This window comes from Papio anubis, chromosome 4 (genome assembly GCF_008728515.1).
Source record: "Papio anubis isolate 15944 chromosome 4, Panubis1.0, whole genome shotgun sequence".
Classification (NCBI taxonomy): Eukaryota; Metazoa; Chordata; class Mammalia; order Primates; family Cercopithecidae; genus Papio; species Papio anubis.
Genome location: NC_044979.1, coordinates 74,346,781 through 74,471,435, shown reverse-complemented (window position 1 = coordinate 74,471,435; position 124,655 = coordinate 74,346,781). Strand labels below are relative to the sequence as shown.

At 38.9% G+C, this 124,655-nt stretch overlaps 2 protein-coding genes across 4 annotated transcripts; both read left to right on the top strand.

Annotated features, from left to right (window-relative positions):
• The first annotated feature begins 53,913 nt into the window (after positions 1-53,913).
• On the top strand, positions 53,914-84,053 carry PON2 (paraoxonase 2). Of its 2 annotated transcripts, none has more exons than XM_021936012.2 (9): positions 53,914-54,359; positions 64,490-64,560; positions 72,601-72,656; positions 76,451-76,616; positions 77,184-77,274; positions 78,816-79,016; positions 81,872-81,953; positions 82,687-82,815; positions 83,439-84,053. In XM_021936012.2, exons 1-9 carry the CDS (start codon positions 54,223-54,225, stop codon positions 83,595-83,597), a joined length of 1,092 nt encoding a protein of 363 aa, XP_021791704.1. In that variant the 5' UTR covers positions 53,914-54,222; the 3' UTR covers positions 83,598-84,053. The 2 variants fall into 2 exon arrangements, with proteins under 2 accessions (XP_021791704.1, XP_003896351.1); XM_003896302.4 differs by having other exon boundaries at positions 77,148-77,274.
• An 8,433-nt stretch (positions 84,054-92,486) lies between these two features.
• Positions 92,487-124,354, top strand: PON3 (paraoxonase 3). 2 transcript variants are annotated; one of them, XM_003896304.5, is made up of 9 exons: positions 92,487-92,609; positions 94,171-94,241; positions 101,164-101,219; positions 110,409-110,574; positions 115,274-115,400; positions 118,694-118,894; positions 119,917-119,998; positions 120,268-120,396; positions 122,611-124,354. In XM_003896304.5, the coding sequence occupies exons 1-9, from the start codon at positions 92,536-92,538 to the stop codon at positions 122,767-122,769; spliced, it is 1,065 nt and encodes a 354-aa protein (XP_003896353.1). In that variant the 5' UTR covers positions 92,487-92,535; the 3' UTR covers positions 122,770-124,354. The 2 variants fall into 2 exon arrangements, with proteins under 2 accessions (XP_003896353.1, XP_009201642.1); XM_009203378.3 differs by having other exon boundaries at positions 92,527-92,609; positions 94,149-94,241.
• The last annotated feature ends 301 nt before the right edge of the window (positions 124,355-124,655 follow it).

Here is a 124,655-nt window from a genome sequence, read left to right as displayed (position 1 = left end):
ACTTAGCTCACTAACAGATGTAAGTGGCAATGGGAATCCCTAGATCGTCTCCATTTCCTATACACTAGAATTTGTCACAAAGTTGCAAATATACTGAATTTCATACAAAAATAATACAGTTTGTTTATATCTAATCATTTGATCTGATCCCCATTATGGGTCTCCACACCTAACTTATTGGCAAAAAGAAGGACAATTTAATTTTGGTCCAACCTGAGGTGTTAATCTGATCCAAATATTTAGCAGTCTCTTTAGGTAAATGACCAGTCTCTTTGAATAAAATTCTCTGTGTTTGAGAGTTCAGGCTTTCCCCCTAAGAGAGTTTCAGGGAATATGGGATACATGGAGGAACAATATTCACAATGCTAATATTTAACAACTGGTATTAATTGGAAGAGACTTTTGTCATAAATTACCAGCATGGCCAGACCACGTGTATCAAGTGAATAGCAGTCAGCAGTAAGAATGCACCTTACAAGACTTCATGGTGACTGAAAGGCAAAGGGGTCCTCAGACGGACTCATTGTCCTCTGGACCCTCCCTGATATCTCCGTGGCAGAATGAGTCCTCACTAACTTGGTCTTATCTGGCTACTGGAGTGTGTGATTCTGGTCATTTGACTACAGTTTTGATGTCCTCAAACACTGCAGCCCATTGGCTGACAAGGACGATGAAGAACAAGTCATCTTCTATTGTGCCACCTTCTTGCCATCTTCTTAGGGCCAGAATAGACATAGACCTAAGCTAAGGAATGAAGTTTCCAAGGGGTCTACATTCTCTCTAATGCTGAGCCGCTAACCTCAGTGGCCTCGAAATTCCTCAGGCATATCTGATTGTTTCTAAACCATCCTCCATCCCATCAAAGTTCAACCTTGGAAGAAGTGTGTGAGGAGGGCTGAGTACATGCCATCTGACCCCTGGGTGAGCCTATATATCCTCTCACAATCCATCAAGGCTTCTAGCCTTCCTAGCTACAAGGGTCCAGCTGGACTATTTACTGCCTCTCTAGCTTTTCCTTTGCTCCCTATGTCAGCAAGCCTATTGATCTCCCTCCAGAGGTGGAATGGTTATCATCTTTGCCTTGTGAAAGAAAGCCTATGACGCGAGTCCTTCAGGCATGGTCCTTGAAGTGCTAAATAAGGAGATAAGGTGATTTAGAAATATCCTCGTTTTCCTAATGCTTGAGTCTCACAACGGCTATCTTTCTAAGTGTCTGCATTGAGACTTAAACCTGATCAATGCACAGATGGTCCTTACTCAGGTTGGCAAACTTCAAAACTTGGCCCTCAAGGTCGAAGGCCGCAGGGAACATGACTTCAGAATGAAATTTTAAAGCATTGCTTTAATATCTGGATACAACTTTAAAATTTTAGCCTAAAGAGATGGCTATAATTTTTCCCACCGAAACTATTTCAGTCTTGTCCCATAGCTATATAAATAAATCCTAGATCTAAACTTGGTGGAATAATCCAAGAAAACAAAGCAAATTTTCATTTAAAAAATGTATCAAGTTGAAAATATTATCTATGTAATTCTGCTAAAAATCAATTGATTGATTTACCTGAGCAGCAAAGGATACAACTTACAGATTATTTGCACCTACAAAGCAAATAGCAGCTTAATTAAATTGCCCATCAAAATCCTTCTCACATAGGAAGCAATGCCACCAATGCTAATAGCAGGTTTGAGACCTGCCTCCACTATCCAAGCCACTGCCTCAAGTCACCTCAGGAGGTCAAATTACACAGTGGTCATGTTTCACACTGTCTAGTCAGGCTTGTCAGAAATTCCTGTCTCCTCAGCTCTTAAAAATGAAAACTCTCCATCCTATAAGATGAGCTTTTTATTACTGTTTCATGATATGTCCAGAACAGTGTCCTTTGCTCTTGAAATAGTATGAAGACCTTTCTGACAAGGCAATGATGTTGAGGCAAGTGGCCCTTAAGACCCTGGTGTACTCTCTGGGGACCCATGGCTGAGACAGCAGGCACGAAGTCCCAGCTGCTTGTCTGTGTACAACATAATCTGTCTACTTGGAGTATCTTCTCTGGAACACAAATGGCTCCTTGGTTTATCATAGCATTTAAACATGAATTTGATGCTACTAAGCCACAATCACTTATCAAATGCAACTATAGGGAAGAAATTTGAAGCCAGTTAGAATTGGAAACTAGAATTTCTGTGGCAACAGAACCCCTTGGGCCTCCTGACTTTCCCAGCAGCTGAATTAGGATGTCCTTGCTATTACAGAAATGGATGATGGTAGGTGTCTGACATCCCTTTCTTCTTATCTGTTATACTTCTCTAATATGTAGCATCTTACTCATTACACGTCATCTGGTTGGGTTTTTTCTTTTTTCTTTTTTCTTTTTTTTTGCTATTCTTTTATATGTTAGTGTTAGTGCTTAGTATAAAGATGCCTTTGTTTGTAAGTAACACTAGCAACTGGAACTGATTTAAACAGTAAAGATTTATTGGTTTCTATAATGGAAAATTCCAGTTGTAGTGTTTGGGTTTCAGCGGAGGTCTGATCCAGAAGTTCACAATGTCAACAAGGCTCCTCAAGGCAGCAGGTATTATTTGTGATGTAATTTTAATTGTTATTATTATTTCTAGTTTACGGATCAGGGGAACTAAGAATCAAAGACTATAAATGAATTATACAAGGTCAAATAGCAAATAAGCAGCAGATATAACACTCAAGCCTAGATCTTGAGACTCCAAACCAATGTTCTATTGCTTAAATGGATTTTTATATGGTTTTATTCAGGTTAATTAGATATTCTATTTGATCACTGAGTAATCTTGTAAGAAATTGACTCACATTTATCCCTTCATTCAATAAATATTTATTGGGAACTTACTATGAGCCAGACACTGTATTAGTCATCTTTTGCTGCATAGCAAATAACCTCAAAATGTATTGGCTTAAAGCAACAGTCATCATTTATTATCTCTCATGGTTTCTGTGGATCAGGACATAGTGGGAAAGGCTTGTCTCTGCTCTATGATGTCTGAGGCCTCAAACCAAAGACACAAAGGTCGGGGGTTAGACAATCCCCTTTAAAAGTGGCTCAGTCACTTAGCTAACAAGTTGATACTGGTTATGTGGTTTGTGTCCATGTAGTTCTCTCCATCGGCTGCTTGAGTATCCTCACAACATGGCAGCTTGTTTCTCCCAGAAAGAAAGATCCAGGAGAGCCAGTTGGAAGCTGCAACATCTTTTATGACCTAACCTAGTAAGTCATACACCACGATGTCTATCATATCCTATGGTCACACTGACTAACTCTGATTCAGTGTGAGAGAGGATTTTGTTAAAGGTGTGAAAACCAGGAAGTGAGAATCAATGGGGTCCATCTTAGCTACCACCAGTACTTTTTCTAAGTACTGCAGATACGCAAAGAAAACATGTTAAAATCTTTACCTTTATGGAGCTTTTATACTAGTGGAGGGGCTGCAAGGGAGCAGACAAAAAAACAGACAGTAAGATATATAGTTTGTCACATGGTAATATGTGCTACCAAGAAAAGTAAACTGCTAAGGTCTAGGATTGCAGCCACACCATAAGCCACCCTTGTATAGATCAGAACAAGGTGTGCTCCTGTGGACCCACAAGTAAGAAAAGTCTCCTCCACTTCCACATCTTGATTTGGGGGCATGGCCACAATATTATAATAAAGAGCCAGCAAGCTAGTACAATTAAAACTATACTTTTATAACAATACAGATCAATTCTGTGGACTAAGCATGTTATTTCATAAGAATAATTACCAGGGTTGTAAAAATCACGTGTAACACTGTATATAAACGTGCTTTGCATATTGTGAAGCATTATAGGAAAGTTACAAATTATTACTGTTGTTCGTATCAGTGGACTGACAGAACATCACAATTTTTCCTGAGAAATACTAAGTGGTGTTACGGTGAAAGACCGTCAGACTGAGACACCTGGATCGTGTTCCCAGCTCTGGTGGTCATAGCTGTTATGTTTCCAATAATTCAAAATATCTCTCAGTGACTTCTTTTCCTGTAAGTAAAATGAGACCTACTAGACCCACTCCTCAGCCTTTAGGGCTTTTTTCTCCCTTATGGAACACAGTGTCTTGGACATTGGCAAAGATTAACACTATTTTGCAAGGGCAGAAGACCTTGCTGAAGTTTTTTGAAAGTGTTCCCTGTGGAAGCCATGTTATGGGCTGCCCTTGTCCACAGACTGATTCAGGTTCTGTCTTCAAGCAGTGGGGGGCGCTGGAAGAACTGCTAACATACTTCAGCTCTAAAGTTCGGCGTATTTATTCTCAATCTTACATACTGGGAACATGTGTGTTTAGCCTAAAATCTGTTCAACAATCCCCACAAATGGCAGAAATGATTGCTTGGTAAACGGGAGGGTCCAAAGTCCTACGCAAGCACATCTTCGCTTGGAACTCTATTTGTGGCCTGGCATCCCTCTCTGTGGAATGCTGAAGCGATTATTTAGCCGCTACTGCCCACTTCTTGGATCCCATATCAGCGAACAAACCAGCTGCCTTTCATGTAAGAGTATTTAAACTGAATTCGTAGCTAATTACCCTGAGTGTTTCCGGAGAATCTTGGTCAGCGGCACGATGCTAGATTGTTCCCTTTCAGCGGCTCTCTTTACAGGTGGTGGATGTCAGAATGGCTGGATTGACACAAGCAGTAACCAAGCACTGGCCCACCTGAATTTTGACAGACTATTCATTTAATGTCATCTTTGACTGTGAAAGACAAGGTTTCTTGAGATCAAACATCCCTGCCCCACAGAGGGGGCATTAGCTCTGTGTTCCAGGTCTCCTAGCAACTGACTTGCATTTACATGCCATCCAGCACAGTTTAAACATCAACACCAGTTTGTATTTCCATCCCTCACCCAGTTACACACTTCACAACATTATCTCGAGGGAATAATTTACCATGATTTTGTCGCATCAGAACATTAACCTCACAATTGTGCTCCAGGCAGCATTTGTATTCTCTTTTTACTTTTGACAAATTTATGATGCAGAGGTGCAGTAAGAGAAAAAAATCATCCTTCCCTTTCACGGGGTAAAGAAATTGGACTGTCCTCTGAATTGTCTTTTCTAACGTTCTTTTTACACCCACAGTTGTCAGAAGCCAATAAGTTGTTTACCAACTGCAAAGATTCATCAGTTTTATTTTATAGTATGGAACTATCTAATTCATGAAAACTGAGCTGGAGTAATCCTCAACACAACGCCAAAACTATGGGACCTTGCAGGAAAAAAAAAAAATTGCACAACAAATTATGCAGACAAAGCTGTAGTTAGGAATGGGAAAGAGGAGTGGAGAGAAAGGGGGCACATATTTTCAGAAAACCATAGAAAAATAGTATACCTAAAGAGAAACAACACTCTTGCTTTCTAAAAGAACTTAATTTTGCTTGTAGAGTCACAGAATTATAGCAAAAAAAGGTTCTTGTTAGGAGTATCGAACCTTCTCATTTAAGAAAAAAAGCACTGAGGCCATCTCGCTTACATGTTTGCACAAAATTGCATAATTATTTAGTCACATAGTGAAGACTCCAACCTAATGTTAAGCTTCATACTTTAGTTTTTGAACTACACTATGCTGCCTCTCTGTAGTTTTCTATAGTTTTGTAACTCCCCTCCCTAAACTGACAGTGTAAAGAAAAAATAAGCAACCACACTAGTGTATATAAGAAAAGTATTCCACTCTTTTTACAGTATATAAACTTGTGAAAACTTGACAAATTTATAAAGTGAGCAATGTTCAATTATTATTTTATATATTTTTTGATGTGATAACTATATGCTTGAGAAATTCAAAAGGCGACATAGAGTTGATCCTTTGGCAGATATTTTAAGGATGCCATTTCAGAAAGGTATTAACAAACACAGCTTCAAACGACGAAGCACATTTTAAAGCCACAAACATTTTTCTAGAGCGAGAATCAAAATTAAAACCGTGCTGCTAGTTGTCTTTTAGGGACTGTGTTAACACGTCAGGCCACATGATGGCAGTGTTCCTCGATAAATGAACCCGAAAGAACAGCTGCAGTATCCTGGGGGGAAAAAAAATCTGAGGCAATGCGGATAAAGCGTGATCCAGATTAAATCACAAATATGGATTTTAAAAATTTTGTTTTAATCCACGTAAACCATATCTTCCCTGATCATATTTTCCTACAATGAATTTCTCTACTGAGAATTTGCCATGGGTTTATGATTTCATAAAATGAATTTCAATATGTATCTAACAAATACATAAATTAAACATTGTTTGGAGGAGGAGTGGGTTGTCCATTTGTTGTTTGTTTTTGCTACAATAGTATTAAAAAGAACATTCAAAATAATAAGCTAAATATGTTTTGTACCGTTTGTCTCCAGATTCTTTGCAGACTGTTGTCTTATGAGTCTCTGTCTTTGGGTATGGGAAAGCAAGACAAGCTTGCTTCTCATGCTCACAATTTTTCTCCTAGGCTGAAAATATTCCCTATAAGACCCGAGTGTGATTTCCTGAGTCCTTTCTAAAAAGGCGTGAAGCCACAGATGGAGGTTAAAGCAGCAGCTACTGTCAGTCAAGGCCCCAGGCAAGACTGTGAAATCAAAGATTTGTTCCCGTTTCCCAGCCCTGGTCTTTTCTAGTGTCTGTAGCTGCCCCTTGATTGCTCCAGGGGGTAAAAAAGCTAGGCTTGTCCTCTAGATCTTCCTTCCATTTCTTGATTTCTCATAGGTGAATTTTGTACTTTAAACGTGGGCTGTGAGCTTTCTATAAATCTTTTTTTTTTAATACAAAAAAGAATGTCAGTCACCTGCAAGAGAATATTTTGGGACAAGCATGCAATATGCACCTACCTCACACAGCTAACAGCCTTGTCTGAAAGCTATCCAATGACTCTGGGCTGGGCTGGACGCCCTGCTGCTCCATACCACAATTTGAACACTGTTGACTGAGTTATTATTAGGTGTCTGACACTGTGACAGGCGTAGTAGGGACCGATAGATGAGTAGGATTCAGCCCCAATCTCAAGAACTTATAGACGAATGAAATTAGACCACACCGGTTATACAATAAGGCAGACCAGAATCTACTGTGCAAGAAATATGAAACACAGGGGGCTGGCATTATAAAAAGGAACGATCACACCATTCTGTTTGAGGAATCAAGAAAGATTTCACAGAGGAAATGGTACTTGAAATAGAATCTTGGGATCTTGATACATAGAGACCAAGAAGTTCAGGTAACTTGATTTCTTTGTTTACACGGTGATGCCATTTAGGAAGGCACTCCCATAAATCTTCACTAATTAAAGGTTCTTCACAACCTTGCCAGCTCATGACAAGGATTAGAGACAGGGGAGGGAATGGCCATCCAATTTTACTAAAAGATAAAGAATATGAACAGGAAAAATAGAAGATGACACTGGAATACATGATCTGGTTTTATAAAGACAGAAGACCTTGAATGCAAGTAGAGCGATTCAGCTATTAAATAAATTCAACACCAGGTGCGGTGGCTCATGCCTGTAATCTCAGCACTTTGGGAGGCCGAGGTGGGTGGATCACCTGAGGTCAGGAGTTTGAGACCAGCCTGGCCAACATGGTGAAACCCTGTCTCTACTAAATTCAAAACTCAGCCGGGTGCGGTGGCACACACCTGTAGTCCCAGCTATTCGGGAGGCTGAGGTAGGACAATCGCTTGAACCCAGGAGGTGGAGGTTGCAGTGAGCCAAGATTGAGCCACTGCACTCCAGCCTGGGTGACAAAGTCAGCCTCCATCTCAAAAAATAAATAAATAATTAAATGCAATCTGCAATGGGGAGTCACTGACCACTGCCAATACTCTGGGTTGTGATTTTACTTTTAAATTCTATATCCAGGTGGACATGGGGAGGGACTATGTAAGGAAAGGTGGTCATTGGCTATAGTGTAGTGAGTATAAAGCATATGACCCTACTGTATTCTGTTGACAGCCTGGATTATGACAGCCCTTCTCAAATTTTTCGGTACTTCAGAGTCCTCTGGAGGGTTTGTTACAACACAGACTGCTGGGTCACACCTCACAGAGTCTGAGTGATCTGAGTTCTTGTTAAATGCCAGTGTTGCTGGTCTAGGCACAATACATAAAAAACAGCTTGTCTATAGGATCTACAGAACATTTGCCAGGTTATAGAAAGTCACCGCGTCCTAAGGATCATACTGCAAAAGTATCTCCTGAATCCCTGCTCCTTAATTACTGTTTCTAAATCTCAATGATCAGTAATGTCAGATAATTTTTACGTTAACTACATGCTTATTTGGGGTAAAACCATTTTACCGTTGAAAACATGGTATGCGTAATGATATAAAAACTAGTTTTTAGATGAGGTATGGTAGCTCATGCCATAATTCTAGCACTTTGGAAGGCGAGGCAAGATTGCTTGAGCCCCAAGAGTTCATGACCAGCCTGGACAACTTGGTGACATCCATCTCTAAAAAAAATTTTTTTTTAATTAGCCTGGTGTGGTGGCATGTGCCCGTAGTTTCAGCTACTCAGGAGGCTGAGGTGGAAGGATTGCTTGAGCCCAGGAAGTTAAGGCTGCAGTGAGCCATGACTGCATCATTGCACTCCAGCCTGGATGACAGAATGAGACCCTGTCTCAAAAAGAAAAACAAAAACGGAGTTTTAAAACAGGATTTTAAACTGCACATTCTGCAATCACAACCAAGGGTCCAGTTGTTGGGGGCTAGAATAACTTAAAATGTTAAAAGATACGTACAAAAACAGAGATATAAAAAAAACCAAATTGATAAGTGAGCAAGATCCCTTTTGGTAAATTTTGTTTCTTTAAAAAATCAAAGCACACAAGTTATTATCAACTGCTACAGTCCATGTATATCCTATTTTTATATTTGACCCCCCAAAAGGAAAATATAAATAGCCAAGAAAAATAAATGTGTAAAATGGCAGAGATAATTATTAAACTGAATTTTCAAGAAAAGGAGAAGACTAAAGTTCAGCACACGTGTGCGCTAATGTGAAGTCAGAAAAGTCTTTCTACCTAATTTAACATGATCTTCATGGGATTTACGGACTGGGCCAGATCAAGCATGGGTGTGCCCAAACTTTAACAAATGCCACACGTAAAAATCTAGCTTTACAGAAAAGATCGAGATCCACTGAATGCTAAGGCTGAAAGAGTTCTGGAGGTAACTTATGGCTTTATTTTCAGTTAAGGAAAGTGAAACCTAAAGATTAAGAAATGTCCCCAAAGCCATCCAGTTCCTTCTTTCTATCCCCCTTCTGACCTAACTCCACAGCCAGTGAGTAAATCCTCTTCCCTGTTCTCATTTTCCACACCATTCATGGGTAAAGACCACAGTGCGGCATTTGCTTAAACCAGGCCTGGAGTCCCTGGCCATTGTTCCCCATCTGTTGGTTCTGTCTCTCCAACAATGATTGCAAATGCCTCAAAAACAGGAACCGCTTCTTCAATCCTCTCCTGAATTCCCTATGGATACATGAAAAGGCTGATTATTCTGTTGATAAAAAAAAAAAAAAAGAATCTCCAAATTACAAAAGCATTCACAATGACATCTGTATTCTATAGGCTCTTTCAGGTTGCAAGAGCAGGGGAGACCAATCGTGCTTCCCTCATTAATGGGGGTTTATTGTAAGGACAAACAGTACGAAGCCTAGCAGCTGCACACCCAGCCAGGCTCCACTGGGAACTCATCACTGCTTGTTATTGTCCTGGATAAACCTGTGGCTCTCACAGCTAGGCAGCTGCTCTCCTGACTTAACTGCTTACCCTGTCTGTGCCTTGGGTCCTTCACGTCTAAAATGGAGATGATAATAATACCTCATTGGGTTCTTGTGAGGATTAACTAAGTTGACATGTGTAAAGCCCTTACAAGGGTATCTAGGGCATAGTAAATGCTAGAAGATGTTAGCTATCATGATTAATTCAGTGCAACCCGACAGGTCTCCTTGAATGGGAAAGCTCTGACTCTTCTGACAGATAGAGGTGAGAAATTCCTTTTTTGTCTTCTTCGAGAAGTTGACTTTTTTTCTTTCCTAGTTTCTGCTCATTGGGATCATTACTTCCCTGGTGGAGAAAATCAGCTCACTGCCCTTCCCTTCAGAAAAGACATTAGGAGCTACCGACTCCATGGAAACTTGCCACTGGTGAGCAATCATTTATTCTACTGCCAAACTGCTGGAGCATCGAGAGAGGAAATAGAGGATTTAGCAGTTTGGCTTCCTTGTACTGAGACAGTTTGATTTTTCTCTACAAGTTTTGGCAAATCTTAAGTATAACATGCCTAAATTATGCAAACACCGTGGGATGAGAAGTGCACGTTTCCAGGTGGACCAGAGGTGAAATGTTATACATAGACCTGTGTTGCTCCTGAGGAGTGCTCCTTGGGGCTAGCGCAAATCCAGCTGAGGTTAACTGTGTTTTATCATACTGCAAAGAAGCTCCCTTGTAGTTAACCCTGCTGTGGAATTCAGAGCCTGTCCTGAGCCTTTTTGCTTGAGGCTATGCACGTGGACCTTGGCAGAACATCATTAAAACCCCTATTAGTGAGAGTAGACTGCTTTTCCCTGTGAGGAAAAGTGTTATATTGCAGTAAAATGCAAATCCACCAACAGACAACTGCAGATTTATAGCACTGCAGTTCCACAGGAATCACAGGGAGACAGAACCTTGTTTCCCCCAGAAGATTGGAGCTACTAGTGTCTACAAATTGCCCAGAATACAGGTACATAATTTGCAGGGCCCAGTGCAAAATGTTCAAATATTATTGAGATTTGTTCAGATATTATTGAGATTTTCAAGATGGCGTCAACAGATCATTCGTCTAAGCATCTGGTCATTCTGAACACAGGGTCCTGTGCTACTGCCCAGATTCTATGTGTCATTGAAAAATGGCACTTTCAATTTTGGACACATCATATGGCCTTTGGGGAAAGAGTATGAGTGCAGATATAAACCTTGTTAACCCAATTCCTTCAGCCTGGGACAACCACACATTGGTAGAGAATCAAAATGGCACGAGCTACTGAGCCCCCACCTAGTGTCATTATTGATATTGTAAGTCCCCTCCCACCATCACACAAACCCATTAACCTCCCTTTGCTGTGTGAGGACACTCATACTCCTCCTCTGATCCTTATGTTTTTTTGCTTTGTATTCAGTAAGAAATGGAATAGCACAATACTTAAGAGTATAGACTCGATACTACTAATAGTTGTGTACCCTTAAGCAAGTTATTTTACCTCTGTGTGGCTCGGTTTCTTTATCTGTTAAACAAAAAGCAGATAATAATAGTACCTGCCTAAGAAAGCATAGTGTTAGCACACGTAAAATGCTTAGCATCGTCCCTGGCACATGGCTAATGCTCTGGAGGTGTTAGCTGATATTAACCTGCTACCTTTGCCCCAGCTGCAGTCAACTCCACTGTTGCCACCACTGCTGTCCTCTAAAGTCCTAATGTTCATGTAAGGGCATTCCTTTATGAGAAAAGAGGGCATTAAGCCGAGACCTCAAGTTAGTTAAGGGCCAAAATTAGACAATTATTGTTTATTTCCAAATGAGTTTAGATACATACAGTCACAGAAGTACACTGAAAGTGTTGGAAGAGCCTCCAACTCTCATACAAATGTAATTGCTAATAAGTGTAAACATTTTAACTACAACAGAAACCTATTTTGATATGTCTTCTTTTTAAAATATACCTGGAGCCTGGAAAAGTAGAAGTGGCCTTCTTAACAGTGTGGAACGTCCCTGAAGCAACCACTCTTGATCTGCCTCAGTTTTCCTTTAGTCATAAGAGCAAGAACAGAATTCACATTGTTTTGCAAATGAGGAAGCATGCAGGAAAGAGACAGGACAATAGCAATGGCCCTGGAGCTCTGGGGAAGCAAACCTGACTCAGACACCAACTCTGTTTTCCACGGGGCAAGCCGCATCATTTGAAGGGGGATGTGCGTCTTTTTTTTCTATAGAACGCCGTTCATAATGAGGGTCCTCCCTAGGTCGTGGTGCTGCTGGCAATTGTGCAGGATATGGACATTAGAAAACACACTAAGAAATGAGCCAAGGGGACAGAAAAATGAGAGACATTTTGAGGAAGCCAACAATAACGAAATCAATATGGCATCATCTAAATCATTTCAGGCATCAAGGATGACTGAAAATGGAAATATGGAATAAAGTAGGAGTTGAATTTAGGGCTCTGAAAGAAAACAAAGTAAAAGTTAAAACCTACTTTGTAAACAGGGAACCACCCTGAGAGTTATTATGTTAATGTCTTTCTCTTCTTTGGTGGTGGCTTAAAAGAGAATTTTGAATAAAACATGTAAGTATCTTTCCTAATGGGGGAAAAAAAGAAAACCCTATCTCTCGTTTCAAATGAGTTAATGGATGGGACAGTGCCTTGAAAAGTCCTATTATGAAACCAGCAGAGCATTATCAGCCTTTCTTCTTAGATTCAGTCGCACAGCTGCCAGGCCTGTCCAAACAGCAAACAGGAAATGAGAAAGGAGCTGACACCAAAGCTTCAGTGAGTTCTTACTGACCTCCTGGAGGTGTGGGGGCGGACAGGGAATCTTGAGCAAATATGAGTACTTTCTGCTTTATTGATAAAAATATACTTTTATTGCACAAGATTTATCAAAGTGGCCCTGTCTACAAGTGTTTGTTCATTCTTTTAAAACCTTTTTAATGGAAAAATTGCATTTCATTTGCTTAGATCTATGGATTAAGAGTTTTTTAAAAAATAAGAGTAAAAGTTCCTATTGCAGCAAATGATCAAAGAGAGCTAATTTCCTCCTATAGCTGTTCCTTCAGGTGTTTTTTATTCTGAAAGGTTCTTTTCCTCTTCTTTTCAAAATGGTGCTCCGAATGAAAAGGTAATCTGTATTTAAATATTTGCTTTATATTTCCTTTGTTATTCAAGAAATTATGTGTGCCCAGACATTTAGTGTTCACATTACATTTATAAGAAAACTGGAACAAGTACTCTGAAATTGTGTATCTGTAATGTGGGAGAATGTGTTTAAATTAAAAAAATAAAACTTTTTCCAGGAAGAGGCTCTATGCACAGTATCAGGATGGGGCTACTCCATTCAGAATCTGTTGCCATGGTGACCGACCTGGGAGCCTCGTGGGCTCTGTACAGGAGGCATGTGTGGTAATTATATAAGCTGAAGAGCTGTTGAATAACCCCAGGAAGGCAGGACTGCCACAGTGCAATTTCTCGGAAACCACTATTTAAAAATTCATACATCATAATGCCCTCTTCTTTTATATGAAAATTCACCATTTAAGTATTTTTCTTACATCAATCTGATAAGATTGATATAACGGAAAATAGAACTTACTAAATTCTGAGCATATAAAACATGCCAAATGAGCTGCATTATATACTAACGAGTTTATTTCCAATAATTGTATTTTTTATGAATGAACAATGAACCAACAATTAAATGCATTACTGTTGTTCTCATAATAAGCCATGTGTGACTTACTCTCTTTCTTTAATATATAGTATATAATAATTATAAAAGTATAAGTAGGCAATTGATTGAAACAATAAATCAATACCATTTTTAATTGAACAAACAAGTTAAATTGGTTAAACATGAAGTGCAATCAATACATATTTTCTGATAAAAAATGGAAAATTTTCTCATTCGTGTTCACATTTAACATTTCACATTGTGACATGTAGGTCGCAGGCCACACTTGCAGGAGATAGGTCATTACTTGACACGTAGGAAATTGGTTTCTGCTGATGATGTAATGTTATTCTTTCATTCAACAAATAGTTATTGAATGAGGAAAAATAAATGTTTGATCTTAGCAAGTCTTTTCGCCTCCTCAGGCCTTCAGTTTCCTCATCTGAGGGCCTTTTGAGCTCAAAAATTCTGTCATTCCAGAACTCACAAGATAAAATTGTCTGCATGTCAGTTGTTTTATAATTTTACTTTGAAGCAACAGAACAACTGTTATGTACTGAGTGTATTCTAACACTGTGCCAGACATTTAACTTATATTACCTATAGCACTGTAAGGTAGACACTGCTTTCCCGTTTAACAAATGAAGACACAACTTATATAATTTAAATCTGCCCAGCTCCAAACAAATGGAATGAACTTTGTATTGCCCCATGCTGCCCATACACTGGTGAAGAAACTTCAACTCTCTTACAGATAAATTATTTTTTGTACTGATAAAGAAATGGAAAGTACGATTGTACAACATGTCAAAAACTCTAAGCACACTGATTTTTTAAAATTGTTAAAGAACCCTGGAATCAAAGCAACAAAAGACTAAATTGAACTGTCACAAAACAGGGATTTCCAGATTCATCCAAAGGCAATAAGATGCAGAAAAGTGGACGCTATTTATTGTAAGAACAATACTAAAAACAGGACTTGGACATGCATTTGCTGCTCATTAGTACCCACTTATGTCTAGTCATACACAAGTGATTAATCATGGCTCTATGTCTGATCAATTGAATTTTGTACAAAATTAAATGACGGTTAAAAATAATCATTGTAATGAGCACTTAAAATGACAGATACGACTTAGTGCAGGGTTTCTTCATTAACCTGAGTGTTTTTTCCTACTACTCTTCTGAAAGTGCTTTCTGTCTCCCTGTATTTGAAGATGTGGCTGATAATGCTGTTACCATTCAGGTGTCCACATTTATTTGTGAAACCATTGTGCATTCCACAAGCTCCCTCCATTACATGCATTGTCTTCTGTTCAGTGGTTTTATATACTTTTTACTGAATTAGTACTGGCCCTTTCCTATTCTGTTTATAGAAGAGGCCCCCCCCCACATGCTTTACAAGTCAATGAATGCAATTTCTGCCTCTTTATCTTGAAGACTTTTTTGCCTCAAGTCTCAATGTTATACCCCATCTTGGTTTTTGTTGTGTAAAAGAGTGGACTGATGACAGATTTCATTTCCCAGAATTTATTACCTATTGTGTATATTGCAGTTCATTCACAATAACCCCATCTGCATTTAGGTTGAATGGGGCCCCCCAACCCAATTTAATAAAAAAAAATGAGCCACTCAAAGCTCATAGATGTGTCAGCACTATGAAAAGGCTCTATAATCAATGCAAATGTGATGTTTTCCTGCTTTGTGGAGCACAGAGGTTTGACACCCATTTCTTTTGCTGGATCAAATCAGGCTCCTTCTTTGCTTTGAGAACCTAATGAAAGGTATGAGCTCTCTTCTTCCCTCAAAAAAAAAAAAAATGTATGTGGCTGTATAATTTATTGAAATGTTAATTGTTGAGTTGTTTCATGCTGGATTTTTCCTCTCTCCTGCTCCAAGAATGTGGTCAAGCCTCTTGAGATGTGAATGGTGCCCCAAGGTTGTGCAGAGCCTAGGCTATCAATCCATTTATGTGAGCCCCGCTGGAAAGTTCAGGAACCTTTGTACTGCCCACAGGTGGGGTTAAGAGAGTAGCAGCGATGACTAAGCTTAGATTTTCTCCCATTCAAGACATAATGGTGGCCTGAGATCAAGTTAAATTTGATTTAAAATTTACTAAGAAATATGATGTTTTTGCACACATGTGTAGGTGTAAGTTCACATCTTCTGTAGAGGTCTATAAACACATACATACATACATACACACACACACACACACAATTTTACAGTGTTTCTGAGGACTTGTGATCTCTATCCTCTAGCATGCCCTATCCCACTCCCTGAGGCCATTAGTAACAAATTTAACATTTATCAAGTGCTTACTACTGAGTTTTCTTTTTTCCCCCACACCCCACCCACCCACTGCTGAACTTTCACAAAAAGTAATTCATCTCTTTTTCTGAAAAGGAATAAGGGTTCAGAGATTAAGTAACTTTCTCAAGGTCACATAAGCTGTGTTGGAGTCAGGATTTGAATCCAGATATGAAGAGGGTAGCAGTAGGCTATACTATTGCCACAAAAACCACTGCCTCTAACATTAATAAATGCTGTATTAATGGAGGCATATATTTTTGTTGAAATTAATATTTCTTTGCATATGATTTTATATTCTCAATAAGCATGATTTGTTAAATGAGTTTTAAGTAACTTAATTTTTACATTTGGTAAGCTGTTTACATATATATAAGTTCACAGAAAAAAATCATTGTTTATCTTGTGATTCTAGAAAAATAACTTATTGTCGCCTGAAATGGTTTGGCCGTGTCCCCACCCAAAACTCATCTTGAATTGTAGCTCCCATAATCCCCACGTGTCATGGGAGGTACCCAGTGGGAGGTAACTGAATATGAGTGCAGGTTTCCCCATGCTGTTCTCATGATAGTGAATAAGTCTCACAAGATCTGATAGTTTTATAAAGAGAGTTCCCCTGCACATGCTCTATTGCCTGCCTCCATGTAAGACTTGCCTTTGCTCTTCCTTCAACTTCTGCCATGATTGTGAGGCCTCCCCAGCCATGTGGAATTGTTAGTCCATTAAACCTCTTTTTCTTTATAAGTTACCCAGTCCCGGGTATTTCTTCATAGCAGTATGAAAATGGACTAATACATTGGCAATAAACATTAAACGTCTTCCTCTTTTTTTAGTTTGTATAAATTGACTGTATAAGTTAAGGTTGGTAAGATAAAAATATCTTCCTTTGCACAACCATAGTATTTTGAACATGTTTCACTGTTGTTTTTGGATTCCATAAAAATTATGTTTACAAATATCCATTTTCCCTAAGTAGACTTAGGACCCCTCAGGACTGGATTTGGTTTCTTTCATTTTTCTTAGCTTCCTAGAAATATACTTGTGTAGTCCACAAATCTAAATTTGGTCATAATGTACCCATTCCCTACACAGTGATCAAATACTAAAATATTCTATCATGTTAAAGGGCCGCTGCTGTATGCCCTCACCTTTTACACCTGACTCCCTATCACACCACTTCACCTCTTAGAACTGTGTTGCTTTGACTGGCTATTTTACCTCTTGAAACTCCAAAATCTTTGTAAGTAGAATAGGGATGATAAGAATACTGATGACATGAGATTGTTGTATGAATTATATAAAAGGCAGAGGACATTAAATACTTGGCATAACCAAGGTGGCTGCATAGCTCTGTTGATTAAAGCATAGTGGTAATACTTGGTATAGGGCTTAGGACATGGTAAGAGTCCAGTAAATGGCAGCTTATTATCATACTTAAATTGCACTATTCTAATTGTGAAGACTTGTATTCAGTTGTCTTTTTTCTTTTTTTCTTTTTTTTGGTTTCAGAAACAGGGTATCATTATGTTGCTTAGGCTGGAGTACAGTGGCTATTCACAGTTGCAATTATAGTGCACTGCAGCCTTGAACTCCTGGGCTCAAGCAATCCTCTTACCCCAATCTCCCGAGTAGCTAGGACTACAGGTGAGTGCCACTGCACCTGGCTTTGGTTGTCTTTAAAAGCAAACAAGTAAGGTGGGAGGATCACTTGAGACAAGGAGTTCAAGACCAGCCTGGGCAGTGAGATCCCATCTCTAAAACAAAATTTAAAAATTAGCCAGGCAAGGTGGCATGTGCGTAGTCCCAGCCACTCAGGGGACTAAGGAAGGATGATTGCTAGAGGCCAGGAGTTCAAGACTGCAGTGAGCTATGACCATGTCACCACATTCCAGCCTGGGCAGCAGAGCAAGACCCTGTCTCAGAAAATTTTTTTTAAAAAAAGTGAAAAAGACCATGAGTCTGGGATGATTCCTCTAGACTTCTAAATTCTTCTTTTGTACTACCATAGTATTTTGAACATATTTCTCTGTTGTTTTTTTAGATTCCATAGAAATTAGGTTTACTTATATACATTTTCCCTAACTAAACTGAGCATATCATATCGATCTTTGATATCTCAGTATCTAGCACGGGAGCCAGGGGCTCCAGACGATGCCATTTGTATTATATTTCTTATAAGTAGCATCCACACCAGCCCCAGTTGTGCCTTGCTGCACTCTGGGTAAGCCCAGAATAAAATATGACTATAATAAGGATGATTCTGTATGTTGAAATACTAGGTATAAAGTCATATTTGGAAAGAAATAGGAAAGAGGCAAGTGTGTTATTTTCAACTATTTCATTCTGTAGTATTAATCTTTTCCTAATTCTTCTGAGGTGTCATTTAATTTTCCCCGAAAACAGAAAATTCAGAAGGTAGCAGTATTCCTAAAGACATCCAGCCATAAAGTGGACTAAAGATTTTGTTAGATGTTCTTTATAGGATTTCATTTAGAATTTAATATTGAGAAAAATAACTTATTGTTGTCAATAAACACAAAATGTCTTACCTTTCCTTAGTTTGTTGGAATTGAGATATTTGTAAGTCAAGGTTGGTAACATAAAAATATCTTCCAAGCTGGTGCACAGAACTTCTGTATCAGTCATTTAAATTAGTTCTCAACGAATTTAAAAGAATCTCGATTTCATTCAACCTTACTATTGATGTGTGTCATGGGGAAAAAGGTTAACTGTAACAAAATAGTCAGACTTGAGGGAAGGTTTCAGGAGGACAAAATTAAAAGGGTTAAAAATTTAAAAGATAAATCAAGCTTTTCACTTTAGAACAGAATATAATTCCGGCTAGACTAATTTTAAATTTATGATAATTTCATTAACTGCAGAGAAGCTGCCTTAATCCAATCTGTGAAAGAGTAGTTTGCTGATTAATAATTACAAAATATGGACGATGTTTAAGCATTATTTTCAAGCACTATTTGCCTTTGTTGTTTTCAAGCATCATTTACTCACAAGCCGCTAATTGTCACTTTAATTTATTTATCAATCTAGGTCTAACAGAATCTCTAGTAATGTTTTACTAGTCATTCCCAATATTATTGTAATTACTAAAAAATTATATAAATATATTTATGTTCAAATAATGTAATTCAGAATTTTTAAAGTAATTAAACTTTACCTAATGGTGTAGGCTATGTGTTAGCTTTCAACTTACTCAAAAAGATTTAACAGACAATTTCTAAGTTCATATTCTCAACTATATAGTCAAGGGTGAAGATAGTAAATAAACAAACTAGTCTTAGAAATTTATTAGAAAATTGGAAAATGACTGTTGGAAACCTGTCAGAATGACTTTTTTTACTAAGCTACAAAATTTTTATCTATCTGTCTAAAACTCACAATCATCAGATAAAATAATTTGTCTAAACTACTTAATGCACTAGGGCATCTTTTCCACTTTAGTTAAAATCTTTACATCTCCACAGCTGTCATAATTTATTTTTCTTTCTCAAGCTGTCCATGTTAACTTCAGTGGGAAAATGACAACTTATAGTAATTATTCTAACAGAGATGATTAGATTGAAGACAACTTGTATAAATCCAGGATTGCTTTTCAAAATGGTTCAATTTCTTTTTATATCAAAAGTTATATGGAAGTCACAGTATTAGTCTGTTCTCACACTGCTATAAAGAAATACCTGAGACTGGGTAATTTATAAAGAAAAGAGGTTTAATTGACTCACAGTTCCATGGGCTGTACAGGAAGCATGGCTATAGAGGCCTCAGGAAACTTACAATCATGGTGGAGGGGGAAGGGGAAGTGAGCACAACTTCACATGGCCAGAGCAGGAGGAAGGGAGAGAGAAAGGGGCTGCTACACATTTTTAAAGAACCAGATTTTGTAAGAACTCTACCACAAGAGCAGCACTAAGGGGATGGTACTAAAACATTAGAAACTGCCCCCATGAACCAATCACCTCTCACCAGGCCCAACCTCCAACATTGGGGATTACAATTGAACATGACATTTTGGTGGGGACACAGATTCAAACCATATCAATCACAGATCCTCCAGTGTTTCTCTTAAATCTGTGACAGATCTTAGAAGTTCTCCTGGCTGGGAACAGAGGCTCATGCCTGTAATCCCAGCACTGTGGGAAGCAGAGGCAGGAGGGTCGCTTGAGGCCAGGAGGTAGCAACCAGCCTGGGCAACATAGCAAGACCTCTGCTCTACAAAAATTTAAAAAACTGACCAGGTGTGGTGATGTGCACTTGTGGGCCCTACTGAGGCAAGAGGATTGCTTGAGCCCAAGAGTTCAAGGTTCCAGTGAGCTATGATCATGCCACTGTACTCCACCCAAGGTGACAGAGCAAGACCTTGCCTCAAAAAAAAGGCAAGAACTTGTCTCTTAAGAAAAAGAAAAAAAAATGTCCCCCTGAGACTTTCCTTATTTCTCTTTTCTCTGGGTTTCCCTTAGGATTCTCACCTAATTTTTTTTCCTTTCTCCTTCTCATTTACCTTTTATATAATCTCAACTATTGCTATGGAGTCAACCATTATAATAGTTCCCAATTCAATAGCTGTTTAATTTCTCACAAGCAACTCAATCCAATAGCTCAATTTGTGTTTGTGGTATGTCTTTATATATGCAAAACCAGAATAATCCCAGTTTTAGTTATTCAACTGCTAATACTAGTTGATGCACACATTTTGACTAAAATTAGTATTTTTTGCATGTAATTTCATAATTCCCAGTAAGCATGATTTGTTAAATGAGTTCCATATTCTGTAAGCCTGTTACATATAAATAAGGTCACAAGAAAAACATTCTTTATCTTTTGGTTCTAGATGACAGACTAGGCCCATGAAGTCTCTTGTTTTAATACTAAATAACTAGAAATAACAGAAAGATAAGTCATTTGAAAATTTACTGTCACAGAAGTAAAATTTTTTTAATGGAAGTAAATATGAAGGGGGGAGCCTGCTAAAATATAAATAGGTGCTATAATAAGATGTCTTAGGAAAAAAACAAAGACTTAAAAAAAAAGAGCATAGATAGGAACAAGCTATCACAAAGGGGGCTGCTCTGGAGATTTCTGGTTCCAGATAAGATGGAGTAAACACATTCCATTTTATTCCCCCCACTAATCACAGGTAAAATGGCTAGAAACCTCAGAACTTGAGAAACAACCTGGAAGTGAGCTTCCTGAGTGTTTTGTTGTCTCATAAATACCTTGGCCTGGGTGCTAGAGGAGGCCACTATATTAGTCCATTCTCATGCTGCTATGAAGAAATACCCAAGACTGGTTAATTTATAAAGGAAAGAGGGTCAATTGACTAACAGTTCCACGTGGCTGGGGAGGCCTCAGGAAACTTATAATCATTGCAGAAGGGGAAGGAAACATGTCCTTCTTCACATGGCAGCAGGAGAGAGAAGTGCCGAGCGAAAAGGGGAAAAGCCTCTTTTAAACCTCCCTTTAAAACCATCAGATCTTGTGAGAACTTACTCATTATTACAAGAACAGCATGAGGATCAGCCCCATGATTCAATTACCTCCCACTAGGTTCCTTCCATGACACATGGGGTTTATGAGAACTACAGTTCAAGACGAAATTTGAATGGGGACACAACCAAACCATATCATTCCACCCTGGTCCCTCCCAAATCTCATGTACTCACATTTCAAAACACAATCGTGCCCTTCCAACAGTCCCCAAAGTCTTAAATCATTCCAGCGTTACCTCAAAAGTCTGCAATCCAAAGTCTCGTCTGAGACAAGGCAAGTATCTTCTGCCTATGAGCCTGTAAAATCAAAAGCAAGTTGGTTACTTCCTAGATACATAGGCATTGGGTAAATACACTCATTCCAAATGGGAGAAATTGGCCAAAACGAAGGGGCTACAGGCCCCATGAAAGTCCGAAATCCAGTAGGGCAGCCGTTAAATCTTAACGTTCCAAAATGATCTCCTTTGACTCCATGTTTACATCCAGGGCACGCTGATGCAAGAGGTGGGCTCCCAGAGCCTTAGGCAGCTTCGCCCCTGTGGCTTTGCAGGGTACAACTTCCATCCTGGATGTTTTCATGGGCTGGCATTGAGTGTCTGTGACTTTTCCAGGCACACAGTGCAAGCTGTCAGTAGATCTATCATTCTGGAGTCTGGAGGTTAGTGGCCCTCTTCTCACAGATCCACTAGGCAGTGCCCCAGTGGGGACTCTGTGTGGGGTCTCCATCCCCACATTTCCTTTTTGCACTGCCCTAGCAGATGTTCTCCATGAGGACTCTGCCCCTGCAGCACACCTCTGCCTGGACATCCTCCACATGTAAGCTGCCAAGGCTTGGGGCTTGCACCCTCTGAAGCAATGGCCTGAGCTGTACATTGGCCCCTTTTAGCCGTGGCTGGAGCTGCAGCAGCTGGGATGCAGGGCACCATGTCTCTAGGCTGCACAGGGCACGGGGACCCTGGACCCAGCCCAGGAAACCATTTTCCCTCCTAGGCCTCTGGGCCTGTGATGAGAGGGGCTACTTTGAAGGTCTCTGACATGCCCTGGAGACATTTTCCCCATTGTCTTGGTGATTAACATTTGGCTCCTCATTACTTATGCAAATTTCTGCAGGTGGCTTGAATTTCTCCCCAGAAAATGGGTTTTTCTTTTCTACTGCATTGTAAAGCTGCAAATTTTGTAAACTTTTATGATCTGCTTCCTCTTGAATGCTTTGTCACTTAGAAATTTCTTCCGCCAGATACCCTAAATCATCTCTCTCAAGTTCAAAGTTCCACAGAGGAACTTTGGGCAGGGCCAAAATGCTGCCAGTTTCTCTGCATAGCAAGAATCACCTTTATTTCAGTTCCCAAGTTCCTCATCTCCATCTGAGACCACCTCAGCCTGGACTTCATTGTCCATATCACTATCAGCAGTTTGGTCAAAGCCATTCACCAAGTCTCTAAGAAGTTCCAAACTTTTCCACACTTTCCTGTCTTCTTCTGAGCCCTCCAAACTGTTCCAACCTCTTCCTGTTACCCCGTTCCAAAGTCACTTTCACATTTTGAGGTATCTTTACAGCAGCATCCCACTCTCTGTGGTACCAATTTACTGTATTAGTCCATTCTCATGCTACTATGAAGAAATACCCAAGGCTGGGTAATTTATAAAGGAGAGGTTCAGTTGACTAACAATTCTACATGGCTGTGGGAGGCCTCAGGAAACTTACAATCATGGTGGACAAATACATCCTTCTTCACAAGGTATCAGGAGAGAGGAGTGCCAAGCAAAAGAGGGAAAAGCCCCTTATAAAACCATCAGATCTCATGAGAACTCACCATCATGAGAATAACATAAGAGTAATCATCCCCATGATTCAATTACCTCCCACTGGGTCCCTCCTACAACATGTGGGGATTATGAGAACTACAATTCAAAATGAGATTTGGGTGGGACACAGCTCAACCATATCAGCCACAATCTAGAAACACCAGCAGTCACCGACAGAAAATAGCCCCCAAGAAAAGTCAGCTTTCTCTAGCTAGAGGATGAGGAAAGAGGCAGCCCAAAGACAGAAACTCTTTAATCATATCTGCCTGTTCTTTGGGTGAATACCAAGCAAAACACCCTATGCCTCCCCCACCACAATGGCACTGCAGTGGCAGAACCAGTGGGCACAGCATCGTATTCTGCCCTGTCCTTCATAGTAACAAGAAGGTGCTCCTTCCTCCAGGGTCTGTGGACAGAACTCTGACCTCTACATGTCCTTTGAAGGAATGGGCAGAACTCCTCCTTGCATAATCTTTGGGAATAACTTTGACTTCAACCCTTTTCCTGGAGGTGAAAGGAAGATGCTGCTTGCCCACAGAGACTGTGTGTAGAGCTCTGACCTATAATCCCCACTTCAGTAATGTGGAGGTAACTATCACCAGCTGAATCAGTAGGTAAAACCTTGTCTTCTAAAGTCTTCCATGTAGTAAAGAGTAGCACCCCTCCAACTATCCAGCTAGTGCTAAAAGACTGTGTGATGCAGTACTGTCATCTGGGTAACACAGAAATGGAGGAGATCAGAAGTGGAGCATGGTAAAGTCTTACTAAATTAGGGTAATATTTGCACTACAACACACAAAAAGAGTGTCAGGATATGCATTTAGAACCTCAACAGTTTGCTAAAGTAGAATATTTAATATGAACCAGAGTCTTAAAACTATATTCAAAATGTTCAGGATGCATTCCAAATTATTGATCATACCAAAAACTAAGAAAATCTAAATTCAAATGAGAAAAGATGATCAATAGACCCTAATGCCAAGATAACACAGATATTGTAATTTTCTGAATGTGATTTTCAAGAAGTTGTCAAAAAATGTTTTAACAAGCAATTATGAAAACTTTTGGAACAAATGAAAAATTAAAAAATAGCATCAAAGAAATAGAAGATGTGGTAGGGCATGGTGGCTCACACTTACAATCCTAACACTTTTTGAAGCCAAGGCAGGAGGATCATTTGAGTTCTGGAGTTTGAGATAAGCTGTGGCAACATAGTGAGACCTCATCTCTGTAATTTTTTTTTAAATTAGTCAGATATGGTGGCATGTGTCTGTGGTCTCAGACATCTGGGAGGCCGAGGTGGGAGGACTGATTGAGCCCAGGAGTCAGAGGCTAAAGTGAGCTATGATTGCACCACTGCACTCCAGCCTAGATGACAGTGCAAGACTATGTCACAAAAAAAGAAAAAGATGTAAAGAAGAACAAAATGTAAATTTTATAACTGAAAAATACAATAACCTAAATTTAAAAACACTTACTAGGTGGGCTCAATAGCAGACTAGAGATGGCCAGGAAAGAATCAGTGAACCTGGCAGCCTCTCTGAACATATCCTGGTTTGGGGGCTGCCCAATGGAAAAAAGAAAAAAAAGAAACTTTAAGACAAATAAACAGAAAGTAAATAAACTGAGCCCTATACACCAATGAGGTAATACATCTAACATTTGTGTCATCAAAGTTCTAGAGGAAGGGAAAAAAGAATGAGGACTGAAAAATACTTAAAGAAATAATGGCTAAAAACTTCCTAAATATGATGAAAGACACAAACTTAAATATTCCAGAAGCTGAGAAAACCCCAAACACAGTAAACCCAAAGAGATCAACACCCAAATACATGACTGTCAAAATTGTGAAAACTTAAGACAAAAGAAAAAATCTTGAAAGCAGTTAGAAGAAAATGACAATACCTACAGGGCAACAATGTTCAAATAATAGTAGATTACTCATCAGAAATCATGGGGCCAGAGGAAGTGGTACAATATTTTTAAGTGATGAAAGAAAAGAACTATCAACCCAAAACTCTATATCCAGTGAAAATATCCTTCAAAAATAAGAAGAATCAATATATTTGAAGACTTAAAACAACAAAACAACAACTAAGGGTATTTATCACCGGCAGAATAAAAGAATAGCTAGAAGAAATTATTTATAGAGAAAGAAAATGATAACAGAACTAAGAACTTAGTTCTGTTGCAACTAAGAACCTCAGATATGAAGAAAGATGTAAAGAATAAATATAAGTCTAATAAATAATTTTTTTCTTTGTGATTTAAAAAATGTGTTTAGTAGTTAAAAGCAAAACTTACAATGTCTGCTTTGGTTCTCAATGAATGTAGAATATTTTCAGACAACTACAAAGGGAGAGAGTAAAGTGACCTAAATGGTGGTGATGCATCCATATTCCACTGGAAGTAGTAAAATGTTGATAGTAGTAGACTATTAATTGTAACCCTTAGGACAATGGCTTAAAAAAAAAAAACTATGAAGCGACACACTCAAGAGTTATATTGTAGATAAATCAGAATACTAAAGAAATGCTCAAGTAGCTCACAAGAAGACTGGAAAGGAGAATCAGAGAGATAAAAAACAGAAGAAACAAACAAAATAAGTTAAAAAATGGCATCCATATATTCTAAAATATTAATCATTACCTTAAATCTAAATGGTCCAAAAATACCAATTAAAAGACAACAATTGACGAAAGGATTTTTTAAAAATGACCAACTATATGCTGTCTACACAACTCACTTTAAACATAATAACATAGGTATGTTAGAAGTAAAAGGAATAGAAAAAGTTATACCATGCAAACAACTAATCAAAAGAAAGTGGAAGAGGCTATGTTAATACTAGATGAAGTGGACTTCAGAACAAAGAAAATTACCAGGGACAAAACAAGGCATTACATAATGATAAAAAGGGTCAACTCACTAATAGAATATAATAATCTTAAATGTATATGTACCAACACACACAGAGCTTCAAAATACATGAAGCAAAAACTTGCAGGAATGAAAGGATAAACAAATCTACAATTATAGTTGAGGACTTCAACAACCCTTGGCTAAAAATTGGTAGAAACGCTAGACAAAATGTCAGCAAAGAAGTTAAAAGAATTGAACAATATCAATTAATAAAATCTAATTGATATTCATAAGAACACTTCACCCAACAACAGCAGAATACACATTCTTTTTAAGTATGCATGGAATATTCACAAAATTCCAGGTCTTAGATTATAAAATAAACCTTAACAAATTCAAAAAAATTGAGATCATAAAAAGTATGTTGTTTGATCGTAATGGAATCAAACTAGAATAGAACAATAGAAAGATATCAGAAAAGTCTCCAAACACTTGAAAATCAAACAACCTATGTCTAAATAATTTGCATGTCAAAGAGAAAGAGGTTAGGGAAAGGGGGGATGACAGAATGGTGGGTTGGTTATAAAAGGGCAACACAAGGGTTCTTTGTGGTGTTGGAACTATTCGGTATCTTGACTGTGATGGTGGATACATGAACCTACAAAGGTGACAAAATTGTTTAATATTTAATACACACACACACAAGCACACATGCAAATGAGTACAAGTAAAACCAGGAAAATCGAAATAATATCAATGGCTTTTATTAATGTCAATATCACGATTGTAAAATCATACTATGCTTTTGTAGAATACTATCACTGGGGGGAATCCGGGCAAAGTATATAAGGACTATATCTCTCTATATTATGTCTTAACCACTGCATGTAAATCTGTGGGATGTAGCTAAAGCACTGCTTAGGGGAGATTTATAGCAATAAAAAGCTCATCCTTTAACCCAAGTTGCCACTAATTTTTGCTCAGAAAGCTCTGACTGCAAAACCATGAACATATTAGCTGTATTAGTTGTATTCTAGACAAATAGATCATAGATTTAAATATGAAATGTAAAATTATACAACTTTCAGAAGAAAGTGTAGGTGAAACTTTTGGTGATCTAGGGTTAGGTGACCAGTTAGACATGACATCAAAGGCATGAGTCATAAAAGAAATAATGAATTATAGTAGGTCAAAATGTAAAATGTTTGTCTGCAAAATACACTACAAAGAGGATGAAAGAAGCCCAACACTGGGATAAAATATTTGCAAATTATATATCCAACAAAGCCCTCGAATCCAGAATATGTAAAGAAAATTCTAAGCTCAACAGTGACCCAAACAAGCCAATTAGTAATTGTGTAATTAGAAGGATGTGAACAGGCACTTTACCAAAGGAGATATGCGGGTGGCAAATAAATACATCAAAAGCTATTTAACAGCATTATTATACTGGGCAGAATAATGATCTCCAAAATATTTCCACCTCTTAGTTCCTAGAGCCTGTGAATATGTTGTCTTACTTAGCAAAAGGGACTCTGGAGATGCGATTGAGATGAAGATGATCCCAGTCCAATCATACGAGTCCTTAAAAGGTGACAACGTTTCCTGGCTGCAGTCAGACATACGTGAAAACAGAAGGCGGCTCAGAGCGATGTGATATTGCTGGCTTTGAAGATGGAAGAAGGGGGGTCACAAAGCAAGCAATGCTGGGAGCCTCTAGAAACTCGAAAAGGCAAGGAAACAGATTTTCCCCCTAGATACTCCAGAAAGAAACACAGCCCTGCCTATGCTGTGATATCAACTCAGTGAGACCTGTATCAAACTTCTGATCTACAGAACTATAAAATAATAAATTTGTGTTCCTGTAAACTGCTAAAGTTGTGGTAATTTGTTATTGCAGCAATACAAAACTAACACAATTAGTCATTATAGAAATCAAATAAAACCATGATGAGATACTACCACATGCCTATTAGAATAGCTAAAATAAAAATTACCGACAGTTCCAAACACTGGAGAGGATGCAGAGAAACTGGATCTTCATCAATTGCTGGTAAGAATGTAAAATTATAGGCTATGATAAATAATTTTGCAGTTTCTTAAAAAGACTAAACATGCAACAATCACAAGACCCAGCAAGTACACTCCTGGGCATTTATCCTAGAGAAATGAAAACAAATGTTTACACAAAAACTTACAAAGAATATTTATAACAGCTTTATTTGGAATAGTTGCAAACTGGAAACAATCCAAATGTCCTTCAATGGATAAATAAACTGTGGTATACTCGTACTATGGAATACTTCTCCACAATGAATAGAAACAAAATACAAATATATGCAACAACTTGGATGGATCTCAAGAGTATTATTCTGAGCAGAGAAAGTCAATCTCAAGGGAGTTAAAGACTCCCTTGAGACTCCAGTTGCATAACATTCTCAAAGTGACAAACTAAGGGTATGGAGAACAGATCAGTGGTTTCCAGTGGTTACAGTAGGGGGAAACGTATGACTATTAAGGAGTAACATGAAGAACTTTATTTGCGGTGATGGAACAGTTCTGTATCCTAGTTGTGGTAATAGTTCTTTGAATCTGTGTGATAAGATGTTATAGTACTGCCTCTCCATAAAAGTATATCCAGCATTATACATAATACCCAAAAAGTAGAAACAACCCAAATATCCATCAGCTGATGAATGGATACCCAGGTGTGGCATATCAATACAATTAAATGTTATTTGGCAATTTAAAAAATTGTGCATCCATGTTGTGTATGAAAAGGAAAAGGAAAAAAATGAAGTACCGATATGTGCTACAACATGGATGAAAACATTAGGCAAATCTACGGAGACAGAAGGTAAATTAGCAATTGCCTAGGGCTGGGTGGTGTGGAATTAAGACTAACCACCATTGGGTACTGGTCTTCTTTTGGAGTTGATTAAAATGTTCTAAAATTAAATTGTATTGATGATTGCACAACTCTGCGAATATACTAAAAATTATTGAATCATACACTTTAAATGAGTGTATTCAGTGGTATATGAATTGTATGGCATACGTATATGAATCACATCTCAATAAAGCAGGTTTTTTTTTAAAGAGAATGTATATAAAAATTGATGGAGAGTCAGGTGCAGTGGCACATGCCTGCAGTCCCAGCTACTCAGAAGACTGAGGTAGGAGGATCCATTGAGCCCAGGAATTCAAGTCCAGCTTGGGCAATATAGTGAAAACCTCATCTGAAAAAATAAAATTTAAAAAAAGGAAAGAGAAAGGAGAGAGGAGGGGAGGACAGGGGAGGAGGAAAGAGAAAAGAGAGAGGAGGGGAGGATAGGGGAGGAAAGGGGAGGATAGTGGATGGGGAAGAAAGGGGAGAGGAGAAGAGGGGACGGAAGGGAAGGGAAGAAGAAAGGGAAATGGGAAAAAAGGGTAAAAGGGAAGAAGGGAAGAAGAGAAGAAGGGAAGAAAGGAAGGGAGAAACCCTGGTGGAACCTGAATGAAGTCTGTACCTGGGCTGGGCAAGGTGGCTCATGCCTGTAATCCCAGCACTTTGGGAAGCCAAGGCAGGCAGATTGCTTGAGGCCAGGGGTTCGAGACAAGCCTGGCCAACATGGCAAAACCCCCATCTCTACTAAAAATACAAAAATTAACCAGGTATGGTGGTGCACGCCTGTAATCCCAGCTTTTGGAGAGGTTGAGCCATGAGAATAGCTTGAACCCAGGAGGCGGAGGTTGCAGTGAGCTGAGATCACGCTACTGCACTCCAACTTGGGCAACAGAGTAAAACTCCATCTCCCAAAAAAACAAAAACAAAAACAAAAAAATAGTCTGTACCTGAATTAATAGTATTTGTACCACCATGAGTTTTCTGGAGAGTACATAGAAATTCTCTGTACTATTTTGTTGCTTCCTGCAAATCTTAAGCTATGTCAAAATAAAAACGTTATTTTCAAGAAAATGGTACTGCTCGATGCACATAAGTAAAAGATATTTGAAATAGGATGGAACCTTGGAGCCTCAGGACAATGAAAAGAAAGATAGTGTGGTTATTAGAGTAGGAACAGACAAGAAGGTCAGCCACCCCATGCTTCCTTCTGTGTAAAGCAACGAGCAAAAGTGGTGCCCGCCTTTAGGCAGCAGTAACAAATGTAGGGCCCTCAATTGGAAAGGAAGGACTAGGGCCTTTAGAATAATGGTCACTCTCAGGACAATGAGGAGTATCTAGCCCAGAGACTAACTATAGGTACCCCTCAACCAGCAGCCTGTTCTGCCTCTTCCCCAAAGCAGCCAGCCACAGTCTGCTGGTCCACTCCAGCATCACTTTAAGAGTTTCTTCCATAAGCAGACTGGAGTGAATAGATTGAGCTTTCTTAGGACGGGCTGGCAGGGCCTCCCAAATATAAAAATGCACGCATGAATAATCGAGGTCAGCCAGCATCACGAGAGAGAGGCACCAAATATGGAAGAATGAATACACAAAGAAAGTTAATAGAGTAGGCAGCACTGGACTTCAGAAACACATCATCACTTCTTTCAACACATATTCCTTGAGCCTCTCTAATGTGTACTGGACACTCTTAATTTTGAGGGACACTGCAGTAAACAAAACAGGCAAGGTCTCTACCATCATGGACATTGCAATTTACTGATTGAGACAGGCAATGAAAAACTAAGCAAAACAAAATATCTGTAGGCAAAAAGTATTTTGGACAAAAATAAAGCATGGTAAGTAAGAGGTTGCAGAAAGAGAATACATATAAGGATATGAAGTGCCACTTTGGGTAAGGTAGCCAGGGAATCCCTCTCTGCTGAGGAAATGATTGTTAAACAGAGACCTGAAGAATGTGCCAGATCTAGCTCCTATCATCCAGGGGGAGACCACGGCAGCAGGGCTAGGAACAAGTGTGTGTGCTTGGAGGCTTTGAAATGTTGACCACAGCAGGGAGGCCAAAATATCTGGAGCAGAAAGGGAATGAAGGAAAAAGGTCAGAGAATTCACAGGGGGCCCTGTCATATAGGCCATTCTCGGCCATTATCAGGACTTTTGATTTTATTCTAAGTTTAATTAATATAGTATGTTCCAAGAGACACAAGAGAGTGTTTTCACCACCAATTCTTTTAAAATAATCAACCAGCAGACCGGGCACAGTGGCATACGCCTGTAATTCCAGCACTTTGGGAGGCTGAGGCAGGTGGATTACCTGAGGTTGGGAGTTCGAGACCCACCTGGTTAACATGGGGAAACGCCGCCTCTATCACAAAATTAGCTGGGCTTGGTGGCAGTCACCTGTAATCCCAGCTACTCGGGAGGCTGAGGCAGGAGAATCACTTGAACCTGGGAGGCAGAGGTTACAGTGAGCCAGCATGGCACCAGTGCACTCCAGAGTGGACGAGAGAGTGAGACTCCATCTCAGAAGGAAAAAAAAAAAAAAAAAAGAATCAACCAGCAATCATGCAAAGTAAAGGTTTCATTTTTGAAATGAATCATTCGATAGATGAGTAGAATAGCAGATGGGACACCAAAAAAAGAACAAATTAGTGAGCTGTGCAAAAAAAACCAAACAAACAAAAAAAACCATTTTTTCTCAGAATACAGGACACACACAATAAAAAGATGTAAAGGAATAAAAGGAAGAAGACTTAAATGACCCATCTAGGAGATCCAAGTTTATTTAATACAAGTGTTGAAAGAGACTATTAGAAAAGTTCATTTAGGAAAAATGAAGATGGAGCAACAATATTCAAAACAATATAAATATAAACAAACGCTTGAATTTTCATTAAAATCTTTAATTTATAGAAAACAGAAAAAACTCTGTACCTAATAAAGATACAAATACTTATCAAATAACCATAGATCATTATAAAATTTGATCATATACTATACCACAAAAGAGGTCTCAACATTTTCAGAGAACAGTCATGATACCAATCATGGTTTTGAATCTTATTGCAACAAAATTTAAAACAAATAAATCGATTCCTTTTTTAAATTCCATGAATTTATAAATAAAAAAATATTCTAAATAGTTTGAGTTAATAAAATAAAATACCATTTTACATCCACCAGAATGGAAAAGGGGAAAAAAAAAAACCAAGTATGAAAGAGTGTGGAGGGGCCGGGCGTGGTGGCTCACACCTGTAATCCCAGCACTTTGGGAAGCCGAGGCAGGCGGATCACGAGATCAGAAGTTCGAGACCAGTCTGACCAACAAGGTGAAACCCCGTCTCTACTAAAAATACAAAAATTAGCTGGGTGTAGTGATGTGCACCTGTAATCCCAGCTACTCAGGAGGTTGAGGCAGAAGAGTCACATGAACCAGGAGCTTGCAGCAAGCCGAGATCACACCATTTCACTCCAGTCCAGGCAACAGTGCCAGACTCCGTCTAAAAAAGAAATAAATAAAAATAAATAAATGAAAGTATGGAGGGCAATAGGAATTCTCATAAGCTGCTGATGGGAATGTAAGTTAGCACAGCCTTTTTTATTTTTATTTTTTTCGTAGAGACAGGGTCTCGCTCTGTTATCCAGGCTGGAGTGCAGTGGTGCAATCACAGCTTACTGTAGCCTCAGCCTCCTGGGCTCAAGTGTTCCTCCTGCCTCAACCTCCCCGTAGCTGGGACTACAGGCACGTGCCACCAAACCCAGCTTTGTGTGTGTATGTGTGGAGATGAGTGGGTTTCACTATGTTTCCCAGGCTGGTCTTGAACTTGTAGGCTCAAGTGATCCTTCCACCTTGGCCTTCCAAAGTGCTGGGATTACAGGCGTGGGTCACTGTGTCTAGCCAGCACAGCCATTTTGAAGAACAATTTAATATTATCTAGTATAGTTGGAGATGATTGTACCCTAGACTTACTCTTAGGTATATATCCTAGGAACTCTTGGTAAAGAAACAAATGGACACTTGAATAAAAATATTCCTTAAGGTATTGTTTCTAATAATAAAAGTATAAAATCTGCTTAAAGGTAAGTCAGTAGCTAAGCAGATTAATAAAGTATAGTAACATCATAGAAAGAAAATACTGTATGGCCTATATATATCAACTTAAAAATAGTGAAATCTCACCAGGTTAGATACACTGTAACACTTACTTAAAGATCATAAACATAAAAAAAAAACATAGTGCATTGTTTATGAATAAATTCATGGAATAAAACATATAAATTCTGGAAAATGATTACCTTAGGAGGGAGGGTGAAATGGAATGGGGTAGTTTAGAGGGGACTTCAATTGTATCTATGTTTTATTAATTTAAACACTGGGGTGGGAACAAACATTTTAGAATGTAAGCTTCTCTCAAGGCTATTGACTGAGTAGCTAAATCCACCTTTACAAAGACTTTAGTATCGGTATCTGAATACAGTAGTTCCCCTTTATATGTTGGGGATATATTCCAAAACCCCCAGTGGATGCCTGAAACCTTGCATAGTACTAAACACAATTGCTGTCCATTGGAATGTTTCTTTTCATGTTTTCTACCCACAAATTTAACACCTTTTCCATCTTAACTAAGCACTTATATCACACACTGTGGTCATAACTTTCACTGTTTGAGGTGCAACAGCAAAATCGGCACAAATTTTTCTTTCCTTCTTCACAATTTCATGGATAGAAGATTTTTTCTTAGTGTAGAGCTTAGCAACCTCAGCATATAGTTTTCTTTTGTCCTTAAGTTGAGAACTTAAACCTTTTCACATAAAGAAAGCAGTTTACAGCTTCTGTTTGGCATAACCGAATTGCTAGATCACTACCCTTGCACTTTGAGGCCATTATTAAGTAAACTAAGGGTTGCTTGAAAACAAGTACCATGTTCCCACCACAGTTGATGTGAGAACTAAAAAGGTTACTAGGTGGCTGATGGGCGGGTAAATAGACAACATAGATAGGCTGAACCAAGGGGTGATTCACATCCCAGGCAGGATGGAGCAGGACAGCTCGAGATTCCGTGATGCTACTCAGCATGATGCACAATTTAAAACTTATGAATTGTTTATTTATTTATTTATTTGTAAGATCTTGCTCTATCACCCAGGCTGGAATGCAGCAGCACAATCATAGCTCAGTGCAGCCTGAAACTCCTGGGCTTGAGCAATCCTCCCACCTCAGCCTCCTGAGTAGCTGGGACTACAGGTGCATGCTACCATGCCTGGCTAAGATCTTTTTGTAAAGATGAGGGTATCGCTTTGTTGCCCAGGGAGGTCTCAAACTCCTGGCTTCAAGCAAAAGTCTTTTCTCGGCCTCCCAAAATGCTGGCATTCCAAGTATGACCCACGGTGCCCAGCAAAATGTTTAGAATTTTTAAACATCTGAATCCTTATATGTCAAAATTTAAAGGATGTGGCTAAAGCCATATTTACAAATTTTTAAACTCAAGAAACTGAAAATTAATGAACCAAGGTTCAACTCAAAAAACAGAGAAAAAAGTAGAATAAATTCAAAGAGAATGGAAAGGAACGTCAAAGCTGAAGAGGAAAATTTAATGGCTTATAACAAAAGAGAACCAGAGATGATCAACAAGCAAAACTTAATTATTTGAACAATATTTTATTATTATTTATTTATTTTAGAGCTCAGTCTCACAAGATTGAAAAATCTTTTAAAGTAGATAAACCTTTGGTCATACTGTTGAAGGAAACAAGAGAGAAGATAAAAGTAAATAGTATCAGTCAAAAAATGGAATGAGGCCGGGCACAGTGGCTCACACCTGTAATCCCAGCACTTTGGGAGGCTAAGGCGGGCAGATCACTTGAGGTCAGGAGTTTGGGACCAGCATGGCCAACATGGTGAACCCCTGTCCCTACCAAAAATACAAAAAATTAGCTGGGCATGGTGGCGCACATCTGTAATCCCAGCTACTCGGGAGGTTGAGGCAGGAGAATTGCTTGAACCCAGGAGGTGGAGGGCACAGTGAGCTGAGATTGCATCACTGCACTCCAGCCTGGGCAACAAGAGAGAAACTCTGCCTTAAGAAAAAAAAAGAAAGAAAACAGAAAAAAAGCCATAATCAAATCCCCATCCAACACAAGGTATGAGGTCCAGATCTGCAAGGCGCAAAGAAAATTACCTATATATTTTCCCACAAAATCAAAAGAGAAGGAAAGATAAACGGTCACTTTATAAGGCGAATATAATCTCGAAACAGAAACAAGGTAAATACTGCCCAAGAAATAAAATTAAGAGGCCAATCTCACTTAAGAAAATAGAGATAGGTTCTTGTCTCTATTATCATTATATGCCAAGATGATAACCTATTATAAAAAAAACTGTATATGTAATTTGCCATGCTAGGTTAAAGATAAAGCAATATGATCATGCCAAATAATGTAAGTAAAACTTGGGGCAGAATTCAACATTTATTTACACTTTTTATTTTCTTTTTTAGGTAAAATAAAGAAACTTACTTATTAAGGAAGGGCTCCCAGGACACCAGTAAGTGAATGTGAAAAGGTCAGGAAAAGGGAAGAAGTTGAGCAAGGGTGTGATTTCATGTGAAGTCCCAGCTTCAGCCTGACCTTAGGGGAACTCTGGAGCATAAACTACTCTTAAAAGTATACTCTTCCTTGAGGTAAGGAAGCTGGACTTTTGGACTCCCAAAGCAGTCAGTCTCTGGCCTCAGGCCAAGGGAAGTGGTAGAGTAGGGCAGAAGGTCTGGTGGCCAAAGGAGACATAAAACTCCCAGACACCGCTGGCCCTCCAGAGGGGCTGAACTGGCTCCAGTCCAGGGAAGATGCCATCCTTTAACTGCAAAGTGCTTACCTGGGGACTGGGCCCACAGAGGTGTTAAAAGATACCCATGAGGATCTGGGTGGCACACCAGCTTCCATCACAAGCTCCATATCCAATACTGCCTGCTCTCCGCTGGTATTATGGGTCTTTCATCATGTTCTGTTGCAAGAGGAAATCAGTAGTATCTTTGGAAGTCCCGAGGTTCTCTTTTCATCATTGAGAGACACACCATCTTCTTCTAGTGAGTAGAAGTGGTTGTCTTTGAATGCTTCTGTAAGATTGAGCAGCCATCGTAGTAGAAGATGACCTAGATGATTTGAAAGCTGCACAGGGCCTTTAGTTCAGTGATTTTCTGAGACAGGCATTGGCTAACAGATATAGTGAGTAGATTTCCAGAGGCCAGACATTACAGAGAATCTATCTAGGTATTCCTGAAGTCCATCATTTAACCAAGTGCAGTGGCTCACACCTCTAATCTCAGCACTTTGGGAGCTCCAGGTGGGAGGATCGCTTGAGTTCAGGAGTTCAAGACCAGCCTGGGCAACATAGTGAGACCTTGTCATTACAACATTTAAAAAATTAGCCAGGCATGGTGGCACATACCTGTAGTCCAAGCTACTTGGAAGGCCGAGGTAAGAAGATCGCGTGACTTGAGAAGTTGCAGTGAGCAATGACAGCACCACTGCACTCCAGCATGAGCAACAGAACAAGACCCTGTCTCAAAAATAAATAAGTAAATAAATAAAATTTTTAAAAAGTTCATCATCCTCTTCCTTGGTCTTTGGCTGGATTTTCCCAGAAGAATTAAGCCAGAAGTTCTCAAAAGTCCAGGAATTATTTGTTCAGTATTTAGCTTAGTGGTGTCTTCATGCATTCATCCTCTAATACTCTTCCTTTCTTCGTGTAGATCTGAGTTTCTTACCTATATCATTTTCCTTCTCTCTAAAGAACTTGTTTTAACATTTCTTGCAAGGAAGGTCTACTAGCAACAAATTCTCCCCTTTTAGCTTTTTTGAGAAAGTCTTTATTTCTCCTTCACTTTTGAAAGATAATTTTGCAAGGTACAGAATTCTAGGTTGGTAGGGTTTTTTTCTCACCACTTTAAATATTCCACTCCACTCTATTCTTGCTTGCATGGTTTCTGAGGAAAAGTCATGTAATCCTTATCTTTGCTCTTCTATAGGTAAGGTATTCTTTTCCCCTCTAGCTTTTTTTTTTTTTTTCAAGATTTTTCTTTATTTTTGTTTTCTCAAGTTTAAATATGATATGGCTAGGTATAGATACATATATATGTGGATATATATGTGTGTGTGTGTATGTGTGTGTGTGTGTATATATATATATGTGTGTGTGTGTGTGTGTGTGTGTATACAGGCTTTTATCCAGCTTGGTGTTCTCTGAGCTTTCTGAACTGGTGATTTAGTGTCTGATATTAATTTGGTAAAATTCTCAGTCATTTATAGCTTCAATGTTGTTTCTGTTCCTTTCTCACTTCTGATATTACCATTATGCATATTTTACACCTTTTGTAGTTGTCCCACAGTTCTTCGATATTCTAATCTGTTTTTTTCCCCCAGTTTCTTTTTCCTTTGCAATTTCAGTGTTGGTTGTTTTCACTGTCATATACTCACACTCAGCGATTCTTTCCCCAGCTGTGTCCAGTCTACCAACATGCTCATCAATGGATTCTTTATTACTGTTACAGTGTTTTTGATCTCTGGCATTTCTTTTTGATTCTTCCTTATAATTACATTTCTATGCTTACACTATCCATTTGTTCTTTCATGTCATCTAGTTTTTCCCATTAAAGCCCTTAGCATATTAATCATAGCTTTTAAAAAATTTACCCTCTGATAATTTCAATGCTCCTGCCATAGTTGACTCCAGGTCTGATGCTTGTTCAGTCTCTTCAAACTACATTTTTTGCTTTTTAGTGTGTCTTGTAATTTTTGGTTGAAAGGTGTACATGGGGCACTGGATAAGAGGAACTGTGGTAAGTAGGCCGTTAGTGATATGGTGGTAAGGTGTTGGGGGCAGAAAATGGTTTTACAGTCTGAGTCTTTTGGTGAGCCTGTGCACTTAACCAGCATTTCTCACTTTTTCCCTCGACTTACGTGGAACAGGATGACTACAGTAGAGCTGTCACTGGGTATTTTTCTTCCCTCAGGTAGGTTAGGCTCTGATGAAACCCAAGTAGGTTAGGTTTTCGTGAAATAGTTTCTTCTGAGGTCACACGTTGTAAAGAAGGGTAGAATGCAATGAAGTATTTCAGAATGGTTCCTTTTTCCCTCCCTCTACCAAAAGCAGGAGGGGATTTTTCTCTGATACTCACTATGAAGACTTGTCAGAGCTCCTGGAAGTGAAATTCACAAAAGCGTGGGCATCTCCCTATGACTGGCTTTCCCTGGGGTTTGTAAACTGTCACACTTGACCTCACTGCACCACCAGCAATTGTAATTCAGGCGTTCCTACCCTGGCATTGGTCTGGAGATTTTTGGATGGTCTGGAGATTTCTGCTCTTGGGTTTCTGCTCCTGTAAGTTGTGGTGACTCTTTGTAGTTGCCCATTTCTCTAATTGTGAGGGTGGTAGATTGCCCTGTGACCTCACTTCTCTGATGGATCTAAGAAGAGTTGCTGATTTTTCAGTTTGCTCAGGTTTTTATTAATACTTCTTGTTAGAACACAGTGGCAACTTCTAAGTTTATATGCCCTATACTTTATCTTTTTAAACAGTCTTAGCATAGTAAGTATATAAGGAAACTTCTTTAACTTGAAAAAAGATATCTATCGAAAAGTTAGCCCAGGCATGGTGGTGCATACCTGTAATCCCAAGACTTTGAAAGGCCAAGATGGGAGGACTGCTTGAGCCCAGGAGCTTGAGACCAGACTGGGGAACATAAGGAGATCCCATCTTTCCAGAAAAAAAAAAATTAGCCTGGCATGGTGGCACCACATATGGTCCAGTTTGAGCCCCAGAGGTTGAGTCTGCAGTGAGCTGTAATTGTGCCACTGCACTCCAGCCTGAGAAACAGAGCAAGACCTTGTCTCAAAACAAAACAAAACAAATACAAAAAAAATTTTCAACTGCATTTAATGATAGAACTTCGAAAAAATTACAGTTTACATAATTGTTTCTCTTTTTACTCATATTCAATGTATCCTGGAGGGCTTAGTAATGCAGAAAAAAAGGGATACAGATATAAATACTGGAAAAGGAGGAAGAAAACTCTTTATTTATAGAAATATAATTTCCTACTAGAAAATACAAAGGAATAAACTAACAAATTCTTCAAAGTACAAAGAGAGTTCAGTAAGGCTATAAGATACAAGATCAGTTTTTCAAATAATATATTTATATATTAGCAAAACCAAAGTAGAAAATAAAAATTTTAAAGTATCCCTTTCACATAAGCAACAAAACCACAAACTAATTAGAAATGAAATTGATTTAAATTATGTGTAGGCCAGGCACAGCACCTCACACCTATAATCGCAGAACTTTGGGAAGCCGAGGCAAGAATATCATTTGAGGCCAGCAGTTTGAGAGTAGCCTGGGCAACAAGTGAGACCTCATCTCTACAAAAAAAAAACACAAATCTTTTAAATTAAAAATATATATATGAGTAAGATGTTTCTGGAGAAACTATGAAACTTGGTTGAAAGACATCAAAAAGACTTGAATAAATGTGGTTGTATTTAATATTTTATTAGAAGTCCTAACCAATGAAAAGAGATGGAGAAAACTAAGTATAAATTGTATAAAGAAAGATTTAGAATTGGTCTTCTTGCAGTCAATACTATTGATTGCTCAAGAAATTAAAGTGAATCCAAGAAGATACTGGCAAAATGTTTTCTTGAATTTTCAGCAACAGAGCCTAGATGTATAATTTACATGTAAAAATTATCTTTTCTATATTATATCAGTTAATTACCAGTTAGAATATATGTCAGAAAAAAAAGTTATTTCCTATTTGTAGTGCACCCCTGAAATTCATGTTCACCCAGAACTTCAAAATGTGACTTTATTGGGAAATAGAGTCTTTGCACATATAATTATTTAAGGATCTCGAGATAAAATCATCCTGGACTTAGGATAAGCCCTAAATCCAGTGACTGGTATCTCTATAGGAGAAAAGACATGAAAATTTTAGGGACACAGGGAGGAAGGCCATGTGAAGATGAAGGCAGAGATCAGAGTTATGCAGCCACAAACCGAGGAATATGAGGAGCCAGCAGAAACTGAACGGGGCAAGGAAGAATCCACTTTCAGAGCCGCTAGAGGGAGTGTAGCCCTGCCTATACCCTGATTTCTAACCTTTGACCTTCAGAACTATGAGAAAATAAATTTCTGATTTTTTAAGTCACTGATTTTGCGGTAATTTTGTTGTTGTTTTGAGACAGGTTCTCATTCTATTACCCAGGCTGGAGTGTAGTGGCATGATCGTGGCTCACTGCAGCCTCAAACTCCTGGGCTCAAGCAATTCTCCTGTCTCAACCGCCCAAACAGCTGGGACTACAAGCATGCACAATCATACCTGGCTAATTGTTTTATTTTGTAGAGACAGGGATCTCACTTTGTTGCCCAGTCTGGGCTCAAACTCCTGGGCTCAAGCAATCCTCCAGCCTTGGCCTCCCAAAGTGTTGGGATTACAGGTGTGAGCCACCATTCCTGGTCTGTGATAATTTTTTATGTCAGCCCTGGGAAACTAGTATGCCATGATATCACAAAAAAAAAAAAAAAAAACCAACTATAAATTACCTAGGAATAAATAAATATGCACAATCTTTGTGAAAAAATAACGTTTTTTACAGAAGGACAAAAAGAAGCACTAAACAAATGAATAAATACCAAGTCCAAGGATGGGAACATCCACAATTTAAAAAAATGTCAATTCTCCAAAAATTAATCTATAAATTCAGTGTACACCATGACTAAGGTCAAAATGATTTTTCTTACTTTTACCTGGTGATTATAAAATTATATGAAACTGTACATTTTTAAGAATAACCAAGATTTTTTAAAAAAAATATTGGGCTAGAACAATAAACTCATTCAACCTAATGTGAAGTTGTATTATAAATATATAGTGATTAAAATAGTGAGTTATTGATACAATAAGTAAAATATCTCAATACAAAAAAAGATAAAGATTCCAGAAACAGATCCATGAATATATAAGAAAGCCAATTGCAGAATTATAAATGGCAAATGAATATCCAAAAAGTTACTTAGCTTCACAAAAATTCAGAAGGATACAAATAAAAAGGAAAATAAAATACTCTTTTTTAATGCAAGTCTGGCAAAATATAAAATTTTTAAATTATATCTACTGGCAAGAATGAGGAGAAGAGCTATTTTCATATTGCTTATGTATTAAATTAGTATAACTACTCTGGAGAGCAACTGGCAGTAGAGTCATTGATTAAAATTAATATGTGCACACCAGCAAATCTAATTCTAAGCATTTATTCTATAGAAACATTTGTACTGTTGTACAAGAAACCACATCCAGGATTATTTATTGAAGAATTATTTATGGTAGCAAAAATTAGAAACAATCTGAAAGACTATTCGTATAAGAATGTAAACTATAAGATACATCTATAATATTTTATCAGTAAAATAAAGTATGGAACACCCATGCAATGAAATATTATGTATCAAAAAATAAAGTACTATTAATAAAGTACTATTAATACTTTATTATTATTATATATTATATTAATAAAGTACTTTAATAGTACTATTTAACCAAAGAATAAAGTACCATTAAAGTGCTTTGTACTATTAAATATAATACCAAATACTCAAGTTTTAGCTATTTAGTATTAGTATTTTAAAGTACTATTAAGTACAAAGTACTATTATGCATCAAAGAATAAAGTACTAATAAAGAATTAGAACCAACAAGGATAGTATGCATAGGTAACCACATGCTCAGAAATAATACTTAAATATTTGTAAGAGTGTCATAGGGCCTTAACGAGAGACAGTATTGATAGATAGCATAATAAAATAATTCAGGTAGGTTTTAGGCAAACTCAAAAGTCTTAACAGTTAGATGGAAATATATTTACTTAAAAATTTTTTTTTGAAACAGGGTATCACTCTGTAACCCAGGCTGATGTGCAGTGGTACAATCATGGCTCATGCAGCCTCGACCTCCCAAGGTCCAAGCAATCTTCCTATCTCGGCCTCCTGAGTAGCTGGGACCACAGGTGTGCACCACCATGCCTTTTTAAATTATTTGTAGAGATGGTGTTTCCCTGTGTTGCCCAGGCTGTTCTCAAACTTCTGAACTTTAGTGATCCTCCTACCTTAGCCTCCCATAGCACTGGCATTATAGGTGTGAGCCACTGCGCCTGGCCAGATTTTCTTATTTTAGCCATAGAAACACAAAATTTAATCAAGTGATGTTGCCAACTGGGTGAGGAGTTCACTTTCTAATCTGATTTAAATTATGAGTAACTGTGATGATCAGTTTTATATGTCAACTTGGTTAGGCCAGTGTGCTTAGATAGTTGGTCAACTGTTATTCTGGATGTTTCTGTGAAGGTGTTTTTTGGATAAGATTAACACTGAAATTCGTGGAGTTTAAGTAAAACATATTACTCTTTGTAATGTAAGTAGACCTCATCCAATCAACTGAAGGTCTTAATAGAACAAAGACTGACCTTTCCCAAGGGAGAAGGAATGCTGATAGCAGACTGCCTTTAGATTGAGACAGTACCTCTTCCCTGAGTCACCAGCCTGCAACCCTTCCTTGCAGATTTTGGACTTACAAAGCCTCTATAATTGCACGAGCAAGGTCTTTAAAATAAATCTCTCTTGCTATGTATATATACTCTGTTACTTCTGTTTCTCCAGATAACCCAATGTAGTGATGATATGGCTAAAATCCAGGGATGTAAGATAGGTATGTGGCTAGCTCACTCTTGAGATTGGTGCGTATCATCATGGTCATAGTGGTTCACTCACATAACAGTTTATATCCTCTGTTTGCTAGGAAACACCATCAAGCAAAGAAAGCAACCTCAAAGTTGTATAGCAAAATAAGCTCAAAAATCATGTGAGATAAAATAAGTTTTCTTTAGTAGGTAAGCATTTTTCAACCCGAAGAATATTTGAAATTAAGTATATAAATGTCAAGATAAATCTGTATTATCAATAATTTAGTATTAAGAACTTTACACATATTTATTGTCTATATACCTGTAATAATTTAGATTTGGTCTAGTAGAAGAATAGCTTATTTGAACAACAGTCTTGTGATTCTAATTTTAAATGCATTATTAAGTAATTTATTTAGACTTGTGATTTTAATTTAGTATTTTTTCTTTACAAACATTAATGGAACATAAAGAAAACTTAAGAATCACCTCTTTGGCCAGGCTTGGGGGTTCATGCCTGTAAACTCAGCACATTGAGAGGTTAAGGTGAGAGAATCACTTGATCCCAAGAGTTCAAGAGCAGCCTAGGCAATCTAGTGAGACCTCGTCTCTACAAATATAAAAAAATTAGCCAGGTTTGGTGGCAGACGCCTGTAGTCCCACCTACTCAGGAAACTGAGGTGGGAGGACTACTTGATTTTTTTTTTCATGTCTTTATCAGTTTATTTGATCTAAACATCTTTCATGGGGCTGGGCGCAGTGGCTCAGGTCTGTAGTCCCAGCACTTTGGGAGGCCAAGGTGGGAATACCATTTGAGGCCAGGAGTTCAAGACTAGTCTAAGAAAGAACCCATCTCGGCCAGGCACAGTGGCTCATGCCTGTAATCCCAGCACTTTGGGAGGCCCAGGCGGGTGAATCACCTGAGGTCAGGAGTTTGAGACCAGCCTGGCCAACACAGTGAAACCCCATCTCTACTAAAAATACCAAAATTAGCCGGGCATGGTGGTGCGTGCCTGTAATCCCAGTTACTACTTGATTTTGTGAGCTCAGGAGGTCGAGACTACAGTGAGCTGTGATTGCACCACTGTACTTCAGCCTGGGCAACAGAGAGAGACCTTACTTAAAAAAAAAAAAAAAAAGAATCACCTTAATTTATTTGATATATGAGTTACTTAAGTACTCAAAAAAATTTTGCTAAATCACACAATGTAGAACCTAAAAAAGAAAAAGAATATGTCAGTTTTTGTGAATACAGCTTGACATAAAGAAATGTAGGTAACTACATTTATAAATTGGACTTAAGATTAATCAAAGACCTCTTATAAGTGATTGTTAAAATTTGGTTTCATAGCCTATACCTTTAATAAGCTACTAATTTTTAAAACCAAAGATAACTTTTGTAAAATATTTTCTTTCTTCTTCTTCTTTTTTTTTTTTTGAGACAGTTTCATTCTGTCACCAAGGCATGATCTTGGCTCACTGCAATATCTGTCTCCCGGGTTCAAGTGATTCCCCTGACTCAGCTTCCCAAGGCATGTAGCTGGGATTACAGGCATGCCCACCACATCTGGCTAATTTTTATATTTTTAGTAGAGACAGGGTTTCACCATGTTGGCCAAGCTAGTCTGAAACTCCTGACCTCAGGTGATCTGCCCACCTGGGCCTCCCAAAGTGTTGGGATTACAGGTGTGAGCCACTGCGCCTGGCTGGTAGAGTACTTTCTATGGTGAAAAAAGTGATGCTTGGGGCACCAAAAAATTAGTTGACAATATTGCTCAATAAACACAGACACACACACACATACACGCACAGATACACACACATACACACACACAATAGGACCATGTGTTTGTAAAGGTACATATATTTTTTTAATTACATATATGAAAATAAGAGAATGATAATAAGTAAGAAAATAAGATGATAGATAAGAAAGGAATATATCTTAAACTGAAAATAGTGTTTTCTCCTAGAAGAAAGCCAGGGAGACTTTAAGATTACCAGTAACCTTTGAATATTTTGCAATGCAAGAGCATTCATGTATTGCCTGTGTATGGAAAAATAAAGAAAGTCCTTTATCAAGTTATGTGTACCTGTTTTGGGTTCAATAATCTGGGTCAACATACTTCTGACCCTCTATCTTGTCTCAAAATGAGTCTGTGTCAAGGGGGTTAACCTTGCTCTTTTTATTAGCAACAGAAAGCCATTCTCCTAGCACTATAGTTTCCAACCACCTTTCTGCTTGAGGAGCTTCACATAATGGGCAAAACTAAAAAATATAAACTAGATTCACAGTGCAATTTTGGCACTAATGTTGAGAGTTTAGTTTTATTTGATAATATGACCGTGGCAAGGAGTGAAACATCTTATAATCATTTAGGGAATATTAATGAGAGAAGTAAAAATGCATGCTTGAAAAGGGACACTGGGGTGGGAAGCTATTGTCAATAGAGACCATATTTTCCAAATAAAGCCAGGAGAAAACACTTGTTATTTTCAAAGAACTAAAGGTAGAAGTCTTCTTGAGGAACTAAGACTCTTGTTTGTTTGCTATATGTTGGTGCAAAAGTAATTGGGGTTCTTGCCATTACTTTTAATAGCAAAAGAATCTGCAGGCAGGTTCTGTGTGAAATAATAGCCTTTGAGGCATGGTCTAGAAGAGAAAGAAGAACAGAGAGAAAGCTGAACTCCTTGCCATAAAGCTTTCATCCTAGGGCGAAACTGGGAGGATCCTAATATTGAAGCTGAGTGTTCTTTTTTAGAGACGGAGTCTCGCTCTTGTTGCCCAGGCTGGAGTGCAATGGCACAGTCTCAGCCCACTGCAACCTCTGCCTCCTGAGGTAAAGCAATTCTCCTGCCTCAGCCTCCCAAGTAGCTGGGATTACAGGCATGTGCCACCACGCCTGACTAATTCTGTATTTTTAGTAGAGACGGGGTTTCGCCATGTTGGTCAGGCTGGTCTCAAACTCCTGACCTCATGTGATCCACCTCCCTTGGCCTCCCAAAGTGCTGGGATTACAGGCATGATCCTTTTAAAATTATCCTTTTTGATTTTGTCTTGAAGAAAAAATAGGCAAAATAAAGTGGCATTACTAGAGCTTGTATACAAAGGTTTGTGGAAGATGGAATATTTAATTAAAATTACAGTTACCTGTTGAAAACTTACGCTTAGAAAATTCTATTAGGTTGTAAAATCATGAGGTTTTAATTTTATTTATTTATTTTTCTTAAGAAATAGATCAGTAATGCATATTGTCTTCCTTGATAACGCTCTAGTAATTATCTGTTAGGATTACCACCTTGTTGAAATTTGTTGTTGTTGTTGTTGTTGGAGACAGGCTCTCACTCTGTCAGCCAGGCTGAAGTGCAGTGGCACGAACACAGCTCACTACAGCCTTGACCTCCCATCCGGGCTCAAGTTGTCCTCTCACCTCAGCCTCCTGAGTAGCTGGAACTACAGGCATGTACAACCACACCCAGCTAATTTTTTTTTTTTTTTTTTTCCAGAGACAGGGTCTCGCAATGTTGCCCAGGCTGATCTCAAACTCCTGGGCTCAAGTGATTCTCCTGTTTTAGCCTCCCAAAGTGCTAGGACTACAGGCATGAGCCACTGTGCCCAGCTCCTTGCTGAAATTCTGTGTGAAAATTTGCCCGGCACAGGAGATGGCCCCACTCTGAGCTGGAAACCAGAGCCAGGTGCTGAAAGTTCTGATCCAGCCTTCCTTTGTTCCCATGTGTTAAGCCTCAGAAGAACAAGAATCTCAGGTTTTCCAGGTGAGACACTCAACTGCTGAGCAGAGCTGAACTCTGCAGGACCCTCCAGGTGAGAATCAGGTCTCCTCTCCATGGCCAACCAGTGTCTCAGGGTGGCTGCAACCAAGATCACTTATTTTTCCACATCGTCAGGATGTTAGGTACAATTAATCAAGCAAAGACCAATTGGGATTATTTACAGAGAAACATTTTTCAGTGCTTTTCTGGAACAATGAGTAAATGGGAAGGATTTTGGTTTTGCCCTTTGGAGACCAAAGAGGGGGAAAAAGGTGCTGGAGAAATGGATTGAACATGAGGTTTCGGTGAGGACACAAATCCAAACCATGTCAGAATACTATCTCCAGAATGTTACTAAAAACCCGTGTTATAAAGAATCAGCATAGGCTGGGCACAGTGGCTCACGCCTGTAATCCCAGCACTTTGGGAGGCCAAGGTGGGTGGATCACCTGAGGTCGGGAGTTTGAGACCAGCCTGACCAACACGGAGAAAGCTCGTCTCTACTAAAAATACAAAATTAGTCGGGTGTGGTGGTGCATGCCTGTAAACTCAGCTACTTAGGAGACTGAGACAGGAGAATTGCTTGAACCCGGGAGGCGGAGGTTGCAGTGAGCCAAGATGGCACCATTGCACTCCAGCCTGGGCAACAACAGCGAAATTCCATTTCAAAAAAAAAAAAAAAAGAATCAGCACCAGACAAAGTAGAATAAAATGGAGTATGTGTGTAGTGAGAGGCAACAGTTCTAACAGTTAGACATCAAAGCAGGGTCAAAAAGTTTCAAATATGGAGTACAAGAGGGAATGAGCTAAAAAAAATAAGAGGTGGTGATTGGAAGGTGAGATCTTAAAATTGTGATTTTGGAGGTGTTGTCATTACCAGTAGTGGAAAAGTCTTCAAGTATAACCACAGGAGTAGGTGTCAAAGTGGAGTAGAGACAAGGTCATTGGAAGAGAGATTATGCAACTGAAAAGTTAGGTATGAAAAGGTTACACATGGATGCTAAAATCACCAGGAATTTTGATGGTGTGTTATAAAAGAGAATGACTTTGAGCCAGGAGTTAGAACTTTCTGGAACAGGTGGGAAAATGTCCTGGCATTGGGGGTCAGTAGATAACATGAAAGTTGAAGAGACTATTTAGAGATATAGTGAATATAAGGGATTTTGCTAATGACTGACTATGATTTCCAGGGGACATAAGGAAGGAGTTTGGGGGGTTGGGGGTGAATTGGGAGATGGGGGAAAGTACCCAACCACATGGGAAAGAGAGTCTGGAAGATGAGGGTTGCTGGGGAACCGCAACTTCTTTTGGGGACTGAAGAAATCTAGATCAAGGGGTTCCACAAATATTGGAAGTGAGACACTAAGCACTGAAGAAGAGAGTGGTCTTGCCAGAAGCACACTCCAGGGCTTGCTATTCACTCCTGCTGCTGAGGGTGTAGAGGCCACGAGAGGGGCTGTCTTATGTCAAGCAAAACTAACTGGAGATTTCTTGCCAACCTCCTATCCTATCCCCATCCTCTTCTTTCAGTTGGTTTCCAGGCTCTGTGGAGGCATAGCAAATAAGGTTTCATTCTCCATAGACACAGAATGACTGCCTGGAGCCAGTATGAAGAATTTCAAGGTCACATATGCAGATTCAGGGGAAAGAGATAAGGGCACCTTTATGTCAGCATCTGCTTTCCTTGGTTTAAGGTGATCCCTAAAGCTCAGATCAATTTCTAATTCTCCGTTCTATTTCCCCACCTTTCCGCATCTCCTAGCCACCTGCATACCTATAAAGCTCTTAGGAATTCTACTTACACCACCTCAGGCTACAGTCTCAAACCTTCCTGTAGCTCATTTACTCAGATTGCTACACTCTGGGTTAATGATTCCCAAGTCTCTATCTCCAGGCAAGATCTCATTCCTGAGCAGCAGAAACTTGGCTGCAAATGTTTACTGAGCCTTGAGCACATCAAATGTGCTATGTCCCAGGCCGTACTCACTATTTTGTCCTGTCCCTGCCACCCCAAACTGTTCCTCCCCCACCCTAGTTACTCCCATTCACTCATTTCCTTCCACATTTTTTTTCTTTTTTAAAAAAACTCTAATCCCATAACAGATTGCACCCACATTAAAAAAAGAAAAAAAAAAAAAAAAAGAGTCTCCTTATGTTGCTGACACTGGACTGGAACTCCTGGGCTCAAGTGATCTTCCCACTTCAGCCTGCAGGAAAGTCTCCGCCCACCCCCATTTTATTAGCCATTTCTATCCATTCAACGTTCAAAATTCCTTAAATCTGCTCCTCTCTGCCATCCCCATACCTCTGCCTTGTACACATCTGTGTCTTCTCTTGAATAGACTCCAGCCCAGCTTCTCAATATCCCCATACCTATCATAGTGACCTTTGAAAACACAAACATGCCTCCCTTCCTAAAAAGTCGTTAGTGGTTTTACATCACACACAGGATAGAGATCAAAGTTCTGAGACCCTGATACAACATTGCATGTTTGTCCAACTGCTTAGACTCTGACCGCCACCGAGGCAGGGAAGGTCTGCCTAGTTTTAAACTCTCCTTCATGCGTGTTTACATGATGTAATTTTCTACAACTCTCACTACCAGCTCATTCATCTCTGCTCTTACCAAGAATAGCAAAGAAATAGAAATCTGTTTTTATTTGACAATTAACAAAAGACAACCAAATGGTTGTTAAATGAGGCAGTGTATGGAATAAGAAGTGCTCAATAAATTATACCTGTGGTTGTTACTTCAGTGGACCCCTTCATTAAGCCTTTTTCATTAAGGCTTCTAAAAGGAGTAGAACATATGGTTCATTCATGGAGAAGTACAAATAATGCTGCTTTGGACAATGGAAAACATGCATGCATTTCCTAGAAGAGGATGTAATATGTCTTTACTTTTTCCATAGAGTTCAGCCCATCCAAAGTCAGCCTCAGATGGAGGTTGGGGAGTTTTTGTATCTTTCTCTCCCTACTCCCCTCTTCTCTCCCAGTGTTTTCTCCCTCTCTGTCTTCTTCCCCAGGGTTCAATGGTTCCTGGAAGAGAGGCAACAAAGCCTATAGCTCTCCAAATAAATAGGCTTCGGTCTCATGGGGACGGGCAAGCCAAAGTTTACAAAGAGCCTTAAATGTTGACTTTCAACATTATCTCAGAATTCATTTATTCATACATCATAAAGATACATTGACACAACTGAAAAAACTCATTCATTTTAAACTTCAGTTCTACGACTGGACCACTCTTCCTATAGCAAACCAGGAATAAGTATTTTTTATGAATTGCATAATTATTCTGTAACTAGCACATTACATTGTGTTTTATCTCTGTTTATGAATTTGACCTCTACAAACAACAAGTTAATATCATTCAACCTATTATTTGAAGATGTTCATTTGTTGAACATAAATATTTAAAAAAATCTTTATGTTTCTGTTATGGCATTTCTTCACTTTTTAATATGCTGGAATTCTCAGAAAATGGCCTGGCTGGGGGGAGGTTTCCTTTACTCTTTGAGAAGCCACGGAGTGAGGCATCTAAAAGGCAAATCTTTCTTTTGCTGATAATAACCATCTTTGATAGCATGCCTTCAGTGCATTTTTGCTCCCTTTTTAAAACAGAGGTAAGGAGAGGAAGGGATAAAAGGAATATGGAGGGTCCAACTCCCCATCACATATTATATAAAATTACAATAATCATGAGTCACCTATTTCACAAATTACTGTGAACATTACAAGTAAGAATCCAACGCAAAGAACTTTAAAGGGTTAAAAGTACAATTATGAAAGGCAGTGTGCTCCATTGACCATTTTCAGTCTGTGAACTCTTTGTTTCTGGTCCATGGCTAGTTAATTACAAAAAATTGAAAGTAAGCATTTAGAAACTGTTACAGAAATTTGACAAGTCATTTTATGTCTGTTGAACCAAATAATAAAAGATTTGGGCTTGTATTTTGTATGTCTGGTTTTTTTTTCACTTCATCTTCCAGTAAGTCATTGTCATTGTATTTTACAAAGGCCAAGAAAAACCCGTCCTTCACTGCACATAGTTTGAGAAGCATTGATAAAAGGTATTATTTCTGAAATTTTGCTTAAAACCCACTAAATGTCTAATCATAGTCAGAAGTCATTATTTGAGAAAAACTGTTTCATACCAAGTATAAGGAGTTGCCAGCACACAAGCAAGTTCCAGAACAAGTTTGTTTTGTATTAAGTAACTTGGTTATTTGGTAGTCAGAAACCACTTTCCCCAGGAAACAAACATAAACCAGGGGTTATGTTCTTGGTGTAGCCTATACATCCTACTTATCTCAAAAGACAGCTAAACTATACTATACAATGTAATAACCACTATAACATTCTTACAATGGTTTCTGATTTCCTAATTAGAAAATACGCCTCATCTCCATCTCCATGTGAGGAATGACAATTCCAGCCCTAGGATGGTGGTGGGGCTGGGGGAAAAGATGGATACTACTTCTGCAAAAGTTGTTTCAACAGCAACATTCAGAAAGAGAAAGAATATGGGGGTAGAAGATTCCTCACACAGATTATTGGGGGAACTCACTGGTCATGTTAATTAAGTTAAAATAAGGTTTCTGTTTCTCTGATTCTCTGAGGGTGAGCTTTGGTGGACTTGAAAGCCCTGGCTCATTATCGCAAATGCTTCCATGCTAAATCCCAGAGCATTGTTCCCCCTGACCACCCAGCACCAAGATGGCAAATAGGTTTCATCCTGAACTGTAATCTGTTCCCTAGCTCAGGGATTCTTATTTCCCTTTTGTTGTTGTTTTAACAAATTGTGAGGACAAGTCTGGGTGTGATGAGACACTTTGCCAAAATCAATCAGTGACACCTACCATGGGCCCGGGAAGAAAGGAAAGTCAGCACAAAAGCTGGTTTTGGTTGTTGTTGTTGTTGTTGTTGTTGCTATCCTGAGACTATCCTAAAGATGTAGACCTCCAATCCTATAATGTCACCTGAAACCAGGTTGAAGAACATGACTATTAAGAACATGACTTTTTTCTCTTTTTTACAAATTGGGAATAGCAAAACGGAAACAGACATAGAGAATAGGACATACCTGGATATTCTTATTTACCATCTGTGTGGTTTTCGCAGTTTGTGGAACCTGTGGAAAGACACTGTAGCCTGGCTGCTGACCCAGAATCCATGAGGCATAGTTGTACGTACTTCCCTCAGGGCCTAAGAGATTAAGAGAGAAGCCCAGGCAATAGTCCAAGGCCCCTCTGCTTTAGGTCTTTCTTCTCAATTCTGATTTATTTATTTTTGTTACTTTTAATGTTTTTGTAGAGATGGGTTCTCCCTATGTTGCCCACGATGGTCTTGAACTCCCCACTTCAAGTGATCCTCCCACCTGGGCCTTTCAAAGTGCTGAGATTATATGCAAGAGCTACCTTGCCAGGCCTAAATTCTGATTTTGTATCTGAGGCTCTTCTCTTCCTCAATGATTGACAACAAAATAGTCCTAGGAAGGAGATTCCACCCTTCTCTAAACAGTCATAGCCTTAGCCTATGTCAGAGTTCTTAACCCATTGATAATTCATTGATAATCCCATTGATAATTCAGAGGGATTAATGACCTCAGATAAGAAAAAAAAAAATCTTGATTTCAAATGGAAGTTAGTATTTTCTTCCACTACAAAACTAGCAGACAAACCTCAGAAGCATTTGCAGTACTCGTGACTGTTACTAATGGAAATGACAATTATTTTCATTATTTAATTACAGTTGTTTTCAGTATCATGAAAGAACATTTGCGCTCATTATTTAAAAGGATGTTGCTAGATCTTGTTATTTACTATGTTAAATAATGTTGCACACATTACATTACCACATTACTATAGCAAAAATTATGTTTTAGATATTTTAACAATTACATTTCAATTGTCGACCTTTAATTTTGAAGCTAAGGCAAAATTAATGTAAGTAGAGAGTTTATCTGGGCCAAGTTTGAGTACTGCAACCCAGGAGCATAGATTCAAGTTTCCCTAAATATACACGCTGATTAGCAGTAGTTACACATAGATTTTTAAGGGGAAGGAAGAGGCAGTTCCTAAATTCTTTGCGTTAAAATAACATAAGCTGTGGATTGGTTATACTTTATTCTTGGTATCATAAATTTCAGGAATATGAAGATAATGGGTGGGACAGCTACTCGGGAACAAAATATCTTTAAACAACTGTCCCCAGGCATGGGTGTTGGGGCGTGACCGAAATCCCATACTCATGTCACTCTGGGCCTGATAAATTTTGCCTACCTCACAGAGTTCAGACTGCTCTGTTATTTTTTTTTCTTACAATGTAATTGATTTTCTTTGCAATCTATACATTTTATTCACTTAAAAAAATTATTTTTCTTTTCTTTCTTTTTTTCATGAAACACACAGGAGAAAATCTATGCATTTTATTGCAAGCATTTATAAACATTATTCTGAGAAGTTAACCACAGGCTCACCACTGCCAGAAGGGTCCACGACACAAAAAAGGTAATGCCTCCTGAACTTTCAAAGGACAACTTCTTACTTCTCTTTCTACCATCCAGTGTAATCCAATATCCCTTAGGACTGAAGCAGAGATACACACACATAGAGGAAGACAGAGGTTTTTATTTTATTTATTTTTTTTTTTGAGTGAGAGGCAGGTGGGAAATTGGCATCTACTTTTATTTACTGGTTCTTTATAAAACTGATAATTGTTGAAAATTGTCAAGTGTGACCATTTCTGCCTACATTTTGTAGGGTGGCAATTAAATACTAAAAAGCATTAGAAACTTATTTCAGATGTACTAATATATTGTAATGATATCAATCTTGATGGGTAAGTTTCATTTTATACTTTCAAAATTGTATTTTAAATTATTCCTTCATGTTACGGTTGTCAGAGTGAAAAAGGAAAAGAAAAAAACTACACTTCTTCCCATTAAGTTGAGTTTGGATGAAAAAGATGTGTCTAAGTCCTTAAGTCTGTAGTCTAGAAGTATTAATAGAGGCTGGGCATGGTGGCTCATACCTGTAATTCTAGCACTTTGGGAGGCTGAGGCAGGAGGATGGCTTGAGTCCAGGAGTTTGAGACCAACCTGGGCAACACAGCAAGACTCGGTCTCCACACACACACACACACACACACACACACACACACACACACACAGGATGGCTTGAGTCCAGGAGTTTGAGACCAACCTGGGCAATACAGCAAGACTCGGTTTACACACACACACAAACACACACACACACACACACACCACAGACACCTTACACACACTTAGCTAGGTGTAATGGTGCGTGCCTGCAGTACCAGCTACTCAGGAGGCCGAGGCTGGTGGGTCCCTTGAGTGCGGGAGATCTAGACTGCAGTGAGCTGTGCTTATGCCAATGCACTCCAGCCTAAAACACAGCGACACCATGTTTAAAAAAAAAAAAAAAAAGTATTACGAGACACAGGATTTTTATTTCTTTGCAACTACGTCCTGTTATAAAAAGTAGTGATTCCAAAGTGAAATATTTACAAGACGCATCCCATTACTTTCCCTCCCTTGGCCACCGTCCCCAGCCCCCAAAAGCAGCTTTCTCTGTAAGTTTCTCACTGGAACAGCGAGTGAGAAATGTGTTTGAAGACTAGGGAAACGAGAAAGGTATGCGGGCTCCTAGAGGGTTTCGGGTGAGTTGTCTGAAAAAGGAGGTGAAGGAATTCAAAGTTTCACGTCAGGAGCCTAAAGTAAGGCGTGTCAGGGCTGTCCCGAAGGTATCTGGGAAAATAAGTTTGTGAGGACAAAGACCAGCGCCAGGCCCAGGGCGGAGCCTCCGCGGCCCCGGCGCAGGGACTCGACCTAGGCGGAGGACGGGGCGGAGCGCGGCCGGCACTGTGGAGCCAGGAAGATGGCACCGCCCACGGAGCTGCCGGCCAGGCCCGAGCGAGGCAGCGCGCCCGGCTTCCGCGCCATGGGGCGGCTGGTGGCTGTGGGTTTGCTGGGGATCGCGCTGGCGCTCCTGGGCGAGAGGCTCCTGGCACTCAGGTAGGTGGGACTCCCGCGCGCCCCTCCTCGCCGGTCCCCAGGCTGGGGGTGGCCGCGTGGTGCGGGGAGGGCGTAGGCTGGGGGAGGGATTCCTGCGGAACCTGCCCTGCGGCCAGGGTTGGAGAATTTTTGATTGCCGTCCCTCCCCCAGCTACTTGAACCCCCATCACCCCTACTCTCCTCTTCTAGTGAAAAAACTAGCAAAGTTTGGAGTGAATCGCGACACTTTCTTGAAAGTTTATAAGCCCTTGCTGCTAATAAAGTTCTCTTCTGCTTAGGCTGACAAGAGAATGCTTTACAATTACTCAAGGGCCAAACCTGAAAACAAAACGACTACTCATGCATTGAAACTTTAATTATGAAGATTTATTTCAGGTCATTGGTGCTGCTTCTCCTTGTTGCCCAAACGAGCCCCGTCTTTAATAAAGTTCTTTTCCACCCATTTCTGCATAGTTTGAGAAACACTTCAGCTGTAGATCAAAGACACTTGAAATATTCAGCTACTGTTCTTTCTTTTATTTATTCACAAGGGGAGCCTGAAGCCAGAATGCCAGACAGTGCAGACACTATTCCATCTCGCATTTTAGTTTTAATGAAAAATCTCGGCCGGGCGCGGTGGCTCAAGCCTGTAATCCCAGAACTTTGGGAGGCCGAGACGGGCGGATCACGAGGTCAGGAGATCGAGACCATCCTGGCTAACACGGTGAAACCCCGTCTCTACTAAAAAATACAAAAAACTAGCCGGGCGAGGTGGCGGGCGACTGTGTTCCCAGCTACTCGGGAGGCTGAGGCAGGAGAATGGCGTAAACCCGGAAGGCGGAGCTTGCAGTGAGCTGAGATCCGGCCACTGCACTCCAGCCTGGGCGACAGAGCCAGACTCCTTCTCAAAAAAAAAAAAAAAAAAAGAAAAATCTCTGGTAGGTAGACATCATAGTTTATAAATTGCCAACTCAAAGTTTATTTTTTATTTGTTTTATTTTATTTTTTGTACAGATGGGGTCTTGCTATATTGCCCAGGCTGGTCCCTAACTCTTGAGCTCAAGCAATCCTCTGGCCTAGGCCTTCTACAGTGCTGAGATTACAGGTGTGAGCTGTCCTGCCCTGCTTCAACCAAAATTTTATAGGCCTCATGCAAAAGAGTTCCAGAAATACTGAGCGCCTGGTATGTGTGATATTCTCTCTTAGGCTCCTGTAGTAGACTACGACCCTTATGGAGTTTAATACAGGGGAAGAGAGAAATAAAATACAGTAAATGTATAAATTAGGATGTCCTAAGGACAGGCACAAACGAACCCCATAGGCTTAAAGAGGAAAGATTACATCCCCTGAAGGTGGAGTTCCAGGAGGAAGAGACATTCGACCTGACCGTGAAGGGTGGATGCAACACATACAGGCATGAAGGGGCCCATGCCAAATGCATAGTGCAGCAGGAGCAAAGGGACTAAGGTGGGAAGTTGGAAGACTAGCAAATGGGCCAGTTTGAAGGGAGCATAAAGTCAGGAGATGAGAATAGTAGGGTGGTGGGAAGGATAGGTTTTGAGGCCATTAAATATAAGTTGAAAAATGGGGCCCCACTTTGATAGGCCCAATAGTCCTTCAAAAGGGAAATATTGGTGGGTTTTGCTTTTCAACAAGAACTTAATATAACTAGTTGTGTTTTATAGAGATAAGCCTGGAAGGGGGGATTGGAATAGAGCAATGGTTCTCTGTACATTAGAATCTCTTGGAGGGCCGGTGTCTGGGTGGCACCACCAAAGATTCTGATTCAGCTGATCTGAATCAGAATCTACAGCCACACGTGTAATCCCAGCACTGTTAGAGGCCTAAGCTGGAGGACTACTTGAGCCCAGGAGTTAGCGACAGGCCTGGGCAGCATAGCAAGATCCCATCTCTACAAAATAAATAAATAAATAAACAAAATTTGAGTTGGTAATTTATAAACTATGGTGTCTACCTACCAGAGATTTTTCATTATAACTAAAATGTGATATGAAATAATGTACTGTTTGGCAAGGTGGCTTCAGGGTTCACAGGTAAATAAGGGAGTACATAATGTAAGAACAGTGGCTGACAGTAGCAGTGGTATTTTTTCTTTTTAAAAACACTCCTAATAATTCTAATGAGCAGTCAAGGTTGAGAACTACTAGAATAGAGAGCGGACATGGGGAAGCTGGTTAAGGTATTGCAGTAGGTCAGAGACGATAACAGGGACCCAAATTCTGGAACCCCAGGGATGAGGGAGAAGTCAAAAGTACTACCAGAGTTTGTGCCACAGCTCTACTGTCCCATGGTTGTAGTTTCATCTACTGATAAAGCAATGCAAAGAGGAAGAGTGTGGTGGCTGAGATGGCAGTGAGAGTTGAGGAAAGAATGCTCATGGGTAGGAAATGGACATGTTGACCTTAATTTTCATGTTAGGTAGTGCCCATTGTGCTCTACAGAACATTCATGAGTTGGATGACTTTGTATATGATCTGTCCTGCTCTCCGTTTCAAAGACAAGACCACCAAAATTTACAAGCTTATTATGTTGTCACTAATGTGTAAGCCACCAGTTTTTCTGCAAGTTGGAAGTTTTCTCAACAGTCAAATTTTTCCCCTTCTCACTAATCTTAAGGTTTTAAAGTTATAGCTGCAAATCTAAAAAAAAAAAAAATGAAAAAGCAAGTAAAACTTATTGACAGATGCACCGGATAGTTTATTTACAGGTTTTTGTTTGGTTGGTTTTTGCTTTTCTTTGTTTTTTATTTTGAGACAAGGCCTTGCTCTGCTGCCCAAGCCAGAGTACAGTGGTACATCAAAGCTCACTACAGCCTCAAACTCCTAGGCACAAGCAGTCCTCCCTCCTTAGCCTCCTGAGTAGCTGGGACTACAGATGCGTACTACCATGCCCAGCTATTACTTTTATTTCTTGCGGAGACAGGGTCTCACTTTGTTGCCCAGGCTAATCTCAAACTCCTGGCCTCAAGTGATGCTCCCGCCTCCGCCTCCCAAAGTGATAGGATTATATGCATCAGCCACCACTCTCGGCCTACTTTACAATTTGATGCAACTTTTCTTTATGTGACTGTGATATACCTTATTGGGCAGTGACTTTATAAAGTGGTAACTTTATTGGATATGTGAAGCCCCAAATGGGCTGACGTGAGAATGTTGGGTGGCTGGATTTAGCAAAGAAAAATGTAGGTTACCCAGTTAACTTTGAATTTCAGATAGATAATTTTTTTTTAAGTGTAAGTATGAAATACTTACCATACTTTTAGCATAAGTGTGGAATTTGGGACATAATTATACTGAAATATCATTCATTGTTTATCTCAAATTAAAATTTAACTGGGTACCCTATATTTTATCATATGGTAGACTGCCTTCTGTTTACAGAATTCGGTGACCTTTAGAGTCTGTTTTAAAAAGGAGCATGTTCAGCCGGACACGGTGGCTCACGCCTGTAATCCCACACTTTGGGAGGCTGAGGCGGGCAGATCACTAGAGGTCAGGAGTTCAAAACCAGCCTGGCCAACATGGTGAAACCTGCCTCTAATAAAAATACAAAAATTAGCCAGGTGTGGTGGTGCATGCCTGTAATCCCAGCTACTTGGGAGGCTGAGTCAGGAGAATTGCTTGAACCCCAGAGGTAGAGGTTGCAGTGAGCCAAGATTGAGCCACTGAACTCCAGCCTGGACAACAGAGCAAGACTCCCTCAAAAAAAAAGAAAAAAAAAAAAGCAAGTTCCCACTTCCTCATAAGGAAAGGCTCTTCAGAGGAAGTTGAAGAGACAGAGGCTTTATGTTTGATTTTTTGCTTTAATCTGATACCTACTGTTTGATTATTCAATATTTAGAGACGGTGCTTTGGCAGTTTCTCTCCCCAGACAGACAGTTATTTCTCTCCCCAGGTTGCCCACTTCAATTTGTAGTATAAGGATGTCCCAGAGGGATAAATGTCATCAAAGCTGTCTTTCTTCTTCTAAACTGTAACTGGGATTCCACACCCTCCTTTTCCACCCCTCCCTAGTTGAGCAATAAAGGAGAAAATAACAGTATACAAATATTCCCAGGCCAGTTCGTGGTGTCAAGGTACGCAGCTGTGGATGAATCGTGAGGCTTGAGTGCATCAGAGACCTAAGCGTGGGCGGGAACCCCCAGAGTACCCATGTGAATGTTCTACTTGCTGCCTGGCACCTTTTATGACAATTCCCACAAGAAGCTATGTGGTCTGTTTCTACTTCTGAAGCAGCAGTCTTTTTTTTTTTTTTTTTTTTTTTTTTTAAACCACCATCCTTTAAATCATTTATTAGGTGACTCTTGTGTGCTGGTCAGTGTGTCAAAAGTGTAAAAACTTCTTTATTTTTTTTTTAATTTATCTTTAAATTTTTTTTTTTTTTTCTTCAAGGCAGGATCTTGCTCTCTCTCCCAGGCTGGAATGCAGCAGCACAATCATAGCTCATTGTAACCTGGAACACCTGGGCTCAAGTGAGCCTCCCACCTCAGCCTCCTAAGCAGTGAGGACTATAGGCATGCACCACCACACCTGGCTATTTAAAAAAACACGGCTGGGCACGGTGGCTCATTACCGTAATCCCAGCACTTTGGGAGGCTGAGGTGGGCGGATCACCTGAGGTTGGGAGTTCAAGACCAGCCTGACCAACATGGTGAAACCCCCTCTCTACTAAAAATACAAAATTAGCTGGGCATGGTGGCACATGCCTGTAATCCCAGCTACTCAGGAGGCTGAGGCGGGAAAATCGCTTGAACCCGGGAGGTGGAAGTTGCAATGAGCCATTGCACTCCAGCCTGGCGACAGAGTGAGACTCTGTCTCGAAAAAACAAAAAATACATTTTTTTGGTAGAGACGGGATTCTTGCTGAGTTGCCCAGGCTGATCTCAAACTTCTAGCCGCAAGTGATCCTCCCGCCTCAACTTCCCAAAGCACTGGGATTATGGGTGTGAGCTACTGAGCCCTGCCAAATTTCTTTATATTAAACCAAAATATACATTTACTGACATTTGGACAGAAAGCTCTTTTACTTTTATGCCTTCATCCAGTCTTCATAGATATCTTCCCCTCTACATTATAACTGTAAATACTGAGGTTAGAGAGGTTAACTAGTTAGTTCAACAGAATAATATAATTATTCAATAATATAATTAATGAATGATTAGTGCTGAACCTGTCCCCTCAGCCAGGTCTCCTGATTCCAAATAAGTTGGCCCCAGCTCCCCACAGTCTTCTAGCTTCTCTGCCAGTGGAGCAAATTTTCCCTAGGTTTACAGGCCTAAGCACAAATTCCTAGTAACTTAGTGCAAGTATTGCCAGAGTTCAAGGGGTGAATTCCAAAGGGTTTTTACAAGGCTATACATAAAAGATAAAGCCCTGGCTTCTATATCACTTGCACATAGGAGATAAAGCCCCAGCAGTTGTGTGTAAATTCAAAACCAGAGAAGTATGGCACAAAGAAACTCCTGATAGTAACACTGTGTTCCCACTTTGCTCAGGGGCATATTGGCACCATAGCATGGTGCACCCTTACTGCTACCTGCCGTGAGACCAGATAATAGCTAGCAGCCCCTGGTCTCATTCTCCTCTGGAAGGGTACTGCTGTTTCCTGAATGAAAGAAACTGAGATTGATTTCATGCTAATGACTGTTAGTTAAGAGTTCATGCTTTGTGAACAGGTAGCCTGAGTTCATTCATAGCTCTACTATTTACCTGAAAACTTGGACTGATTATTTCACTTTTCTGTGCCCTGGTGTTCTAATCTATAGGATGGGGAACTACCTGCTCCACAGTGGGACTATGAGAATGCTTGAAACAATGCCAGGCACACAGTCAGCTCAATAAATGTCATCTATGAAGACAATGAAATTCAAGCAAAATTCCTTAAACCTTTGTGCCATACATCCTTTTGGCAGTCTAGTGAAGCCTTCATTCCTTCTCAGCATCATGTTTTTAAATGAGTAAAATAAAATATGTACAATTACAAAGGAAACCAATTATACTTAAGTACTGCTACCAAACTATTTTAAAATCTATGATATAATATGCTTTTTTAATTAAACCCTTAAATGGATCTAGAGGTAGGTAAATGTCTAACAGATATTTTGAAGTAGCTATGAATGTAAATAGCACTTTGAGCTATCTACAACTGAAATGCGATAGAAAAGTATCTGTAATTTCTATTAGTGACAGAGTCACAAATAACTACTAATAGTATTGTGGTTTGTTGTGTACACTCATCATCAAAGGAAATACTCAATTTGAATTAGAGGTTTAAATAAAGATGTATTTTTCCCCCATCCAAGTTCATGGTTCCCTGAATTCTACTCATGGATTCCTTGGTCACTGGACTCCATAGGGGTCACTTGGGGAATGATTGTGCCACCAATGAAGGAAGCCAGCAGATACTGTTTCCTGTATTTTACCTACCATAGGTTTGTGATGAAGAAATAATTAATAAATAACTGTAATGAAGAAGAAAATAAAGAAAAACAAAAGGAACCTAAAATAGAGAAGGCAAATAGCTTTCCTTTTGAGTGTCAGTTTTAACAGACTCCCTGTGGTTGCGAAACAGTGTGTCTGAGGCTGGCTCTGGGTTAAATGGAGAGTGCTGCTATTGATTAGTGATGCCTGCCTGACAGCAGAATGGCAATAGCCACGCATCTCTGACCTAGCACAGTCATAAGCATGTTATAGACATAAAAGTGTTAGGGAATAAATAGGCTCTGGCCGAAGTAGAGCGTTCCTCCTCTCATATCATCACTTATATGTGTTTATACCATTTATGTCGTGCTTTTTTACATGAATACTTTTAGGCTTATTAATCTAATCCGAAAAGGTTTGTATAGCTTTCTCTATATTGAGAGAAATATGTGTATTTCTTAAATACACAAACTTCTTAAATCTGATGCCAGTGAGGCTTGCTTCCAGCCACAAGTAACATACATCAGATTAATGGTAGTTCATTCGAAGAGGGATTTATTTTCCTCACGTGACAAACACGTCTGTAGGTGACCCAGTATAGAGCTTGCTCGTTGAGCCAGTGATTATATCAAGGAACTGGGTTCTTCATATATTTTCATTATTTGATCTCTCCCTATTGACTTTATAGCTGTATCTTTCTCAAGGATGCAGAATGGCTACTGCAGTCTCAAGCACTACATGTGTGTTTAAATCATGAAGAAAGGAGACAGAGTGATGCCAGCTAGCTGTCTTCTCATGACTCTCCTTTGTATCCAGAACACAGTATCTTTCCCCAAAACCTGGGTCATATGATTACATCTCAATACAGGGGAGTCTGGGAAAGCAAATATTTGCTTTGCCCACCACTACAATGGAAGCAGCAAGGGAGAAAGAAAGGGGGGTGGGAATGGCGTTAATTTTGTCAGCCACTACGGTCTGCCACCCAGAAAACAGAAGTCCACTAACAAGCAGGGAACTGATTGTTCTGCCAGGGAAAACGTCTGGCAGTTTCCAACTGAAGAAATTTGGAAGTCTTAATGGTCCAGGAAGGATAGAGGCAAAACCCCCATTTTCTTTTATCAAAAAGGAAAGCCAAGAAAAGAATCAGTTAAGTGGAAGTTATGCACAACCCTCACGTAACTCTTCCATGTTAATAGCAGGTAGGCTGCATATCAAAACATGATCTTGTACAAGAAAACTAGTTGAAAAAGATTGCCCTATTTAGCATCAATTATTTATGCAAACCTAAGTTGACTCTGAAACCGGAAGCCCATATTAAACTTTCCAATCACATCAGAATGTGTTACTTTGAACAGATTGTGTTTAATCCAAAGAGATTATCTTTGAAAAAGGTAGATGGTAAACATCGTTATTCCTATTTTTGTATAGTCAAATAGGCATAGTAGTAAGTTGTGTAAAATTGACATCCAAACCAATGCTTGATACTAAAACTTAGTGTACAAACAGCAGTTATAACCTATTGCTTTGTAGCTGCATCTGTTTCTGGAGTCATATAACATTAGTAGAATCTTGGAGGTGTTTTAGGCTCACGCTTATTTTATCCATAAAGAAGACTGACACCTATAGAGATTAACTGACCTGCCAAGGGTCATGGCAATTTCACTGCTAAGACAAGAACACAGATCCTTTTACTTCTTTCTGAGAAAAGTACAGAGTAGTTTAAAGCAAAAACTCCCCTGCTTCCAGCACTTCTGGCTAAGTTGAGCCTTGGGAAAATTGTTTTGTCTGATTCAGTTTTTTCATCTTTAAAACTGGAATAATGCTACCTAATTTATAGGGTTGTTTGAAGAATTAAATGAATTTATAGGGTTGTTTGAAGAATTAAATGAATGCATGGAGGTAAATCACTTAGAACAGCGGTAAATTATATGTGTTTTGTTATTTATTTCCTTTGACTACCCATGATTATCACGAGTGTCATCGTCGTCATCACAATTAAGATTACTACCACATTAGGCTACATAAACTTTTTTTTTTCTCTCTCTTTGTTTTATAATTTCGATTTTTTTTTTAGATTCAAGGGGTACATGTGCAGGTTTTACATGGGTATATTGTGTGATGCTGAGGTTTGGGGAACATGATGCCATCACCCAGGTAGTGAGCATAGTACCCTATAGTTTTTCAGCCCTTGTCCACTCCCCTCCCTTCCCCTTCTAGTAGTCCCCAGTGTCTACCATCATCATCTGTATGTCCATGTGCACCATTGTTTAGCTCCCAGTTAAAGTGAGAACATGTAGTATTTGGTTTTCTAGTTTATTTTTCCTCTCTTGAATCACTTCTGTGACACGTAGGAGTGAGATTTATTGTATTTTTTAATGCTTTATTTAAAAATTTGTATTATTTAATACATTTAATGCATCATATTTTTATTATATTTAAATACTGATTTATTTATACTTTTTGCCTTATTGCTATATTGTTTCGAAAGATTTAATATTATTTAAGTTACATGATTTCAAATACATACTGATTAACATTTTAATTAGAAACTTTGTGTATGATATGAATTGCCAAAATGTGTAGTTGGTACAAACTATGAGTAGTTCTGGGTTATCTAGAAGAAACCGATAGCCTGCGCCATACTCTAGAAGCCTTCCCCAGTGTCTAGACCTCAGAAACTGTCAGGGATATGCACAGGAGAAGAACACACGGCAAATAGCTATTTTGTCTCTTAAATGTATGGTATGTGGGAACCACTGAAAAATGTGAAGTTTCTATAAGGTGCTATTTTTATTATTTGTGGCTCTAGAGAACAGAGAAGGTGAAAAAATTTAAGAGGAGAAGGGAAAGCCAATAGTATGTGGCGTTCAAAACCAAAGATCCCACAGGTGTTGCCCCAAACTGCTTCCCGGCCCTTTAGAGTGGAGAGGGAGGGGGAAGATATCCTATTAGAGTTCAACATTCTCTTATTATTTCCTCCTTTTAATTTTCTGGATATACAACACTTTTGCTAAAGTAGTTACAAAACTAGTTGGTGTTCTCCATCCTTCCTACTCCAGTAAATGCTGTCATGGATGGGTACACTAAAATCTCAGAATTCACTGCTATATCACTCATCCATGTAACCAAAAACCACTTGTACCCCCAAAAGCTATTGAAATAAGATAAACAAATTCTTATTTAAAAAAATACTGTGATAGGGATGCTACCTTCTCTTTTTTGTTAGTTAACTATTTGTGGGATGTCTTTGGTGTGTCAGGCTCTGAGCAATGCCATTTTCTCTTGGCTTCTTTGCAGTCTCTGTGTGAGGCTTAGAGTCATTTTTCATTGTTTGACTCTTCAGAAGGAAGACAGGGCTTCTGGTTCTACATCTGGAACTCTTTTCCCATAACACCAACACTGTGAGAAATGTGAGCTGGTGCTGTGTTTACATTTGGATAGGAACTTGCATTATAAGGTTTATTGGTTGAGTTATTGGCTTTAAAATTTAAAAAAACCCGTATCAGTATATAGAACTTTGCAATAGGCCTTTTTGTTTTAACTTCATTTCTGGTGCAGTTTTATGTTCCTACCCTTGTTTTTCTATTTTCTCTTTCATCTGCTTTAGACTTAAAACGCTGTGTTTTATGTATTGCTGCAAGCCTCTTTAAACCCTTTCTAAAACAAAGCAGGGAATACATAAACAAATATATATATATTTTTTTGTAACAGAAATCGACTTAAAGCCTCAAGAGAAGTAGAATCTGTAGACCTTCCAAACTGCCACCTGATTAAAGGAATTGGTATGTATGTGAAAATGCTTGTTGGGAACATTGCATTTTTTGGCCATTAACATTAAAACACTCATTAATGGTATTTTAGCATGAAATTACTGTTTTCCAGTGGATAAATCACATTGGATCAACAAAAACCTCTTTGGTCAACCTCTTGATCTCATGCACCCTCTATTCTTCTTTTCTACCGTCACTGTAAATTATTCTTTTTTGTGTGTAATTCTATGTTTAGCATTTGATTTCTTGCTTGTTTTGTGACTTCTCTGAACTATTTTTGTCAAGTCTGTATTGTTTGTCAGGTATGGCCGCTGCAGTCTGTGTTCTGTGAGCCTCGTGATCAGCTAGTGAAGGAAGCTTTATGTAGGCAGTGACAGCATTTACCCTGCTCACTACTCTGTAACTAGGATCTTATCTTATGGCTAACATGTAACTGACCAATATGGTTTGGCTGTGTCGCCACCCAAATCTCATCTTGAACTGTAGTTCCCATAATCCCCATGTGTTGTGGGAGGGACCTAGTGAGAGGTCATTGAATCATGAGGTGGTTACCCTGTGCTACTGTTCTCGTGGTAATGAGCGAGTTCTCATGAGATCTGATGGTTTTATAAGGGGCTTTTCCCTCCTTTTGCTCGGCACTTCTCCTTGCTGCTGCCATATGAAGAAGGGTGTGTTTTCTTCACCTTCCACCAGGATTGTAAGTTTCCTGAGGCCTCCCCAGCCACAGGGAACTGTGAGTCAATTAAACCTCTTTCCTTTGTAAATTACCCAGTCTCAGGTAAGTCTTTATTAGCAGCGTGAGAACAGACTAATGTACCAGCACGTCACAATATGTATTGTAAAAACTTGTGTTTATTTTATTTTCTAAGCTGTCACTGCAAAGGGGGAGAGTCTCCCTCTTCCCTTGACTTTATGTAGGATGTATTGTGGAGCCTGAGTCTTTGAGGAGGGGCTCCTAAGAGCAAGCCCTAGTTTTGCTATAGATAAGGAGGGATCTGTCCAGATTCTTCTCCAGCACTGAGGGTCTCTCTGGCGTGTTTGCAGTTTTTCTCCAAAGTAGAGTCCGTGTCTTGCTGTCTTTTACCCTTTGTCATCTACTAAGTACATATCCCTAGTACATAATAGACTCATAGTAACTGTTTTTAAATTATCAATGAACAGTAAATATTGGCTTTCCTTTTTTTAAAATTTTCTTTTTTTTTTGATAGGTGGCCTCACTCTGTCACCTAGGCCGGAACGCAGTAGTGCAATCTTGGCTCACTGCAGCCCTCACCTCCTGGGCTCAAGCAATCCTCCCGCCTCATCCTCCTGGGTAGCTGAGACTACAGGCACATGCCACCACTCATGGCTATTTTTTTATTTTTGTAGAGACAGAGTCTTCCTGTGTTGTCCAGGCTGGTCTTGAACTCCTGGCCTCAAGCAATCCTCCCAACTTGGTCTCCCAAAGTGCTGGGATTACAAGCATGAGGCACTGAGCCCAGCCAATATTGGCTTTCCTTAGATATGGTTCATGGTATGATTAGAAACAAAAAGAATTAGAAGTCAAAATATCTAGTTTCTAGTTCTATTCTGCCACAATGTGACCTTAGGCAAAGTTGGCTTTTGTATTTGTCACCTATAATGATGAGTTTGTGATTAGACTGAAGGTTTTAGACTTTAAAAAGCCTGGGACCATTTATTTATAATCTTACTCTGAGAGCCACAGTGTGGAAATAACTACACTGTCATTGGGTCCCTTCTAGTCCTTTATAATAACATCCTTCTCTAGAGGTAGGAGAGACAATTTAATATTTTGTTTTATTCTTTAGAAATTAAAACTCAGGTTACATGGCAATGTTCTTCTCTCGGAATAGGTAACATTGTTAAACAAGTTTTGAGTGTCCTTCCATCTTTTTCTGTCTTTTTATGAATACTCCTATACATAATTTTTAAAAATATAAATGGGGTCAAATTATGCATAATATTTCAAAACTAGCTTTTTGTCTTTCCTGATAGTTTCAGTCCATATGCAAACAAATATATTGACTTTTTTTCACAAATAGAATTTTAGTGTAAATATTTCACAACCTGCTTCATTCCTAAAACAGTGTGAGCAGCTTTTCACATCAGCATATATACTTTGTTCTTTTTAATATTTTCACATTCCATGATTTATTTAACCAGTCCCTTTTTAATGTACATTTGGGTGGTTACAGTTTTTTGCAACTATGAACAGATCAGTGAACATCATTGCTATTGCATTTGTTTATCTGTAGAATACATCCTTAACAATGGGATTGTTGTTCCCTTAGGATATGTGTTTAAAGTTTTGACAGTCATTGCTAAATTGCTCTCAAGTTGGCAACAGTAATAAACTCGGTATCTCATAGTTGTAACCACATTCACTACAGACAGGGTTCTCATCACTCTTTTAGTAAAAACAAACCATCACTTGACAGTGCAACCTTCAGAGTTTCTCTACAAATCCCTTGCTTGCCTCCCTTGTTTTCTTCTTTTAAATCAGCTTCCTCAGGTTGCTCTGCCTCTCATTCCTTAGGCATCTGTTTCCTATGTGTTCTTTCTCCTTTTTTTCATTGATACTTTTGTGTTTCCCCGGTTCCACCTCCCATCCCCTAGACTGGCTGGCTGTCCTGGAATTTCCCTTCTTTCTTTCAATTGCCCAAACACTTAATGGGAGGAGGCAAACTCATAACAGATAGCAGATTGACAACATCTGTGCTGGATCCTGCAGACAGTTCAAGAGTCCCAAGTAACTTAGCAGCTTCATCTTGCCTTCCAGCTGCAATCAGGAGGAGACCTCTCAGAACTGGTCACTCAGCAAAAGCCAGATGGCGTTAGTAAAAGATGTTGGGCAAGGGGGGAAGGTTGGGCCAGTGATCTCTTAGGTTACTTTTGCTGCTCAGTTAATAATTGTCACATTATTAAACAGCCCTTGGCCCTGGGAAGCCCACCTTCTGTGAATACAAGTCTCAGAGTAGACAATAGGGCACAACCAGCCATGTTACATGACAGACTGCCAAGTGCATTCTTCTTACAACTCACTGGGATGGAGCACTCCTCAGAGAAAAACAAGCCCAGCAACATTTGTATTCTGAACAGGCATCTGTCTATGTTTGTGACCTTTATGTTGTGATGTGTGTGAGCTGCTGTCTGGAATTGGAAAGAATGAGGAAATATGTCACCTATGGCCCCTCTTGTGAAGTGTTAAATGCCTCTGAGGCACTTCAGAAGGCAACAGAGCGGAGAGGATGAGTGATTAGAAGCACATTTGGGATACATTTTTAGATCTAATTAGAATTGTGCTTTTTTTTTTTTTTTTTTTTTTTTTTGCTTTTTTGCTTTTTTGCTTTTGCCCTGTGGTTAGCACACACCATATGAACATTTGTCAAACGCTATGTTAGTGATGCATAATGGTTAATAATAACTTGTGGTTATATATCTTTAACAACAGTTACTTATTCACAAGTCTTTGACAGTAAGGAATAACAATGTGCTGGACACACATTTCTATACAGGCAAAAGCAACTTTTTATGATAGAGAGGGCTGTTTCTTATTTTCTGTTTTGAAAACAGTAGTAGCTATGCACTTGAGGCCAACTAATCCCTCTAAGAGGAGAACCCTCCTTCCCCCTTGCCCTTGATTCCCGTCAACACACACATACATATGCACACACTACAGTGCTTCAGTCACCATCACTGGAAGTGAACTATGTGCAGCTTTTGGGTGCTTTATATATATCGTATCATATTGTGTCTGTTTTAATAAATCATAATTATTGACTACATATCATACAGGATGTGTGCCTTCTGTGGGGCAGAAAGTAAATTCACTATTTAGTCCTTTTTAAAAATTCCTTCCCAGTGTATCTTACAGACAGAAACTAAGCTTTTATACACCCAAGATTTGCCAGATTAACACCTGCATATTAAAAATTAAAATGTCAAGAGCTAGTTTATTTGAGGCTTAAAAGTTAAAAAATCTTATTTTCTAAATGTCTGGCCTTCAAAATTTGAATGGACTGTCTTTCTCAAGATAACTAACAATTTTATGCACTTGGCAATCAAGACCTTTACAATAACTGCTGCTTGGGAGATTGGGGGGAAAAAAGCATTAAAGTCTGTAACCCTTATAATCAAGTACTTTACAGTCTACTGATGGGAGAAAAGGAAAACAAAACAAAACAAAACAAAAAACCACTGTGAGATATAGATACGTCTTTTCTTTTTCTAACAGATAAGGACCTGAGGCTCAAGGAGGTTAAGCAACTTTTGCAAATTCACTTTCCGATATAGTGTCTTTTCCCAGGGTGGTTAATATATATACTTGATGAGTGAACCAGAAAAGTAGAAAATAATACATTACATTACATATGGGATACTCTGTTGGGTATAGTAAAGGATGAGTTGCTGTTACAAAATTATAGTGGCTTAGAAAATAGATAAGTTTATTTTTATTTTTCTCCCGTCAGTCTTAAGGTAAGCGAATGGCCTAGGGTAGTTGGGTGACTGTGTTCCATGTGGTCATTCAGCGGCAAATGCTGATGAAGCAACAGTGCTATCTTCGTCTAAGACTAGAACTCTGCTTGTTGCCATTTCCCAGCAGGAAGGGGTAGAAATAAAATTTATATAGATTTTTTTTCTACCCAGTAGTTGCATATATATTGTATTCTCATATCCTATTGACCAAAACTTAGACATATGGCCACATCTGTCAGCCAGAAAGGGTGGGATATGTTATCTATAGCTATGTTGCTACGTGCCTATTGCTAAAAAGGCTAAAAAGGAAGAAGGGGAACATGGATGCTGGTGAACACTTGGCCACCTCTGACACAGATAATTGCTAAAGTAATAAGATACTGAAACTAAATGTGATAAGCTAGGAGACTTTCTAAAGAAAGGGTTTGGCGTGCTGCGCTGTGCCATTCGTGGGTTTTTGCTCATGCTGTTCCTTGTGCCTGGAATTTCTCCCCCTAATTCCCCTGAGCAGTGGATGCAGTGGATGCCCTTCCCACATCCCCCCAGCTTCCCTGAGTGTTGGCTACCAAAAGCTCTCAGTGCACCCAGGGAGCTAAGTCCCCTGCCCACAGGCAATAACGGACTGACATGGGGTAGATTAAAAGAAATAAGAGACACATCCATCAATTGAAATGTGTGGGACCTTACCTGGACTCTGAATTAAACAAACTGTAAATTTTTTAAAGCTACACCTTTTAAAAATGATTGGCTATTTGAACACTAACTAGATTTCTGATGATATTGAGGAATTATTGTGAATTTTTAGGTGTAATAATGATATTGTGGTTTGTATAAATATATTTAGGGATAATACAATGCCTGGGATTTGCTTTAAAATAACACAGGATGAGGATAAGTGGTAAGACTGCAAGGGAAACAAGACTGGCCATGAGCTGATAACTGTTGAAGGTGGGTACTGGGTATATAAGAGTTCACCATACCATTCTCTCTATTTGTGTCTATTTCCCATAATAAAAAGTTTAAAGAGAGAGAACCAATGAAGGGGAGGGAGAGAGTCAAGCACACAATAAGAGTGACAAACAGTGCCAAATCAGTCCACATTAAGTTTTTACATATTTACATAAATATCAACTGGAATGCAATGTTGAAATTAATGTATATCACTAGAATAAAAAAGTAAAGATTTATTAAGTGTGTTTTGAAATAAAATAAGTTGAAATACGAAAAAGAAAGAAAAGGTTTTGAAAGAGGTTTTAAAGAAAAGTGCAGGATACTCATTGGTACAGATGTTGGTGAGAGGCATGGGAGCAAAACTTTAGGGGAAAAAGACAACATATGGAATTGACACAATTGAATTTACGAGGAAGTGGCTTTACAGAGGAATCAGGGGATGTTTCTGACAGAGGAAATTCAGTAAATTCTAGCTTGAATATTTTGTTTGCTTTTAAGTCAGACCAAAGGCTTTGAGTTCCAGCTTCCCAGTTTGTGACCTTGAGCAATTGCTTAACTTTTCCAAAGCCTCCATAGTCTCACTCTAAAACAAAAGATAATGATACTGGCTCTTAGTATTATGAAATCATACTAGATATTGTATGCAGGGTATTTACAAGGAGCCTGGTACTTGGTGTACCTAAGTATGATAGTTATTATCATTAAATTAGAGGAGCAAAAATTTCTCTAGCATTGACTGCTCTTGACGTAATCACAAAAAATAGGGGATATGCAGTGATAAAACGTTCCTGCAGTAGTGGCTATAGAAATGATGACAGGGGAGCAGATCTGGAAAATATTCCAAAGCAGGCTACAGATGGAGACATTTTTTTCCATTGGAATTAGACAATGGAGTTAAACAGAAGTTACAATATGGTTGAAATAAATGTATTTCTTTTAAAAAAAGATTTCTCTTTCCTTAATTATTAAAAAATATAAAATTTTGTAGAAAACTTTAAACAAAGGATAAGGAAAAATAAAAATAATTCGTAATCCTATCACCCAAAGAAGCATAGTTAATGTTTTCTATATATCCTTTCTTTTTCCATGTGTGTAAGCATTGTATACATGGAAATTAAATTTTTTAAAATAATTTTCAGGAAAAACAAATTTTAATTAACTGAGCTTCTACTAAATAGCACTGAAAAGCAAAACCTGGACTAGAATTCTCTGTGTGTGTGCGTGTGCGTATGCATGTGTGTGTGTGTGTGTGTACATGCGTATGTGCTGTGTATACATGTGTATGTAGTGTAGTGTTCCCCTGATTCTTATTATCGGTGGACAACCACTGTGGAACTAGAGTCTAGTCGTTCTGAACCTTTTTGGGGAAATCACAGTCTCTTTTTTGAATCTAATGAAAATCAGGGACCCTTTTAACAGAAACATTCTCATGTGTGCATACATGAGACATTTTGCATTGCATAGAATTTCAGAGGGTTCACAGATGCTTTGAAGCCCAAAAGGGATCCACAGACCCCAGATTGAGAACCCCTCCACTATGCCATGCTTAAGCTTATTTCTATGTATCTTCTTTGTGAGGAGCAGGCAGATGGGTCATCTTTACAATGTGAAGTTCTTGGCATTTTTATTTTGTTTTGCTTTTCTGCACTACGATGGAGCAAGCAACACTGGAGGCAACTGGCTAAATGCAAACTCACGAAGCAAGACCAAAATGGCTGGATAGATAGATGCTGTTTGGTTTTGACAACCTAGAAATAATCTTGAAGAAATCCTATGGAGAAGTCTGAAAGACGAAGATTGGATTTTGTAGACTCAAAGAGTGTGTCATGGTTTGGCTTAATCTAGGCCATTTTTATTCTTCTTTTCTTGTGTTTGGGTCTGTTATCTGTCTGTAGAATTTATACAGTGAGACTGCTGGGAAAGTCTTATGTCTAATTATTTGCTGTGCTGTGTGGAGTGTACTGCAGACAATCAATAAACAATCAATAGTAATTGTAGCCTGCCTCAGAGACAGTAGTGAGAAGCTTCAACTGGCTTAGGTGCATGGTATTTTTCATTAATTTTCTTCTGCTAGTTTTTCTGTAAAGCCTAAATTTAAAGATTAAATAGAAAAGCTTTCTTTGCTTATGAGAACAAGTAGGCACTGTTTTTAAAAGAAGGAATATATAATCCCAGGTGTTTTACCTCTGTTAATGAGAAAGATGTCTGTTTGCTTCAGATTGAATGAGCAAAGAAGAGGACAAGGATATTTGCATGGTTAAATGCCTATGAGCCCTTCCTTCAGAAAGTAATATTCCCCTGATGTCAATTACTTTTATACGGACATCTGGATGTTTATCATAAGAGTGTACAGATGTCAACTTTTTCTGTATTATAGCTGGAAATGTGGTGATAACTTGACTTTGATTTGAGTAAACATAAAATATCTAACATTTAAAGTCAGAAGTTCACTTCAGGAAGGGGTTTAAACTGACATTTATTAAAAAGAATGGTTCCTTGGAAAAAACATCAGAACCATCCCTAAAGATACAGTCACTCTGATAAAGTAAACAAAGTCCCAGTTATGCTCTATGTAACAAATAACAGAACTTGAACATGACATTTATCTGTTCCTTAAACCTACAGAAGCTGGCTCTGAAGATATTGACATACTTCCCAATGGTCTGGCTTTCTTTAGTGCGGTAAGTGTCTTCTTCCTTCCCCAAATTCAGCAGAGGAGATACAAGGGGATTTGATGAGGGCTGCAGAACAGTAACTTGCTTTTAAAATTCATTTTCCAAGATGCATTCTGAAGAAAAGAGAGGTCAAACAGGATCTTGGAAAACTTCCTCCAGCTTTTCTAAATGTAGAGATGAAGACTCTTTGCCCATTGAGATAGTGTTCTTTATTTCCCCACTGCATTGCACTAAAATATTCCAACGCAATCTGTGTTTTGTTTTCTTTTTCCTTTTTAAAATTTTTTTATTTTTTGAGACAGAGTCTTGTTCTGGTTGCCCAGGCTGGAGTGCAGTGGCACGATCTCGGCTCAATGCAACCTCTGCCTCCCGGGGTTCAAGCAGTTCTTTTGCCTCAGCCTCCCGAGTAGCTGGGATTACAGGCACCTGCCACCATGCCCGGCTAATTTTTGTATTTTTAGTAGAGATAGGGTTTCGCCATGTTGGCCAGGCTGGTCTCCAACACCTGACCTCAGGTGATCCACCCGCCTCAGCCTCCCAAAGTGCTGGCATTACAGGAGTGAGCCACCATGCCCAGCGCAATCTGTGTTTTAAATGTGCGTTATTAAAAGGGATATTTGAGGTCTTACTGTGGATACTCAATACTAACATTATACTATTTTAAATACAGCATCTACTCATCTTTCTATTACATATTCAACTTGAAGCAAATATTCTTGCCATTATTATTTATTTTCAAATATTATACCAACCTTGCCCTTTTGCTTTCTTTCTTTTTTTCCCCTGAACAGTCAATCATAAGTGGAAAGTCACTAAGTTTATTTACACCCTTCACTTTGCCTTGATTCTTGTAAGCTGAAAAACAATATCCTTTCTGGGTATACAATAGAAAGACTTTAAAATTGGCTTGTGAATATTGCTGTGAATATTGTTGAAACTAGCTTGTAACAATATCCATTCTAATTGGGAATCCAGATAGGGGGACAGATGAGGAGGTTCTGACCACCTACCTCCCTGGCTTGGGCAGACATAGGAGTTCTTGGCATCTTCACAGGTCCAGTTTTTTTCTGGAGGAAGAAGTAACCAACTCTGAAGCCTGACTGTAATTATTCTACTTCCTCTCAACATCCATTATTTTCAGGCTCTGAGACTCAAGAGGGATGTGAAAAACTGGGAGATACTTAGAAGGGAGTCACCACACTAATAAAATAGTTGTTAGACTTATGAGAAAGGTGAGAGAACTCAGCTTGGAGTAGAATGAGAATTAGAACACTCTTCAGGTTCCTGATGGTTTTTATATGAAAGACTGTGAGCAGCTGGTTATTACCACTGAGAGAATAAAGAAGTACTGTGGGCTTTAGCAGAAACACCAATATATATATTTAATTTTAAAAATAAGATTTTAAAAGGAAGATTTTATTTAATTGCCCACACAGAATGAATAAAGTGATATTTATAGTAGGACTCTGGGTCTGTTTAGGAGCACATGCTTGCACATGTGTATATAGGCTTAGGAAAAAACACTGGGACCACTGGTCCCAAATATTCATAAGTAAAGATGCAAAAATTCTGAATAAAATAGAAGGCAGTTGCATTGATTTTTTAATTTGTTAGTTTATTTGTGTTTTTTGTGGTTGTTTTGCAAGGATGTGTTCTTAGAGAGTTTTATAATCTAGAATTCACCTATTTCAAGATTTCTCTCTGGCCCCCTTAGTAATAAATCTGAAGTAGGAGGGATGAGGTCTCCAAGCACATAAATCTACAGCCATTTTAGCTTGGGGGCGTATTATAGTTACAAAGATCTTATAGCCACTTCAATAGAATTTTTCGGCTTTTTTTCTGTTATCCTCCTTTGGTTATTTCACTTTTTTTAAAATTTAGAAACATTCCCAAGTTGCTGCTGTTTTTCATTTACTTGGCATTGTCTCTAAATGAAACCCGGAGTGTACTCTCTTCTAAGTGAAGAGGTCCTACATTGTGGAGGTTGTTCATTCTTCTTCCTAGCATTTTAGCTCGTCTAACCCAAGGTATTTTACAGTTATGGGTTGTGGGTCACCTCAAACTAATGTCATACTTCATGAAGAATTGGATGACATAGAATAAAATATAAAAAATGTAAACAATATGAGTGTACTTAACACCACTGAACTGTACACTTAAAAATGGTGAAAGTGATGAATGTTATATGTATTTTATCACAATTAAAAATAAATTTTTAAAAAGAGAAAAAATACTTAAATAATAAGGAGTGCTAACATAACCATGACTAGTTATCACCATCTGATAGTGCTTCCTTTGCATGTAAATCATGCTCTTGTTTTGGGGACATTCATAAAGAATAGAGATTATTAAGAACTGAAGTGGCACTGCCATGTAACAATAGCATAATTCCAGTTTGTTCTACTTACCAGGCCTGCCCTCCATGAACGTATACAATTGTAGATAATCTTTTTTAATTGGAGAGATTTCTTCTTATGTCCAATTTTATACAGAAAGTGAGACTTTTTTATTGTGTCCCTAATTATGTGTAAATATGACTGCATTGAATTAGTAAACTGAATAAGGTAGTGCATTCACATAAAATTTAACATCACCAAGAAGGCTTTACCTTAAGAATGTAATGATGAATCACCATTTTAGATAGACTGATAGGTAATTTATTAACTGATTTAAAAGAGAAAAGACCTAGATCATCTTAGTGAGTACCAAAAAAGCATTTAATAAAATTCAATACTCATTCCTAAAGTTCCAAGCAAACTAGAAAGAGAAGGAAAATTCCCACAAAACTACAGCAAACATCATTCTTGATGGTGAAGCATTAGCTGCATTTGCATTAATGTTCAGGACAGGAAGAAAATACCCAACAATACCATAACCATCAGTAATCTACTAGAGTTCTTAGTAATTCAGTAAAACAAGAAAAAGAATGTGAGATAGAAAAAAAAAAAAGACAAAACTGTCATTAGAGACAGTAGGGACTGGCTCAGTTGCCCAGGCTGGTGTGCAGCAGTGCAATCATAGCTCACTGCAGCCTGAACTCCTAAAATCCTGTGCTTGAGAGGTCCTTCTACCTCAGCCTCCTGAGTAGCTGGGATTACAGTGTTCACCCCAACACTTAGCTAATTTTTTTTTTCTTTTTTTTTTTTTTTTTGTAGAGACAGGGTCTTGCTATGTTGCCCAGGCTGGTCTCTAACTCCTGGCCTCAAGCAGTCCTCCCACGTCAGCCTCCCAAAGTGCTGGGATTATAGGCATGAGCCACCAGGCCTGACCTAAAGCTGTAGTAATTTAGAAAGTGTTATATTGGCACAGGAATAGACATGAGACATTAAAAGAACAAAACAGAGAGTCCCTAAACAGACCAATGTGTAAATGTCAGAGATCCAGCACATGATAAAGGTGACATTTTGAATGAGTGGGAGAAGGATGGGCTATATGCCAGGCACTGTTCCAGGCACTGGGATCTAGCAGTGAACAAACTTTCCACAGTCAGTATGTAGATATCACTTTTCTCCACCCTCAGCTCTCCCTGGAATCACCTAGTCCACCAACCTTCTGATTACCCTATGAAGAGAATAAATCCCTGATTTTCTGTATCAACTAAACAAAATCAGTTATTTTCAGGCTTTCAGTGTTCCACCTCCCCGTTATTATTTTTTCTATTTTCTCTGTTTTTTGAGTTTTTGTGGCTTTATGCCACTACTTTAACCACAATCTCTATTTATCCTTCATGTACAGTTCCCATGTTAGTCCATAAAATTACTTAAGCTTTTGTATTTAACATTTTTCACTGTTTTGGAAAGGGTCTAAAATTCCCAGGACTCCACAGCTTTGCACCAGATAAGCCTGGAGGAATACTAATGATGGATTTAAAAGAAGAAAAACCGAGGGCACGGGAATTAAGAATCAGCCGTGGGTTTGATTTGGCCTCATTCAATCCACATGGCATCAGCACTTTCATAGACAACGGTAAGAGCCAATGAGCTACCAATGTTCAGTAATGTGTGATAGTTCACAAATGACTGTGAAAATAGATTCGAATCATATTTATAGGAAGAGAAGAACAATTAACTCATGAATGATTTCTGTATTCTTCATTGCAAAGAAGTTGTTCATTTGCCTCTTCAGCTGGCAGTAAGTTATGCTACATTTTGAAATTTCTAACAGGTAACATCTGAAAGAATGTTTATATGTCATAATCTTTTCATATATCTATGATCATTGCATTTAAAAAAGAACTGTATTTTTGAATTAAACTAGAAACAGATTATGCATGAATTCTGTATATGGAGTAGGAAACACTTTCTTAAAGGTCAGGGAACCAATGATCAGAAATAACACCAGACAGACAGCAATAGGAAAGACAGAGAATGATCTGTTAGGTCGTCCAACAGCTTATACATTCAACCTTTCCTTGCCTGTGGTATTTAAATGTCAGTGTCTGCCCAGAGGTCCCGTGGTTATGTCTTGTAAATTAACTCTGTTCTTTCAATTCTTTAGATGACACAGTTTATCTCTTTGTTGTAAACCACCCAGAATTCAAGAATACAGTGGAAATTTTTAAATTTGAAGAAGCAGAAAATTCTCTGTTGCATCTGAAAACAGTCAAACATGAGCTTCTTCCAAGGTATTTTCTCATTTTGTTCCTTCTCTAATTTATCCCCAGCATTTTCAAACAATCCCCATGGTGGGTTGTCCTGCCATCTTTTATAAGTGCCAGTGTATATATTAGCTAATATGTAAGAGCTAAAGAGCTTATATTTCTTTATTTATATATGTGTGTGTATATAGTTTCCTTATAAACCAGGGCGAGCCCGGCATATGAAAGTTGATGTCACTCATTATACTATTCACTGTTCTATGCTAACTCCTTTGAGAAATAATGAAGTGCCTGACTACAGGGTGATACTCTGCAGGCCCATCTTGAGGGTAGAAGGCAAACCCTAACATTTTTTCCTGCTGTCACCCTCCATCTTAGATGACTTGTCACGCAGATGAGTGTCTTGCCAAGGAAGAGTGGCCTCTTTTTTATTGGGTTTGTATGCTTTGCATGGGACTTTATACCAATTGCTTTCATAGGGTTAGCGGTGGTTGCATGCTAGTAATCCCATAGAATTAGGGCCACTCAAGTTGAGAGTGGGTCATTACACTTCAAGAACATAAAGCTGGTTGAAAATGTGGCTAAAAGAGAATCATGTGTACCCCTACTCCCAGTTCAGTGTATATTAGCCTACGGCTTCTTTTACTTTAAACTCGATGAATATTTTTAATTTCTAATGAAATTAAAAATATTGCCTATCTAGGGCCTATCTATGCCTATCTAGGGCATAAGCATGTAACTTCCAATCATTCCTTCCAAAAATGCACTTGATAAAAAAAAATAGGAGCATACATACCATCCAAGCATTATAGTGCTCTTTTAGAAAAAGGAGACCTACCTTCCCCATAGCTCTGTATTTTTCATTTAGCAAAGAATAAAGCAGCTCTTTCAGAAATTTTTGCATAGAGTAATTGGAATTTAAATTTAATAAAACCCTCGCCTAACTGGTCTTAAAAATGAAATTGTTTTTAGCATATAAATCTCTCACCTGAAGCATTGTACTATGGCAATTTCATCATCCATCTCTCTGCAGGTGTTTATTGAGTGCCTATTCATTCTCGGCATGTCAGCTTTGTGAGGCAGGTAGAAATTGAACAGTCAACCTTAGTTTGACTAATAACTAAGCAAGGGAAATTAGAAAAATCCAGGAACTGAGTGAATGGAAGCTAGGTAAAGGTTACTGACTGCCTAACCAGCTCATCAGCCAATCAGGCTGTCTCCAGCTCTGTACTGTGGACAGCTCTGTCCTTACATGTAATTGTTAAACTCTACATTTCTTGCTGTCAAAAAACATGCCTTGATGGCACTAAGTTCCCTCTTCTTTTATAGTAATCCTGCCATAATTGCTAAATGACTTGTGTTCAGATTACCTGGTACCATACAAAATTGTTCTCTGGCAACAATATTATAGTATATTGTATATGAATATATTCATGTGATTTCAGTTCATCTTTTCCTCTTACCAAAAATTTAAAGCACATGTTGTGTAAATCATATGAGTACTTAATATTTAATATGGAGACTAACAGGCCTTTTATTTCCTCTCACATGCTATTTTTCTTTTTCAGTGTGAATGACATCACAGCTGTTGGACCGGCACATTTCTATGCCACAAATGACCACTACTTCTCTGATCCTTTCTTAAAGTATTTAGAAACATACTTGAACTTACACTGGGCAAATGTTGTTTACTACAGTCCCAATGAAGTTAAAGTGGTAGCAGAAGGATTTGATTCAGCAAATGGAATCAATATTTCACCTGATAATAAGTATGGCCCCTTATAGAATATCTTCATTTTTCTTCAGTTGTGGTGCTGGCCAAATTCTTTACCTTGCTTTCTTTGTCAATGTGAAAATAGTTTTCTTGACATTTATGGTGTATTATACATATAATATGTAGATACACTATATATATAATTATGTATATTTTGTATATATATTTACATATAATATATGCTTAGTCACATTTATATGCAAATATAATACCATATATGTAAGTATACTATATAATACAATAATATATGTGTATTTACATGTAATATATAAAGTTTGGAATACATCATTGTCAAATTTAATTTTATAAATATAAATTTTAAAGTGTGATCATACTGATGCATACATATCGAAGTATCAGGTATTTCCTTTCAAATAAATGTGTTATTATTTTTGTTGGCTATATATTCCATTATATATATATTATTCCATTATAAGGATGATCTTAAACTAATTTAACCAATTCTCTATTGATGGATATGTGTATGGGGTTGGGGAGTTCTACATAAAAAAGTTGTATACTTCTTATGTACCATGGAAGTTTAAACAGGTATTTTTTTTTTTAAAGAAAAAGTCCCTAAGATAGGGTTTTCTTTTTTTGGAGATGGAGTCTCACTCCATTGCCCAGGCTGGAGTGCAATAGCGTGATCTCAGCTCACCGCAACCTCCGCCTCCTGGGTTCAAGTGATCCTCCTGCCTCAGCCTCCCGAGTAGCTGGGATTACAGGCATGCGCCACCATGCCTGGATAATTTTGTATTTTTAGTAGAGATGGGGTTTCTCCATGTTGGTCAGGCTAGTCTCCTAGTCTCGAACCTCCGACCTCAGGTGATCTGCCAACCTCAGCCTCCCAAAGTGCTGGGATTACAGGCATAAGCCACCGCACCCAGCCCTAAGAGAGTATTAAAACATAATGGTTAAACTCGCAGATTTTTGACTCATACAGGCTTGGGTTCAAATCCCACCGAAGGCACTGGCTAAATGGTTCTATGAGCTAATTTTCTGTAGAACAGACCCCTAGAAATAGAACGATTTTCTCAAAGAGTGTGATTCTTTTAAATGTTAACTTTAATAGATATTGCCAAATTGTCCTCCAAAATTATCTCATTATTTTTATATGCGCAACCACAACCTATAAGAGAAGATATTAAATTCTTTATTAGCTTTCTTATCTACTGCCTCAGCACACTGAAAAATTTAAACTACTACAAATACAACATAAAATAAATTTGGCACTCCTTGACAACTAAATGCCCTTATTTTTGTGATCCAGTTTCTCCTCCTTTCTTGTTGACTATAGAAAAAGAATGTGGAATCATTTAATTTAAATTGTCTCTAACTGACCTGATCCAACCTCTGCAGCCAAGTCTGTTTTTCACTCTTATATTTCCATTATGAGAGTCAAACTTTCCAGTCACCCAGTCTAACAAAAAAATAACAACAATGAAAAGGGGGATTCAGCTTTTACTCCTCTTTCACTATTCCTATCCAGCCTGTAGGCAGGTCCTGTTGGTTCTACCTGTGCCTCCTTCCTCTACCCCCAAACTCCTTTCCCTTTGAGACCTGCCTAGTTTAGGTTCTTATCTTCTCTGACTAGCATATGAGACTTTCTTCCAATTTGTTTTCTGTCTACTTGGATTTTTTGCACTCTTGCCAATTTTTTTCTTTCTATGTCTATCAGCCTTGAAGGGCTCCCCAAAGGGGGAACTCTGTCTTCCTCACCTTTGACCCCTCATGCCAGCACAGTGCCAGGCACAAAGCAAATGCTCAGGAATTGTGGAACAGAACTGACCATTTGTTGCCACTTTATTATTCTAAGATTTCAGTGGAATCCAATTGCTTTTCACATCAAGGCAGAGTAAAGGGTTGAACTTTCATAGGCCAGCTCCAACTTCCCTTTTTACTGTTTCCATGCTTTCTATGCTTTAGACAAAGAACTCATTGTTTTAAACATTCTTTCATCTTGTTGCTCCTGTGATTCTGCTCTTGTGCTTGCTTCTGCCTGGAAAGTGCCTCCTCCGTCCTCATCTCCTCAAATCTCGTCTCTCCTTACATAGCCACTGCAGATGCCCCTTCCTTGGTGAGCCTTTCTGTGTCCTCAGAAGTTAGCTATTTCTAGACCTGAACTATTTCTCATGCTTATTAGGTGTTTAATGTGTACAAACCAGTGAAATTGTTCCAACATACTATAAACTTTCTAGGAGAGAGGCTGTGTCTTCTTCATGTTTATATCTGCTACAACACTTGAGTTCATGGCTTTTTACACATGATAATTGCTCAATAGAACAGGTGCCATGAAACAATCAATTCAGTGAATAAAATTACCTCAAAATAGTCCATTAATTCACTCACCTTTGATGTAGACAGATTATTCTGAACTGATACTTATCTCTTACTCTTAAAATTCTCTATGTATTAATAAATATTTTATTGAATATTAAGGAATAATCACCATTTTAATAAGAGTTTCTTTACCATATATTTCTATATGTACATGATATTTAGAAGTGTCAAATTATATTGTGGAATGTAAAAGCTTTTCTTGTGAAGCCAAGCGTTTGTTTTATTGTCATTTCAGTGGCAAATACAGACTTCATATTCAAAATGATGTTCTATATTACTTTTCCTTACAAGCTTTTTGAAAAACAGTTTAATAATTTCAGATTGTTGTAGCACCACTGAATTGATTCTGAAAGCTTACTTTTTAAATAAAAATTGACCTTTATCAAGGATTCCTTGGGGGCCCATGATTGATTAACTTTTTGGCAGGTTATTAAGACTTACTCTTTCATACTGTATTAATGAAGCTTTATATTGGCATGGAGCTCTAACCAGTGTGTCCTTTCTGCAAAGGTATATCTATGTTGCTGACGTATTGGCTCATGAAATTCATGTTTTGGAAAAACACCCTAATATGAATTTAACTCAATTGAAGGTAAAATATTTATTTTTACCTATAGACAGTAATCTGTTGTGCTTTGCAATGACATGGTTTTTCTATAAGAGTACCACATGTAGAACAAAATATGGATGCCAGTGTAGCTATTCTGGGTTTTTAAATACTCCCTACAACTAGAGAAAGCTCCTGTTTCCAGCGATCACAAGGACTGACCATGATTACATGCAGCAGCAGGTTGAGAGTGATATTTGCATCAGATTTAGAGCCCATTCCATGAAGTATTGATGGCAGTGGAAGAATTCCAATAAGAATTTTCACAATTGAAAACTCTAATAGATGCATTCTCAAATGCAGATTTATGCACAGTGTCAGTTCTTTCAATAATAAATGAAGGTAGAAATTGGGTTCCACACCATTATTATTTTCTTCCTACTCAACAACACATATTTTAGGGTAAGAATTTCCTATCTTGCTTTGATAGAGTTCCTTGAGCTAACCGATCATTGTGCATCTTTTAAGGGAAAAAGGAGTTCAGTTTTTAAGAGACATTTTTAGAGAGACTGATTATCATCCTAACTTTCTTAGTTTCAGGGAAGAAGTGACTCAATACCAGTTTTTAATAAGTTCCTTTTAAGCAATATTGGTGTTAGAGGGTGGAAGCAGGGCGATGTGTAATTTCCTCACATGTATAGAGGCAGGAAGGTTACCTCTAAATTACTTAATCAAGTTTCTCATGTCATTTAGATATTGACAATTTCTCATTTGGAAGGTACTTGAGCTGGATACACTGGTGGATAATTTATCTATTGATCCTTCCTCGGGGGACATTTGGGTAGGCTGTCATCCTAATGGCCAGAAGCTCTTCGTGTATGACCCGAACAATCCTCCCTCATCAGAGGTTTTTATATTTTTAGTTTTTCAACCTTAATTATTCAAGTCCTTTTGAACTAACAGTACAATAAATTGTCACAGGGATGATTTGTTTAGTTATTTTAAAGCAATAATAAACTTATGTTGTGGTTTTGTAATTGCTTTAAGCCGATAATTGACAGAATGTTACATTGTTCAAATACTTTAAGAAAGGTAATCTTTTGATGTATTAAATTATGGTGGAAACTAGTCAAAAGGCATTTTTATAAAGACATGTGCCCTTCTTGGGTGGTATACTGACAATTTTTAAAATATCTGATTTATTGTCAGCTCACCACATGATGTGATATTTGTTCATGTTGAAGTAGTGTGAAAGTAGGCATATTAGTATGAAAGTATTTCTATTAAAGCTGAATTGCTATAATAACACTAAATCCTGTGTTGGCATGGAATAACTAGATGGTTTAAGAAAGTACTTTCTTTGAAGACTGGAGAAAGTACTTCAATTTAAACATTAAAAAATTGGTAACTGCTATTTTCAACAGCATGTCCCCTTAATCAGTGTGTCATTGTGGAAAACAGGGCTTATTGGTGATTGAGTGACATGCATGTACGGTGGTCTTATAGTAATACTTTGTATCCCCTGAATAGGTTCTCCGCATCCAGAACATTCTATCTGAGAAGCCTACAGTGACTACAGTTTATGCCAACAATGGTTCTGTTCTCCAAGGAAGTTCTGTAGCCTCAGTGTATGATGGGAAGTTGCTCATAGGCACTTTATACCACAGAGCCTTGTATTGTGAACTCTGAATTGTACTTTTGGCATGAAAGTGCAATAACTTAACAATTAATTGGTAGTTCTGAGGGAATTAGCAACATTGACCCAGAAATGTATGGCATGTGTAGTTAATTTTATTCCAATAAGGAACGGCCCTTTTAGTTCTTAGAGCACTTTTAACAAAAAAGAAAAATGAACAGGTTCTTTAAAATGCCAAGCAAGGGAGAGAAAAGAAAGCTGCTTTTGAATAAAGTGAATACATTTTGCACAAAATAAGCCTCACCTTTGCATTCTAACTGCCAGAACACGGATTCCACTGAAATAGAGTGAATTATATTTCCTTAAAATGTGAGTGACCTCAGTTCTGGCACTGTGACCACTATGGCTGTGTAGAACTACTGATAATAACGTATTCTGATGTTTTGTACTTACATCTTTGTTTACCATTAAAAAGTTGGAGTTATATTAAAGACTAACTAAAAATCCCAGTTTTGTCTGTGTTTAATTCTCAAGGCATATGCCTAGGAGAAATGGGAAAGCAGCTGCTTCCTTACGGAGTTTGGATAGTCAGGCATGGCCATATTAATTTCTCTTGTGGAAAGCCGAAAGTGAATGGACGCTTAATTTGACATAACAACAACAAAAATCAATGACATATTGCAACTCAAATTCCCAGTTCCTAAGGAGGCTTCCATCAGCTGTCTTCCTTAATGGGAGTCCACTTTAGATACAAAGAGGAAATAAGGGTTTGGACAGGAAGGTCATGCCACCTCCTCATTGAACAGAACTGTGAACTAAAGTCAGGAGAGATGAAGTCAGTTGTCCTTGACCACGTGGTTAAGCAGCAGCAATGCTAGGATCAGGGCTGCATGCCCAGCTCACAGAAGGAGAGTTTTTCTGCTCACTGTACCTCCTATAAAATCATCATGAGCCCTAGAGAGAGACTTTCATGTGTTTCTTTCCGTTGTAATTTATCAAAGTACTTCATTTCTCATACTTTTTCCCTATCATCATCATGAAAATATTTGTCAGTTAATTACGATATGCCAAACAATGCACTGAAAGTATTACATTTGTTATCTTATTTAATCCTAATTGCAGCTGTAAGTATTGATATTATATCACTTAACATTTCACAGATGTTCAGTCTATTTCTGATGTCAGAGCCTGTACCACTAACCACTACAGGATACTACTGCCATACAACGAACTAGTATTTTGTTACTCACTTTTTCCTAATGTACACAGTTTCTTCGTGTTTTGTAGATATCAGTTTGAGTTCTGCTTTTAGATGAATCATTTAATGGCTTTTAAATGTAAATTTCAGTAGTAGTCTTAAATTTGGCCTGTATCCATTTGGCCTGTGTTAATTAGGTAAATTATTTATATATTTACCTAGTTTGTTACATATTGTATTGGATTTATTTCATGCTAAAATAATTTTCTTTTTTGTTTACATTATCCATGGGAAAATGCTAAGTCACAGATGAATATAGCAAGATTAAATATTGCAGACCTAGGGATCCAAATGAAGAACTAGATGTTTTAGATTTTATGAGATTATATCAATGAATATCTAAAATGCTACATTTATAAAAAGTACTGGAATACAGTAGGCATAAAACAAAGTTGGTTTCTATTGCATTTATTACAAATTTTAGAATAAAACCATGTCCTTTGCAGCAACATGGATGCAGCTGGAGGTCATCCTAAGCAAATTAATGCAAGAACATAAAACCAAATATTGCATGTCCTCACTTTTAAGTGGGAGCTAAACATAGAATACACAGACAAAGATGGGAAAAACAGACACTGGGGACCACTAGACAGGAGGGAGAATGAGGCTATGGGCTGAAAAACTATTGGGTACTATGTTCATCACGGTTGACAGGACCATCCATATCCCAAACCTCAGCATCATGCAATATACCCAGGTAACAACTCTACACCTGTACTCTTTCACTACCCCCTCAAAAAATACTGGGGAGTACAATTTGCTGGATCACATGGTAGAAGTTGTTTAATTTTGAAGGAAACTGCCAAACTATTCCAAGTTACTACACTGTTTTGCATTTGCACCAAGCAGTGAATGAGAGTTCCTGTTACTCCACATCCTGGCCAGCATTTGGTGTTGTCAGTGTTTTAGATTATACTGTTATGAAGTGGTATCTCATTTTGATTTGCAATTCCCTGATGACATATAATGTTGAACATTATTATGCTCGTTTGCTATCTGTATGTCTTCTCTGATAAGCTGCCTGTTTGTACCATTGGCTCATTTTAAAATCTTTTTTTTATTGTTGTTTTCTTATGAAGTTTTAAGAGTGCTTTGAATATTTTGAATAACAATCCTTTGTTAGGTATGTCTTTTGCAAATATTTTCTCCCAGTCTGTTGCTTGTCTTCTCATTCTCTTGACAGTGTGTTCTGCAGAGGATATTTATTTTTAAAAGCAAAATCAGGGCACCTCTATAAGATAATATAGCCACTTCGAATGATACTACAGAATATTAGCATAGACATGTGCTCATAGTGTATTTTGAATAAAGCATGCAAGTATTTAAAAAATTTTTATTTGGACAAAAGTATATGTAAGTTAATAAGCACATGTATGGCCACCCATGGTGGCTCACGCCTGTAATCCCAGCACTTTGGGAGGCTGAGGTGGGCAGATCACCTGAGGTCAGGAGTTCGAGACTGGCCTGACCAACATGGAGAAACCCCGTCTCTACTAAAAATACAAAAATTAGCTGGGCATGGTGGTGCATGCCTGTAATCCCAGCTACTCGGGAGGCTGAGGCAGGAGAATCCGTTGAACCTGGGAGGCAGAGGTAGGTTTCGGTGAGCCAAGATAACACCACTGCACTCCAGTCCGGGCAACAAGAGCCAAACTCTGTCTCAAAAACAAAAACAAAAACAATTTATAAAAAGCACGTGTATTATCTATCTTAGAAATAAAAAAAAAAAAAGAATCTCTGATTTCTGACCTCTCTGGACCATGAGGAATTGTATCAAGGTTAGTATATTGTGCACTTATTTATGGTGCCCTCTCTCTGATCTTATACTGAGCTGAACAGTTGAAAACAACTGAAACTGTGATTGGGATATGACACCATGAGGCGAATATAGGTCTTACAGGTGTGAGTATGTGTTAATTATTTTTACTCCAAGATTCTGTTTAGTGACAGTAATTGTTTTTTACTTTTTACAAAACCTCAGCTCTTTTATAATGATGAAATGTGAACATGAATACTTAATACAAGGAGTAAGATTAAATATAAGCTATAATACAGTATTTTTTTCATGTTGCATATGGATTAATCCTTAACTGCAACTCATATAAAGCTGATTATTTTCTCTGGACTTTGATTTGCTCAGTTTGAATCCTATCTTGGAGTCACAGCCAATCTAGGCTAGTGAATATCTACTCTTCTCAGCAAAGCAATGAAAAAGTAACAGCTTAAAAGTAACCCACCACCACACCAGCCACTTCTACCTTTCTGTGACTACTTGTAGTTTTCATTACTCATGCTGCTTTCCAGGGAAGAATTTCTGGGTGTGAGAGAAGGAGCTGGGTGGGAGAATCCCAGTAGCATTCTCTCTTAGCTTTCTGCGCCTGCTTTTCAGCACTTTTCTTCTAGTGTATTTTAATTTTCATTCTCTTTTTATGAGTTAGGTACACTTTGAGATATTTAAGGAGATCTGTATTTATTTTTTTGTGAACTTTTTTTTTTTCCTTCAAGGATGTTGGCCTTGTTCTATGAATTTCTAGGAGTTCTTCATGTGTAAAGGAGGAAATTATTTTTCCAGTTCATAACTAAATCATCCATTATGCAATTCTTGATAGGGATTGAAAACACCAGGAAAGGATGTTTTCCATTAGAAGAGAAAGCAGTACAGATATTTTCAAACTTTTAAAATCATGGAACCTGGTTCTCCCATCACAGGTAGTATTGAGTGCAGAAGACATTATTCAGACCTTTCTTAAGAAAGGGCTAATGTAAAAAATACATTTATTACATGAATTGATTCAAGGCCTGAAAATGATGATTAGGATAAACATGACTTTTGTCACTCCACTTTAGAAAACTCTCCAGAGTTCTCTTATAATATAAAATGGAAACCACAACTTTAAATGGACTCTCTGAAGCTGGGCACAGTGGATCACACTTGTAATCCCAGCATTTTGGGAGACTGAGGCAGGAGGGTCACTTGAACCCAGGAGTTCATGACCAGCCCAGGCAACACAGCAAGACCCCCATCTCCATGTAAAAAAAAAAAAAAAAAAAAAAAAAAAACTTAAAAAAAATTACTACAGCGTTATATATAAGATATATGGTGATACTTGCTGTAGTCCCAGCTACATGAGAGACTGAGGTGGGAGGATCACATGAGCCTGGGAAGTAGAGGCTGCAGTGAGCCATGATCACACCACTGCACTCAAGCCTGGGTGGCAGAATGAGGCTATTTCTCTAAATTTTGTTTTTAAAATGAACTCCTTGATTTTCTATTAATATTGCTTCTGTTTCTTGGCCCCCATATCCATATAAACAGCCCTCTTTAACAGATTCTCCAAGCCTAGACACCTTTCTTCATTTCTCCCTCTCCCTCACCACCTCTTTGCTCATATCCAACCAACTGCCAGTCCCTCCACCTAAGCATTTCTCAAAACCATACAATTATAAGAACTTTGAGAAACAATCTCCTCACCTTTTCCAGTCACCCTCACATATCTCACCCAGAAAGGCCTCCAATTATCTCCCAGCCTCCAGGAAAGGTAAGTGCTCCACCTGCTCCATAATCCACTCTCATCATTGTGGAGCAATGTTTCTAAAACACCTGCCAAAACATGTTACTTGCAGTGGCTTCCCAATGCCCCTTAGAACATAATTCAAGTTTCTTAACTTGGCCTACAATCTCCCTTCCTCTCCAGATTCAATTCTCACCATCTTCCTCCCAATCATTTAAGCTCAGTGATTCTGAAAGCATGGTCCCTGTGTCAGCAGCATCAGCATCACCTGCAAACTTGTTAGACATGCAAATTCTCAAGCCCCACCCCAAATCTAACAAATCTGATACTCTGGGTCTAGGACTCAGCAATCTCTCTTCTCAGGAGCCCTCCAGGTGATTCTTAGGCCTGCTGAAGTTTGAGAACCGCTGCTCTATCTGTACTGGACTATTTCTGTTCCAATTCCCCTACTTGCCGATGCCCTGACCTCTTTCTGTGAACCTCACCACCCTGTCTCCACTTAATTAACTCTTCCTGGTCATACAATCTGATAAGTTCATGTTCAATCAAGTAATGTAATATGCTGAATCTACCTTGAGGTGTGTTCCAAACTAGAGTTACTGAGGGACTACCAGATATTGATGAAAAATCCTCTGAAGACACTTAAAGTGGAAGATAAATCTGGAAAGAACCTTCCTGGCAAAGTGTGCCCCTCAAGGATTCCCCCCATTCACTTGGTGCTTATATAGTGAAATGTGAGCCTGCTGGTACCCTGGTGCTCCTCCTGCTAAATACACTCAGCTCAGATGACTCCTAGCACACCACAGGCTGCACCTGAAGTCCTGATTGGGGGCACCTTCCCCATGGTGGGTTGCAGGAAGTCACCAAACAAGGTATCAGACTTTCACTACCTGACTTCATTATCAAGTGCATCTTCAGAATGAAATTAAGAATTTTATTTAAATTCAGAGATACCTAAATATGTAATAAATAAGTACAAATTTAAAATAATAAATTTTCTAAATAATAGAAGTCACTTCTTAATACAAATCTCTGGTCCTCTAGCTTTTCTCTCTCCTGAGCAGCACAAGACACATTAATGACATGTAGTTGTACCCAGGTTTTAAACAGTGGTTTCTATGGCTTAGGACAATGTTTTCTAGTGTTCTAAAATCCATATCCTCTTTTTAAAAAACAGCTTTATTGCGATATAATCGTAATCTCTTTTGATTTGTTGCTCTTCTTCTCTATCACCACCTCTTTTTCTCGGCAAGATTCACTGATACAAACAATCTTTTTAAATTAAAAATGTAGTGATTGTAAACATGATCAAGATATAAAGTTTGAAAATTTTAAACATCACAGAGGGTCATACAGTAAAAGCAAAGTCTCCTTCCATACTCACTGACCTCCCCACTCTCCATGACCCCAATCTTCTGCTCTCAAAGTAACTACTCTTCAGTTTATGTCTAGATTGTTTACATATATATATACACACACACACACACATATATGTGTATAATATGTAATTTCCCTAATTTTATACCTTAGGATTATACCACATGTATATTCTGTATCCCCCTTAATGGCATTTTGATTATCAGTGGTGTTGGGCTCCCTAGATCTACATACAGTATTGTGTTACTTACTGTTTAAACGTATAGCATTGAATTTGGTCTACATTAGCTCTTTGAAAGCCCCACTATACATGTAAGGAAAGAAGGGTCCAGAGGTGGTGATGGGTGATTTCAAAAGATTAAAGAGCCAACTACAAATGGAATTGGATCTTGAATTGAGGCCTTTTGAATTTATCTGTCCTGCTCTTTGAAAGTCAACAAACCTCTTTTACAATACTGATGTACCTGTGGCCTCTTGACCAAGTCAATTTGCTAATTGGCCTGTTGCTAAGAGCAGATTTAGATGGTGATGCTTGATACAGTGGCCTCCAAAGTTTGGAATTCTTTAATGCTAATTTACCATGCTGGGGATTTGAATTACTGATTATGGTATTCAAATAAAAACTAACCACCTCTAGGGTTTAAAGTTAATGTACACACACACACACACACACACACACACAGACTCCTCTGCCTAAAGTGAAGAATTTTTAAACAACTTACAGCTAACACAGAACTTCAATCAATTGCCCAAGAATATGCTTCTTTCTTTAGCCCTGTCTTCATGCTATGCTGCAAACACAGTGATAAGGAACATGAGCTCTAGAGTCACCTGATCTGAGTCCACATGGAGGCACTGACACTTCTTAGTTATGTAACCTTAAGTGAATTATTACTTTACCTCTCTAAGCCTCACTTTCCTTCTTTTTAGTCCCATCAAACTTGCAGCAAGCAATTCACTTTACTTCTTTGAAGGTAAGGTTAATAAGAAGTAATGTGACAAGGCATGCATGTGCTGAGTGAAATAATAATGTGACTATTATTTCATTATCCACTCCATTTATTTTTTATTCTTCTAATTTTTCTTTCTCCCAAGTCCATATTTTACATCCATCCATCTAATCATATCTGTTGAGCCATTATTAAGCACAAAGTTCTATGGATGGCACAGGAAAACCCAGCCATCAATGGGATGGAGTCCTTCCCACAGGAGCCTACAATCTCAAGCAAAGTTCAGAATTAATTAGTGGTTAATCTTTACTGACTTCATAAAATGTATCAAGCACAGTGCAGAGCACTTGACACTCATTATCACATTTAATTTTAAGCTACCTGTGAGGTGGACGCTCTTTTACAGAAGAGGAATCTGTAGCTTAATAAAGCTGAGTACCTTATCTAAGCTGGATCCAAACTCAGGCAGCCTGACTCCCAAACCCTGCATGCACGTCTACACCACAGCCCAGGCCCCTCAGCTCTGTGTGCCTTCCTAACTTCGATTCCTCCTCTGCTTGCACTCTTTTAACATTAGTCATCTTAACAAGAACTCTTATCTATACAATTCAAGACGTTACACTGTGCTTTTAATACAACCCTTCTTCCATAGCTTTTCTAGAGGCAGCATGGTAGAGGCAGCTCAGTTAAGGGCCCAGATTTTGGAGTCTGCTGCTTGATAGCTGTGTGACCTACAGCAAGCCACATAAGCGCTCTGTGCTGCAGGTCTCACCTGTAAAACTGGGTTAAGGCTACCCACACCCCAGAGATTGTGTTGATAATTAAATGTGTTAACATAGGTAAAGGTGTCAGCACAGGCAAAGCACACAGTCAGTACTGCATAAGTGGTGGGCTTCATTATTCATCCTGTAATTATGTATTCACAGTAGAATCATGTATCCCGTAGGTCAGGGACCACCTTTTCTTTTTTTAATACCCCCAGGATGGGCAAATCTTGCTCTCTCAACAAATAGTGTACTCAGTGGAACCTAACGGAACTAATGTTTCTTTCTGTCCGTAAATAAAAATAGATCATGGTTGAAGATGCTACTTTGCCCGAAATGCTTCTTGTCTTCCCCCATCTTCAGTTCCTCCCCCTCCAACCTGGTCTTCATCAGGAGAGGGGAAAGAGCATTTCTTGCCTGGCAGGAACTCAAGACCTAGAAGAAAGAGGTCCTACCCTGCCAAGGAAACGACCTTCCCCTTCATCGCCTCTGCTCCTCTTCCCGTTTCCTGTGTCTTTTCCTTCTTTTCTCCTGGTGTTTCCTTCTCCGGTTAACTCTGGGGGCAGACACAGATATTCACAAGTCCGTCTGGGCAGCACACTCCGAGGTAGGGCACGAAGGTCAGGAGACAGGTTCCCGTGCCCCAAATCTTGGAGAAGATGAGTTAAAGCTCTTCGCTTCGATTACCTTCGCCCTTCCCGTGTCTCGGGAGCAATTCAGCATCACCTCACGTCTTGCCTTGCAGAAGTCCGGAATTCCAGTCCTGAACTGGAGCTCCCCCTTCCCGGCCCCTCCGGTTTCCCTCTCAGGCCATCTGAGGAACTGAGTTAGGATTTAGCGGGTTTTAGGAGCAAACTCCCTCCACGACTTGGTCCTGGGCTTCCTCTCCGTTGAGTCTTGACCTTCGCCCAAAAAACAAGGACTCGTGCACGTGAAGCTGGCCTTGAACCCGGGCTGCGGGGCTGGGCGGGACTCGTCGGCGCCCTGCTGCCGCACCTGGGCCGCTTACCAGAGTGGGAGGCGCGGGCGGGAGGGGCCGAGCCGGCCCCAATCCGTAGGCTAGGCAGGAACCGCCCGCCGCGCCTCCGGGAGCTCTCGGCGCTGCGCGTCGCCTCTGGGCACCCGAGACCATGGGGAAGCTGGTGGCGCTGGTCCTGCTGGGGGTCGGCCTGTCCTTAGTCGGGGAGATGTTCTCGGCGTTTAGGTGAGTGGCATCTTGACAGGGCGTCCTCGACTCTCTTTCTCTCCTCTTCCAAGTGAGGTCAGGGGCTGCCTGGCACCCCCTTCCTAGCGAGTAGGAAAGAGCAGCTTTGGAACCTCACTCCTCCATGGCACCCAGCAAACTGCCCCTTGAGACTCGCTTATGGGGAAAGTGAGCTACTTGCGTTTTCAAAGACTGCCCAGCCGACTTACTCCCATTTATTTTTTGAAGGTTATGACCCCCCTTTACTTTCTGAAGATCATGACCCCCTTTTACTTTCTGAACGTCATGACCCTTTTCCCAGCTCACCCTCAACATTCCGCTTGGGAAAAAAGGATGTCCATTGGAAACGCTGGACTGGGGAGAGGATCAGGCTACCAGTTGGATGTTTATGGCTGACTGAGACATTGCCCGGGTCTAGCTAACCACACAGAAGTACTGAGTTATGGAACCTATCCTAGATTTAAAGAACTGGCCAGATAGCAGGGCAAACCAGCTGAAACCTGCAGTTGGTAACTGGCATTTTGTAGGCATTTGACTTTTTGAAGTGGAAGATACAATGGTGGTAGCCAGCCTAGAAATGTCTCAGGAAAAGTCAATACTGGGCTAGAAAGAAGAATCTTTAAGTGGTAATGTACATTCATGAGTGGATCGAAAGCCTCTGCTTGCTTTCAGTTGTCTTTGAGTGTTTATGTATTTCTCTTAGTAGAAGCTGGCCTTCTCAGAGGATTATGTCTAGAATCTGTTGAGGTGCCTAATGCCTATTAGTAATACTTCCAGTTTGAGAGTTTTATTGTTACATTTGTTCCCAGTGCAACCGCATGGAGAATCATAAAATAATAGTAATAATAATAAAGTAGATCTAAGGGGTATTTTTTAAATAAATGACTGTAAGGTAAGTATCAAGTCTTCCTGAATATACTTTAATACAAATTTTAAATTATCCCTGATATTAGAAGAATGTGGAAACATTCCATTTCACTCTGGAAACAAGAAAATTGTATTGAAAAATAAATTGGCCAATTGTTTAAATTGTGGTTGGTTTAATGAATTTACATACTTGAAAAGTAAGTCAGCATAAAATTTAAAAATTAAAGCAAAAGTGACAGAGTTTGACTATTAGCACACCCTGTTGAATTTTGGGAAAGCAGTTTGGAAGGAGAAGTTCAAAGGGCAAGACTGTAGGGGATTAAGTGCAGATTTATAACAGACGATACTTTAGAAAATTAAGTAGGACTATTTTGTGCATTTAAATTAGTGATATTGTTCAATTACTCATACTATTAAATAGTGTCTTTTATTTGGGCAGCAGAATGTTTTCCATGTAGAATCATATTATAGTTTTTCAGCAATAACTAGTAAGGTTAGCTGATATAGGTAAAATACCCATATAATGTCTACATTATGTAAATAAACATAAAAGGAGGTACCTACTTAATTGTTATATCATTCATAAATTATGATAAAGATAGTTAACCAACACGAAGATGATTGAAGTCCACATTTAAACGTACATTTTGAACGCTGTGCCTTGATTTCCAGGATTGGGTTTTATCTTCTACAGAGAAAGGATGAGTGCCTCTCGAGAAGTGGAGCCAGTAGAACCTGAAAACTGCCGCCTTATTGAGGAACTTGGTATGTATGTGACAGTACCAAGAGGAGCCAGCACAGCTTCTTTGTCTCCATCCACCTGACTGAGCCGTACCAGCTCATTTAATTACCTGTCACTACTTAAGCCCTCCCAGTGGGACATCTGCCCCGTCCACTCTGCCTCATGCAAGGTCTTTAGGGGTGTCCTAAATGACATCCTTTGTGGCTTTTTCTCAGCACATTTCCTTACTGACATCTCTCCACATTACCTAAAGAATGTCATTGACCACACCCTGGTTTTCCCCTCACTGAATGCTTCTCCTTTCCTGTCTGTGATATTTCACTCTTCTCCTTGTCCTCTGTTACCTTCTTTTTTTTTTCTTCCTTCCTTCCTTCTTTCCTTCCTCCCTCCCTTTCCTTGTTGTCATTCCTGGCTTCAAGTGTTATTTTTTTCAAAATTTATCTACAAGTACCAAGAGTAATATGACTTAGCCCTTTCCCTCAAGAACCTCAGACCCGGCTGGCACAGTGGCTCACACCTATAATCCCAGCACTTAGGAGTCCGGGGGGGCGGGTCATGAGGTCAGGAGATTGAGACCATCCTGGCCAACATGGTGAAACCCCATCTCTACTAAAAATACAACAATTAACCGGGCATGGTGGCGGTGGGTGCGTGTCGTCCCAGCTACTCGGAAGGCTGAGGCAGGAGAATCACTTGAACCAGGGAGTCATCGGAGGTTGCAGTGAGCCGAGATCGCGCCACTGCACTCCAGCCTGGCGACAGAGCGAGACTTTGTCTTTAAAAAAAAAAAAAAAAAAGAAGGAACCTCACAGCCTACCTACCTTCTTTTAAAAAAATTCACCAAAATTCCACGGCCCAGTCCCTAACCTTACAAACTGCAGCCCTTCTTTTTTAGTCGGTTAAAGGGTAGCTCCATCTCAAACTCTCCCTAAGCTGAAATCTATTTTACATTTCTGTCCTTTTCTCTCTCATCCTCCCACCCACAACCAGCTCTACCTCTAGACATTTTCTGTGTATGGTACCCTCATTCTCAAAAGATTCAGTTCAAAATCCAGGAACCATTGTTCCCCGCTTGTCCCTCATGCTTCTATGTGAGACATGGGCTAATCTCACCTACTAGCTAATGCCACAGCTGCTTATTTGGGCTCCACACCTCCAATTCTTCCTGACATTGCTAACAGAAAAATAAAATAAAACCAGGCTAGATTGTGTTCCCTGTTCTGAGAATATGTTCTTTCACTTTCTCACCTTTGCTTATGAAATTCTCTCCAAAATTACTTATTCCTCCGTCTCTGCTTGCTGAAATCAGCTGCTGAATTCTCACTGCACGCTGAAGCTCCGATTCACTTATGACACCTGCCACATGCCTTATATTATAGCTGGCAGTGTTCTCTCTTTCACTATCAGATTGTAAACTCCCTAGGGCCAAGGACTGTGACTTATTTATTAGAATGTGATGGGATAGCTTATTTTGGGATATGATTTTCTATTTTATTGCTATATTAAAAAATACAGAAAAAGTGCCCTTTTAATTTGAGTTTTCTGCCTTTTTTGCCTCTCGATTTCTAAAAAATAAAGTAATCTGAACCTTGCACTCCCTAGTCTTAGAGGTGGTTTGTGCTAGCAGCTGGAAAGCAGAAGAAACCAAAGAAACTCCCTTTCCTGAATTGTTTTTAAGAACCTGAACCCCTTCAAGGGATTCTGATGGAGAAGGGATATGAATATGTGGATATCTTTGAATAATGGGGACCCTTACCCCACTGGCTGACAGCATTCTGGGAGAGGAGCAGGACCTCAGAAGGAATGGTTGCAAGGTATCTTTAGGGATGCTGGACCCTGTGTTCCAGCTAAGGTAAAGACCTTGTGTCAATGTATGACATGGAAGTAGCAGAATTGTCTAAATAAAAGGGACCAGTAACTGGCAATGAATAATTCGATGATACATAGTATAGAATGAATGCCAGATGGCCTTTCCAAAACATTCTGCTTAGGTTTAGAACCTACCACCTAAAATGATTTCATAACCCTAACAGAGAAACCCAGTAATGACTCAGATTGGATTTTCCATCAACTTAGCGGAATGGGGTATCAGAGTGATTTATTTAATTTTAAAAATAAGAAAATGTGACATTTACTCATTTGTTTACTGTTTTGTGGTGTAGTAGTATTCATATTCACTATACAAATAACTCTCAAAATATATAAGCCTGCAAATAATTAAGAGGTGTAATTAGATTAGATGATTGGTAAGGTCTAGTCTGACTCTTGAATTGTATCACTCAACTAGATTTGAGAAGGTAAAATTAGAGTTAATATTGTAAGTCTTAGGTCAATGTTCTGATTTTCCAAATATTTTGAAGAAAATGACTTAGTTGGAAGCAGGCTGGGAGCAGAAGAAAAAAATGCCATGTTACTTCTCATGTCTATTGGCATATGTTTGGTGAACTAAACAAGTTAGAATGATGATGGGTCATGCGTCAGTAGGACAATACTGGTATATATCTTTTGAAAAAGCTGCTTTATCAAAGGCTTGGTGACTATGAGCAGCCTGTTGAGTCCTTTACAAACATCTACATCATCCTCATAACCAATTTGTAAAGTGGATGCTGCTATCTATGCTTTGCAGATTAGGAAATTGACATACAGAAGAATTAAGTTGTTTGCTCAATGGTCTGGAACTAGGGGGTGATGGGCTTAGCTTATGAGCCAAGACCATTTCCTTCTATGCCTTTGTACTCTCTGTTGTGTAACACCACCTTTCTTATCTACTGACAACACATTTTTTATTATGGAAGCTTCAGGAAAGTATTACAACAGCAGGAAAACAGAAAATCTGAGATGCGAACAGCTGAAATATTACTAGGTATAGGTTAATCAAAACAAGGCAGGCTAGATATTTAAATTAAGATAACTGATAAGATAATACTTACAAGTCACAACTAGTTGAAGAGTAGAGGCTTTATAAAGCCATGAAAAGCTGCTGAAGGATTTTAGGTAGGGTATAGTAGGTTGTAACAGAGCTGGAGAAAAATTCTTATTTGTATTTTCAAGACCCAGATTTTTGAGGTTTATTTTATTGGTGGAAGAAACTCTTATTTTGTTTTTCTTCCCCAGTATTTTTTTCTGGGCAGAAAAGTTGAAAGATGAAATATCTTTCTCCGGAAATCATATCTCATAGATCTTTTTGTATTACGTTCATCTTTTTCTCCAAGGCTTTGAGGGTCAAGGATTGTTTTAACCAGGATGTTATCTGGCTGCCCTTGGCATCTAATCAAAGCTGCACTTGAAATATGAATACTTCAGTAGGGCTTTCACTGGACAGGATTATTGAGTAGATGGCCTGTGTATTTAATACCTACCTGCCTTCCCTTCCACTTCTTTCCATTCTATAGCTTCCCATGTCTCCAAGATATGCTTCTACACCATAGTAGGTTCCATGTGTTTTCTTAACTGACTATCAGAAACTTCTCTCCAAGATGTGAAGTGACGATAATAAAATTACCTGATAGTAATGTTTTGATGTGACCCTTTATCAGAGTGCCTGTAGGGGATGACTGGAGAAATGAAGAAAAGAGTAAAGAAATGAAGTTATGCCAAGTAGTAGTAGGGCTGACAGGCTAAGAAGCAGTAGGCACCTATTCATAAGTCTGATTTTAGACTTAGCACTGGGGTTTTAATGATAGTTGTGCATAGACTAATAAGTGTGTGGGAAAGTCTCAGAGGAAGGTATCCTGGAGGCTTTTGCTCCCACAGGTGCCATTGTTGCTGAGATGCATGGGGCCTGTCATGCAGGCACAGTGTAGGTGGGAAGAAGGGGTGGTGACACTGTGCAATCTTGTGTGGTAATTCTTTTCCACTGCTGAGTGCAAAGCACCAGCTTTCCCATGCTCCGGATGGAGCAAGTAAATTAAGACAGGCACAACACGTCTGAAAACTGCCCACTCTGTTTTAGGTGAGTTATTGAAGTAGGTTTATGCTGTCAGAGGAGACATGTAAAATTGTGTTTGGAAGAGAAGAGGAACCAAACACAATTCAGGATATCTTGGACTCAGAAATCATCACCCACTTTTCGATAGTTTAACCTCAATACATGACAAAGTTCAAAAAACAAAAAGTGTTTATTTCTTTTTTGAACCAGCCAGCTTTATTAAGAGCTTCTGCAGTGAAAAGGCAAGTATTATGTTGAGTATAAGGATACAACACTGAATAAAACCCAGTTCTTGCCTTCAGAAAGCAGACCATCTAGTAGGAACTTAACAAGTAAACAGAGGGGTGCAGCCCAGTATGAAAAAGATCATGGTAGACAGAGTCACAGATGACCATATTAATACATAAAATGGATGCTGAAACCAGGAAAGTTTGCATAGGTTGAGAAGGTGGCCCCAAACCTCCAGGAGCCTGTGGCCTTGGCCAAGTAGAGGTAAGGTTAGGATGGGAAAGGTCTGAGTGTTGCAAGGAGAAAGCAACATATGCACAGACATGCTGGTGAATGAGTCTGGCCCATTTCACAAACTACTCACAGGACAGTAGTAAGTACCACAGCACAGCTGCAATGTAGAGTAGAGAGTGGGGCCACAGTAACTGAGACTGGAGCCAAGATGTTTGGGATCTAGACCAAAGAGCTTGGTATTTATACTGTCAGCCCTAGTGGGCCTCTGGGAGGTTTTAAGCAGGGGATAACAAGGTCAACTTTAAATTTTAAAATATGACTTTCAGCAGTGCAGAGAATGGGTTCAGGGAAGCAAAGCTGAGTTATTGGGAAACTATTGTAGAAATCCAAGAGGAAGTCCTGGAGCTTGAATGACTGGTGATCAGCTGGATTTGGAAATTAAGGAAAAGGAACGCATCAAAGGTAACTCCAAGCTTCCTGCTCTAGGTGTTTGTGGAATGGAGGCACCATTTGTTGAAGTAGAAATATAGAAAATAGAGCAGATTCGAAGCAGAAACTTTCAGATCAGTTTGGGACCTGTGGAATATGAGAAATAAAAGACCCAGGTAGAAATGTCCAACATGCAGGTTCATACAAAGGTCTGGAACTTGGAAGAAAGCTTTGAGCTTGATTTAGAGATTGGGGATTCAAGAGCATCCAGGTGGAAACTGAAGCCATCTGCCACGACCCATGTGGGAGTAGAGTGCATCATGTGGGGACAATGGATGCTTTGCCATGAGAAAGAGCCATGGTCAGACAGAGCCTGGAAAATATCCACCTATAGGACAGAGAGGGGAATGAGATTAAGTTACAGGGAAACCAATAGGGGAGTGCAGAGAAGAAGGAGAAACACTAGAAAATAACCAACAAATATTCAATGCAATTTTTTAAATGACTTTATTCAGTTTGCTGTATTCTTCTGATGTCTATGTCATTTTGTGTGGAAATAGCTATCAAGGTACCATATGTAGGTAAATCTTGATTAACTGGAATACTTAGGAAATGGGAAGTTCTGGTTAATTTGATTTTCATATTTCTAGGTGGGGATTACTTTCAACCTTCAGTATACTGAATAAAATAAAATCTTTCTCAACTTCTAAGTGCCTATTGTTCACCATTTTATTGATTTCAGTTTGCATCTTCTTTGACTTTTCTGCAATTTTCTTTTTCATATTTTCCCCTATACTTCCCCCATTGCCTTTTGACACTCTAGTAACCCACTACTCTAGGTAACCATTTCCCTGCATGTTCCAATAACTATGACTGTGTAGCAAACCACCCCAAAACTTAGTGACTTAAAACAACCACCACTATTTTGCTCAATAATGTGCAATGTTGACAGGGCACAGTGTAGGCAGTCCACTCTGTTTCATTTACATCAGCTAGAATGACTCAAAGGCTGGAAACTAGAGTCATTTCTAGCTCCTATGGCCTGAGCTAAAGATAATGCTGACTCTCTTTCCACTTTGGGTGATTCCTCTGTACTCTTTCCTCTGTAGTTTTACAATAGCCAGACTTTTTACGTTTTGATCCAGAGTTGCCAAGGTGCATATCTTAAGAAATAGAGAGAGAGAGCGCCAGTGGCAGCTATGACTATGACTTAGCCTAGGATGTTATGTGGCATTGCGTTCATCTTATTCTATTTGTCAAGGCAGTTACAAAGTTCTACCCAGCTTCAACAGGAGAGAATATAGACTTTACCTCTTGCTGGAAGAGTCTGAACATTACATTTTAAGAACAAGTGGCGATGATACATATTGGTTCTGACATATTTGTAGACTATAGTTTGCCACACTAGATAATCTCACTTCTGTCTACTTGGAACCACATCATATGCAGATCTCTATTCCTACTAGAAGCCATGACAGCTCCTTTTTCATCTTGTTCTCAGTCAAAACTTACTTATTATATGTCTCTTTCCATAGAAAAAAATGCTGAAAACTAGCTCTTAATGAGAAAAAAGATCTGACTAAACTTTCATATTAATTCTCACTAATCTTTCATATTCATTTGTACTCAATATTTTATTACTCAATAATTTCCCAATATAATTGTATAATGATAGTGTTTTAGGCTTCACGTTGGAAGAGAAGGAATGCTTGGCAGAGAGGCCTGTAATAAAAGACCTTCACGATTATGACTTTCTGATTTTATTATTGAGTCTATAGACCAGCCTTCTATGGGGAATAAAGCTGAATCTCTCAGGACATGCCCTGGAAATTGTTACTTAAAGAGTAAATCTAGGATATGAGTTTATTTTCTAGGTATTTGCCTTTTTCTCCTGAAAATGGGATTCTAAAAAATGATTTAGTATTTGAGGAGTCTGATTCAAGTTTTACTGTAGAGTAGCATGCCTGTGAGATTCCCAAAAGTTAATATAGTTTCCCAAGTAAATGGTTGAACAAGTTGACAGTTTCCAAAAGAAGTTTCCAAAAGATATTTGTAGTTTGGACTGTGAGATGTATTTTTTTGAGCATTCATATATGCATTTTTCTGATTCTACCCTTCTTTTGCAGAAAATGGCTCTGAAGATATTGATATACTTCCTAGTGGGCTGGCTTTTATCTCCAGTGTGAGTATTTTCCATGCTGCTCTGATGCTCACGTCAATAGCTGTATAGACAGTACATTAATGTTGTCCACTGGAGCTGCCAGATGGATCCCTACACTCTCATCCCACCTATGGGTAAACCAGTCAACTAAAAAAACCAAAACAGGATTCTGGAGGGCTAATTAGAACACCGCAGGAATGCCCAGCTTTGACTGCCTCATGGTGGGCAACTCCCTGTGGGTAGTGGCATACTCAGTAGGGTCTTGATAAATGTGTATTGATTTCCATTCGATTCCTACACTAGTCTCCAGGTCGGTCCTATTGCTATCCATTCTCATCATTGCTCTATTTGACTGGGCTTCCGCTTCTAATTGTGAATGGCAGTTCACTCATGATTGGCTCTCTGTTTGTTTGTTATTGGTGTATAGGAATGCTTGTGATTTTTGCACATTGATTTTGTATCCTGAGACTTTGCTGAAGTTGCTTATCAGTTTAAGGAGATTTTGGACCCGGATGATGGGGTTTTCTAAATATACAATCATGTCATATGCAAACAGAGACAATTTGACATCCTCTTTTCCTAATTGAATACACTTTATTTCTTTCTCTTGCCTGATTGCCCTGGCCAGAATTTCCAACACTATGTTGAATAGGAGTGCTGAGAGAGGGTATCCTTGTTTTGTGCCAATTTTCAAAGGGAACGCTTCCAGTTTTTGCCTATTCAGTATGATATTGGCTGTGGGTTTGTCATAAATAGCTCTTATTATTTTGAGATATGTACTATCAATACCTAGTTTATTGAGAATTTTTAGCATGAAGGGCCGTTGAATTTTGTTGAAGGCCTTTTCTGCATCTATTGAGATAATCATGTGGTTTTTGTTGTTGGTTCTGTTTATGTGATGGATTACATTTATTGATTTGCATATGTTGAACCAGCCTTGCATCCCAGGGATGAAGCTGACTTGATTGTGGTGGATAAGCTTTTCGATGTGTTGCTGGATTCGGTTTGCCAGTATTTTTTTGAGGATTTTCCCAGCGCTGTTCATCAGGGATATTGGCCTAAAATTATCTTTTTTTGGTGTGTCTCTGCCATGCTTTGGTATCAGGATGATGCTAGCCTTATAAAATGAATTAGGGAGGATTCCCTCTATTTCTATTGATTGGAATAGTTTCAGAAGGAATCGTACCAGCCCCTCTTTGTACCTCTGGTAGAATTCGGCTGTGAATCCATCTGGTCCTGGACTTTTTTTGGTTGGTAGGCTATTAATTATTGCTTCAATTTCAGAACCTGTTATTGGTCTATTCAGAGATTCAACTTTTTCCTGCTTTAATCTTGGGAAGGTGGATGTATCCAGGAATTTATCCACTTCTTCTGGATTTTCTAGTTTATTTGTGTAGAGGTGGTTTTAGTATTCTCTGATGGTAGTTTGTATTTCTGTGGGATCAGTGGTGATATCCCCTTTTTCATTTTTTACTGCATCTATTTGATTCATCTCTTGTTTCTTCTTTATTAGTCTTGCTAGTGGTCTATTTTGTTGATTTTTTTTTTTCAAAAAAGCAGCTCTTGGATTCACTGATTTTTTGAAGGGTGGATTCATTGATTTTTTGAAGGGTTTTTCATGTCTCTATCTCCTTCAGTTCTACTCTGATCTTAGTTATTTCTTGCCTTCTGGTAGCTTTTGAATTTGTTTGCTCTTGCTTCTGTAGTTCTTTTAGTTGCGATGTTAGGGTATCGATTTTAGATCTTTCCTGCTTCCTCTTGTGGGCATTTAGTGCTATAAATTTCCCTCTACACACTGCTTTAAATGTGTTCCAGAGATTCTGGTACCTTGTGTCTTTGTTGTCATTGGTGTCAAAGAAAATCTTTATTTCTGCCTTCATTTTGTTATTTAACCAATAGTCATTCAGGAACAGGTTGTTCAGTTTCCATGTAGTCGTGTGGTTTTGAGTGAGTTTCTTAATCTGGAGTTCTAATTTGGTTGCACTGTGGTCTGAGAGACAGTTCGTGATTTCTGTTATTTTGCGTTTGCTAAGGGATGTTTTACTTCCAATTATGAGGTCAATTTTAGAATAAGTGTGATATGCTGCTGAGAAGAATGTATATTCTATTGATTTGGGGTGGAGAGTTCTATAGATATCTGTTAGGTACACTTGGTCCTGAGCTGAGTTCAAGTCCTGGATATCCTTATTAACTTTCTGTCTCATTCATCTGTCTAATATTGACTGTGGGGTGTTAAGGTCTCCCATTATTATTGTATGGGAGTATAATTCTCTTGGCAGGTCTCTAAGGACTTGCTTTATGAATCTGGGTGCTCCTGTATTGGATGCATGTATATTTAGGATAGTTGGCTCTTCTTGTTGAATTGATCCCTTTACCATTATGTAATGGCCTTCTTTGTCTCTTTTGAGCTTTGTTAGTTTAAAGTCTGTTTTATCAGAGACTAGGATCACAACTCCTGTTTTTTTTGTTTTTTTTGTTTTTGTTTTTTTTTGCTTTTTATTTCCTTGGTAAATCTTCCTCCATCCCTTTATTTTGAGCCTATATGTGTCTTTGCACATGAGATGGGTCTCCTGAATACAGCACACAGATGAGTCTTGACTCTATCCAATTTACCAGTCTATGTCTTTTAATTGGAGCATTCAGCCCATTTACATTTAAGGTTAATTTTGTTATGTGTGAATTTGGTCCTGTCATTATGATGTTAGCTGGTTATTTTGCTCATTAATTGATGCAGTTTCTTCATAGCATCAGTAATCTTTACAATTTGGTATATTTTTGCAGTGGCTGGTACCGGTTGTTCCTTTCCATGTTTAGTGCTTCCTTCAGGAGCTCTTGTAAGGCAGGACTGGTGGTGACAAAAATCTCTCAGCATTTGCTTGTCTGCAAAATATTTTATTTCTCCTTCACTTATGAAGCTTAGCTTGGCTGGATATGAAATTCTGGGTTGAAAATTCTTTTCTTTAAGAATGTTGAATATTGGCCCTCACTCACTTCTGGCTTGCAGGATTTCTGCCGAGAGATCTGCTGTTAGTCTGAATGGGTTTCCCTTTGTGGGTAACCCGACCTTTCTCTCTGGTTGCCCTTAACATTTTTTCCTTCATTTCAACCTTGGTGAATCTGACAATTATGTGTCTTGGGGTTGCTCTTCTCGAGGAGTATCTTTGTGGTATTCTCTGTATTTCCTGAATTTGAATGTTGGCCTGACTTGCTAGATTGGGGAAGTTCTCCTGGATAATATCCTGAAGAGTGTTTTCTAACTTGGACCCATTCTCCCCGTCACTTTCAGGAATACCAATCAAATGTAGATTTGATCTTTTCACATAGTCCCATATTTCTTAGAGGCTTTGTTCTTTTCTTTTCAATCTTTCGTCTCTAATCTTGTCATCTTACTTTATTTCATTAATTTGATCTTCAATCACTGATATCCTTTCTTCCACTTGATCAAATTGGCTATTGAAGCTTGTGCATGCATCAGGAAGTTCTCATGCCATGGTTTTCAGCTCCATCAGGTCATTTAAGATCTTCCCTACACTGTTTATTCTAGTTATCCACTTGTCTAACCTTTTTTCAAGGGTTTTAGCTTCCTTGCAATGGGTTAGAACATGCTCCTTTAGCTTGGAGAAGTTTATTACTGACCTTCTGAAGCCTACTTCTGTTAACTCATCAAACTCATTCTTCATCCAGTTTTGTTCCTTTGCTGGCGAGGAGCTGTGATTCTTTGGAGGTGAAGAGGCACTCTGGGTTTTGGAATTTTCAGCTTTTTTGCTCTGGTTTCTCCCCATATTTGTGGTTTTATCTACCTTTGGTCTTTGATGTTGCTGACCTACAGATGGGGTTTTTGGTGTAGATGGGCTTCTTGTTGATGTTGATACTATTCCTTTCTGTTTGTTAGTTTTCCATCTAACAGTTGGGCCCCTCAGCTGCAGGTCTGTTGGAGTTTGCTGGATGTCCACTGCAGAACCTGTTTGCATGGAAATCACCAGCGGAGGCTGCAGAACAGCAAATATTGATGCCTGGTTTTTCTTCTGGAAGCTTTGTCCCAGAGGGGCACCCACCTGTATGAGGTGTCTGTCAGCCCCTAGTGGGAGGTGTCTCCCAGTCAGGCTACACAGGTGTCAGGGACCCACTTGAGGAGGCAGTCTGTCTGTTCTCAGAGCTCAAATGCTGTGCTGGGAGAACCACTACTCTCTTCAGAGTTGTCAGACAGGGACGTTTAGGTCTGCTGAAGCTGTCTGCTGCCTTTTGTTCTGATATGCCCTGCCCACAGAGGTGGAATCTATAGCAAGGCAGTAGGCCTTGTTGAGCTGTGGTGGAATCTGCCCAGTTCAAGCTTCCTGGCCTCTTTGTTTACACTGTGAGCACAAAACCACCTACTCAAGCCTCAGCAATGGTGGACGCCCCTCCCCCTGCCAAGCTGCAGCATCACAGCTTGATCTCAGACTGCTGCGCTAGCAGTGAGCAAGGCTCCGTGGGTGTAGGACCCACCAAGCCAGGCATGGGAGGGAAGTTCCAGGTCTGCTAGTTGCGAAGACTGTGGGAAAAGCACAGTATTTGGGCAGGAGCATACCGTTCCTCCAGGTACAGACTGTCATGGCTTCCCTTGGCTAAGAAAGGGAAATCTGCTGGCCCCTTGTGCTTCCCAGGTGAGGCGACGCCCTGCCCTGCTTTGGCTTGCCCTCCATGGGCTGCACCCACTGTCCAACCAGTCCCAGTGAGATGGACCAGGTACCTCAGCTGGAAATGCAGAAATCACCCGTCTTCTATGTTGATCTTGCTGGGAGCTGCAGACCGGAGGTGTTCCTATTTAGCTATCTTGGAAGCCTCCTTCCAGTTTAAATTTTCAATGTTATGCTAAATACACCACTAAAAGTGATGATTCTATAGCTAGGAGATTTCTTTGCTGTTGTGAAATAATGTTTGTCCTTCATACTGTATATTTTCTTCTTCTTTTTTTTTTTAAATTTTCACTGAAACTAAAAGTTCTGAATCATTGCTATACAGGAAGTATATATTTTGATCACAAGTTTATGAGAAATGTTAACATGAAGTTTTTAATAATGAATCTCCTTTTGTAAATGAACAACTTATAGGATAAGGATTATGTTATTTGCTTGTTTCTAATCCTTCTGCTCTATAATAAATTTGGGACCTTGTTCTTTTGGTTTCTCCTTTTACCCTTTCTTGCCATCCTAGAAGATGTTTGAAAGTTGCTGATTTGGACAATAATTCTGTGCAATAGATATTTCTAGTCTATTTAGGGATGGCAAACAGGGTATTTTTCTCCCCTGTCTTGGGACTTGACATGCTTATCTTTGACTCCAAGATTACTCCCTTCGTCACACTTTGCCAGCTAACTCCTACTTCTTTGTGAGGGTTCATTGCGGTGGCACTTTACTTCCTCAGCAGAGTCTTCCCTGGCACTCTCTTGTGGAGTGAGGTGCCTCTTCAATGTTCCCTCTTGAATATTCGCCTGAGTTTAGGCTGTTATAGACCACACCATACTTATGTACTTGCTCTAGATTTCAAGATCCTTGAACTCAAGACTTTGGAGCATGCATTGACATGCCCAACACCTAACATACTACCAGGCGTGTGCAAGTCCTCGAATATTTACTGAGTGCATGTGGTGATGGATGAGGATAGTGGAAGAGTTCATTGATTGTCCACATATACCTGTAGTTTGTTGGGAAAATAAGATTCCTGCATGTCTCGATGATGATTTTCACCATTTTTACCAGTGAATGGTATGAAAAGAATTGCTTACAGTCATTAGCACATAGTTGATTTGCTGCCACAAATTCCTACCTAACTGCTTTACACAGAAAACTAGGTGAATGTGAAGCCATTTATCAGAAGCGTTTCTTCGATCATCACACTTACTCTAGACCAAGCTTGTTTGCAGTGCCCCACCCTTATCTCTTTATCAGATTATTTTATTTCTGTAACATCCAGTCTTTGCATTAGCTGGCTATGCTCTACCTTCCCCCAAGCTACCAAGGTACTTGCCAATGTGTTCTGTCTTGAGCTACCTTCCTGAGCAATATTGTTTACTTCCAAACCTTTCTCTATGTGTGGGAGAGAGGCTGAACAATAAATGATCTGAGTGATTTAGGCAAATCACTCATCTAGGCCTCATTTCCCTCATGTGAAAGGGAAGATGTGAGATTAAATGCCCCTAATATATTTATATATATAATTATTATATATATTTGATTTTTAACGTATATATATAATTTTTTTCTCCAGTGCTACTATTATCTGAGCCATTGAGTTTGGTGACAAATTGGTTATGGGGGAAAGAGTGGATTGAAAATTGGATTTTATGGTCCAATGTTGGGGAGCATAGTGATGTCCTTAGCTGAGAAGAATAGATAGAAATGAGAGGATGTGCAGTGAGCTGAGATCCGGCCACTGCACTCCCTCCTGGGCGACAGAGCGAGACTCCGCTTCAAAAAAAAAAAGAAATGAGAGGATGGATTCGAGGGGAGAATGTTGATTTTGTTTTTGACTATTTGATTTTGAGCTGCCCTTTGGGAGGAAGTTGGGAATGCAAGCTAGAGTTACAGAGTTACAAATAAATGTGCAGACTTGAAAGTCCTTGTTATGAAGGAAATACCTGAATCTTTATGTATAAGATCTGCAAGGAAAGAGTATAGAGTGAGAAGGGAGGAGGGATGGATTAAAAACAGAAGGAGGCAGAAATCTAAGAGTCAGGAAGAGGAGCAGGATTTCTATCTAGGAACTCTACTTTTGACTTTTTGATAAGAAAGAAGAAGGTATATTGTAGTGTCGAATGCCACAGAGAAACAGATAAGAAGTAGAAAAGTTATCAAAATAAAGTAATTTGGAGACCATTATGTGATCTTTATAATGGTATTTCTATAAACTGGTGGGTGTAGAATACTAACTTCAGGGAATTGAGAGTTGGAGCAGTTCACATTAGGCAACAAGATCAGGTGATGTTTCTAAGAAATTTGATGGTGAGGGGAAGAGAGAGAAATGCATATATGAAGAGGCAGTAAAGTTAGAAAAATATTTATTTCAGGGAAGGAAACCTTGTAATTTTTCAGGCCGAAGAAGAAGCTGTTAGTGAAAAATGAGTGGTAAAGCAAGAGAGAGAAGGTGTAATCTCTAGAGACAGACCCTAGAGAACAGGGAACCAAGAAAGCAGGTAAAGGATGTAACCTAAGAACAGAGGAGGGACACTCCTTCCTTGAGAAAAGAGGGAGAAAGGAAGAGAATGAATAAAACTGAAGAAGAATCACTGGGACAGAAAGGAAAGAATTATAGGAAATTCATGTTAAATGACATGGTATCTTCAGAGAAGTAGTAAGTAAAGTCATCCACTCATAATAAAGAGGAAGAAAGTATGGGCTCTAGAACAGTGGTCCCAATCTTTTGGGCACCAGGGACCAGTTTCATGGAAGACAATTTTTTCCACAGTTCAGGGACGGGGAGCAGGGCATGGTCAAGACAAAACTGTTCTACCTCAGATCATCAGGCATTAGATTCTCATAAGGAGCATCCAACCTAGATCCCTCGCAGGCTCAGTTCACAATAGAGTTTGCACTCCTATGAGAATCTAATGCCACTGCTGATCTTACAGAAGGTGGAGCTCAGGTGGTAATGCTTACTCATCCACAGCTTACCTCCTGTTGTGTGGCCCAGTTCCTTACAGACTATGGACTGGTACCAGTCTGTGGCACAGGGGTTGGGGACCCCTACTCTAGAAGATAATGAAATAAATTTAGAAGGGAGACATGAGGAAATCGAATAGATTGCCTATCATAATGAGCCAAAAAAAATCAATAAACAGTACTAAACGTCTGGCTGAAGTTAGGGTGGTGACTTTGTAGTGGAGTTTTTCAACCTGATTTTAAACTTGCCCTATATAAGAACTAGACCAAAGCAAAGGGAGTTGGAACATAATGTGATAAGGAAGCAAAGGGTGTGGCTATTGATGATGACAGAATTATGGTCTGGAAGCAGAAGTTTGTGGCTAGGGACATGCCAATCCCTTCTCCAGATGTGCTGACTTAAGGAGAATAAAGAGGGAACATTGCCTCCTCTGATGAGCTTCAGTAGTGCCAGTGTTGTCTGGGAAAAGCCAGGTTTCCTCCAGACAACATTGGGCATATGATTTGGGCATACAAGGACTGTTCTAAAAAAAAGTTTGAAGATGTAACTGGGGTTGTTCAGAAAAGGTTGACTACCTCAAGAGGGAGCAGTGGAAGAGCCGGTAATAGTATTATAAGTGTATGTGTATGTGTGTGTAGAAAGGACAGGGAGAGGGAAAGAGGCAGAAAGACAAGGTGAAATAGGAAAGACAGAATTGCAATAGACTGTAAAAGAAGATAAAGGTAGCAGAGAAGATATAAAGTTATTGATATTGATATATATCCGATCCAGTGATAGATGGGGGACACGGAGAGGAAGTGGACTGTTTTGTAACTGGTGTAGAATAAACCAACCCCAAGGTTTGTCACAGTGGACTCAGATGCAGCAAAGGCTTCATGCATTCAGGATGCCTATTGTTGATTGATAGCTACCTGATCCTAACAGTAGAAAGGACCACTGTCCAAGTTACTGGAATAAACTTTTTGTGATATATGAGTAAAGCATTCATGTCAGAATTTTCAGACATACCTACAGGAACAAAATAGGTCAAAAATAGTCAACTCTATAAGACTGGTATCCTTATGTTGATTCTTGGCCAGCTCTACTGTTTGCCACTACATGATATAATCAATGTAGGAATGGGAACAATACAATTAAACTATACACCCCTTCTCTCTGCTTTGAGGAAGGTTAGTTATAGAATACCAGTACTGGAAATAATCTTACAATCATGTATTTGAACTTCTTCATTTTATAGATGAGGAATGTGAGGTACAGGCATGTGAAGGAATTCACACAAAGTAACAGCCTAGTCTCTTCCGTTATATTTTTTGGCTTAATTCCTTTTCTCTAAATTAAAAACTCTTCCTTATCTTGAATATGGTTCTTTCTGTGTTTATAGCCAATGTTTAGATGACATCAGTAACACCCCAGATCAGATCATGGAAACAGCTGACAGAGTGAAAAAGCCCAGAAATCTAAATGAAATTTAGCACTTTGAACATTTTTATTTGGCTTTGAGATTTTAAATTCCATATGAAAATATTGTTTTGATATGTATATGTGTGCACACTTGTTCTTTATTTTTAAAAGGGATTAAAATATCCAGGCCTGCCAAACTTTGCACCAGATGAGCCAGGAAAAATCTTCTTGATGGATCTGAATGAACAAAATCCAAGGGCACAAGCACTAGAAATCAGTGGTGGATTTGACAAAGAATTATTTAATCCACATGGGATCAGTATTTTCATCGACAAAGGTAAAGCCTGTATGCTTAGGGATAAGGGGGAAATGAGGGAAATAGAAACCATTTATCTCCAGCCCCTCAATATTTATGTAATAGAAAGAGAGAGGACGGTATTTTACCATACACATATGTTTTTGTAAAATGATAGATAGGTATAAAACATTGTAACCATTGCATTAAAGAAGGAACACTAGTATTTTTGGCCCTATGTGGTCTCCTCCTCTTCCTTCTATTCACTTGTCTTCTTGTTTGACTGTCACAACCTGTTTGAATAGTATTCTCAGAAATCTAACATATAAACTAAAGACCCTTTAGTTTAGTTGTCACTAAAGACAACTGTGAGACATTTAAAAACATAACATAAAGGGGGAAAAAAACAAATTAGACTCATCAAAGTTGAAAGCTTTTGTGCTTCAAAAGACACCATCAAGAAAGTGAAAAACAACCCAAAGAATGAGAGATATTTGTAAATCATATATTATTTACATTGTATTCAGACAATATAAATAATTCTTACAACTTAACAACAAAACACAAATCATATAATTTTAAAATGGACAAAGTATCTACCTAGATAGACATTTCTCCTAAGATACACAAAGGCCTGTAAGCACATGAAAGATGTTCATCATCCTTAGTCATTAGGAAAATACAGATCAAAACCAGAATGAGATACTATTTCAGACCCACTAGGATGGTGATAATTAAAAAGACAGACAATAACAAATGTTGGCAAGGATGTATAAAAATTGGAACCCTCTTACTTTGCCAGTGGGATTGTGAAATAATGTAACCACTTTGGGAAGCAGTTTTGCATTTCCTCAACATTTTAAACATAGAGTTACCATACAATCCAGCAACTCTGCACCTTGGTGCATGCTCAAGAGAATTGAAAACATATCCATGCAAAACCTGTACACAAATGTTCATAGCAGCATTACTGCTAATACAAAAGGTGGAAATAACCCAAATGTCTATCAACTGATGAATTCACAAATAAGATGTGATAGGCATTTATACAATAGAACACTATTTGGCAATAAAAAGAAATGAACTACTCATGCATTGCTATAATATGGATGAAGCTTGTAAATATAATGCCAACTGAAAGAATTTAATCACTAAAAGCCACATATTATGTAATTCCATATATATGAAGTGTTCAGAATAGGTGAATTCGCAGACAGAAAAAATTGTTGGCAGGAGCCAGGGGAGTGGGGAAGAAGGAATGACAGCTAATGAGTAGGTGATTTCTTTTTGGGTGATGGAAATGTTCTGAAACTAGATAGTGGTTATGGTTGCACAACCCTGTGAATATACTAAAACACACTGAAGTTTACATTTTAAAAGTCTGAATTCAATGGTGTGTGAATTATATCTCAAAAATATATTATAAAAAACATAACAGTTATTAACATACCATATATGCTTTAAAAACAACAGTTTCCAATATTATTTTTGACTTCTTCACAGTTCATAGTTTCAAACATCTAATTTTAAAATATTTGTGGGTCTATACAGCATGAAGAAAAGTAAGAACAGGGAAACCTCACTAACAGTGACCACATGAAAGGAGGGCCAAATTGAAATGCTAGAATTCCATGAAATCTTATATACACTTTTTATTTGTTTAGCAAGCTCTGCTTTAAAAGATAATTGAATCTAACAATTTTTCATTGGTTTATAATATATAAACTATTTTCATTTATAATGGTGTCTTTACTTCCCAAAATAAAATCCTGAGCCCAACCTTGACACTTCCTCTCCCTGGCCCTTTCGATCAATTCATTATAATGTTTTGTTTGAGGTATCTCTCCAATATCTCTCCAGTCTGAAATATCTGTCCACCTCTCCCCATCCTCACTGCCACCAGCAGTCCAATGGCCCAGCATGTCTTCCCTGATTCTGCATGGGCCCCCAACTGTACCTTCCTTCTCATACCACTTCAATTCATTGTCATAGTAAGGATTGCTTTTTATGCAAATCTGATTATGTCCCTCTTTTCATCAAATTTTCCATGTTGTTCCATCACTCTGAGGATAAACCCCAAATCTCCAGAATGGCCTGTGTTCCTGGGTGCTTCCCCTGTACATTCTGGCATCTGTACGCTCTCCAGTTTCACTGGAAACCATTCTCCCCCAGACTCTCTGGACCAGCCACACTGGATTTCTTTTCATTCGATGAAGTGTCTCATGCCTCGGGATCTTTACATCTGCTGTTCCCTCTGCCTGGAATGTCCTTGTGCCACTTCTGGCTCACTCTTTGTCATCATTGAAGCCTCCGCTTAAATATCATCTTCTCAGGGACGCCTTCCCACCATCTTGTTCCAGGTTGTGTACCTTTCTATATTTCTTCTCAATGTACCTCTTTTTAAAAATCATTCATTACAGGGGTAACTAACTTTTTTTATTTTTTGAGATAAAGTTTTGCTTGTCACCCAAGCTGGAGTGCAGTGGCCCAATCTCAGCTCACTGCAACCTCTGCCTCCCGGGTTCAAGCAATTCTCCTGCCTCAGCCTCCCAAGTAGCTGGGATTACAGGCATGCGCCACCGTGCCGGCTAATTTTTTGTATTTTTAGTAGAGGCAGGGTTTCACCATGTTGGCCAGGCTAGTCTCAAACTCCTGATCTCAAGGGATCCACCTGCCTTGGCCTCCCAAAGTGTTAGGATTATAGGTGTGAGCCACCACTCCCAGCCTACAGAGGTAACTATTTTTTTTTTAATGTTAAAGGATACCAATTTTCTTTCCCTCTCCTGCTCTTGCTCTATAGCAAGTTCCTAAACTTAACAGTTACTCTTCAAATGAATGACACTCTATGAAGAACATGTCTCCCAACTGTAGTATTCTTTGTTTTAATTTATTTAATAATTTTTCCTCCTTGTTTTCCTCTCTCAAATATAATCACCATAAAAGCATATGTGATTTGTCCATTGCTGGATTCTGAGAGTCTAGAATGTATCTGATGCACAGTAGGTACTCTCTGAACGCATATTAGATGAATAAATAAATGAACCCTATAGGACAGGCAGAGCACATAATAATATTCAACTTTATAGATGCATACAATGAAGTTTAGAGGAATACAGTAAAGTGTGACTTCACTTCTGCAGTTAGTAAATGGCTGATCCAGAACTCAGACAGAAGAGGTCTCACTTCTAATCCTGTGTCTTACTAAAGTGAGATTAGGGCTCTATTTAAATAATTTTAAAACCACAACTGTTTTGCCTCACACTGTATAAGACATAAGATTCTTCATTGGAGATGGTATAATAAGTGATTAGATTTACCTGAAACTATTTCATTGCATGGGGTAGTATTAGAGGTAGAGGTAGAGGTGGAGTTGGGGCTTTTTCTCTTTTTTTGTTGCTGTTGTGTTTTGTTTGTTTGTTTGTTTTGTTTTGTTTTTTTGAGATGGGACACGTTTACACAATAACATTCAGTCATATAATCAGGCTTCCATAAGTTGAGTATATTATGATTCACAGCTTATCTTATTTGTTTGTCATCTCCCTTAATTGTGTGTTTAATTCATAAGGCCAAAATATTACACATAGAAATAGAGATGGAATGAGGAGATGGAGAAGAAAAGTATTCTCACTAAGTATGTCTTATTTGGAAAGAGGGATTCAGTAGATGCACTAGAAGAAATGAAACCAGGGCAGCACATATGATTGTTCACTACTGTGTCTAGCAAAAGACTGAAGGTCCGTGTTGGGGCTGAAATCCAACCCATGTTCTGTTTGCCAAGCCCTGAGCCTTGGAACAGAGCTGGATCAGACCAGAAGGAAGATTTCATCTGTGAGCAAGCACCTTTCCTTAATGTGCATCAAAGTGCCCAGTGTGTTTCAGAGGTCCTGGTTATGAATTTTGCATCTCAGGGTTTGGGCTTGTTCCATCACGTGCTTAAAAACTCCATCTGGGAAAGGAATAGGGAAGATGAATACAGATCAAGTCCTACAGTGGGAGGATGGGGCCAGACCCTTTAAAACTCCAGAGCTCGTCAAACCTAGAACTCCTGATAAGTCAGAAGACAGCACTCTCAGAGGCCAAATTACTACCCTCAATCCTGTTCACAGCAGTTCACATTCCAGTTGAAATGGGTAGGTGACATTTCTGAGGTGGGTACTACCTGGAATTAGTTTGTTTTATCTTGCATTCGTATTTACATGCCATGTCCATTGGGCTCACTAAATACTGTTATGTTGGCTTGTGTCAGAAATTCATTGTCTAGCTGGGAAATGTTGCTTATTTTAAGGTATTTACACTGCCCTGACATTTACTCAGCTTCTGTTGCAATGCAGATAATTATTGCACACACACAACATCTCAGCAAAGTTTTGTTTGCTTGCACTCACTTCTCTTGCTGAAGGGCCGTCTGGGGAACCACATTCCTGTTTATGCATCATTATAGTTCTGTAGGCTCCTGTTAGGCAGGATATGCATATAAGGGTGAAGTGACTATGGCAAAACGTCTTGGCTCTGCCACTTTGTGGTGATGACATTGCTGATGGGTCATTCGCCTCCTGAGCTTCAATTTCCTCAATTAAATCTGGATTCTGGTATTTGTCTGACTTACCTATCAGATAGACTGTGAGAGTCAAATGCAAGATGTATGAAGAAAACTTTTGGAAGTGACCAAGTTTTAAAACAAGTCTAATATTAGTTGTGATAGAGGTAACTTACTTGGAAATTATGCCTTTTTTCCATGTAGACCATACAGTGTATCTTTATGTTGTGAATCATCCCCACATGAAGTCCACTGTGGAGATATTTAAATTTGAGGAACAACAACGTTCTCTGGTATACCTGAAAACTATAAAACACGAACTTCTCAAAAGGTATGGAATGAAAGTACTATGCAGTTCTATTTATTTTGCACCTCTGCTGTGTGCTTTGTTTTCTTTGGTTCAGCAGGCTTTCTTAAACTTTTGTTTTGAAATTGTTTTAGATTTTTTTCTAAAGCTTTCTAATGATTCCCATGGTGACTCTTCCCAGCACCTCACTAGAAATTGCCTGTTAGGTATTGAATATGCCTTTATTTTCCAGCATTTTGAAAGCATTTTAATCCTATAAAGGTGCTCAATTAGATTCGCAGCTCTAATTCCATCCCCTTTACCACAGCAACTCAATACCTACTATCGGTCTCTGTTTAAACACCTACACCCTTTTTTGGTTGTCCTGGTAGGCTGTGTTCTGTGAGCCTCGCCCACCGGGTGTTATAACCAACCTCCAGAGGAGCCACTTCTTTGTTTAATTACAGCTTTAAAGTAGAATTTTTTAAAAGCCCGTGGGCACTTATAAAAAATACATTTGTTAAGCATCAACTATGTGCCAGGCACTATGCTAGAATACTTAATTTAACTTAATTCTCACAAAGCCTTTAATAATAGGCATGGGTAAACTAAGACTTAGAGAAGGTTTGGGTTAGGTAACTTGCCCAAGTTACACAATTTGTAAGTGGCAGAAACAGAGTGTAAATCTATATCCATCTGAATTCAAAGCTGAGCTCTCAGTTGCAATGAACATCTTTCTTCCTGCATTCATTAAAATAACAGGCTTTTCAGTGGACAGGCTGCCTGTTTAAAGGCTGTAGCAAACAATAAAGAATTCATCTTTTACCAAATGGGCTTAACACTAAAAAAACTGACTCCAAAACAGTAAACTATTTCATGGGATGGAAGAATAGGAAAAGAAAAGAAAGTTCATCTTCTCTCCTTTGCTCTCTTTCTCAACATCATGTGTTAATTTCTCCCTATAGAATATGAGGGAAACAAATGCAGAGGGTAGAAGTAAGAGAGGTTGAAGTTATTGAACTCTGCTCCTAATGCACTGTGCTGGGTTCTGAGGCCATAGTGGAGAACAGAACTTCCACAGGGTTGCTGGGAAACTGTGTCAAGTCACTTAATTGGTGCCTCAATTTATTGAGCAAAATGGGGATTCTCATTTGCCTGACTTACATAACTGGTGGATTGTGAGGATCAACTGCATTAGCATAGGATCTCACAGGAACAGTATCCCAGAAAGTGCAGCCTGAGGGCACACCTGATATGTGACCACTTCATTAGGGAGTACAATCCCAGGAAGCAGACTTAAGAAACCAGTGTGAGGCAAGGAAGGGAGAATGTTATGGGTTGAATTTTGTGTCCCCCTGCCCTCCCTGCTCTGCTCCCCCGCCAAAAAATATGTTAAAATCCCAACCACCACTTCCTCAGAAGGTGACACTATTTGGAAATGGAGTCATTGCAGATGTAATTAGTAAAGATAAGATCATGCTGAAATAGAGTACCCTTAATGCAGTAGAACTGGTGTCCTTGCAAGAAGACAGGCAGATATACAGGAAGAATGTCATGTGAAGATGGATACTGACATTGGAGTGATGTATCTACAAGCCAAGGAATGCCTGGGACTACTGGAATGTCTTGCTGGAAGAGGCAAGGAAGGATTCTTCCCTAGAACCTTCAGAGATAACATGGCCCTACCAACAATGTGGTTTTGGATTTCTAGCCTCCAAAACTGTGAGGCAATACATTTCTGGTGTTTAAGCCACTGAGTTTGTGGTTCTTTGCTGTGCCAGCCCTAGGAAACACACAGTGAGGGAGGTCCAGCAAAGGCGTCATTAAGCCAACCACTGCTAAGTGCAACTGACTGCTTGAAATCATGGGCTTATCCTCCAGTAATCAACGCAAGCTGCATCTCAGGACAATCTGGTCGAGGAGAAAAAGGGAGAAGGGTTTATCCACTGGCCCCATCTCCTGTTAGTCAAAGATTTGCCTCAAGAGGCCTTCATTCTCCCACATTCTTGGTGGTTGTGCATGTGCAAGTCTAGTTTTGTGGTATCCTATGACTCGATGTCAGCATGAAGTCTGGAAGTGGGAGGCAAGAGGCCCACAGCAGGCATGAACTGAGACACTGCTAGGCTGCCCCTGTGGGAAGTATGTCAGACCTGTGCAGAACTGGTTGAAATAATAGCAGCTGGAACAAGGCAGGTGAGGCTATGAGGATCTAAAGAGGAGCCTGAGGGTACGTACACTGGCACAGACATTGATAAGCACTTACAAGGGGGCAGAACAGAGAGCTACAGAAACAAATTATGAGGCACTTTAACCTAATTTATGGTGTCAGGCAATACTTTTTGGAGTAAGGAATGCTTAAGCTGAGATGCAAAAGGTGAGTAGCCCGGTGACTTCGGGAAAGTCATTATATATCAAAACCTCAAAGTATTTCCTGATTCACCCAAATTTTCGTCCCTAAAATTTAATCTAAAAATGTTTAAGCATTATTTTTTCAAGTCACTTTTTTCTTTTCAAAAATAAAAATGACTTTATTGTTCTTACTGATTGTAAGAACAAGACTTGCTCCATTTTAAAATGTCAATGATATTGAAGAACGTAAGAAAGAATATCACTCATAATTCCATCTACTCAGAGAAAATATAAAGGTCCAGATGAACTGGGTTATGCTCTGATAACAGGACAGCAAAACCCTAACATCCTGATGCCTCAAAACTGCCAAGGTTTGTTTTGTTTGCTCATACATGCTATGTATCCAGTGTAGGTTATTTAGGAACTCAGTTTCATATTATCCTCATTCAGGGCCCTAGGAGGACCACAGTCTCTATCATTACTGTGGGAACATGGGGGAAACATGGTGAAGCAAGCACTGGTTCTTAAAATCTTCCATCTACAAGCCACTCACCTCATTTCATTTCATTTCATTTCACTGGCCAAAGCAAGTCACATGGCTGTGCCTAACTGCAAGGGGATGGGGAAGTGTAACTCCTGAAGGAGGATAACCATGGCTATCAGTGAACTGCACTACAACTGTCACAGATAACCATGATCAACATGTACAAGTCAACAGATTTTGGAGTTTGAGATTCATTTGTGAATTTATTTCTTTTCACTGACTTCTGTGAAAGGGAAGAGTGAGAAAATAATAAATGACTAAAGAAAACCCATGAGGGCAATGCAGAATCATGACTTTCTGTGGAATTCCTTAATCCATACTAGTTCATGTATCCTTTTTCAAATTGATGAACATATTGGTCTATGTCGATATGAGTGATTTTGACAAGGATAAAGGATATTTAAATAACTCATGGGTCTCTTTTTCCACCTCTCTTTCACTTTAGTGTGAATGACATTGTGGTACTTGGACCAGAACAGTTCTATGCCACCAGAGACCACTATTTTACCAACTCCTTCCTGTCATTATTTGAGATGATCTTGGATCTTCGCTGGACTTATGTTCTTTTCTACAGCCCAAGAGAGGTTAAAGTGGTGGCCAAAGGATTTTGTAGTGCCAATGGGATCACAGTCTCAGCAGACCAGAAGTAAGCTCTTGTATGTATTTTTCTATCCTTTGCCCTTGACTTTTTGGTGGACTCCTTTCCTTACGAGGTAGTTACTTCCTTACTTAGGCTTACATAGTGAATATATGTGTGGAGGGATCAGTTGTGGCCAGGATTTGCACTAAATCTGTGATCCTAAGCAATCCATTTGTTTCCTTGGACTTCAGGTTCTTCCTAGTTAAAGGAGGGACGGGGACTTAAGCATAAAAGGACCTCATTCCAAATTTTTACATAACTCTTGAAACACACTTTCCTAACCCACTAAAAAGGAAGATAAATGAGCAATACTTCTGCCCCTTATGAGACTAGAAAGTATTTGACCACTTATGCTAAGTTCAGTTACACAAAAGCTCTTAGGAGAGAGGGAAGGCTACCTTAGATTGGGCATAGGGATTGTAGAAGTTTCAGACTTACTGACTTACAACAGCAGACCATTCAATGAGAAAACACTATTTTAAACGCATGAAATTTTATGAGAAAACACTTTTTAAAAGTGTTTAAAAATTGAAGGTTTTTTAAAATAAAGAGAAGTACCTTGAATATTAACATGTGTATTTGAGATAATGAACAGAGATGATCCCTGTAGAAAACACCTTTCAGTGTCCTTCCTCTTTTCAAATATTGTGATTGAATTTTATGGTCATTTGATACTTCTTTTCAAGCACTAGTTTTTAGAAGTATATATACTTTTGGCCTTATAGGAGATTCACTTACTTTCATTCAATTTAAGGAAAAAGTTGTGACTTTGAAGTAATAAGATTGAGCCTATATATGTAATGTAGAAACACCAGTTTCATTATGGTCATAACTCATATTCAAAGCCTGTTTAAAGCACTTCAAGAATATTAAAAATACTACTCCATTATCTTATTTAACTGCGGTTTAGAAAAGGATTGCAGTTGTACTTTGAAGGAGTGTGAATTTTTATACCTCTTCTCCAAAATGAAAGTGAGTGTTGTCTCTCATTACCACTTGCTTAAGTGTAAATGTCATTTACTTCAAAGGTATGTCTATGTAGCTGATGTAGCAGCTAAGAACATTCACATAATGGAAAAACATGATAACTGGGATTTAACTCAACTGAAGGTAAGAGTACCCTGTCTGGCCCACACAATCTGACTTCTTACATTAGTCCCATACTTGACCCAGGAATGTGCCCCTTGAATGAGGAAAACACGGCTGTTTGAGAGCAATGCCAGTGAGATTATGCATACGTTTCTAAAATACAGAAGCAAAGCCCCCTAAAAATACCAATTTTAGGTGCCAGAAGGAGCTATAGGGGTTGTGGGGATGAATAGGGAAGAAAGCAGAGAATTGTTGAGACAATGTCTTCACTACTCCCTCTTTGTTGTAAGGTGATACAGTTGGGCACCTTAGTAGATAACCTGACTGTCGATCCTGCCACGGGAGACATTTTGGCAGGATGCCATCCTAATCCTATGAAGCTGCTGATCTATAACCCTGAGGACCCTCCAGGATCAGAAGTAAGTTCCTATGCCTCTCTGAGCTCACAGGCAAAGCTGCAAGAACAAATTTGTTGGGGTGACTAGAATTTAAGCTGGTTGTATGTGGTGTTATAGAACTAAAGAAATTCTACATATGAGAAAACTAAAGCTTTTGACAGGTAGGGAGATAAGGTTCGTTAACTCTTTTAGACCACCATTAACTCTTCAATAACTCTTGCTATTGGGAATAATGGAAAAACATAAGCTCAATTATTCATATTGACCCAGATTGCCATATCATGTTTCCAATCAGGAGATAGTCTCTGAGCAGGTCTTGCAGTTAGACAGAGAGTTATATATGGTACCATCTTCTTTCACACTGTTCAACATGATGCTCAGATAAAAGGATTTAAATAACTGTCATCTCAAAATAAAATGAGTTTTTGCCTGCAAGTTCTAACCTATATGATGGTGTTGAAAATTGTCTTATTTTCAAGATATCATTTATGTTATTTTAAAATATCTCTTCTAAAACAATAGCATAATCCATTGAATTTTCTACATTAAAAACAACATTATAAGATAGTACATTTTCTATGGCATTAAGGTTAACAATTTAAAAATCTTTAATGAATTTATATATAGTTATAAATTCTAGGCACACATACTCAGAAATTTATTCACAAAAATTTATTGAGTACCTATGTTGTGTCACACATTGTTCTTATGCTTAGGATATATCAGAAAAAATATACAGAGATCCCTGATCTGAAGAAAGGGGGACAAACAATGAACAATAAGCATAAGAAATAAGTAAATTACATAGTAACTTTGAAGATGGCAAATTCTATGGGGAAAAAAAGGCTCAGCAGAGTAAAGGGGATCAGGATTACTATATTCAGGAGGATGGGCAAGTCCTACTACTAAAGTCAGAGATCAGGGTAGGCCTCATTGAGAAAGTACAGTTTGAAAAAAATTAAAATGTGTGAATCCATATTTGGGGATTTGGGAAAATGAAATTCAAATTCAAACCCGGTAATTGGTCTAGTGGGTAAATTAGGACATACGGTTATTTCTACTTCCAATATTGCTGTTTTTCAGTTAAAAATATGATTTTTTCTTTTTTTATTAATGTATTAGTCACAGCTTCTTAAAAAGAACACAAGAAATGTAAAAAGAAACACAAGTCCAGCCTAAGCCTAGAACCAGAATTGTTACCTTAAACTGGGAAGCAATCCTTGCCTCAGATATATACCCCTAAGAGTGATAGACAAAACTTTCCTTCAAAAGCTCAACCACAATGTCTGCCTTAAGGAAATGACATATGATACATAGGATTATTGGAAAATTATTTAGGATCTTTTTCATATCTCTATTTTCAAGTTGAATTATTTTTAAAATTTTAGATAAGACTTTTTTGTCACAATTATGACACCCTTTACTTTCGGTTGAGTCTCATGTTTTCTACATGAAATCAAAGCTTAAGTATTTTTGTGTAACAAACCTGAGATGAAGGATCTCCCTTAAGACAAAAAAAAAGAACAAACTCAATTCTAATATAAGATATCAATATAGACTCATACCTCATAAATTTCTAATTGTTTTCCTTTAATTCCTATCGTATTTTGTTTGAGTGAACTTCATCCAGGCTATTTGGAAGCCTGAGTGCTTAAATATATACTGATTAGCAAAGTTAAGTGTATTAATCCTGGGATCAATAACAGTACTAGGCAGTGATGTGTCAGATGGAATTCCAAAGTAGTATCCATTATTTATGCTTTCTAGCCACTTTGCAGATGTGAAGGGGCTCCAGTTGTGATGATTGCCATCCCATCAGGTTGGGTTGACTGGATAACTGGTTGTTTCTTCATTATTTTGTCTTGTTTCTCTCCCCATACTGTAATCTCAAAGGTAAGATTCTTCCCATAGAGGGATGACCGCTATCCACTTGAGAACTAAATAAGAGAATCTACTGGGTCTTACCTCCTTCTGTAAGGGATGCCTGCACTATAAATATTGTGTAAGTCATCCCTGAGGAATTTGGCTAATGTCAGAAAGGCAGTTCACTTTGGTGCATAGATATCTTTATGACATTAGTACTTTCATCAGAAGAAGAACAAGTTATTGAAGATACACAGATTTTAGCTTCTGATTTCTGAAAAATAGATTCATCCTGGAATGTTTGGGAAGGACAACATCATGAAACAGCTGTTTACTCACATAATATACTAATGAGTGATTTTTTCTTAACAGGTACTTCGCATCCAGAATGTTTTGTCTGAGAAACCCAGGGTGAGCACCGTGTATGCCAACAATGGCTCTGTGCTTCAGGGCACCTCTGTGGCTTCCGTGTACCGTGGGAAAATTCTCATAGGCACCGTATTTCACAAAACTCTGTATTGTGAGCTCTAGACGCTAGATGGTAAAAAAAAAAAAAAAAAAAAAAAAAAAGTCTACATATTTGGTAAAAGTAAGCTGATAATTGTATAAGTGGAACTGCAAGTAAATAGCAAACAACAACCAGTGAGTGTGGCTTTTCTTATGGATAGAAGTAAAGGAGCAGACAGAGATTCCATGATAGCCATCAAATTGCAAGTCAGGTTAATGACAGTCCAACAAGAAGCCAAACTTTACAGCTCTTTGTTAGCAGCCCCAGTATTCTTTCTACAATAAAACATGTGGACGATGTCCAGTGAGGTCTCCAACTCACCTAGAGGTCCTTGGTAACTGGGTCCAAGTTTCTTCCTACAGTTTTGATGTTCTGGGTCTCCTACAGTCCAGACCAAGAGAAAAGCTAATGTTCACGTATTTACAACCCCTGTTCTCTCCCACAAGTTGTGCTGGGCATAGACTGTTAATTAAGTGTTCCAGTCTGCAGATAAAGCAAGAATTAGCATCATGAGAACTTGCATTCTCCCAGGGTACTGACACATAGGAAATCGGGTTCTGAGAAATCTGACAGATGGGCCTCAGAGGCTACCTTAGGGCAGACGGGGCTTATCTGTAATAGGCTGTTACTTGTATTGATGCTTGTATCTAAAGTACAGTTGGCCCTCTGTAACTGTGAGTTCTACATCCGTGGATTCGACCAACCAGAGATTAAAAATATTTGGAAAAAAAATGGATGGTTGCATCTGTACTGAACATGTACAGACTTTTTTTGGTCATTAATCCCTAAACAACACAGTACAACACATATTTACATCATATTTACACGATATTAGGTATTATAAGTTATCTAGATATTACCTACATAGGCGAATGTACATAGATCATATGCAAATACTATGCCATTTTATATTAGGAACTTGAGCATTCAGGGATGTTGGTATCCATCAGAGTCCCGGAATCAATCCTCCACGGTTATTGAGGGACAACTGTTTTGCTAACCTACTGGGCTCTGAATCTTAGATGAAGCCTTAAGGCAGTTGTCTTTGACTGCTTTTAGCCTGCTCTTCTGGTTAATTCAATAAACACTTATTAAGCAATCTCCAGTAAATTTGGCCCTAAGGAATCTGAAATGAGTAGAATGGTTCTGGCCTAATGTACTATCGTAAAGACCAACCTTAAACTTAGTTTGATGAGAATGAATAGAAGTGTCCTTTTTTGGTCCAAAACCAGTACAACTTTTAGCAAACAAACCATTAATGAAAGTAAGAGCACCCAAGCACCTCCCTTCCCTGTTTGTGACTTTTATTCGGGAGTGGTTTGTTGATGCTTTTTCTCTTTTGGGGATAGAGATTTGGGGAGACCAGTTTACATCCTTACCTTGCTCAGTTATATGTAAGTTTGCTGAAAAGTTTTGCAGGGTAAAATTCTCCCTTTTTCCCCTTGTAACCTATTGTGATTTTGACTATAAGACTTTATAGTTTTCATTGCTTCAAAGAGGAATAAACATTCAGCAGAATGCTATAGTCAATTATCAGATTTTAAATTTCAAAAGCCTAGCTATCAAGAGAACACAGAAAAAAAATAAAGACATAATTTAAGAAAATAAGTAGAATCAGTTTTGAAGAATATAATAGTCTTTGTTTTAGTCCCTAACCCTCATATTTACTATATTAGATAATGTTTACCAGACTAGGGGAGAATAAAGAGAGATAGGAAAAGACAAAGATAATTTAGATGCTGGTGAGTTCCTGAGAATTGATCCTGCTCTGCCTTCTCCTCAGGCCAAGTTAGAAAGGCTGGGGGATAAAACCCCTCAGGAAATTTGGGTGATCTGATTGCTGAGGGACTAATGTGTCCTTTCCCTGGGAGGGCCTGGGAAAGTCACAAAGCCCTAGGGATTCTCTGCG

What these genes read in the sequence shown, in the direction of transcription:
- PON2 (XM_003896302.4), top strand. Translation starts at nt 54,223, where the DNA reads ATGGCACCGCCCACGGAGCTGCCGGCCAGGCCCGAGCGAGGCAGCGCG. An exon ending in GAGAGGCTCCTGGCACTCAG is followed by an intron (nt 54,360 to 64,489) that starts GTAGGTGGGACT and finishes TTTTTGTAACAG; the next exon opens with AAATCGACTTAAAGCCTCAA. An exon ending in CCACCTGATTAAAGGAATTG is followed by an intron (nt 64,561 to 72,600) that starts GTATGTATGTGA and finishes TTAAACCTACAG; the next exon opens with AAGCTGGCTCTGAAGATATT.
- PON3 (XM_003896304.5), top strand. Translation starts at nt 92,536, where the DNA reads ATGGGGAAGCTGGTGGCGCTGGTCCTGCTGGGGGTCGGCCTGTCCTTA. An exon ending in CCGCCTTATTGAGGAACTTG is followed by an intron (nt 94,242 to 101,163) that starts GTATGTATGTGA and finishes CTTCTTTTGCAG; the next exon opens with AAAATGGCTCTGAAGATATT. An exon ending in GGGATTTAACTCAACTGAAG is followed by an intron (nt 119,999 to 120,267) that starts GTAAGAGTACCC and finishes CTTTGTTGTAAG; the next exon opens with GTGATACAGTTGGGCACCTT.